Raw genomic sequence first — 137245 nt, forward strand, 5'->3', positions numbered from 1 at the left:
TGTGTCCAGGTGTCCCTGTGTCCATGTGTCCCTATGGCTGTGTGTCCCTGTGTCCAGGTGTCCCTGTGGCCCTGTGTCCATGTGTCCCTTATGGCTGTGTGTCCCTGTGTCCAGGTGTCCCTGTGTCCATGTGTCCCTATGGCTGTGTGTCCCTGTGTCCAGGTGTCCCTGTGGCCCTGTGTCCATGTGTCCCTTATGGCTGTGTGTCCCTGTGTCCAGGTGTCCCTGTGGCCCTGTGTCCATGTGTCCCTTATGGCTGTGTGTCCCTGTGGCCATGTGTCCGGGTGTCCCTGTGACTGGGTGTCCCTGTGGCCTCGTGTCCGTGGCCATGTGTGTTTGCTGTCCCCTGGTGGAGGGAGCCAGCGGAGAGCACTGTCTGTGGGTAGGTGATGTGTGTGGGGATGTACAAGCGTGTACATGCGTGTGCAAGCGTGTGCAAGCACGTACATCGCCGTGTGCACATGCGGGTGTACATGTGTGTGCATTCATGAGCGAGTGTGTGCAACTGCATGCAGGTGTGTGCACGCATCTGCATGCGTGTGCAAGCGTGCACCAGTGTGTGCTTGCGTGTGCCCATGTGTGCCAGCCGCCCACCCAGGGACCACCCCCGACAGTACCCTGGGGTGCAGGGTCTCCATCACCCCCCTCAGCAGGGCTGCCCATACCTGCCTGCCCTGAGCAGGGGGGCTCGGACACTGCGCTGCCCTCGGGACCCTCAGCCCCTGCCGCCCTGCAGGAGAGTGACCCTCAGCACGCTCCCACCCTGCCCGCCAGCACCCAGGGGCCTGGGACCCTCGTGCCGTGGGCCAGCCCCCCTCGCCTCACCGCAGCCGGGCCCCCGCCTGCCGGAGGTGCCTGTAGAGGGTCTGTGCTGCTGCCGTGGGGTCCAGGGGGTCACTCCACTCGCTCAGCACCACGGTGCTGTGGGTCCGGCTGCACCCTGGCGCTGCCAAAGACAGCCACAGTGGGGGTACCAGGGGACCCCCACACCCCCTTTCCAGGGGACCCCCTGCCCCGGGCTGCCCACCAGCCTTACCGGTGCAGGTAGGCTGCAGGCAGCAGGTCCAGCGGCCAGCACGGAATGTGCCCGGGTGGCAGGTGGGCAGCATGGCCTCGTTGGTGCTGCTGGCCTGCCGCACTGCCCAGAGCCACTGCCACAGCTCCTGGGCGCTCTGCGGGGACAGGGAGGGAGGGTGGCACCCCGCTGGCACCCATGGGCACCCTGTGCTGGGCACTGCCAGTGGGAGGAGGAGGGTGGAGGTGGGCATAGGTGATGCTAACGGGGTCCTGGGTAGGGGTGGGCATCGGGGATGGTGGTGGGCACCAGGACCAGGTGACGGGGAGTGACATTTTGATGGCAAAGCTGCACAGGTAGGATCTGGTGGGGAGGTGGCACCGTGGGAGCCAGGGTACCCCAGTGACCCCAGTGCTAATAGAGCTGGTACCTCAGAGACTTCAGTACAGATATGGCTGGATACCCCACTGATCCCAATATACCAGAGCTGGTACCTCCATGACCCCAGTACAGTCAGGTTAGGCTACCCCCATTTCCCCAGTATAGCCAGGGCCCCGATAACCCCTGGACATCAGTACAGTCAGGGCTGGGTACCCCAGTGTTCCCAGTACAGCTCGTGCCTGAGCATAGATGGATTTGGGACCAGGACCATTTCCATTGTCCCCATGGCTGCCAGGGAGGGGGCTCCCAGGGTGGGGGGGCACCCACCTTGCACTGGATATAGGTGGTGTGAAGCTGCCCAGCAGCATCCTGCGCCACGATCTGCATGACGTGAGGGTGCTGGAAGGTGCTCTCATCCACCAGCTCCACCGCCCGCATCTGTGGCACAGGGATGGAGCAACGCACCTGGGGACCCCAAAACACCATGTCTCACTGCACCCACATGTTGTCCCCCTGGGGCACCCCAGACAGGGTGGGGGTCGCAGGCACCCACCTGCCACTTGGGGGACTTGGAGTAGGTCAGGGCCTCGGTGCTGAGCCAGAAGTACCTCTTCTTGAAGGCGAAGTGGGGCAGCAGGGTGGCCCCCCCCGCCGTGCGGGTGTGCAGGTACCCCTCTTTGATGGTGGCCGAGGGACGGAAAAGTGCTGGTGGCACTGGCCCCTCACCCACTGTGGCCATGGCACAGCCAGACAGGGAAGCAGCAGCATCACCCCAAGTGCCACCACCTCCCCCAGCTGGAGGATGCCCATCCCCAGCCATCCTGGCAGCATCCACATGGCAGTGAGTGCATCCCCCTCCCCGGGGATGCTCCCAGGATGTGGGGGACAGCAGCGATGATGCCATCCCCTGGTATCAGGTGCTGGCATAGCTGGACCCAGCACCAGTAGTGGCCCCCGTGTCCCCACTCACCCTCGGTGCTCTCCACTGTGACCAGGCTGTCCAGGAAGGCTTTGACACGGGTGACACCGGGCAGCAGGATGGCATGCAGCGGGGCCATCCATGGCTCCTTGCCCTGCCCCAGCTGCAGCCCCAGGTTGCCAATGCTCTGCAGCGCCTGACCCGTGCAGGGAAGAGCTCACAGTGCTGTACCCCCCTGGCATGGAAGGCTGCTCCCCTGAACCCCTCCGGCTGCTCCCCTGAACCCCGTGGGCTTGGGAATTGGGGAGGAAAGTGGAAAAGTGGAGCAGCTGGTGGGTGATGGGGCATAACTGCTGCCCCAGGTTGGCTCCTGTGCTGTGCCCGGCAGGTGGTGGCATGGCCTGGTGATGGGCAGGGCTGGCCTCAAGCAGCATGGGAAGGAGCCAGCCTGTGGCACGTGGCATGGTGACAGGAGTGGCTCTACCTTTTTTGGGGTCCCCATCATTCCTTGTGGTCCCCATCCATCTCCTGGGTTCTTGTCTCGTCTCTGGAGTCTCCATCCTTCTCCTGGGTCCCCATCCCTCCCTGGGCTCCCCAGCCCTCCTTGAGTTCCTCATTCCCCCCCAGGGTCCCCATCCCTTCTCAAGGTCCCCGTCCCTCCATGGTGCCCCCATTCTTCCCCAGGTCCCCATCCCTCCCTGGGATCCCTGTCCCTCTCCAGGTTCCCTGCACCTTGGCAAGCAGTAGGAGCGTGCGGCCAGTGCGAGGGTCTGCGTGCTGCTCCCGGAGGCTGAAGAGCTTTGGGGTGAGGACAGCAGGAGCAAAGAAGCGGAGGAAGAGAAACCCACTGATGGAGAAGTACTGCACCTCCTGGCCGGGGACAGGGACAGCTCAGGGTGGTGGTCCCAGCAGCGTGCAGACCCCCAGTGCTGGCCCTGCCGCATGCCCCACCTCATGCTGTGCCAAGGGGAACCGCTCCTCCACGCGCCTGCGGAGCTGCTTGAAGGCCACCCTCATGAGGAGGGGACATTTCTCCACCGAGCCCACAATGGCATCAACGATGTCCCCCAGGTAGCCCTTCAGCAGCTCCAGGCTGCTCTCTCGCACCTGCACCTCCGAAAGGGACCCCTTGAGTGAGATCCTCCTGCAGGGATACCACCAGGTCAGGGGCCACCCAATACCCAGGAATGGGCCACCCTTGTTGGCCAAAAGCCATCAAGATGACCCACAGGTTCAACAGCAATAGGTGACCCCCTCCTGCAGGGGACATGGGGATGGAGATGGCTTGGATGTGCCAGGTGCCATGTCCCCCCAAGCCACCCCCCCGCACTCACCTGCTGCGGCTCAGGTCCATCTTGCCAGGGTCCAGCTCCACATACTTCTTCTCCTCAAAGATACGGTTCACCACAGGCTTCAGGACCTCGTGCAGGTAGGGCAGCCCCACCACCTGCAAGGGATGGAAGTCACCATTTGCATCTCTAGACTGTTCATAGATTCCCTGCTGGGACACAACCCAGCTCTGTGCCCTGGTGCCATCACAGGGGGATGCAGCAGGGACCTAGCCGGTGTCCCCTCCCCTGCTCACCTTCATGAACTGCTCCATGGACTTGGAGGCCAGTGAGTTGGAGCGGAAGAGGGTGTTGGGGTCCGCTGGAAGAGCACAGAGTCCATGGAGAGGTGGGCACGGGGTGATGCCCCAGCTGTCCCTGGTGCATCCAACCCTGGGGACATGTGGCACCTGTCCTGCCTCCCCCTTGGTGGCCCCACTTTTCTCCCCATGGGGGCCTGGAGGGACCCTGGCAGCCCAGTTTCCTGGCTGAGGGATGCAGGTGGTGCCCCTGGCCCTGGCACTTACTAGTCCTGGCCAGCTCACGGGTGGTGAGATAGTCCAGGAGGGGCACAGCCAGCCCCTGCCCCAAGAAGATCTTCACCAGCTTGGTAGCCACATCCTGGCGGCTCTCCCCTGAGGTCACCTCCTCCAGGATGGTCAGGGCTGTGCTGGCAGGGTGCTGTAGGGAAGGCAGGGTGGGCATGGTGAGGCCCCCGCACCTGGGTGATCCTCAGCCAGCCCTGCGTGTCGCCCCATCCCGCAGCACCCACCTGGCCAGGGCAGAGGATGGGCTCAGTGAGGAGTTGGATGAGGGGCTGGTAGTAGTGGGGGGGCAGGACCCTGTCCTCCACCAGCCGCACCGCCAGCCGTAGGGTGCCCAGCTGCTGCCTACAATGACATGGGGGGGCTCAGCCGGATCCAGCACCCTGGCTCCGTCCCAGCCGGAATGGAGGAACCACCCTGGGGAGCTGCTCATGCACTCACCTGTGGTCCTCAGTGGTGCTGGGGAAGGGCAGGAGCTGGAACCAGCCTTTGGTGGGGCCTGTGCAGATGGTGTCCAAGGGGAGCTCGACCTGGGGGGCAGGAGGCAGGGTCTGAGCACAGGGGAGGCATGCACCAGCACCCTCCTTGCGGGAGAGCCCAGGACACGCAGTGGGTCTGGATGTGGCACTGCCCCAGGCTCAGTGGGTGCACATGCCCCTGCCCCCACCACTGTGGGTCGTGACCCATAGTCACCTGGACCCCAAGCACGGGGAGGTAATAGGGGTGCAGAGGTGCCTCCAGGACCCTGCCCCACACCAGTGTGCCCCGAGGTCCTCACCTGTCCCAAGAAGTCATTCTTGCCCACGATGTCCCAGTCCCACACCTCCACGCTCAGCACAGCTTCCCCTGGCTCACCCTCTGCCAGCTCGAACTCGAGTACCTCGTCCCAGTGTGGGAAACGGGTTTTCTTAATCACCTGCTGGGAACAGGGACCAGTGACCATGGGGGGGGGACGAGGTGCCCAAGCCTCTGGGTCCCAGCACCCAGCACGCCTCTGGGTCTCAGCACCCAGCACCCTGACTCACGGCTGTCTCCAATGTACGCCCACAGCACGACACGCGGGCAAAGGGGTCCGAGGTGCCCGAGAGGTCCCGGGGGGCCAGGTCCCTGTGGGGAGGTGGGGGTCAGCAAGGGTGCAGTGGGCAGGGGGCCCATCTCCGCCAGCATGGTCCCTGCACCCCCAAGCCCCCCTTCTCCCCCAGCTCACCTGGGCACACTGGCCACCCTTGGGGCAGCCAGCAGATGCCAGGGGGCTGCTGCTGAGAGTGGGTCCCCATTCCTCAGCACTCCTGCCCCAAACCCTTTCCTCCTGTGGTCCCTGGGAGCCAAATGGCACAGCGGGAGGGGGCTCTGCTGTCCCTCCTGGCTGTCCCCATGGCCATCCTGTTTCCTTGGTATCTGCTTCAGTTGCCATGGCAGCGGGATGCTGCCTCTGCTGCCTGCTCCACTGCCAGCAGCCTGCCGTCTGGCGTGTGTGTGGGCACATGTGCACACACATGCAGACACACATGCACACACATCAGGGTGAAGCAGCGGGGCAGCCTGGGGGGTGCCTCAGTTTCCCCCGGTTTTGAAGCCAAAGGGGAGAAACCTGGTGCCAGAGTGGGCTGGTCTGATGGAGACTGACACCAGGTAGCCCATGGCCCTCTGGGCCACCCAGCTCTGCCCCTTGTCCCCCTGGGCAGTGTCCAAGGCAGTGCATCCCCCACTGAGACCCCATGGCATCATCACAGGCGGGTTGGCAACATTGATGTCCCCAAACAGGACACAGCAAGGGCCCTTCCTGGTGCCAAGAGGGGAGGACGAGCCCTGTGCCACCCTTGTGCCCATCCCCTCCCCTCCTCCCACTGCCCAGACCCCATCAAGCAAAAATAAGACCCCAGTGTTGTTGCACCCTCATTGTGCCCCACCAGTCCCCCTACCTGGCCTCAATGAGGTGGCAGCGCAGCACCCGTGGGTGGCCCTGCTCAGGGACCTGCAGCTCCAGGTGGATCTCACCCTGCACCTCCTCGTCAGGGTCCACGGGCACCAGGCTGAGCCAGCTGTCAATGCCTGCCAAGGGGAATAAGGTGGGTGCCCCGTGATGCCAGAACCGACCCCACTGCCTTCCACCCAGCCCCACTCTCTGCCCCCCACTCACCCCGCGGCTCAGCTGAGATCTGCTGGCGGCTGAGCGAGACCTTGCCGATAACATCATCCTGCCTGTGAGGGCAGAGGCGCAGCATGCATTGAGGCCACCAGTGCCACCCCTCCAGGGGCTCACTGGTGCCCACCCACACCCCCATTTGTCCCCCCTACCCAATGGTGTCTTCATCCAGCACGTAGACAGTGAGGCTGTGGAAGCCACGGGGCAGGTGCAGGGTGTATTCCTCGCCCCAAAAAGGGTTCAGGTTCTTCCACACCGTGGCCGTCCTGCCAGTGATGGGAGAGGTGGTTGCACCCATGGGGACAGCACCCGTCCCTATGCATCCCCTCGCTGGGGTGGCATGGTGTCCCCCATACCTGGCTACCACCTCGTTGTCCACCTTGACCACGCAGTAGGGGTCGCTGGAGCCGGACCTGGGCAGGGGATGTGGGTTCAAGGGGTCAGTGCCCAACCTAGGCATCCCACCCATCCCTGGGGGCTGCTGCTGGGGGGGCTCAGGGGGCCCAGTCCCAGCATCACTTCAAACCCCACTAGTGAAGCACCGACTCAGGGGGTGAGATGAGTCTCAGCCCATCCCCACAGCTGACACCTGGATAGGGGACAATACCTTTTCCCCGTGCTCCTTGAGCTGGGGGACCTGTTGTGGGCCACCATGAGCCGTTGCCCTTTGTTCCCATGCCCCCCACCCATGGGTACCTCTGTCTCTCCAGCAGCACAGCTGAGGCAGAGTTTCTGTGGCAGCTCATAATGTCAGGGTGACACCCAGCTGGCCCAGGGCCCATCCTGGGCTTAACCCCTTCTGTGTGGGAGGATGGGATGGAGGGGACAAGGGTGGGATCCACCTGCTGCCTGCAAAGCCCCTTCCCCACTTGTTTATGGCAGCTGGACCAGTACCGAGGGGTGCCAGCCCCAGGGCGGCAGCATGGCCGGGGCGATGCTGGAACCCCAAATCCCCAGCTGCTGGAGGCAGGGGATGGTACGAGGTGCTTCAGTAAGAAGCCAGATCCAAAGTGGAGCAAGGGAGGTGACTCCAGCCTCCGTGCCAGCCATGGGCTGGGGGACAGGAAGGTGTTGGCTGCGGCTGGTGGGCACAGCAGGCGATGTGGCACGCTGGCTAAGGAATGGCTTTGTTAGTCCCCAGGGCTATCTCAGCGCCAGCCAGCAGAGCAAAGCCCATGGCCCGGCTGGTCTGGCAGGGACGGGCAGGCAAACCTTGGCACCACGCTGTGGGTCTGACAGCACCCAACCCCTCCAGAGCCCGGCCACGAGTGAGTCACCCTGAGCCGGGATGGCCCCAAGCTGGGTTTGGGGGGCTGGGAATGGTGCTGGGCACCTCATCCTTGTGCTGGTGGGTCTGGATCACCCTGCTGTGCCCAGACCCCCCGAGTAGGGCACCCAGCACAGGGTCATGACCCCTTACTGGGTGAGGAAACTGAGGCAAGGAGGCCCCGCTGCCCACAGCTGCTCCCGGCTGCCCTGCCCTGGGAGCGGCCAGCGGTGCCAGGCTGGCACATCCGGAGGAGCCCTTGGCTGCCAGCTCTGCTGAGGCATAGCCATGGGGCAGGAGCAGGCAGAGGGTCTCCTGCCCCCTCGTCTTCTCAGCCCCCCCCCTCTCCCAAAGAGCACGGATGGCCAACAGGTTTGTGGGGGTGCAGGGGGCAGTGTCCCCCCAGTCCTACGCCTAGCCCTGGGGGGATACCCTGTGCCCACCCTGCTGGGGGGCAGCAAAGGGATGCTCAAGTGGTTGGGGGGCTCATACACCTCTGGTGGGGAAGGGGAAGGGGAAAGCTGAGGGGGCTGGCAGTCCCCTGCCACCCACAGACCCCCCCTTTGGAGCCATGGGTCCCTGCTAGCATGGGTGCAACCAGGGACCCCCAAAACTGTACCGAGAGCAGAGCACCCAGAGCTCCCAGCACGCCCCCGCCACATCTCCCAGGGTCAGGGGCTGGGGGAAACTGGGGGACCGAGACCCCCCCTGAGCCACTCACACGTCCTTGGCAGGCAGGTCCTTCCCCTCCACCACCCGGCAGTGCAGTAAGGTGGTTTTGGCCATGCCGGCGAACTTCGGACGGGCACCTAGGAGTCCATGGGGGGCCACAACGGGTGCCCCCGGGGTGCCCTGAGCTCCCCCCGCCGCCGGTGGGGCTGCCAGCACCGGCCTCCTCCTCCTCCTCCACTGCTTCTCGTCGTCGCTTCTTCCTTTTTCCTCTTCTCGGTTGTTTTTCTCGCTGCTTCGCTCCCCACCTGCGCCGGAGCAGCGGGCGAGAGCAAGTGAGCCGGAGCGCGCAGGGATGCGGCGGTGGGCGAGCTCGGGTGGGCTGGCCTTGTGCCCACCGGCCCACCGGCACCGTGCTGGCAGCCACAGGTTGCCACTCACCGGGAACTGACTGTGGGGGTCCCCCTGTGTACCAAGAACTGCCAGCGTGGGCAAAGCCCCCCCCCCCACTAGCGATGGGGAAACTGAGGCACAGGACCATTGCAGGCTGTTGGCTCCGGGGGGGGGTGGGGTGGGGTTCGGGGGGCAGCTTCTGTCCTATCATGCTGAGTGGCACAAGAAACTGTCCCCAGGCTGGGGGGCTCTGCCTGTACCCCAAAGCGGCGGTGGGTGCCATGGGGAGCCTGGGGTGAGATTTGGCCTTGGGGTGGGCAGAGGTGAAGGAAGCAGCCTGCCTGGGGGGCTGCTGGCACAGTGGTGCCCAAGACCCCCACGGGACCTTGCCCCCACCTGGGGTGCCTCTGGGTGAGCTGGATCAGGGAGACTCCAGCAGATCCCAGGGTGCCTGCAGGTGCAGCACTGCAACGCCCCCCCAGTTCCCCCCGCCCCCCGGCTTCTCTGCACTGGGACCCTGAGCCAGGGGGGGACAGAGGGGGATGCGGTCCCCCCGGTCCCCACTGCACTGCTGGTGTGCAGCCCTCCCACTGCCAGGCATAGCAGGAGGCACTGGGGGGGCTGGAGGGTTGGTGAATTGGGGGGGTGCGGGGTGGGCTGGCCAGATGTCTCCTGCAGTGACTCACGGGAGGGATTGCCAGGGTGTGTGTCACCGAGTGGGTGCAGGGTCCTTGGGGTGCTGCTGCCGGGGGGGTCACTGTGGGTGCTGGGTCTCTGGGGGCATGACCCTGCTGAGGTGGGTGTCACCATGTGGGTTGTGTCCTCAGGGGTCAGTGCTGTGGGTGCTGTGCCCCCGGGGGGTCAGTGCTGGGGGGGTGTCACTGTGTGGGTGCTGGGTCCCTGGGGTGTTGCTGCTGGGGGTTGTTACCATTTGGGTGCTAGGTCCCCAGATGGTCAGTGCCAGGGGGGTGACACTGTGTGGGTGCTGGGTCCCTGGGGGGTCACTGTGTGGGTGCTCGGTCCCCGGGGGGGGGTCACTGTGTGGTGCTGGGTCATTGGGGTGCTGCTGCTGGGGGTTGTCACCATGCGGGTGCTGGGTCCCCAGGGGGTCAGTGCTGGAAGGGTGTCACCATGTGGGTGCTGGGTCCCTGGAGGGGTCACTTTGTGGGTGTGGGGTCTTTGGGGTGTTGCTGCTGGAGGGGGTCACTGTGTGGGCGTGGGGTCCCCGGAGGGGCCCTGTGTGGGTGGTGGGTCTTAGGAGGTCCCTGTGTGGGTGCTGGGTCCTGGGGGGGTCACTGTGTGGGTGATGGCCCCCCGGGGGGGCACTGCCGGGGGTGTCACCGGGTGCTTGTGGGGTCCCCGGGCGCCGGTGCTGTGCCGCAAAGGGAGGCGCTGCGGGCACCGGCCGCTCCGGGCGCCCCCGCAGCCCCCCAGCCCCGTGGGGCGGCCTGGGCTCGGCCCGTGTCCCAGCGGGGCGGGGGCAGCGGCAGCGCCCCGGGGGGTGTCCCCGGGGGCCGGCGGGGAAGGCGAGGCGGCGCCGCTTCCCCTGCCCGGGGCCCGCGCTCCGCTCCCCGCCCCCGGCCCCATCCCGCGGAGCCGGGGCGCACGGCCAGCCCCGGAGCCCGGCCCAGCACGGCGGCGGCGGGGGGTCCCTGCGCGGGCGCCCTCCCCCCGCGGCACCCCGGCCCCCGCGGGCCCGGCGGGGCGGTGCCGCCAGAGGAGGAGGAGGCGGAGGCGGCAGCCGCGCTCCCCTCGCCGCGCCGCCGCCGCGGCCGCCACCCTGGGCCTAGGCCCGGGCCTGGGCCCGCGGAGGCCGCGCCCGGCCCGGCGGGGCCTTGCCGTGGCCGGGCGGAGGCGGCGGGGCCGGGCCGGCCGGGCGGCGGAGCCGCCATGAAGCCGAGCGGAGGTGAGGCGCGGCGGCGAGCGGCGGCCGGGCACCGCGGGGGCCGGGGCAGCGGGTGTCCCGGTGCGGGTGTCCCGGTGCGCACGGGGAGGGCGGGAGGAGGGGGGCGAGGCCCTGGCCGGGGGGTAACGTGGCCGTCCCGCCGCCCAGAGGAGCCGGTCCTGCTGGCGGAGCTGAAGCCGGGCCGGCCGCAGCGCTACGACTGGAAATCCAGCTGCGAGACCTGGAGCGTGGCCTTCTCCCCCGACGGCGCCTGGTTCGCCTGGTCGCAGGGACACTGCGTGGTCAAGCTGATCCCCTGGCCCCTGGAGGAGGCCGAGCTGTGAGTTGGGCGGGGGGGGCTGGGTGGGCAGGGGGCACACGGAGCCGGGGTGGGGGATCCCGGGGGACCAGGCCGCCCCAGGGATAGACCTGTGTCCCTTCTTTCCCCCAGCAGCTGCAAAACCTCGGAGCGTAAGAGCCGCGGCGGCAAAGCGGAGGCAAGGAGCCGAGGGGTGGCCAAGGAGAAGACGCTGGAGTGCGGGCAGATCGTGTGGGGCCTGGCCTTCAGCGCCTGGCCGGCGGCAGAGGCAGAGGAGGTGGATCCCACCTGCGCCGTGGGTCTTCCCTGCCAGATCCTGGCCACCGGGCTCAACGATGGGCAGATCAAGGTCTGGGAGGTGCAGACAGGTGAGTGGCCCTCGCTGACAGCAGGAGCAGGCATGGCTTCAGGGTGGTGTCTCTCCCATTGCTTCCACTTGGAAGGAGATCCCATCTCCGTCCTTCCCCAGGGTGAGCGGGAGCCCCTGCCCAGTCCCAAGCGGGGCTGCCTGCATGTGAGGGGCACTGCTTCATTCCCTGTGGAGGGACGGTGCTGAGCATAGCTCCTCTCCGCAGGACACCTCCTGTTCAGCCTCTTGGGGCACCAGGATGTTGTCAGAGACCTGAGCTTCGCTCCCAATGGAAGCCTTATCCTTGTGTCGGCCTCACGGGACAAGACCTTGCGTGTCTGGGACCTGAGCAGAGATGGTAGGAGCATGCAGGGATGTTCCTGGTGCTAGGTCACCCCTGGCTGAGGCTGGGCTCTGCTGTGGGGAAGGGGGAAGAAACCCACCTCGGTAGGGGAGATGGTGGGAGAGGATCTTCAGTAACAGTGTTCAAGGCAGAAGGGGAGAGTCCTGCAACACAGGGTAGAGCTGTCTTATTCCAAGTGGGGTCTGGGAGGTTCAGGAGGGGGTTGCAAGTAGACAGAGCTTGGGATCTGCCCCCAGGAACCCCCCAGCCCCGCATGCATTCCCTCTTGGGAAAGGGAGGGGAGAGCAGAGACAGGGCCTAGCGCTGCATCTTGTGACTCATGTGTCTGTTGTCCCCAGGGCGGCAGGTCCAGGTGCTGTCAGGCCATGTGCAGTGGGTCTACTGCTGTTCCATCTCCCCAGACTGCAGCATGCTCTGCTCTGCTGCCGGAGAGAAGTCGGTGAGTCCTGCAGGATGGGAGCCATCCTGTATCCCACTGACTCCAGCGCTCCTCTCGGTTCTCTGTGTCCCTCAGTGCAAGAAGCCCCCCCTGTGAGAAGGGGCCAGGCCAGAGCCACCCTCGTTCCTCAGCCATCCAGGCTCTGCATGGAGGAGCTGGGACCAGAGCCCTTGTGGCTTAAACCCCAAGATGGTGCTTCTCTGTACCCACCCTGGGGATGCTCCCAGCCTCAGCCCCTGCCCATGTCCCGCAGGCACTGTTGTGGAGCATGCGATCCTACACCCTCATCCGGAGGCTGGAGGGGCACCAGAGCAGTGTGGTGTCATGCGACTTCTCGCCGGACTCGGCACTCCTCGTCACCGCCTCCTATGATGCCTGCGTCATCATGTGGGACCCCTACACTGGGGAGCAGCTTAGGACACTGCGGTATGGAGCTGGGGGGCCAGTGGGGAATTGTGGAAAGGTGGCAGAACAATGCTGTGGGGGTTTGTTAGGGCTGAACATGGCCTTCCCTCCTAGCTGGGCACGGCCACCACCTCTCCCCTGTCTCCAGTGGCTGAAAGGGGGCTCTGGCTTTCCAGGTTTGGCCCCTCTGCCAGTCCAGAGCACTGGGGATGGGGCTTTTGGCAACCTGGGGCTGATGCTGGGCTTGTTCTCCCTACTCACAGCCATGCCCCTCTGCACTCGGCACTGGACTACAGCAGTGAAGTCCATACCAGCTCCCTGCGCTCAGTCTGCTTCTCCCCTGAGGGCCTCTACCTGGCCACGGTGGCAGACGACAGGTGAGTGAACCCCCTTGGGGACCCCCAGTGGGAAGAAGAAGGTCCCAGAAGGACACCACCAAAACAAACCAGGAGCTCGGGACATGCCAGTGAGGAACAGACCTCCCGTGCCAGCCCCCCCCCGCAGCGCTTGGCTTAAGGGGAAAGGGCCAGGTGCCTGGGATACCGCAGCTTGGCTGTGGCAAGGGGTAGCAAGGTCAGGGTCCTGTCACCCCTCTGAGCGATGAGCCGGGGCCCGTGTCCTCCTGTGTGCTGTGCTGCCCTCGCTGTGCCCCTCAGCACAGTCACTAGCTCTGTCTGCATCCAGCTCAGCTCTACAGGGGACAGTGCCTCCTGCTTTGCTGCCGTGTTGTGACACTCCTGGGATGCTCTAAGCCCATGGGAAGAAAATCCTACTCCAGAGTTTGCATGCATTCAGGTGAACCCAGAGGCTTTATTTTAGCTGCAGGCACTGCGTGGATGTGGGCCTGGCATCGTGTCCCCTCCCTTTCTCCTTAGGCTCCTGAGGATCTGGGCATTGGAGCTTCGGTCTCCGGTTGCATTTGCTCCCATGACCAACGGCCTGTGCTGCATGTACTTTCCACACGGTGGTTTTATCGCCACAGGGTGCGTATTGAGGAGAAGAGAGTGGAGAGACACGTGGCTGCTCCCTCCCTCTGCAGCTCTGGGTCTGCTCAGCAAATTCTGGGCTTCCTTGGGGGTACAGGCTGGTTTCCTGGGCTGGGGAGAGCGTGGTTGCTGCAAGCTTGGGATATTTGGGGGTTGGAGTTTTAGCGTGTCGCTCTGCCCTGTGCTTACGGCTTGTTTGGGTCCCATTGCAGGACCAGAGATGGCCACGTCCAATTCTGGACTGCTCCAAGGGTGCTCTCGTCACTAAAGCACTTGTGTCGCAAAGCTCTGCGCACCTTCCTGACAACATACCAGGTCCTCGCGCTCCCCATTCCCAGGAAGCTGAAGGAATTCCTCACTTACCGGACCTTTTAAGGCAGCGTGGAAAGTGGAGGATGGAGGTGAGAGCCCTCTGCCTGGTGGCAGGGCTTGGCTGGATTAGAGGAGGCACTGCTGCAACGACGTCTCGCTGATTTGTGAGCCGTGGGGCAGAAAGATTGCTACTCCCCTTGTTTTGGGGCTCTGTCTGTGAATGTGGAGGGATTTTTGAGTATAGTAATACTAGAACCCAGCAAAAATGCATGCAGAGGGCAAGGGGCACAGCTGTGGCGGCCCCACAGGGGACACAGGTCCCCCTGTTCCCCTGCTATCTGCAAGTTTTGGGTCAGGTGCTTTTGCTTCCAAGTGCAATGTTGTGGGTTGAAGGTTAGCAGCTGCAGTCTGAGCAGAGCTTTTGTTGTTCATATGAATACCGGGCTACAACCATCCGTGACAAAACTGACCCTCGCTGGGACCGGCTTGTACTGTGGCTGAGTTCCCGGAGGAGTGCAGGCTCTGCTGCTCTCCTGGTTTGGGCGTGAGCTGGATAAACCCGAGCAGGTCTCTGCAGACTAGACAACAGCGATGACAGAATAAAAAAATTATTCCTCATGCCTTTCCTCTTGGCTTGTAGAGGTGACCTGGGGATACTGGGCAGGGCAGGCTCCAGCGCGCTAGGGGCTCCAGCCTCCTGCAGCTGTTGGGGTGGCAGTGAGTGCTTACCCAGCTCTGAAGTGCAGCAGACCATTAAGTGTTCAGCAGTGGGTGCTGGGGAGGATCAGTCCACCGTGAAGGTGGGACCTGGGGCTTCCGCCAGCCCCCAGCTTCCATTCCTCTGTTGCTTTTTCTCCCCTCTGGAGCTTGGCACTTGAGCAGCCTAATGTCCAGAGATGCTGTGCATGAAGGTCTCATGCGCTTGTCTCCCTCCAGTTTAGCGGGTGCCTGGAATGACAGCACGTGTTTTGAGTCCCCTGCATGCTAGAGGGCTCGGTCTGTGTGTGAGCCCGAGGCTGTGACCCCAGCAGATGGAGAAGTAGGGGAATGTCTCCTCTAAACTGTTCCCTGAGATGTTTTCCCTTGCAAGCAGCAGAATGCAGAAAGGTGGTGTTTCCCTAGCCTGTACAGGTGTGACCCACAGCTGTGTTCCCCCTTGTCATGTGGGAGTGTCAATGCAAGAAACTGTGTTTGTCCCTGCTCAGCTGCGCAAGCAACGGGGTGGCACAAGCTGGGGCAGCTCTGCTGTGCGAGGGAGTAGGGTTTTGCAGGCAGGTGACAGCAGCAGACTTCAGCCTGTGTGGGTGCTGCGACCACCTCCCTTCAGTCCTTGCTGGACAGGAAAAGAAAAGACAAGTGCAACCTGCTGGGCTTTAGAGGCATCTGTATTTCCCGATGAAGCTTAGAAATAACGCTGCCTGACCCTCGTGCCCCAGCTGCAGGCTCAGGGCTTGCAGAAAGGAAATGGAAAGCTGCAGGGAGCAGCTCCATGCACGGGGATGACGATCCCTTCCAGCTTCTGCAAGATCTGGTAATGCAAGCAGGGATCCACCCTACTTCCTGGGATCTTCGTGGACTCAGGCTTCGGCGACGATCAGGTCCCTGGTGACTTGGAAAGCTGCGACGAGGGAGCTCAGCTGAATCTTTTCATTGGTCCCAGCAGCCAGCCGGTACCTGGAGCAGGGGGCAAGGGCAGGTTTGAGTATTTACACCAGTGTCTGCATCCCAACAAAGCAAGAGCCCTGGCCAGGACAGATGCTCAGGGGCTGTGGGTGTCTGTCAGTGGTGCCCACCAGCTGCCAGGACCTGGCACAGCACAGCAGTGGTGGCTCCCATGGGGTTGGCACGCTGGCAGCCCCCCAGCTGGGGTGCTTTAGGGCAAGGAGCAGGGGTGAGTGGACACTTACTCGATGTCTGCCATTTTGATCAGCAGCTGGATGCGGATCGAGGGTGGGAAATCAACTGTGGAGAGAAGGAGATGGCATATGTCAGTGTGGGCTGTGGTTGGCCCTCCTGGGGTCACAGGAGACGGCCCCTCAAGCCCCCACCTCTGTGCACAAACAGGTGGATCTCAGTGAGGATGTCCTGCAGGGCCAAGCCCTTCAGCGTCTTCAGCTCCATGATTTCTGAGATGAGAATGAGTGAAGGGCCTTCTGCCAAGTCTTTCCCTGTGAGATCCCACTCCTCGTCCCCACAACAACCCTGAGGACCCTCCCCAGTGAGCAGCACCCACCCCAGCTGGAGCTGGAGAGCACAGGACAAGGAGCCCTGGTGAAGAGGATTTACAGCAGCGGGGATTAAACCCCAGGGCCAGCAGAGGGAAAAGGATACTGCGATAGGCGGTGGAAAAGTCCTGGTTTAGCATCCAGTCAAGGATGTTGGCAATATCAGACTTGAGGGGGTGTCCTGTGCAGGTGTAGACGTTCTCCTCCGTCACCTTCCCAAAGGCCATGGTGGTACTCTGAGGAAGAGGAGGGTGCAGGAAGGATGAAGAGCTCAGCCCTTCCTCCAGGGCAGCTGCCTGCATGGAGCCCAGTACTGCCGGCTTACACGAGGAGCGGCTGTGCCTATTGTCTGTACCTGCAAGATATTGAGGGCTCTGCGCATGTCACCGCTTGAGAGGGTCACCAGAGCCTTCATCCCATCCTCAGTCACATCCACCCTGGAAAACAAGACCTTGGGGCTGCAGAGGGAGCCAGCATTGCTGGAGGGAAATACAACTGCAGAAAACCAAGCCTGCAGCTCCTCCCTGTATAGAGGAATGGGGAAAAAGGGGGTGTGGAGGATGCTGCAGGGCCCCCTGCACCCTGTGCCATCCCCAGCTCACCCCTCCTCCTGTACGACGTGTTGCAGCCGGGGCACCATCAGCTCTGGGGTGAGGGGGCCGAAGCGAAAGCGCGTGCAGCGGGACTGCAGGGCAGGGATGATCTTGGAGAGGTAGTTGCAAATGAGGCAAAAGCGGGTGTTTTCTGTGAACTTCTCAATCACTGCGAAAAGGACAGAGGAGAGGCTGGTCCTCCTCTGCCGCCTTGTACAGGCTCGCACCCTGCGCTGCGCTGGGCAAGGCTGAAGGGGTGCCAGCAGTGTGGGGTCCCCAGCAGCCCTCACCTCGCCGCAGGGCGTTCTGAGCATCCTGGGTCATGGCATCGGCTTCATCCAGGATGACGAGCTTGAAGCCTTTCCTTAAAAAGAGAAAAAAGGGGGGGGGGCGGCTTTGGTCTCAGCTGCTGGCTTGGTGCTGGAGGAGGGTGAGCAGGGGGTGCTTATTCCCAGCCTGACCCCCATGAACACCCCCAGGAAGCCCTCCTTTCCCCTCTGCTCTGGCATCCTTATCACTCATCCCTAGCCCTCCCCATCCTCCCTGCTCGCTGTGCACCCCTGGGTCCTTCTCATCCTCTCCATACACTGCCCACCCCAGGAGCCCCCCCAAACCCACATCCCAAGCCACGCGCCAGGGTAGGCGGTGCTGGCAGGGGGGTGACAAAGGGGCCGGGGGCTTTGGGAAGCGCAGACCCACCACTTACTTGAAGATGGTCCTGGTGCTGGCGAAGCTCAGGATGGGCCCTCGGACGATGTCGATACCCCGGTCGTCGGAGGCGTTGAGCTGGAGAGAGATGGCGTGGATCCGCGCCCCTGCCTGAGGATGCACCCGGGGGTGGGGGTGACCCCCCCATCACCCACCCCCCCACCGCCCCTCCCCGGTTACCTCCAGCACCATGGAGCCGAACTCCCGCTCCCGGTAGAGCTGCTTGGCGCAGGCGAGGATGGTCGAGGTCTTTCCGGTACCGGGCGGCCCATAGAGGAGAAGATGCGGCAGCCGATCCTCGCTGATGAACCGCTGCACTGGAGAAGAATAACGGGGCTGGGGGCTGCCTGGCACCCCCCGGTGCTGTTGCGGGGGGCGGTTACCGGGGGTCGTTACCTACCGGTGTTGAGGATATCTTGGTGGGACACCAGCTCCGACAGCGCCTGCGGCCGGTACTTCTCCACCCTGCACCGGAGAGAGCGCAGCGGGCGGGGGGCGGTCAGGGGGCGGTCAGCCCGGGGGGGTACCCGCCGATCTCCCAGCCCTTCCCCGCCGCTCCCGCCCCCCCGTCCCGCTCCGGTCCCGGCCGCACCACGGCAGATTCCCGCCGCCCGCCCGCGCCATGCTCCGGTGTCTCGCGAGAGCGCAGTGGCGGGCGGGATGGGCGGGGCGGGGCAGGCGGAGCGGAACGGGATTGGGGGAAGCGAGTGGGATGGGCAGGGCGTAGTTGGGCGGGGCGGGCGGGATGGGCGGGGCGTCTGTTCGGGAGCTCCGCCCCGTCCCGGCTTAGCGGCTGGTGTGGGGCTGGGGGTACCGGGGCCGGGGGGCACCGGGGATGGGGGTAGTGGCGCCGGGGGTACCAGGGCCAGGAGCACCGGGACGGGGGGTACCAGAGGGGAACACCGGGGATGGGGGTGCCGGGGCCGCTGGAATTGCCGGAGCATGCTTTTGGGGGGAGCCACGGCACCGGGAATTGTCGGAGCATGCTTTTGGGGGGAGCACGGCACCGGGAATTGCCGGAGCATGCTTTTGGGAGGAGCATGGTGCTGGCACTCCCCAAAGCCAAGTGGTGCCTGGGCTCTCAGGGAGGGCACGGCCCTGGGGAATTACTGGAGCAAGGTTGTGGGCATGGTTTTGGGGAGAGTGTGGTGCTGGCGTTCACCAGAGCAAAGTGGTGCCTGGGCTCTTGGAGAGGGCACGGCACCGGGAATTGCTAAAGCGAAGTGATGGGCATGCTTTTGGGAAAAGCGTGGTGACCCTGCTCTGAGAAAGCCCTCTGGGCCAGGGCACCGCTGGTAGCTGCAGGCTGGGGCCAAGGGCAGCAGCTCCAAGGGCTGTCTGGAAGCCGGCGGAGTGCAGACAAGACCTGCTTGTCCTCCCAGTGCCACGGGAGCAGCAAACTCGAGAGGTGCCTGTGAGAACACCTTCTCCCTGTCCCTGCTGCATCCTGGGGCAGGAGAGCACCCCCAAGAATTGCAGGTCTCTTTTTCTGGTTGACTAACTTGAAAAATCAGCTCTGTCTTCTGTCCCTCATGCTGCCAAAGCACTTGTCTGAGTCATGGGGGGGTCTCTGCTGGGGGCTGAGTGGCTCCGGGCTATTCCTGGATGTGCTGGATGTAGCCTCTTCTCACCAGCATCACCTCCAAAGGAAGAGGGGTCCATGGCTGCTTCAGGCTGAGCTTTGGGAAATGGCTGGAGCCTCCTTAGAGAAGGGGCTTAGAGGGATGAATAACCTAGGCTGGCTGGCACAGATGCTCACATGCAGCTCTGGTTTACATGCCATGGGTGGGAAAGGAAAGCGGCCAGCAGTGAGGGGCTCTGCCTTGGAAAGCACAGACGGAGAGGTGATGGGAGGTGATCCGTTGGGAAGTAGAGGTGATGGGGAGTATATCGGGGGGGTGAAAAAAAATCACGGAGAAACCCTATTTCTGGTAAGGAAAGGGAAACCAGCAAGAGGTCCAGGTGAAATCCTATAGAAACCCCAAAAGCTGCCAGAGGGCAGCTGCTTTCCTATTTGTTTTTCCTTCCCCCACTACCCCTATTTCCCCCCTCCCCCCAGCACCGTAAGACAAAGCAGGAGCTGGAAGCTGAGCTCAGCAAGCCTCAGCCATTCCCCTGGGTGCGTGGCGGTCGTGACAGATGGCCCTTCCGAGAGCAGGGTGAGGAGCTGTGTGGTCCTTCCCGAGCACCTGGGAACTGGCCGGGAGGTGTCACCTGGAGCCCTGACGGGCTTGGGCTTCTCCCATACCTGGTGGGTCCGGAGCTGCTGTTCTCTCCTCACATCTGCCTCCACCTGCGGCAGGATCCTCTCCTTCAAAATCCATCCTTCAAAATGGATTTTTCCAGGCATTTTCTCCCCACCATGCCCCATCATTAACAAATGTTGAGCTCCAGACCAGGCAAAACCAGGCTTGTGGCCAGTGTGCACACTCATATCTATGGTGGTATTTCTCACGGACAATTTCAGCTCTTTCTTGACCAGATTGACATTTTTTTTTATTATTTTATTTAGCCATTGTTTAATATTGTTAAAATTGATGGGTGCATCCCCCTGCAGTGATTCTGCATCATCAGGGCCGGCTGAATTATTAACCAGCATCTGAGCTGCCTGTCTTGGCTTATTTACTCATTACACCTCTTGGGCAGAGGACTGGCAGGTCACATCCAGCTTGATAAACAGTGCTAGAAATTTACAGCACTGTTGATAGGTTCATTAACAACCCTGAGGCATCAGGCACATCCCTTTGGAAGACGATGAGGGAATTCCAGGTAGATGGTGGTGGAGATGGTGGCAGAGATGCTCTTTCAGAAGGAAGGAAAACAGGAGCTCCTTGAGAAGGAAGGTCCAAGAGATGGACCCATCTAGCACAGAGGTGGAGATGCTGTTTGGCATATTAATAATAAAGAAAGAAAAATGCAAATATCAGAAAGGCCCTTGCTTGTGGAGCGGCATCCATTAAGAGGAACGGAGACACCCCTGAAAGTAAGGAGTCAGCAACAAGCCAGGGCAATGACTTAGCACTCATGGCCAATGGCTAACAGCACATAAAAGCCTCGTGGAGTGGCTTTGTTGGGGATTTGGTGGGAAAAGCTTTGTATGATGCTGTGGAGACTTGCAAGCCAGCGAAGGGTTGGTTTCACAAGGGTGGGTTTGGTTGGGTTTGCTTGGTGGCAGTGCCGAGGGGTTGCCCTCTCCCTCCCCAGCTGGACGCTGTGCCCAGCAGAGCATCCTCGCTAGGAACCACGTGAAAATTAACCTGATTTAAAGAGACTCTTGGTAGCTCCAAGCTCACAGACATGTAAGAAAACCAAGACAGGTGAATAAAGTCATTGCTATATACATTTTCTATGAACTGATTGTGCCAGAAAAAACTTGTGTTTAAGAAATGAAGTTGTTAATGTTGCTGAGTAATGAGGTACACAATGAGCCCCTGTACGAAATCCAGGCACTGGTGATGAAGGAAATGAATAATTCAAGCTGCCCAAAGCTGTGGAATAGAAAAACACAGGTTTTCTTACTGATCTCAGGCCTTTTCCCGCCATCCGTGATGTACATCTTCCTTTCGCACTGTGAGCCAGCCCAGCTCCTAGCACGTGAGCTGTGCCACTGACTGCCATAGGGATTTTTGGGGACTGTGAGGTTCAGCGTATGCCCAGAATCTCTGCAGGTCTTCTGCTGGTGGTGGTTTTGGGTTGGGTGGGTTTTTTCCAGTGGAGTCTCCCCGCTTGCATTTTGTTTTATTTTATTTTTGCTCGCTTTATTTTACTTTATTTATTTTGAAGGGCAGATACTGAGATTGCAGGAATTTTTTTTTGCACTGGAAGCTGTTGGAGTAATGGAGAGGGGGAGCAGCAGCGTGGGCAAAGGATGCCAAGGGGGATCCACTTGTTCCCCAGCATCCCCGTTTTGAGCTGGGCATCTCAGTGGGTTTTTTCTCTTCTCCAGGTACCATCCTATCCTCCCCTCCCTTGTAACTGGTTCTGGGAGCAGTGAACTCAGAAATGGCTGGGCTGGTAGCTTGGATGTTTTAGGGAAAAAAAAATAATCTGTTGCAAATGTGCTGAGTACAGAGAGTGCCTTGCCCTCTTATCTCCAGTTTGGTTATTGAAGGACTTGATTAACCACAGAAGCCATCAGGAGAGAAAATTTCCAGCATGGTGGTTTTTTTTTCTCTCCTGTGCTCCAGTTAATAACAGAAATTGCATTGCATTTCCAACACGGGCAATAGTTAAATATCTGGTGATGGCTGCCTTCCTCAAGCGCCTGCTGCAGCAAAGTGAATGCTGGCCTTTCCAGAGGGCTCTGCCTTTTTCTTCCCAGAGGAAAAGCCAGCAGAGCAGGAGGATGATTCTGCCCCGGGACCTCTGCAGCCCCTAGGGGCTGCGCCAGTGCCCACCAGTGCAACCCAGCTGCTGCAGTGCTGCTTCCTCCCATCCACCTCAGCTAAAACACCCAGCTGAAACATAGAAAAAAAAAATATATATTTGCATGTGAAATTAAGAACAAAATTGAGAATGCAGCCCAGCTAGAATGGGATCCTCTGCATTATGAAATTACACCAGGTTTTTTCCTCCCAGCTGCCCGCTCTGTCACCCAGGTGGGTTTTCACTGCTGGCTCCTGCTGTGGTTTGGAAAGTGCCTGAGGGAGTCCCAGCCTGATGCAAACTCACTGAGCAGAAGGTAACAGCTCTATGCAGTTCAGTCTGGCATCCCTCTTAAAATTATATTATATTATAATTTTTACTCTGTTCAGTTTGGGTATGGTAGCCTGGCATCCACTTTTTATTTCTATTCTATTCTATTCTATTCTATTCTATTCTATTCTATTCTATTCTATTCTATTCTATTCTATTCTATTCTATTCTATTCTATTCTATTCTATTCTATTCTATTCTATTCTATTCTATTCTATTCTATTCTATTCTATTCTATTCTGTTCTGTTCTGTTCTGTTCTGTTCTGTTCTAATTCCATTCTGTTCCATTCCATTCTATTCTATCCTATCCTTTCCTATCCTATCCTTTCCTATCCTATTCTATCCTGTCCTATCCTATCCTATCCTATCCTATCCTATCTTCATCCTATTCCCTTCCATTCTTCTTTTCAGTTCAAGTATAGTCTGGCATCCCCTTATTATTTATATCATCATATCATATCCTATCATATCTCATATCATCAGCATTGTATCATTGTTATTATTGTTATTATTATTGCAGAATTGGCTTTTTGAACCCTTTTGCTGTGTTTTCCTCCCCTTTATCACCCCTCCACAGCCCCTTTGAGGCTCCCCTGGGCAGTGGCAGCGGCTGCTGGCCGGATCCTGCCCTCGGCCACTGCCTCGCTCTCACCCAGGGCGCTGCTGGCGTTTCCCACCCTGAGCACCTGAAGGGGGTCCCTCTGAGCCTCCCTTACAGGCAGGGCTGGGGACACTGGGCAGAGCCAGGGTGGCTGCAGCTGTGGTCACTTTCCAGCAGGACGGCACAAAACTGACTGACAAGCTAAAATTCCAATAATTGCTATAAAATCCCTTTAACCTGCTTCTTTGGACCCTCAGGGAGAGTTTTTGCAGGTAAGCAAATGGGTTGTTAGTGAAAGGGAGGAAAAGGGATGTGTGGTCACCCCAACATGGGCACATGCCTGGAAATCAAAATTTCTGATTATAAAAGGGTAAAAATCAGCAAATTCCAAACTTTTTTAGCCATATCCCAACTTGGAGGGAGATGGCCACTGCAAGCATGGCTGGTTTAATTTGATGGTTAAAGCTGTTGGGGATCTGGCTTGTGTTCTTCATGGAGTTGATACGGGCTGGGATGGGTATGTCAACTGGGAATAAAGTCAAATATCCAAGGCCAAGGGGGTCGTGGTGAGAGGAAGCTCTGCGCTGGGGGAGTGGGGCAGGTGGCGTTCCTTGCAGCATCCTTGTGGCTCTGTCTCTCCTGAATAACTGCTGAGCTTGTTGGACAGGCTTGACCATTCTTGACTGGCTGTGAGTATCTTTTATACATATTATTATAAAAATAATATATAATATAAAAGTAATATATAAAAAACCACACACATATAATATGCATATAAAATGTTTTATATACGTATACCAAGCTCCTGTAAAGCTTCTCAAGCACAGAGGGGAAGGCTCCTCTCCAAGGGAAGGGCTTCAGCACTGGGGGGTCAGTGCATGCTGCCTGCACCCCCTTTCCTCTGCCACTCCCTGGGGCTGGGCTGAACCCCAAAATACCTGAGTGTGCTACAGAGGAGTGGGGTTCATCCCCTGTGTGCAGGGTTAGTGCTTCTGTAGGGGCTCTGGCTGCTGGGAAATGGAGATCCAGGGATGTGAGTGGGGCTGGGGGAGCATTTTTGGCTTCTACCTAGCAACCTGGGTGTGAGCGTGGGACCATCACCATGGCCTCTGGGCAAGGGGGTGTCTGTGTGCCCTCCTCCTCCCCTGCACCCTGCTGCTGTTCCCCAAACTGCATCCTGGGTGTTTTAAACCCCTGGAGCGGCACTGGGAGAGGGGAGCTGGGGAGGAGGAGGAGGAGGCATGCTGAGGCGCACAGCAGGTTGATTTTTATTTGGTTTTGCTCCCTTCCAGACCAAATCCCATTGCCGGGGCAGGGACTGCAGGGTGTCTCCTTGGCTTTCCCTGCATCCTGCTGCAGATGTCCATCCTGGCTGCCCCCCTGCTTACCCCTTCTGCATGACACTTAGGGTCTGTAGGCTGAGGCAGGATTTGTGCTGACTCTGAGCAGTACTGGCATCCCCTCTGTGCCAGGGGTGGTCGTGGGGTGGGAGGGCAGCTGTGGGGGAGCCAGCCCCTCCTGCCCCATTCTGTCCACAATTGCACCCCAATATGGCTTCCTTAGGCCTTTGGGGGTGTGCATGCCCTGTACCCCCCCGCTGTCCTGCCCTGCAGTCACACACAATGCAGCCTGGCCTGGTTGCTCTGCAGCAGGGCTCCCCATCGCAGCAGGAGCCCCCATGGCAGCTGCACCCCACTTGCACCAAGGACCCCCACTGCAGCAGCCCCCCCATGCAGTAGGGGCCCCTGCTGCAGATCCACCCCATTGCCCCAGGGAGCCCACTGCAGCTGGGCCCTTTTTGCATCAGCCCCCCCTCTCCCCATTGCTGCAGCCCCCCCCCATTGCCCCAGACAGCCCCCCCCCATTGCCCCAGACAGCCCCCCCCCCCATTGCCTCAGGAACCCCCATTGCTCCAGCCCCCTCTCCCCTTTGCACCTAGGACCCCCCATTTCCCCAGCACCCCCCATTGAACCTGGCCCCCCCATTGCCCCAGGCCCTCGCCCCTGCCCCAGGATCCCCTCTTGTGGCAGGGCCCCCATTGCACCAGGGCCCCCCATTGCATCAGGGTCCCTCATCGCACCTGTGCCCCCACTTCCCCAGCCCCACCTCCATACAGCAGCCCCCCCCCCATTGCACCTGCCGCCCCTCCCCCGCAGCATCATCCCCCCCTTCCCCCTGGTACGCGGGGGCGGAGGGCTGTGTGTATGTGTTTGTGTGTGTGTGTGTTGGGAGGGGGGGGTACCGCGCGGAGCGGCGCGCAGCGAGCGCGGCCCCGCGGTGCCGGAGCGCGCCGCCCCCGCCCCGCCCCGCCGCGCCCGGGGGGGGGAGGCGGCCGCGGCGCCGCGCTGACGGCTCGGTGGGCACCGCGGGGCCGCGATGCTGCGGGCCGCGGCGGAGCGGGGCTGAGCGGCGCGGGGGGAGGGGGGGGGGGGCGGCCGCGGCGGCGGAGGGTGGAGGGGGGGGGGGGCGCGGCGAGCGATGGATGAGGACAACATGACGAGGAGCGAGGAGCAGCAGCTGAGTCTGCAGAAGGCGCTGCAGCAGTGCGAGCTGGTCCAGAACATGATCGACATCAGCATCTCCAACCTGGAGGGGCTCCGCACCAAGTGCGCCGCCTCCAACGACCTCACGCAGAAGGAGATCCGCACCCTGGAGGTAGGGGCCCGCCGACCCCCCCCCCCCCCGCCCCCAGCATCCCCCCCCCCCTCCCCCCCCCGGGCCGTGCCGGGCTCCCCCGCGGCGCTGCGGAGCGCCCGAGTGAGGCTGCGCGCTCTGCAGGTGGCCCCGCCGTGGGTCCGGCCCCGCCGAACCCTCCCGCCGGGGCCCCCGGACCCCCGCAGCCCCCCCGCGCTCCCCCCGCCTCGGCAGGCTGCGGTCCCCAGCCCGCCTGCAGCCCCTCCGCCGGGCTGTAGCCCCCCGGCCCGGCCGCAGCCCTTCATCCAGGCTCCTGCTTCGGCCGGGCTCCCTGGCCCTTCCGCCGGGCTGCAGCCCCCCGGCCCCACCTGCAGCCCCTCGGCTGGGCTGCACCCCCAGTGGGCTCCTACCTGCCCATCAGGCTGCATCCCCCCGGCCCAGCCGCATCCCTTCCAGTGGGCTCCATCCCCTTGGTCCACCTGCATCCCCTCTGCCAGGCTCCATCCCCCCAGCCCACCTGCATCCCCTCTGCCAGACTCCATCCCCATGGCCCAGCCACATCCCTTCCAGTGGGCTGCATCCCCTCAGCCCACCTGCATTCCCTCTGCCAGACTCCATCCCCACAGCCCAGCCACATCTATTCCAGTGGTCTGCATCCCCTCAGCCCACCTGCAATCCCCTCTGCCTGGCCCTGTCCCCCTGGCCTGGTTGCATCCCTTCCATCCAGCTCCTACCTCCCCACCAGGCAGCATTCCCTCCAGCCCACCTGCATCCCTCCCACCAGGCAGCAGCCCCCCAGCCTGGCTCCATCCTTCCCCCCATATTCCTGCCTCCCAAGCAGGCTGCATCCTCTCGGCCGGGCTCCAGCCCCTCATCAGGAGGCAGGCCAGCATCCTCGCCCCCGGTTCCTCCACTGCAGCGATGCAGAGCCTGCCCAAACCCTCCAGCCTTCCCTGGCAGCGGGGAGAGACCCGGTGGGAAGGGGAATCTTTGCCGAGCCATGGCCTCAGTGCTACCACGGCCGAAGGTGGCAGGGCTGTCCCAAGGGAAGCACCGGCTGGATTTATTTACGTTTCATAGATGGGAAAATACATATAAGTAAAAGCTGCCGAGTGGAGCCCTGTTTGTTGTAACCCTGCAGGAAGAGGTTCCCCCTGCAGTGTGCCAGGATGGATTTGGGATTCAATAGGAGCTTGGCAGGCCAGGATGTGTAGGGAAGGTCTAGACAGGCTGGGATGCTGGGGAGTGGGTGGGTGGGACCCCTCAGCTGGCAGCAGGGTGGGAAGTGTGGCCATGACAGTGCTGTGACCCGCAGGGACACACTGGCGGGGCCGTGGCAACGTGGAGGTGGCTGTTGCCGTGTGGGTGGGATTTTGGAGCCTGGTCCCACTCAGGCCTTTTGTCTGGTGCTTACTAACCTGGCTGCTCTCACTGAGAACCCAAACGTGATGGCAAAGCTTGTCCTGTAGCCCCTCTGCAGGGTGGCATTTGGCGCTGGGCTGTGACTGAAACGCCCAGTCCCGCTACTTTTGCTCCTGAAGGTCCTAAGCACTGCGGGAGCGTGCTGCTCCTGGGGGAACCCTGGGGCTTGGGTGCAGCTCCCCACGCTGTGTCCCAGGCACTAACTTGTGCTGTGGTCCTGCACTGATTCTGCTGCCGCCACTCCTTGATCCCCTGTCCCATCCCACCTCTCTGCATGAGGGGCTGCAGGCTTAGGCTGGAGCTGTTGGTCTACGCGTGGCTCTGGAGCAACCTTGGAATAGGGACAGGGAGGTGGGGATGAAGCAGCAGTGGTTTTGGTGTGTTTGGGAGACTTTGGGGGTGGAGGGGGAAGGCAGGCTCAAAGACCTCCTGGAAGAGTCAATGCCTGGAGATGCAGGACTATAGAAGTTTATTTCATGTGCGTTGATGGCCTTGTGAGGGTCAGCACCGCTGACAAGTTGCTGCCTCCCTGCCGCGGAGGGGAGCGAGGGGAGCCGGGGGGCGTGGTGAAACCATCCTGGTGGGATGCACCTTCTCAGCATCCATGATGGCACGTGGGCAAAGCAGCGTCCTGGTGTTGCTGGGGCAGCTCAGCCAGGCTGGCTGGAGGGTTCAGAGGTGCTCAGGGAGATGCCACCCCATAAACCCTTCGGACTTACAGGGAAGCATCTCTCCAGCTACTATGGTTCATGCTCTGGCATCACTTTCCCTAAAACGCCCCCAAGCCGGGGTGCCTGCTTCGTGTCTCAGCCATGGGCATCCCTGCCAATGCTCACCTGTTGCTTTTCAGCACAGAAACAGGGCGATTCCCAGGAGGGGAGTGACAATGGATGAAGCTGGGGCCAGATTCCTGATGCCGGCACATCGGTGTAGGTCACGACCAGCTGCTGGCGGTGTTGTCCTGTGTTGCTGCCAGCGTAAGCAGGAGCTGAGCTTGGCCCTGAGTCCCTGCCGCCACTGCTGTGTCCCAAGGACGTGACGCAGTCACAGGGGCCCTGCTTGGTACTTCTTCCCTTCCCATCTGGCAGCAGCAGAGCCGGGCCAGCCACCAGCATGGCAAAGGGGCTGGTGGCTAGGGACAGGCGGGCTGGGAGGCCATGTCACCCCGAGTACCCCAGGGAACTTTGCACAACCCTCACATCAGTGCAAGCCTGGAAGAAAGTGGGTGAATTTATGTTTTTTTGGTTAATCCTCATACTAAACCCTGATTTTGCTGGATTAGTAGTTTTCCTCTTAATTTTTTTTTTTAAGCCACTTTAAGGCACATGCAAGTCCCCATCCTTCATGTGCTGTAGTTGTACAGGGAGCTGGTAACAGCATCCTGCGATACAGCATCCTTCCTTTGGGATGGGTACCACCGGCTGCAGCCTGGCTGCAGTCCTTGGGGCTGGGAGGCTGTTAGATCTTGCCTGCACCTTGGGACAGGCTCCAGCAGTAACCAGGGCAGTGGCTGGGACCAAAATGCTGGCTGACACTGCCTGGGTAGGAGTTGGGGTCGGTTTGCTTCCTGTGGAGTGGTAGTGGACCTGTGGCTGAGCGCTATCGGAGCAGGAGGGTGGGAGCTGAGCAGCCACCCCTGTTATCCCTGCCTGGTCTTCCATGGGAGATGGGGCTTTAATCCCCCTCTGAGCGCGGTGGTTGGGCTTTGCAGCTCTAAATCTGGGCTTTGGGATACAGGTATGGAAGAGGGGTGCTGCTACCTGTGCCTTTGCCAGAGGGCTGGGGGCAGCACGGAGTAAAAGCGAGAAGGAAAAGTTGCTGGGTGATTTTTGCGGTTGTCCTGCGATGCCTTGCTCTCTGCATTACCCCAGTGGGGTCAAGCCCCCACCCCATTTCAAAGCATGGGTCAGGGCTCCCAGAAACTGGTGAGTGACGCCAGGGATAACCCTGGGATTGGTGGTTCTCCCTCCCCGGGCTGCTGTGCTCCTGTCAGGAAGGGGGAACCCTCTTGTGATGCTTTTGGCTATCATGTGAACTTGTGGGTGAGGATGGAAAGAGGCACCTGGGGAAGAGCTGTGGCTGTTTCCAGACTTGCACAGGCTGTGGCCAAAGGAGACGCTGCCTCAGCACTGGGATTTTCACTGCCTGAGTGCGTGGATTCTCTGGTGTCTAATACCATGGGTGAGCACAGCACACTTATTCCTGCGCTGTATCTTCCTGGAGAGCCAGGCATCTCCAGGATGCTGGGTTGAGCCATTTCGGCCCCTGTACTCTCAGAGAGAGCCCCAGGGACCTTTTAGCAGTGCTTGAAATAAATGATGTGCAGAGCCAGAGATGGCACGCGAGCCCAGCAGGGCCTTGAAAGAGCCCTGAGAGAGAAAAGACAACCGTGGTGAGGTATTCCCCAGCCTGGGGGTGCTCCAGGTGTCTCTGGAATAACGAGCCCCTTGGTAGGAGTCAGGAAGGAGTTGCCTCAGTTGTGGCTACGTGCCGTGGGAAAGCAGCCGCTGTGGCTTGCTGCTGAGCCGGGAGTATTTGGAGGTGCAGAGCAACCTCTCCGGTTTGTGGCAAAGAGCCATCCAACACGGGCACATGCTGACCCCGGGATGGGCATCCCGGCAGGAGCGGGTTCCCTCTCTACGGCTTACCCGGCGCTGGCGGTGCACGGGCTGCCTGTGAGAGGTTAATTAACTCTCACCTTGTGCTCTGGCAGGTGGATTTTCCACTGCCTCTCCCTGGTCTCCAAGCAGGGCTCGGTGCTGTCTCCATCCCAGCTGACGTCAGGGCAAGCGCAGGGTGCCATGCTGGGGGGTGCAGCTATAGTTCATGCTGGGGGGGTGCAGCTGTCCTCCTGCTCCTTGGAGACCAGCTGCTTTGCTCCCCATGCCTGGTGCCTGCTGCTTGCCGCCCTGCCGTGTTTCGGGGCGAGGGGGAAATCCTGCTCAGGGTGGCAGGATGAGGCTGGAAATCCCCGTTGGGGTGCAGAGGGGAGGGAAGGGAGCAGGGTTTGCAGGGGGGCAGACGGAGGCCAGCCCTGGGTCACCCCAGCCCCTCACCCTGCTGTGGTCAGCCAAGATCTCAGAGAAGCGATGTGGAGCGGGGACATCCCTCCTCTGCCTGCACCCATCCCTGCAGGGCAGCGGGGTCCTGCTGGGGTCTTGTTTTTCAGCAGATGGTCCCTGCCCCAGGGGGGAGATGGGGCGACCCAGGAGCTGTTGGTCCCTTGCTGTGGCTAAGGGGAAGGGGCTGCTAGTGGCTTTACCCTCTTTTGGCAGAGCATTGCACCCTCCCTTACCCCCTTGCAGCACTGAAGCGGGGAGAGGCACTTGAAAGGATGCAAAAACTGAGCCCCAGCTCCACAGGAAGGTGTATTGGCCCCCTGGCAGCATCCCTGGTTGGACCAGCAGCCTATCCCCCAAACAGCGAGCACCCTCCGTGCTGCCAGGACTCTGACCCCTCTGCTTACACACCCACAGCACCCCAGGGTGTCCCTCTGTCTTTTTCCAGATGAGTAAACTGAGGCATGGAAGAGCTGAGGGGGTTGCACCACAGCAGAAAGGCAAAGCAGGACCTGGCCCTTGCAGCAGAACGGCATTTAGGATGTTTGCAAAATCTCCATCCCGTGCAAGAGGGGCTGAGCAGCAGCTCAGCGTGAGCGAGAGCATCTCTGCAGCCGCAGAACGGGGCTTTCCCGGCAGCATGGGGCTGTCTTGACTGCTTCCCTTTCCAGCCCCGCTGGTGAAGCTCTTAGCAAAACAAGAAGTGCTTTTGGACTTTGCAAAGGTTTGCTGGGCTTGTTTTCCCCCAGCTGGAGCAGACCCATGGCCCAGAGCACCAGCCCACAGCTGGGGCACAGGGTTCCCATCTGGGTCCTTGTTTGTGCTAATGATGACTCCTCTGGTCTCTCAGGGTGGGCTGAACTTCCTCGAGCTGGAGACTGAAAATGGCAGTAGCTCCACTTCCCTGCCCTTTCCCCATTTCCCAGCTCATCTCTGCGTGGTGGTGGTGGAGGCTGCCCAGTCCCCAACTCTGCCCTCATCCCAGGACCCTGATTCTAGTGCTGCAGGGGCTGTTTGGCTCAGGCATCACCTTAATTCCCCCTGGGGTCTCAGCCTGGGGGTGCTGGAGGAGATGATGGAGATGAGTGTGATGGAGGTGAGTTTTTTAGGAGGGTTTTTGCAGGTGCTTTGCTGCGGTTGTGTGTGGGGGAAGGTATTTTTTTGGGGTAGGAACTGCCTCTGTGTGCATTCAAGGTGCCTGCTGCTGTTTCCCCTCCAAGGGCTTGGGGTGTGTTTGGGATGTGTGATCGGGCTGACCCTGAAACTGTTGGATGGTCCTTTGTTAGGAAAGTGTTTTTTCTTGAAAAGCAGACCTGGCCTGCTGAACCTAGCCAGCCCTGCAGGGCTCCCTGTGGTCCTTCGCTTTGCTGTCCCTGGCTCCCTTTTTGGGTATTAATTTTCAGTAATTAATCTCTGTGGCTATTAGCCAGGTTGGGGTTTGGGAGAAGCTGCCTGGTCGGGGTGTCTGGCTTCTGGCAGAGCTGTCACCTACCCAGGTGATGCTGGTAGTGATGCTGGTGGGACATCACGGTGGGGACCCACTGTTTATGAGGACTTGGGGACCATCAGACCTGTGCCTGCACTGCCTGGTTTTCCCCTGCAGCAAGGAAGAAGGCTGGTTTTGCCTGGTTTGCACCTCAATGGGTGCACCCAGCTCACCCCAAACACGATGGGTGGGCACGGGGGGCTGATTTTTCCCTGCTCTGCTTACATGCGTCTTGTCACACCAAGTCCCATGGCCATCACTGCTGGGTACCACCGAGGGAAGGGACTGGGAGAGATGGGGAAGCTCTCCCAAACCCTGTGATGCTGCGATGGGGTTTCTTCCCTTGTCTCCCTATTCCAAACCATCGCATATTTTGCTCATCTATTTTTGGGGGTGCGCGGGAGCCGGCAGCAGGCAGGGGCACAGCACCATCTAGCGCTGCCGGCAGCAGGGAATCACCCAGCTGGAAAAGCAGGAGCAGGAAATCCCAGCAGGTTTCCAGCAAGCTGGGCTCTGCTCTATATTTCTGAGAAAGGAGGCCAGTCGCTCAGCATCTTTATTTTGGGAGCTGTCAGGCTGTGGTTGCTAACGTGGCGTCTTTGGCCTCGTGGTGGGAGGGCTTGGGGGAGGGATGGGGCGGTGGCTGAGCAAAGGGGGGTTGATCCAGTCCTGGTGATGAGGAGCAGTGGGAGGAAGGAGGGTTGGGGCAGATGTGGGCTTGGGGGGTGGCGAGAATAAGGAGCAAGCTCCCACATCCCAGCCTTGGCACTGTGCAATGCTGTGGCTGCTCCTGATGGGGGATGCTTGGCGGTTTCCTTTGCTCAAGGTTGGGTATAAGAGAGGGGAACATGTCCTTTTGGTGCTAGGCAGTGCTGGGATGGGGTGTTATTTGTGTTAGTGTGTGGGAGGAGTGATGCCTCTGTGTCCCCTGTCCTCTCTCCTTGCCCACCTGCCACAGGGTCCCTCGGGTGGCGAGGGCTGGCCATCCCCTGAGCAAGACCCCAGCAATGAAGCACATTGGGCTGGGGATAAGGGATTGAGAAAGGGCTTTTTCGGAAGGGAGGGCCCCCCTTGGACACCCAGGTTGTGCCAGAGGGGTCCCTGGGGGCAGAAAGCTTGGCAGCAGATAGCAGGGGGTGTTTGAGGGCAGGGGGGGCTTCCGTGGGGATGGGGCAGAGGGAGGGCAGAGCCCAAGCTGCCTGTGGTCACCCCGCTCCACGTCCCCCTCCTGCAGGTGGTGGTCTGGCAGGGGATCCCACGGGGCTTCACCTTTCTTCCAGAGCAAGCTGGTCAAATACTTCAGCCGGCAGCTGTCCTGCAAGAGGAAGGTGGCCTTGCAGGAGCGCAATGCCAAGCTGGAGGGCTTCCCCCAGCTCCTGCACTGGTTTCGCATCGTCAACATGCGCAAGGTAGGTGATGGAGGTAAGGGCTGGGCATCAACCACACCGGAAGCGGGAAGGGCCCTGCTGTGGCTTTGGGTGCCAAACCTCTCCAGTAGTGTTTTTCCTCAGGGGGTTTGTGGGATCCTTGAGCAAAACTAGGCAAGGGCACAGATGGAGACTGATGAAGCCATGTGTTTGGGCAGGCTGGAGGGGGCGCAGCTGGCGATGGGGAGCCGGGTGGGAGACCAGGGCAGAGGGACCAGGTTGTTTCATTGCATGGAAAGATGCTGCAAGCCTGTGGTGGGATGTGCTGGCCAGGGCCACCCCACAGGTCCCCTCCACCCACCAGTGAGGACACCCTATTGCTGTTCCCACTGAAGGACATGGGTGCCAGGGGGAACTTGTGGGTGCTGCCCCCCAACAGTGGGGGTCCGCCATGTCCCTGTCACAGTGTGGTGGTGTCATGGCAGGTCACAGCCTCCTTCTGTCAGGCGAGGGGTGCAGTGAGAGGGTGGCACCTGGAGATGATCCTGTGATAGCCCCCCCACCAGGGAAGAGGATAGTCTGTAACGGAGCTGCCAGTCCCTGTGTGTGCCCCAGGCAGGGGCAGGTTGTCATGGTGCCCCCAGATGCCCTGGTGTTGAGCTGGGTCTAGATATACCTGAGACTGGGCAAAAACTTGAGATAAAGTTGAAGCTCAAGCTGTGCCCTCCTGGTTTTCATGTGGATTGGGATGGGAAAATGAATGTTTTTTGGCTCTTGACCCAAATGGGGCAGCAAAAGGAAACAGCTTCTTTTCTGCATGCCCCGAGGTGCTGGTTTGGAGGATGCTCCAGCATGGTTTATTTACTTCCTTCCTCACTCCTGCCTGTCCCCCTGTCAGGAAATCGCCCCTGGCAGCTGAGCCTGGAGGAGCTGCTGGGACATGACTGATGACCAGGTCTGTGCGACCGTGGAGAAATTTGGGGCCAACAGGGAGGAGTGTGCCCGCCTGAATGCCTCCCTCTCCTGCCTCCGCAACGTCCACAAGTCCGGTGAGTCAGGCACCCTTGTACCCGCTGGCTGTGTCCCCTCAAGCTGGTCGGAGTAGTGGAACCATCCTGTTGCGGTGACACTGGCAGCGTAGCTTTAACGCAGCAGAGGTGTCTGCAGAGTCTTCTCCATGGTTTGCAGAATTCCTGCATCCCTTGGGGGATGGCTGGTACCTGCTGCCTGCAGGGGACATCTTTGCTCTCATGCATCCCTGTGACTGGGGAGCACATGGGGGGGCTCACCTAGGAAGTGATGAGTTGTTAGCTCGCTGCAGGGAGGCTTTGCCAGAGGAGGGCACAGCATTTCTTATGGGGTCCCCCTGACCCCTCTTACTGTGGGAAGATGTAGAGGAATGAAGGCAGTGGGTTGATTAGCACTGACAACATGCAGCTGTGGCCTTGCCTCAGAGGGCAGTGGGGTTGACTGACATGGACGATGTGCAGGTGTTAGCTTGTTCCAGCCAAGTGGTTAAATAGCCCTGAGGGTTGTGGGTGGGGGGGTCAGACAAAGGAGGAGCAGTGTGGTTTGACCTCTGGAGGAAGGAGCTAAAGCACAGACGGTAGAATCTGACCAACGGTAAAGCCTTGTTGCAGTCTACTAGTTTGTTTGTGCTGCAACAATTGGTGCCCCGTGTGAGGCTGACCGAGTTGGACTCCGACTACAACAGGAACACAACCAGCAGAGTCAGGAAAAGCCCCCGACACTCAGCAAGCTCCTACAACTCAGTGTTGCTTACCAGCAGGCTGCGGAATGAAGCCCCCGTGGCCAAACCCCCTTCCCAGGGCATGTGCAAGTCCTGCTTCCCCTTCCCACGGGGGATGATGCTGGTGGTGCTGGGTGCTGGGGTGCGGGTGCTGAGCTGGCGGGTGCCCGGGCGGTGGCAGCAGAGCTCTGTGCTGCAGAGGCAGCTGCACGGAGCCGGAGCTGCTCCGGCTTCAGCCTGCGAGCAGTGGTGCAGTGGGAGGCTGTGCAGGATCTGGCTCTCTTGGCATCTTGTCCCAGGCCAGCTGAGCCTGGCTGGATGATGCTGTCCTGGTGCCGAGGGCTCCTGTCAGAAGGGGTCTGGCTTGGGGGTGAGCTGGGGGGCTCTTCTCTACACATGTGGCCCCCCAGGAGAGGCCCAGCCTCACCTTTCCATATGTGATGGGGGCTGTATCCCACCGGCACAGCTCTTCCCCATGGACGATGGCATGGCTGAGCCAGTACTTTGGTGGCAGCTTGGGGAGCATGGCCAGCACAGGGACGTGTACGTGCAGCAAGGTGAGGGGGACATTCCCTTTTGGAGCAGCTGGAGGGGAATGGCAAAACTCCATTTCACAGTCTAAACCCCCCTCTGCTGTCCCCTTCCCAAGGGCCCCCTTCCTGGTCCTAGCCCGGGGTGATTATGCGGAGCTGGTTTAGCTGTGGTCCCCACTGGGAGACATGACCCTTCTGTAGGAGGGCCCCAGTCCTGCCAGATCCCGGGGTTTAGGGACCCGAGACCTCTCTGCCTGTCTCCTGTCTTCTCTCAAGGGCTCCTCCAGCGCAGCTGCATCCCGGGGGCTGCGGGGATGGAGAATGAGCCCTGCTGGGGTGTAGCTGCTGGGTTTTCAGCTGGGCTTTGCAGGTTCAGAGCCGTGCGTGGGGACAAGAGGCAACAGGGCTGGTGGTGACAAGGGTGATGTGACACAGTTTCAATGAGGAGCAGCTTTTGGGGACCACCAGTGTCCCCTCATTACCATTGCTTGGCATGACATGTTGCAGACATGGGGTCCCAGCTCCTGCCCTGGAAGGGTCTTGGCCACATCCACCTGTTGTGGGTACTGCAGCTCCTCCAGGCTTCCCGTGTGGCGTGGCATGGCACAGTGTGGCAGTGCCAGCTCATGCTGGGGGATAACAGCAGAGGGCCCGGCCACCACGTGCTGCTGCTGGACTGGTGCAGCAGCCACTTCCAGCCCTGTGCTGGAGCAGCGAGGTGGGGATGGCTGAACCTGGCGTGACATTTCCCACGGAGCACGAGTTTCTCCACGCGCCCTAACTCCCTAAATCCAGCTCTCAGCTGTGGTCCTGCCCTTCTCCCCTTTGGCATTTTCTCTTAAGTCTCTCCGCTGTTTGAGGAAGGGCATCAGTGCCTCCCTTGGAACCTGGGGAAGGCTCTCAGCCTGCTCTTTGTTTAAACACCTTTGACTTTGAGACCTTTGCAAACAAATCCTGCTTTACTTGCTGTGCTGGTTCAGCCCAGCCCCTGCATCCCTGCTCCTGCTCCTCTGCTCACTCGGCCAAGGGAGTTCCCCTGCACCCTGCTGGGACCTGTGCTTTGGAAAATCCACGTGACCCTTTGGCTCAGCAGCTGCAGTGAAGATGCTAAAACATCTTCTGCTCCTTCATGACGAGGGGGGTACCAGGGGGCTGCGTGATGCTTGCTGCTCGATTTGCTTTTTAATGGTGCAGGTGATGGGGCTGCCAGCTCTCCTGATGGGATATGGCTTGGTGGTCCATTGGGTCCCTGTGGGAGGGAGTTTGCTGCTATCCAGGCACTGCGCGTATTTGCCTTCCCCAGCGCTCCATTTAACCCCATCCATCATTGTGCCATTCGTGGGGCGGGGGCTGCGGGCTGTGCTGTGCTGTGAGAGCTGCTGTTTCGTCCCTCCAGCATTGCAGAGATTCTGCAGTGGCCATTCCTGCTCTGCTGGGGCTGGAGGCTCGGGCTCCGCAGTGCAATGGTTCTTGGCATTGCTGGCTCGTGTGGATCCCTGCTGTGCCGGCGCCACGCGTGCACACTGCTGGAGAAACCCCTGGGCATGCTGTCTGATGGACGGCACAAACCTTGGGAACGGGGAAGGGACTGGGAACTTGGGGCACCATAAAGCCCGTGCCAGCCCTGAGGGATACAGGAGCTCTCTGGGCAGCGGAGGAGACCAAATCTCCCTGAATTTCTAGAGGATTTGGGTGCAGAAAGCTCCCCCTGGGTTGGTAGATGGTCTCCTTCTATCCCTCTCAGCACAGCTGCGTTTCCCCTGCCTCTGCAGTGGTGTTTCCCTGCTTGGCTCAGCCTTTGCTTGGTCAATTGGCCCCATCTCAGCCGTCCTCCTGCTTTTTGTCCCCTGGGAAAGGGGGAGCACAGCCCCTGCCCCTCTTCTGTGGATAGGGAGATGAGTGTAGTGATACTTCTGGCTGGGTCAGGGTGAGATGCTCGTTAGCTGCCCAGGCTGAGGTTGGGTGGTGGGAGCAGTTCATCCCATCTAGCTGCTCAGGGCTGGGTCTGAGACATGCTGTGGTCCAGGCAGGGTGTTTTAGTGGGCTGCGGAGATGGGGAACTGGCAGAACAGCATTTCGGGTATGTTGGCAATGCCCCCCTCCCTCCTGTGCTGTTGCGGGCAGCTGGGATGGAGAGGCAATGGGGCCATAGCCCTCCCATCTGGGGTGCGCTAAGGTAATGCCATGCTGCTTCTGCCTGTCCAGCCACCCATCCCTCAGCTGCATTTCAGGGGATGCTTGGGATGCTGAGCTTCTGGCTGGCTCCACATCTTGGTGACTGGCCACCAGACTTGCCTAGACCGTAAGCTTGCACCAGGAAGGTCTATGCCAGCTTTGAGAGCTGACCTGGGTCGTGTAGCGCCTGGCAAGCATACACCCCCTCCATGTCCCCTTGTCCTCTGGGGATTCATCTGATGCACCACCAACCCTCTGTTGAGAATTCTTGAAATTACCTGCTAGATGTGTTGCCTTGATCCTTGTGACCCCTGGGAGCTCTGTTACGCTTGGCTGGGCCCCCCCCAGCCAGGTGCCCAGGAGGTTTGCATGGCCCCAAGGAGCCAGCTGGGTGCTGGGCTTGGAGAGGGAGGGGGGGATTGGGAAGCACCCCAGGATGGCAGCGGTGCACTCTTGGGATGCAGTGCTGGGGTCTCGGTTCTCCTGGGTTAGTGCAGCTGCTCCAGAAGGGACCCCAGTGTACCACGCTGTGATGGATGTGGCTTTTTGTCTGCATTTTATCTCCTTGTAAAGCAACAGACAGTCCTAGTTGGAAAACGTAATTAATGAACAAGTTGCTGCCTCTTTAAAACATCGTGTAATTTCTTTGCAAGTGCGGTAGTGGTCGATTTCTAGAAGCCAAGATTAGTATTAATAAAGCAGGAATGAGGTACAGTATTAACCTTTTCCATCAATCTTTATTTATTGAGTTGTTAATTAGAGGCATCTAATTTCCCAGACCAATTCTGCCTGGGTGTGGGGGCTGGGGAGGAGGCAGGGAGGAAACAGGAGGCTTTCATTGCTTAAATGGTGATGAATTTTGCCAGGACAGGGTTTGATGGCAGGGAAGGAGCCCCTTCCCAAACCGAGCATCCTGGGGGCAGCTCCAGCAGCAGGGAAAGCCCTGGAGCATCTTATAAACAAAAAGCATGTTATATTTATCAAATATAGTGGCAACCCTATATTAAACCCCTGCTTTATTGTGTTAACAAGTCTGTATTCGATTTTTCTCAGCTGCAAGACCTTACATTTGGCAGCAGTATTTTATTAGCAGCCAAGGCGTCAGTTTTGAACTTGAAGTGGGATTAATTTAATATTAAGTAAGAGCTGAGTGGGGCCGCTGTGGATTGAGGAGTTGATGGCGTGTGACTAGTGAGTTATGCATGGAGGTCATTAGCTGTCCTACGAGGAAAAATGATCTGGAGCTGAATATTTATGAGTCGTCCTGGTGCTAGGAAGGCTGTGGGTGGCTTGGGGACAGTGTGGGGTCAGGCAGGGTGGTGAGCAGTAAAACAAAAAAGCAGTGAGCATCCTCATTTGGGGCAAATTTGAAAGCTGCACTGACCGTGGAGTAAAGGTTTGCAGAGTCGGTCCCTCCCGCTGACCAGTGTCCCCAGGCCTGCAGAGCCAGCGCGTGGTGGGGCTGAAGGGCTGGGTGATGCCGGGGTTTATTTTGTCCCATGGTGAGGATGCAGTGGCTGGGGTTCTGGTGCTAGGAGAGCGGCTGCAGCGGTAGGGCTTTCCCTGGCTGTAAAGCAAGCCAAGGTCTTGCTCTGGCTTTGTGCACGTCCCGATTTGGTCATCTGGATGCTGCCTTTGGGGAAGGAAAAAGAGCGATCACTGTATCCCCCAAGGAGCAGTCAGGATCTAGGGCTGCTTCGGGTACAGCTCCTCCTTCAGGTGGGACCACTGGCCCCAGCTCCCTAAGGGGCAGCAAATTATTCCCAGTGTTTTGTTTTAGGAAATCAAAGCAAAACTTGCTATTTGTCTTTTGGAACAGGGGGAAAACAGCTTTTCTGGTGACATTTTTGCCATCTCTCTGCATCTCTCGGTCTCCGAGCTGCACCCCGACGGTGGGCCCTCCTCTCCACCTCCTCCCAGGGGTTTGTTTTCTTGTTGATTTTAATGGAGTGGTTCAGAAAAAGCTTCTTCCCTAATTAAGTACGGTGGAGTGAAGGAGGCTGGACTAAGTGGGGAGGCAGTGGCAGCACCGAGGGGATTAATAAAGCCAAATGCTCCCCTTGGCCACATCTTTCCCTTTGTGCTGATGACCGGGGCTCGGTGGCAGCTGGGAGGGGAGAGGTGGCCTGTGGGGTCAGGGGGGTGGTGGGCAGCTGTAGCTGATGTTGGTTTCAATGTGCAATTAATATTCCCTATCCAAACAAAACAAACAGGCTTTTCAAAGTGAACAGGCAGCCTTGCAGCGCCATCGAGGCAGGCAGAGCTTGGGGAAAACTGAGCAAAGGGGGGTTTGCTTCTGTGCAAACTCTTTCCTTGCTTTTCCAGCTGGGAATTGGCTCTGGCAGAACAGCAACACCCGGGGGAGCCCCGGGAGGGAACGAAATCCGAAAGCGTTTAGCACGCTTTGCAGGAAGAAAAGCTCGGGGAATTTTTTGTTGTTTTTTCCTTTCAAGTGCGTTCTTGGTTTAAGCTTATCTCATCAAGTGGAGTGCCCGTGCCCGCTACCTGCAGCATGCCTGTAAGCAACTGTGTGTTGAAAACACGTTTCCCCAGCTTGTCCGGGATATTTTTAGCCCTGACGCACCCACCAGCCTGATAACGGGTTATTTTTGCTCTCAAGTGCATCAGTTGTGTTACGACACAGTCGAGCGTTGAAGGGACAGCAGCGACAGGGGGACACAGCGGCCACAGTGCCGTGGCTGAGCTTTGGGTTGTGGGGAGCAGCCTTGGCTCTCCTTCTTCGTTAACTGCTGCTAATTACTGCTGGGGGTGGGAGCACGGGGATGGTGCTGGGCCTGCAGCATCCGGGTAGTTTTGAGTTATGTAAATATATGCACGCAGCACAACCAATGGGAGAGCACGTTGATTTGCATACACACATGCTGATTTGCAATGTGCTGAGTGCAGGTTAATTAACCAGAGGGGTGGGTGGCTTGCAGGCGGGTTTAATTCATGGCATTGAGTCCTCCCTCACCCATGGCTGCCCCAGCCCCAGGCTGCGCGTGCAGCCAGGTGCCACCAGCCAGGGTGGCCTTGGGGACCGGCAGCCAGGGTGGCCTTGGGGCCAAGGGGGTGGCTCAGCAGTGTGGCACTGGGCCGAGCACCCAGCGTGGCTGGCGTGTGGGTGCAGGTGCCCACGGGCAGGGTGGCCCGGCTGGAGGTGACAGGAGCTCGTGCAGAGCTGCGTTTTGGGGAGGGGGGTGACATGCTCCAACTTGTCACCTGCCGTGTTCCTACTCGTGCTGGGCTGTTTTGGCGAGGAGGGGGCTGGGGTGTGTGCCCATGGTGGCTTTGGAGATGCACCTCCGTCCTGGCAGCACCATCCAAGCAGAGGCGAGGCTTTCCTACAGCAGGATTTTTTCCTTAATTAGTTAAAATATGAGGAAGGGCGTTAACTTTTTTTATGAGACTCTTGCTGCATGGAAGGGCTTTTTGTAGCAGCTGGAGAAGCAACTCTACACGCAGCTGGATAGGACTTTTTATTTTTATTTTCTGCTCTGGGAGAATGATTCAAGAAAAATCCTCATCCCCCTTTTCCCTCTGGAGCTTTTTTTCAATCCAATCCTAAAGCTTTTATTTCCAAAGCCCTTTCTTCCTCTTATTTTCCTCTGGAGTTTGAAATAAAATGTTCCTCTTGAAAAGGCTGGGAAGAGAAGAGGTGAGGCAATTAATAATCAAAAAGGGGATGGGGAAGGAGGCTTTTTAAAATAAAGAGATTATAGTTTTATGTTGGTTTTCTTAGTGGAGGCGATCAAAAGGAGTCGGCGAAGGGACCTTGAACTGGGTCCATCGCTTTGGTGCTCTGAAGTTGCTGCCGACAGCCCTTCCCTCATCTCTGCGCTGGTGGAGATGAATAATTAGAAGTGGAGAGGAGCCCCGCTTAATTACAGTCCCCCCTCCTTTATGCAAATGTCACGACTGGGTGCCATGGGTTTGTGGTGGTGAGGCGGGGGCACCAGCCTTGGCCAGGCAAGGGGTGGCCCGGCCCCATGTCACATTTTGGGGGGGGCGGTGGTGGGAAGCTGGGTGACGGTGAGGGGGACACGTGGGGGGCTCAGCAGGTGGGAAAAGATGTGGTCAAAGCCCCTGTCTAAGCCTTGTAACGTGCTCATGTGGCTTTGCACGTGCGTAATGTGGCGAAGCTCCTTGCCGGTATTTCGGAGGCGGGGGGATGCAGTGCCGGAGTGGGGACCGTGCGGCTTCTGCCACGCCGCATGGCCATGTCTGTGTGCTCTGTCGCAGGCGGCAGCCTCTCCAAGCAGGACTGGACCATCCAGTGGCCCACGACGGAGCCGGGGAAGGAGAACAGCCCCGGGTGCCAGCTGGAGCCGGGGCAGTGGGGCAGGACGCACCTCTCGCAGAGCCCCAAGGTCCAACCCAAGTGCGGGCAGCATCACTGCCACGCAGGCTCACCCCATGGACCCATGTACACCCACGTGGACCGGCTGACCGTGGAGGGTCACCCGGGGCTGTGCCCACCCATGGAGTCCGGCCACCGCTCCCTGCCACCCTCCCCACGCCAGCGACACGTTGCTCACACCCCTCCACGTACCCCCAACATCGTGACCACGATGACACCACCGGGCACACCACCAGTACGGCGGAGGAATAAACTGAAGCCCCCTGGGACACCCCCACCCTCATCACGAAAACTGATCCATCTCATCCCCGGCTTCACCGCGCTGCACCGGAGCAAGTCCCATGAGTTCCAGCTGGGGCATCGCGTGGACGAGATGCACACCCCCAAGTAAGTGGGTGCTCCAGGGTGCTGGTGCATGGTGGGGTGATGAACCCCATTCCAGCTCCTCTGGAAAAGTGTTTTGGTCCCAAAAGATCAAGGCACGGTGTCTTTTTTTCTTTTTGAGCTTTGAGGTAGAAAAGCCCTTTGTAATAACCCTTGCAGGCAGTGGGGATGCTGCTGCGACGGTGTCTACTTTGCTCCCCTGCAACCTCATTTTGGGGGTGTGGGGTGACAGGGAGCACTGAGAGGCTCCAGGGCGATTGCTCGGCAATGTCCCCGTATGCTGGAGTGTGGCATGGGTGGGTTGGATGGTGGGATTTTGCAGCACAGGGATGCACCACCCGACTGTAAGAGCTGTGTGTGGGTGAGAGTGTGCGCAAGAGCGAGATGGGAAGAATCATCTTTCAGCTGAAACGTGGATATACGGATATATAAAGCTTTATAGATATAACACTTTATATTCTAGAGACATCCCCTGTATCTTTTCTGTCCCTGATGGTGTTTGCAGAAAGCTTTTCAGTCTCTGGCCGTGTGACGGCTCCTTCCCGTTGCTCTTGCTCTGCAGCTCCGGTGCCGGCAGAGGCTGCTGGTGTGCAGGGAAAGGGCTTCCTGGCATCAGCACATCCCTCTCCATCTCCTTCGGTCCCTTTTGGTGGCCATGCTCAGAAAGCCCTTCTTCTGCCTTGGTGTGGGGTGGCAGAGGGGACTGGTGGCCACCTTGGGGCATCATCTCCTCTCCCCGAGGATGCACTGGTATAGAGCACGTCTGGTCCATGCTAGCCTCCCAAAACAGGACCCCCACGACACACTGCCCAGCTTGTCCCCACATTTGACGTTCTTGGAGGGGAAAAAAAGGCCATGCCAGAAGTGTGGGCAGAGTCCCCTGAGGGATGTGGTGGGAGCAGAGGAAAGCCTGGGTACCCTGGGTACCTCCTGCCTGGCCCCGAAGGCAGCCGTGGTGCTCAGGCAGCTCCGGCTGGGGTATGTGAAGGGTTAAAATCTGCTGCTTGCACAGGGTGCTCCTGGCTGCCAGACCCTGGTCTCCCCCTATTTGGGCAGGAGGAGACCGGGGGGGTTTGGGGTGCCCACAGCATCGCAGTGTCACTTGTTCCCCCATTGTGTCCCCAAGGCTGCGGCAGCCACAGGGCTGCGGTCCTTGCATGAAATGAGGCCGGTCATCCTTCTCCGCCAAAGCTTTTGGTCTCTAAAGGCTTTTAGCTTTTGGAAATTAATCTATTTCAGCCGGACAATGCCTCTTGTAAGGCCCCCCTCCCCCTCGTGCTTAGGCACTGGAAAGTCATATTTACTTTGGTCCGTCCCCAGCAAACATCACCACGTTTGCAGGAGCAGAGACAGCAAGCAGCCTGTCCCCTCTCGCACTTTCATCTGTGTTTCAGGATCTGATCCAAGCTCTGTGCCACTAATGGAGCGGGTCTCACCGAGGGTAAAACCTGCCTTTGCTTCCCCCGAGCCATTTGATCCCCGTTGTGGTCATCACAGGCTCCAGGTCACCCTGACACGGATCTGGGGTGAGGTTTGGACATGGGTGTCTGGACTTTACTCCAGCAAACCCTTTGGCCACTGGTTCCCTGAGCTAGCTGGGGATGGGATGCTTCAACTTTTCTGCAAGGGGAAAGAGCAGGGAAGGGTGTGGAGAAGGAAACTGTAAACAGGGTTTTCATGAACATGGTCACGTCCCTTCATCGCGCTTTGCCTGCCTTCGGTCCCTGCCTGACAGTATCCAGTTTGCCCAGTGTCTCTGGTGCTCCCCGGTGGTGCTGAGCAACTTTAACTCGTGATTAGTGAATTAATAGAGGAAAGAGAGAGGCAGTGTCAATGGGGCTCTGTTGTGCTAGCATCCTACTGGGGGTTCATCCTGTCGATGTGGAAGGACCCAGGCTTCCGAAAGCTGCTCGGAGAACTCGGGAGGTTAATTTTCTCTAATGGCACTTAATGATTTTTCAGGAGGCAACCACTAAATCCTGCTTGCTAATCCCATTAGTGTTTCGGGATAGTAATTAGTTCATTAAAGAGGCAGCTTCTTCTTTTTTCCCCTTTTCTCCAGCAGAGGTGTGCTGAAGTTTTAGCTGTTTATTAGCCTGGATGCAGTGGCTAATGCTTTGCCCAGCACAGATTAAAAGTGGCTTTTTGGAACTGTTATCAGCTAGTTCCCATGGCTGTGTCTGTGCAACGCTATTGTAGGGCTGTTTTTCGTAGTGTCATAATTTCTGCAGTGTCTGTGCTCTCTGTGCTCTCTGCAGGAGTGAGGTTTCTACCTGACTTCAAACCAGAAACGTGGAGCTCATCCCTGAAATGCGACTTCAGGCTTTCTCTGATCAGCTCCGGGTTTTAGCTCTGCCAGTGGGCTCTTGGTTTGCTTTGGATCCTGGCTTTCTGCTCCGTGTATCATGTCCCAGCATGGAAAGGGGTGCTAGACCTGGGGAGCTGATAGCCTGCGGACACTGCTGGGCACCCTGAGTGCTGGGTGGGATCTCCTGGGGCAATTTTGGGTCTAGATTTACCGCCATACTGCATCTTTGCAGCCTGCTTTCTGGTGGGACCCATCTGAAACCCTCCCAAGAGGGAGACTGGTGTCCCCCGGGCTGATTTGTCTCCTCCCCTGGTGTGCCCCATCTCAGGATGGGGTGAAATGGGCTCTGGGGAGCCAGGGATGCCCTTGGCAAAAACAAAAAGCGCTCTCCCTGTGAGCTGTGGGTCAGTATTGATGGAGGGAAGCTGCTGGGGTGCTGCAGGGCTGCCCCCAAAGATTTTTCCATCTTGGTGCAGGCACAAAATTCAACTGCCACCATATATTTGCAAGAGCAGTAGCAGCAACCGGGTCCTCTCTGGATCAAGGCCACCACAAAGCACTTGATTCTTGTTGACAGCTCATAAGTTTGCCGGCATTTGGTGTTTTGGAGCTTATTTCTAGGGTTTAATCCATTGTTTCATACGCCAAGACCTTCAGAAGCAGGGGTTAAATTTTTTGAGCTTATAGCCTCAGATTTTCCTGCACGGAGCCTCCAGCTGCTGACCGTAACTCTGGGGTATGGAACATTACTCCTAAAAAGATCCCCTGGCTTCCATAAATCCACAATCCATAAACATCTCATGAATGGTCTTGAAACGGAAACAAAACATTTAGAGTGGTTGATAATATAATGCCCATTTAATACCTCATGAATTCCACGGGCCATTTAAATCTTTCATGGATAGTTAATGATTATTCATCAGCAAGAAGTCAGGAAAAAAACAAACTCTGAATGTAAGGTCTTAAAAATCCATTAGTTGGGGGAACAAAAGTCAAGCTAGTTAAGAGTGAGCTCAGGAGCGTGCGTTAACCCTTGGAAGGCTGCGTGTATGACAGCCCTCTGGAGATAACATCTGCGCTGGGTGGTCTTCATCCTCAGGCTCACGTGAAGGGGACGTGAGCTGAAAACCTCATCTGCTTCCCAGCTGTCGTTCCTTTTGCCACGCTGATGTCCGGCCAATTTCATGAACTCTATGGCCTTCAAAGAATAGCCTCTGGCAAGCAGCTGGGGAGGGAGGATCAGAGTGTGAGACAGTGAATTAAAGCAGCGTGACCTGTCCTGGCAGAGCTGAGCCCCAGAGGAAATGCTGAGCTGTCCCAAGGGCTAACGTGAAGCAGCCTGCTGGAGAGGACGTGCAGTTTTTGTGGTGTACCTAGGTCAGGTTTGGGCTGGGAGGTGGCTCCTCCAGCTCCGGGCAGCTTTATTTTGGGTAATTTTTCAAGGAGTCTCCTTACTGTGTATCATTGCAATTGCATTCAAGGTGTGGATGAAGATAGGGTTAGGTGTTCTGGTGGAAAAGTGTTTTTCCAAAGCCTTACGATGGCTGACTGCCTTGCCTTTAGCCTCGTTGATGCTGAGGTTGTGTTTTGGTGCTGGTTTTCAAAATCAGAATGAGGATATCCTGGATGGATGAAGTCAGATGTGAAGTTCACATCTGATCTGGTGATAAAGCACATATCCATTTTCTTCTTTTCCTTTTCCCTTGTGTTATTTCCAATGCTGAACCAACTCTAACTTGATGCTTTTGGGTTGTGGGTGTTTTTCTTCATCCCACATAAGAGAAATCCTTGAGAACAGGATCTCCTGTGTCACTTGGCTAAGTCTAGTGTAGGATCCTACTTGGGGCATCAAGGCAGAGAGGTGAAAGACTGAGTTATAGACTGGCAGAAACCGGGGACCAGAGGTCTTCTCCACTGCCCCCACCACACTGAGCAGCCTGTGGTGAGCCTGTCCCTCAGAGCTGATCATCTGAGCTGATCTTAAATGTTACTGAGGGATAGGTCATTTATTCTGCTGCTCTGCAACCTTTATAATAATGATGTTACCCCTTGTATCAATTCCAATCAACGCTTCTACCAGGTAGATCAATTATTTGATATTCTGCGTGGGCTGGATTCGAAAGAGCAACACCAAGCTAGCTCTTGTGCCTGGTGTCTCTCTGACATTTCCCAGGCTTGGAAAGGCAGGTGGGCTCTTGGCATTGGGGATGAGCAAGAGATTGATGTTTGCAGAGCAGGTGGATGCAGCGGGACACTACCAACATGTGCAAATAATCCATATGCAGCATCTCAGGGTTATGTTATTCATCCTGTAATGGTGCCCGAAAATGTAGAGATTCACCTGGTACTTCTGCAACAGGGGAGAGCACTGAAGTGAGGGAATTTGGAGAGCAAAACAAGCAGCATCTCTCTCTCTCTGTTTCCAAATAATCTTTCTGATTAATCTCGGTGCCTTTGATGGTGAGTCAGGGCTGTGGAGTTTTGCACAGGTCCTGGACTGTCTCCAGCTCTCTCAAAGTATGGTCTGCACACCGCATCTTGACAGTGATGGGTAGCCTCCGTAACAAACTGGCTCTCTGCTGCAATTATCCCACTGCTCTGGGCTGCAGTTCTCCTTAGGTATGTCATTAATGTTAATTACTGCTGTGGTATTCCATCAAGAGGAGCAGGAGCTTTAACATGCTTGGAGGAGAAACTTTTCACCGTGTCCTTTAATGAGAAGTTGAGCCTCCTTTCGCCACTTTGAAAACAGAGTGTGTGATTATGAATTTAGATAACGATTAGCATCCTGGGTGGGTGAGAGGCAGCAGAGCTCTCCTGCTGCCGGCACTGTTGCCTGATGTGCTGCCTCCGTGGTGTCCATGCGGGAGGGGAGGGCATGGCAAGGGCAGGTGCTGTGGGCAACATCCTGGGGTGGTGACCAGGAGATGGATTGGCTGCTGTTGGTCATGATACAACAAGGAAGACATGCTTGAGTTCTTCTCAGCTCTCTCTTCCATCTGTAGCTGCAAAGGCATGAAGCAGCTCCTCTGTCCTCTTCTTTGTGGTCCAAGAGGTTGGGGAGCGTATTTCATCACCACCCTGCAGGCCCCCACTGACCTGCCGCTGTGGCCAGCCCAGCACCCAAGCAGGTGGTGGGTTGGTGAAGCACTCTGGTGGCTTCCTTGGCAATAATGAAATGAAACCCAAGTAGGCAGGGAGACCAGGCTTCCCCAAAAAGCCATGAGACTGTTCTGCCTTCTCCTTTTCAATTAAAGAGCTGCCCAAACCCACCATGCATCGGCAACCTCAGATCCAGAGGCAGTCTGCAAGCAAACCATGGAGAAAAATTGCTCCAAGTCTCTTCTGAGATGAAAGGTTTGCAGAGCTGTAGTTGGTGTAACAAACCTCCACCTCAGGGCTGTCTAGCCATGGGCAGCCTGTGCTTTTCCCTCCAGTGGTGGGAATTTTTTGAGAATTACCTCCCAAAAGAGGTCTGGGCGTGTGTGGGTGCCTGGGCTGTATGTGTGTTGCTCTTCTCGTGTTAATACAGGTGGTGTAGGCAAGTGCCTGAGTTGATCACATCCCTTTTCTTAGCTGGATTTTGCAAGCATGGAGATGATGGTGGCTGGGAAATGGGGTCTTATACTGATGGAGAGCTCGATGGTCTTCAGCCCACCCTTTCCTCTCCTATAAAGACAGGCTGGGAGAGTTGGGGCTGTTCAGCCTGAAGAAGAGAAGGCTCCAAGGAGACCTTACAGCATCTTCTAGTACCTAAAGGGGGCTTACAAGAAATATGGGGACAGGCTTTTTTGCAGAGCCTGTTGTGATAAGACAAAGGATGATGGTTTTAAACTAGAAAAGGGTAGATTCAGACTAGAAATAAGGAAGAAATGTTTTATGATGAGGGTGGTAAAACACTGGCACCGGTAGCCCAAAGAGGTGGTAGGTGCCCCATCCCTGGTAACATTCAAGGTCAGGTTGGCTGGGGCTCTGAGCAAACTGATTGAGTTGAAGATGTCCCTGCCCACGGCAGGGGGGTTGGGCTAGATGGTCTTTAAAGGTCCCTTCCAACCCAAGCCATTCAATGATTTGGTGAGGGGGAAAAAAATGCCCAGAGCTGGCTCACCTGGTTGAGGTTGTGTTGTCTAGGGATGGGGAAACCCACTCATCTGGGTGCAAATGAGGAACACCCCAGGGTTGAACTGCTGTGGAAGTGGCTCTAGAAAAAGGAGACTCGGTCTCACCATCCCTGGTTGGCCATAGCTGGTGGTGCTCATCCCCCACTGCCCCGTGTGTCCCTCCAAGAAACGTAACGGTAGGAATGAAGAAAACAGAAGGGGCTTAATGAAAAACAGGTCCTGCTTCAGGATCCTGGCAATTAGCTCCTTGAGCTCCTTCCATGCAGCAACCTGTGCCTGCTCTGAGTGTTGTTCCTGCTGCCCTCCTGCAGCACCGTCTCATCTGTGCATGAGTCCCGGGAGAGGAAAAAAACCTGTTTGGCTCGAGCTCCCTTCAAAGAATTTCCCAGCTTTATAATTTGCAGCCGCAATAAAAAGTTATGCTTTGTGCTATGAAAAGAGAATAATAGATCAGTAAGACTGGAACCTTAAAATTCAGCCATCCAGGGAGGTGGGGACAGGCACTTGGATAAATATTTAACTGTCGAGGCTTTGATATGAAGAACCTGCTTTTCCTCTGGCCGGAGGAGGAGGGGTTTGTTGCCTCTTACAGTAATGAGGAGGATAAATGTAACATCTGGTGGATATTCTCTTTCTATTTTTTTTTTAACTATCAAGCTAGTATTGCATAGAGTTTGTTCAGATCTGGGTGTATAATGAAGAAATTTCGTCTGTTCAGACAGGTTCAAATAATCCACTGGCTTTACCTGTGTGTTTGCACTGAAACCTGGAAACTCTAAAGCAGCCAGTGCCGTCCTTGCTGCACGGGGAGGGATGTGCAACAGCAGCGGGCATGGATGTTGTGTGTTTATTCTCATGCGTGAAAGGTGACCTGGTGCCTCCTGTCCTGCCTGTGATGGCTCCAGCCATGGTAGTTCTGGTCCAGACTCCCCAAGCCTGTTGGTTTGGGGATGCTTGTGCTGCTTGGCCAGGGAAGTCACCTGGATTTTTTTGGAATCCCTGAAAAGAAGAGTTGTATTTTGCCAGCCATGTGCCAACATGGGAACCTGATGGGAAGGGAGCAGAACTGTGAGCTCTTCTTGCATTCAAAAAATGTACGAGTAAATTTGTGGGGTTTCCACCTTTTTTTGCCATTGCCCATGGATGCAGCTTGCTTGGGCCAGAGGTGACTGCCTAGTGTGGATGGGCAGAGCCTCGGAGGCTACCGAGGCGTGGGGGAAGCACTTCATCTTCTCCTTCCTCTGATTTAATACAGAATATTGTGCAATTAAGCCAGTCAAAAGGCCATAAATCTTCTGGGCTGGATCCTGATCGAGGCTGTGCACTTCAAGCTAGGCAGGAGCAATCTTTAATCCCTTGCAGAGAGCTAACTAAAATACCAATGAGAGGATTTCCTGCCCCCCCCCCCCCCCTTCACTCTATTTCCCTTCCTTTAAAAGAAATGCTTGCCTTGAAATTTGAGTGTGGTGGAGAGGAGCGAAGCAGTGAATAAAACATAGTCTGGTGCAGTCAGCTGCAGTGTCAACTCACCTGTTTCAGCTAAATTTTAAATTTCAACCCCTTTTAATTTTTTTTTGTTACAATAATATTGGCAAGTGACAACAAATGCCTGCAGAGCAGATCGTTATTTACCCGATTTCCATCTTTTAGTTAAGAAGCGGGCATGGGGAAGTGGATGCTGCTGTGGTGCAGGGGACTGGTTGGTGTGTCCCCTTTGGGATGCTCTTTGGGATGGCTGTGGGTCAGCTGTAGCCCTGGGCAGAGCTGTATGCTGGGAGCATCACGTGGCTGACAGCCCTATGGCCACTTTTTGCATCTCTGCTCCCCGTAACATATAGGTCCCCCTGTGCCCATCCTCACTCCAACTTCTCCTGGCAAGCGCTCGCTTTCCCAGTGTATCCTGCTCTTGCAGCCTGTGAATCTCCCGGGGACATCCCAGCTGCTTCATGCTTTTGCACAGCGAAGTTCCGTGTGTCCTTGCCAGGTACCTTTGTGTTGGGGACCCTATAGTATCCATACCATCCTGGCTTACGCCACAAGCCGCTGTCAGTCCCTGCCCTCCCACCAGGCTTTGATGCACGTAGAGCCTTGCTGAGGCTGAAAGGAATGACGGGCCCTTTGTCCTGGGTGTCTGCTTGTGTTTTTCACCGCCTGTTGAAACCCTCTATTTTTTCTCCAAAGCCAGTGATAAGCGTTTGACTGATTCCACATAGCAGGCGGGGATGAGCCATTCAGGCTGGATTGACACCTAAAGGGATTTGCATTAAGCACTTCAAACTAGCTGTGCTTCCCCCCCTACCCCCCCATTTTTTTTTTTAAAACCCCCATCATCATATATTTAGCAAATTCTTGCATGAAATTATGTCCCTAATAGTTGGTGTTTACCTATCTGTGTGTGGAATTGCACCCAGCGCCTACTTTCCTGAGCATCCATGTCAGCTCGTGGCAGAAATTAGCCCTGGTGCTCCTGCAAACTCTGGTTCACAGGGCTCGAGTGAGGGATGCTGTGCCTGGTGTCCCTGCTGAGAGATGCATGGGGAAGACAAGGATAAAAATGATGGTTTTTTGGGCCATGCAGAGGGTTAGGGGATGGTGAGAGGTAACGGAGTGGAGCAGGCTGGCAGGGGATGCTCGGCAGGTCCAGCAGCAGCCGTGGGGCTCGCAAGACAGCAAGGGCAGAGAGCCGGTGATCTCAGAAAAGGTCTGGGGAGCTGAGGGCTGCATGGGGCAGGGTCTGGCCCCATCTTGCTGGCAGGGAGCCCGGCATCCCTGCAGCAAGGGCTGTTTAGTGCTTGCAGAGCCCCCGAAGCTGCCTGGCTTTGCAGCCTCCTGCAGCAGGGACGGGGCTGGGATGAGCACGGAGAGGGTATACCTGAGGCTCCTGCGGTGGCAAAAAAAGTAGTTGGGCTGTTCAAATTTTTCAAATTTGGGGATCTGCTTGGAACCTGGTGGGAAGGGAGCTCTTGTCCCTGTGGTGACACTTTTCCTGCCATCTCTGCAGATGGCAGGGGCTTGCTATAGTCACCCCAGGGTGTCTCCTAGATTTTGGAGGTTTTCAAGCCTAGAGATGGACCATGTGTTGCCCTCTGCTCCCCACAAACTCTTTAAAGCCACAATAAAAAATAACTGGTGCATAACTAGTTCCCCGCTCCCCTCATCTGCTTGTGACAGCCTCCCCTGACGTGGGCTGGAGGCTCATTTCTCGCTGTCCAGCTGGAGGAAAATGGTCCTTGCTGGGGACTGGGAGGTATAGCCACCATTTAAATAACCCCTCTGCCGCCCCGTGGTGTGCAGAGCTGTGCTGTGCCTTCCCTTCTGCCGCGTTTGCTTCTCCATCAGCATTTCTGTATAACCACAGGGATGTTTTAGCAGGTGCATTTGTCTTTTCACACCACCACCCCTCCCCCCCCTCCCCCCCACCCCCAGCCAAACATCTAAGAACTTGCCAGCTTCTGGAGAGGTCTGAAATGGTGCTTAGTGGGGGATTAGTGTGGCCAACCCTTCTTGAGCACTGAAGTGAGCCTGGCTTGCATTGTGTGCTGGAGTTTGCTGATTCTTCCCAATCCAGCTGGGGCTTGTTTGGCTGCGGTTCCCAGTGGTCAGGTCCAGCATGGCCCCCTCTTCTAGGAGGGGGGGTGTCTGCTGCTATGTTGCAGCTTTATCGCTATGGAAAATTGAATTAAGATGATATTCTTCCTTGCTTCTTTGAAAAATTCCCTTTTTAATTTCTGCTGTCCTCGCTGGGTTGGGGAGCATGCTAGGGGGGTGATGCTCAGTGGAGCCTGGCACAGAGGAGGGGGCTCCTCCTGCCCTGCTGGGATGGGGTGTGGGGTTCAGGAACCCCGAGCTGTGCTGGGGGATTTAGACTGGGAGAACCACGATGCATTTCCAACACATGCTTTTTCCCCACTCTGTGTGATACCGGCTTGGGTGAATGAGGGGAAAATGGAAATGTTTGCCAGAGAGGGGCAAAACTGCTCCCAGATACTGGAAGTTCAGGCAGGCAGTGGTTAGGAAGTATAGTCTCCTCTGCCCATGGGATTTATGCCCTAATCTCTGCTTACTGCCTGAAAAGTGAGGGATCTTTCACCCCTGGAGAAGAAAAAGCTTGATTTAGGAGTGGCTTAGTGCTCACAGAGGAGGAAAGGCTTTTGCAGCACGGCTGGGTTGGTGCACCCCTGGGTGCATCTCTCCTAAAGACCGGTGGCTACGTCCTGTTGCTGGGCTGGCACCGTCACTGGCCAAAGTGCATCCCTTTAAGACCCCAGAGTCCTTTGAGTTTTGCCTCTGTCGGTAGGTTATGGGGAGGGTTCTCTGGTGTATTGTCCCTGTCCTGGTGCTCCTTCTGTGGGCTGAGATGAGCATGGGTGGTGCAGAAGCATGGTCGTCTGAATGGTTGGACTCAATGATCTTTAAGGATCTTTTCCAACCTAAACGGTTCTATGAAATAACATTCCCCAAAATGCCTCCCTCAGAGCCCTCTGCAGTGTCCCCCAGAGAACACCCCAATGGGTGAGGAGATGCTTCCCACCAGGATGGTTATTGCTCTGTGGCCGTGGCTGGTCTGCGGGAGTGCTGCAGGTGTAAGGCCAAGGGGAACCATCCCAGTTTTGCTCTGGGATGTTGCAATGCAAACAGGTGGATGTAGGAGGCTGGTGAGGGGTGGGCTGTGACCCCCTCATAGCAGCAAGTCCCTTACGTGGTGCCCATGGCTGGCTCCGTCCTGCACCCCTGCCTCAAGGCCATGTAGCAAGGGTGGTATTTGACACTCTTTTTGCACAAACAGCCCCAAACGTGGCTTGGTTTGCATGGCAGGGAGGCGTTTGATCTGTGCCCTGCCAGCAGCCTGGGTGCCTTGTCCCCACGTTGGTGCTTGTGACCTCGGGGCCGCTTTGGAGCGGCCAAGAGGAGGTTACGGAGCAGCGAAGGAACCATGCCACCTCTTGGGATGTCTTGGCAGCTCATTGTTTGTGATCTCTGCTGCTTGCAGGACTTGTCCTCCTCCAGATTTTGGATTATTTGCTGTTTCTACCTTCCTCCCCATTGCCTTTGCTGGAGGATGGGGCAGAGATTTGCTCCGTGGGTGCACCATCCGATGGCGCATGGTGCTGGGACAACCCGCTGCCAGTAAGGGGAAGCCACCAAGGGGAAGCCAGCAAAGGGACCGCCGTGTCCTCTACAACCCACCCATGTGCTTGCCTTGGCCCTGCAGCTCCTCCCGGGCTCCCCACGCATGCTGCGGGCTCCACGTATCCTGCCCTGGCTCTGCTTCCCCATGGAGGGGCAAGTTGCCACCTCAGCCTGTGCAAGCAGGACTCAGAGCCTGGGGGGGGCACTGAGCGCTCGTGCACACCCAGGGAGGTAAAGGTGCAGGTTGGCTCTTGGCCCCCCAGCACCCCAGGGACACCTCAGGGGGGTCCCTAACAGCTGGGACACCGCTGTGCCCAATATTGGGGTGCTTGTAGCACCCCTGTGGCAGGGCACGGGTGAGGATGCTCCTGCTGCAGCATCCCGCTCCTCTCCAGGATTTGGTCCCTGCTCCCCCCTATTTTGGGACAGGGAAAAGGGGTCAAGGCCATGGTGAGACAGGCAGCCAACGCTCGCAGGTCACCCAGTTAGACGACGATGTTTGTGTGTATTTATTAATTTATTTTTTTCCCCCAAAGAAACAGGGAGAGAGAAAAATATCTCTCTGTCCAAAATCACTCATCCTTCCTAATAATGAGAGCTGTCACCAGCCCTGCTTGGCGAGGAAATGATGCTCGCAGTAAATATTTGGTCTGGAACTGATTTATGGGTGGAAAAAAATGAGATTAGTGGCTAATCGCTGTGTTGCAGGAAGCGCTTTGGGCCAAGCGCTGGGGCTGAGCTAGCCGGGAGCTGGGGCTGTGCCTGCGCCAGGGGAGCTGTGCTGGGGGCTTTGGCAGCGATGCTTATGCCACTGGGTTGGGATCAAGTGGCGGTGATGGAGGGGTTGGACTGGTGCTGGGGTCCACCAAGCTTCTCCTTGGTGCTTTGCTGATTTGCTTTAAGGTCTGGGGGTTTAGGGTCAGGGGCAGCTTGGATCCCCCTGGCAGGGCACGGCATGGCAAACATCAGCCATGGGGCTGCTGGTCAATGGACCACCGTGGGCTCTGGGCCAGGAGGGGTTGTTCTGTCAGACCTGGCTGGAGGCAATCATCTGCTCCATCCCGAGCCCAGCGCACCCGCAGAAGTCATTACAGCCACCGCAAAGGCAGCAGCAGCTTTTCCTGTGCGGGGAAACAATTAGCTTATTAGAGGGCAGTTTAATTTTCGTCTGCTAAAGCGGGCTGGTGAGCACAGCACGGTCATTTCCTATCGCCTGGCAGGGCCAGATGCCCCTGGGCATTGCTGGGGCCTGGGGGCAGTGGGAGATGCGTGGCCCCGGGGTTGGGTCATCTCGCCTGGGGCTGGAGCGGGTGTCCGAGCTCAGGTGCAGCTCTGCTCGGCGGTACTGGAGCGATGGCAGCAGAGCAGGATGAGTAAGCGTGTAGGTGTTTGCAGGAAAGCAGCTGTTGGACACAAAGAGGAAAGTTTTGGGAGCGAGCAGCGCCTGGGTTTACACTCTCCTGATTCCCGCTGCAGCAGGGCTCACGGCGCTGCCCGGCATCGCCTGGCATTGCACAGCTCTGGTTTGGTTTTGGGGTCAGATGCTCTGGGTTTCCCTCCTGGGCTGGGGCAGGACAGGTTCAGCTGCTGCTGTTGCAGAGGTACTACGATTCACTTGCCTCTCTTTTGGCTCCCACATGTTTTTTTTGTCTAATTCTAACAATTGAACCATGAGTCGAAGGCAGCGGGTTGAATTAAAGGCTGTAACTCAGTTGTGCACCAATGCTGTCACCTGCAGAAAACCATCTCCAGCTGTTTGTGAGCTGTGCTGCTGGGGGGGCAGGGGGCTCCTTGATGACTGTGAGCTGTGGCACTGCCTGCTCCATGCTTGGAAGGGGATCTCTGCCCCAAATCCTCTAAATCTCCAAAAGGGCTGAGCTGCCTTTCCCAGAGACTGCTTTGGGGCCAGGCAGATGATGCTCTTCTCTACCTGGCCCTATTGCACCATGGCCAGGGTGGGAGCGGCTGAGCCAGAAAGGCTTAGTGTGCCAGAAACCTGCAGCCCAGCTCCTGTGAGCTGTCGGTGTCGGTCTGCATTGCAAATCCTTCAGATTTGTATGCTGCTTTGGGCCCATCTAAGCCACCAAAATGATAGCTGGTCCTTGTCACGGTGCAAGGCAGGTGGAAAAATAGGCTGATAAGCGAGAAGTGAGTGTCTCATTCCCCCCTGCTCTGCAGCATTTCGTTTTGGATGAACATTTCCCAGCGCTTAGGGTTGTCCGCACCACGGTCCTATGCCTTGGTGACCTGTTCCCTGGGTTTCTGCAGGGGCCACTCACAGCATTAGCCTTGGGTGACACACTACACTGCAGTCCACCCCTTGCTTGTACTCAGTTACCCTGCTTGGGCCCTAAAAGGGATGTAGGTGATACTAAGTGACATTAAAATTGGAGCAGGCGCTGAGTGCTGCAGAGTGCCAGTGATGTGGGTGCCGGTGCCTCACTCCCAGTGGGAAGGAGCCAGGACTAGTTCTGCCACGGTGCACAGAGAGCAGCATCTCTGGAGCTCAGCAGCATCTCTCGAGCTTAGCAGCACTGCAAGCGCCCAAGTTGATTTTAGGTGCTGTAGCAAGCAGTCTGAATCTGCTCGGTAATCCCTCTGTGCCTCAGTTTCCCCCATTTGAAGCAGGGCTTGTAGTAACGGCTGGTGTTTTGGCATGCAGATGAGCTCTGTGTGATGGCTGCCTTGAAGAGCAAGCCTTACCTGTGCTGGCAGCCTCTGAGCTGCTATAAAGATGAGCTGTGATGGGTACAGCAGCTCATCCAGCCCTCCTGGCCCCACAGGGGACAAGACAGTTACCTGGGGCACAAAGATGTTTTGAACATTACCACAAGCACATCTTTTAGCTATCAGTGAAATCCATGCAGGAGGGTTTGTGGTGGAAATCTCTTGGGCCAGGGCACTGAGGGGTGATGCAGCCCTGCAGAGGGCTGGTGGGCAGTAGGTGATTTTGGGGATGTGATAAGGCCAGCTTAGGATGAGGCTTTTGGATCAACCGACACTTTTCAGCCAGGTTTTGCAAGAGGAAGAACTCTCAAATGCAACATGTTCCTTAATGAAATTTGCCTTTTTTGGTGATGGGAAAGGATTGAAAGTTCTTGTAGGGAAATCATAGAATCACAGAATCATTTAGGTTGGAAAAGACCTTTAAGATCATCAGGTTCAACTGTTAACCCAGGACTGCCAAGTCCGTCACTAAACCATGTCCCTAAGCACCACATCTATGCATTTTTTAAACACAACCAGGGATGGTGACTCCACCACCTCCCTGGTCAGCCTGTGCCAATGCTTGACCACCCTTTCAAGGGAAGAAATTTTCCCTAATATCCAATCTAAACCTCCCCTAGCACAACTTGAGGCTGTTTCCTCTTGTCCTGTCACTTGTTATCTGGGAGAAGAGACCTACCTCCTCCTTTCAGGTGGTTGTAGAGATTGATAAGGTCCACCTGAGTGTCTGCGCCTCCAGGCTAAACAGCCCCAGTTCCCTCAGCTGCTCCTCATCAGACTTGTGCTCCACACCCTTCACCAACTTGGGGTGGGTCTAATTGTCACATGCACATGGGTCTGTGCATCTCCCCACATGAGCAGCCGTCCTGTGGGTGTCACCAGTCCCTTGGTACATTGCTCCCTCCTCCCCACTTGTGAGCATATCCCCCTCCAATTTCTTGCCCTTCACTTGTCTCTCCTTTTTTCTCCTTCTTCCTTCCAGAGTCAAGAAGAAGAACAAGCCCTTGAACCTCAAGATCCACAACAGTGTGGGAAGCTGTGAGAACATCCCCGCGCAGCGCTCTCCGCTCCTCTCCGAGCGCTCCCTGCGCTCCTTCTTTGTGGGGTACCCACCTTTCCTCCCCTCCACCCCTCCTGTCCACACCGAAGCCACCTTCTCAGCAAGTAAGTCCAAGCGTTTAGAGATATGTGGGTGCTTCTGGGCAAATACAAGCCGGGAAATGTGATTATATATGGCTGTATATGTACAAAACCACTGTCATATTGAATATTGATTTATGCAAACAGATACGCTCACCTATTGCAATACCAGGGGTGCAGCTGGGTGGCTGCTCTGGTTTGGAAAAGCCATGAGCCTTTCCATGCTGCCTGGGTGGTGACACCGGCTGGCTGTCACTTGAGAGTGACTTTTCCAAGGGCTCCTTTGTAAATGCAGCAGGGGTTTTACCTTCGTACAAAGAGGCTGCTTTTCAGACCTCTCCTGCTTAACAGGGTTTTGAGCTGATGCAGAGTGTTGGGTGAAGCCGGCACTGATACAGCCAGGTCTGGTGCAGACCCCACGGAGCTTGATTCCAGCAGCCAGCCCCAGTCCTGCCTGGGAGTCTGCTGGGGGCGGTTGCCCTCTTCCAGGAGATGCTGGTGGTGGGATTCAATGGCTGGATTTGGGTCAATGAGCTCACCCAGGGCATTGCTGCTGGCTGGGGAGAAACAGCCTGATCCTTGTTCCCTGGTCTTTGACCGGTGCCTTGATTAATTCTGCAGGACCCGAAGCCTTTACGAGCCAGGTGTGGCTCACTGCCTAAACAAAACACTCCCTGAAAACATGTGGCGGCTGCTGGGAGGGGTTTGCATGCCAAGAGCTGTGGCGGGGAGGGTGAGCACCCCTTGCCTCTTGTTGCTCAGCTAAAAACTTCCTCCAGCTCCCTATCTAGGCTGGTTTTCTGCCACTTCCCCCTCCCCAGGCTTTCCCCTTGTTTGCTTTCCCAAAATGCGGTCTTTCTGGTTTGTGTTGGGTTCTTCCAGTCGTGCTTACTGCTCAGCTCTTGGCTGAGGAAGGGGTTTGCAGGCAGCACCCCTCCCTGCCCATCCAGCCCCCCAGCAGGTTTTCCTCCTCCCTGTACTGCTCGCTGGGGTGCGAAGCAGCACTGGGATGGCTTTGCTGGCTGCCCTGAGTGCGGCTTTGCAGGCACTGGCTGCCTGTACGATGGGGCAACTCATTCGCCCCACTTGCATCCCCACAGCCATGCCTCTCCCAGCCCTCTGCAAGGCAAAACCATCATGATTTCTTTTTTTCTTTATTTTTTTTTTTTACACCAATTGGTTTGGGATCATTGAATAATCATCGAGCTATTTCTAGCATCCTTCTGCTCCCCTTTCTTTGGCTTTGGGGACAATGGGACCTGGCAGGATTTCTGTGGGCAGGTAATGAGATGTCTAGAGATGAGATTTCTGGACATGTCCAGCTCCCTGCCTCTCCCACTGGCAAAGCCAGCAGATTTGCCTGGAGCGAGGGGTATTTTTGCATTGCTATTTCCTCCGCAGCAATGGCTGTGTTCAACTTGCAGCCCAGAACGATGGGGAGTAGCAGACCAGAAACCAAGAAATAAAACCCATTCTCAGCACCCGCCCCCGCTGTGTCTGGTTGCATTAGGTTTCCTTACGCATCAGCATTGGATTACATCCCATGGTGTGATAACCTGATGTAATGTGGCATCACAGGAACGTGATGCAATGAGAAGTGATGGGCTATCAAGTGACTAACGCTGCTCAAGAGGTGTCTCTTCTCATTTCCCTCTACCCTCCAACTTTCTTGGCTGCTGTGAATGTTTGTTTTCTGGGCTAGATGTGAGCCATGGAGAGAAAAGTTTGGTTGCACCAGCCGGTTGGTTGATCCTTGTTGAGAGGTTTTTAGCATCAGTGAAACCATTTGGCTCTTGCAGGACCCACATCTGTGTGCTCCACAACCCTTGCTCCTGGGGACTTGTGGGGAAAATTAGGTGCTACAATCCCACTAGACTGTAGTTTTTCTAGCTCTCTTGTGTTTCTGCAACATTTCCATACCAGTGGCCTTGTCCTCAAGCTGCACCCCAGGCTTCTGCCTGTTTCTATGTTTGCTCTCTGGTTTGTGTCCCTGTAGGGAGAGTGGCTGCATCCTGCGCTCAGCAGCTGGGTGCTGAGCGTGGCGTTATAGGGAGAGAGATGGAACTTAATGGGGCTTGGTGCCAGGGTTTATTACTTGGCAGAGCCATGAGTGATGCCAAGCGGTGCAGAGGCACATTTATTTGTGGGGAGGGGAAGATATCTCTGCAGCTTTCCCCATGCCCCACATTTTGCTGTTATAGGACCTGGGTGCCTTGCCCCGGCTCTGGTCCCCTGCTCACCTCTCACTGCTGCTCTCGCTCGTCCAAAGTACCAGGGCTATGAGAAGCCCTGATCACAGTTTGGGGGTCACTCCTTGACCCATCTCCTGGGGTGCCACTATTTCTCATTGCCTTTTAAGTGCAGTGGGTTTCCTATGTGCCGCTGGATGAGCTCCATGGGGCTCACCCAGGGTGCGAGCTGGTGAATTGTGCCCACTCCACATCCCAAGGACCTCTCCATCCTCATGCATGGATGTGGTCGGGCAGCCAAGTTCTCCACAATATCCCACCCCCATGACTGTGGGTACCTAAGCCTTTATAAAACCCCAACAGAAAACTAATTCTTCCTTTTTTGTCTTGTGGGATCAGCATGGCAGCACCTGGTATGCTCTGGATTGTTGTGGAATTGCTTCCCTAAGCACTGAAACAAAAAAATGTTGCTGTTGTCAGATTGAGATGCAGAGGAGGAGCCCAGCGACCCTTGGCAAGACCCCCTTCTCCCTGGCTGTCTCTCGGTGATCGCTTTTCAACAGCCAGGGCATCTTGCTTGTGGCAGGAGCATGCTCCCATCTGAATCATCTCTGGTCCTAATCGGATGCGGGTTTGGATGCTTTTCTCTTACTTCTAATAGCCAATTAGGTAGGGTAGGTATGGCTGGTGGAAAGGGATTCAAGATCATGTTCAGTGGATCAAGCCCTGCGCTGGGAATCCAGGAGCCCTAAATCCAGCCTTTCTGCTGGAAAGGACCAGGCAGGACCTGAGAGTGTGATGCTAGCGTTGAAGGTGCACGTGTCCAAGCAGTCAGTGCCATTCAGACCGTGGTCCCTCTCTGCAGGCATCCCGTCCCCAGTGCTGGGGGTGGTTTTGTGGGAAGAGACTTCTCCTTAACCCTGCCCTGGCCCAAACCACCTTCAGCAGGGGACTTCCCAAGTGGGGCATCATTTCTTTGTGACCATCAGCAGTTTTCTCCTCCCTGAACCTGCCCTGCTGCCAGTACAAGCCACGGTATGAGCACTCCATGGCCATGTTGGCAGCTTGGCTGGGAGTTCCCTGCAGCCCACATCTGGCCACAGCTGGCTACCTCGCTATCCAGCTGCTCCAGCTGGCAGTGAGGCACCAGAGGGTTTCCTACCCCAGCAGCGCTGTGCGGAGCTGAAGAATACAGCTTTGTCTGGGTAAGCCTAATTGACCCTGCAAGACTGTGAACTGGGGGGGGGTGGGTGGGTGGTGGGGAATCACAATGCAAGTATTTAAGCCAGTGAAGCGACTGAACGTGACATTTCAGCTGTATAAATGGGATTGTCATGCTGCAAAGAGGAACTGCCGGGATTATAAAGTGACTCTGTTTTCTTCCTAGAGAGATGCTCTGAGAATAGCTCTGCCTTCTTCGGCTGCTTTGCATGGTCCCCTCTGCAAGGGCTGAGGTTTCATTTCAGCTCGCTTGGATCATCCTTCCACCGGGACACCACAGGGAGGTTGCTGGGTTTGGACCTGGCTGCGATTGCGTGCAGAATATTTGCTGTGTGTGCTAGTGGAGGGGGCAGGTTGACTCCCTTTTTAACCAGAATCCTGTGTGGATTTTATATCATGGGGAGGGAAAGCTGCTGGTGCTGCTGCTCCAAGTGTTGCTGCAGGTTCCGTTGCTGCTGCAGCTGGGCTAGTTGGGAATCTCTCCCATCCTATTTTGGCCCTAAAAAGAGCCAGAGGGAGGACTGAGGTGTCTCATGGAGGGACTTTGCACCCTTGGGTGCACCCTTTGCTGCAGAGCAGCTTGCCAGTGTGCTTGGCTCCCCAGTTGGGATGATGCAGGCAGTAACCTCTGCCAGCATCCTCCATCACTGTCATGGTATGGGCCCCCCGGCTGTGATTTCTGCCTGGGGTGCAGGTGGTAGATATAAACCTGATGCTGTAACTGTCGTGGTTGTCTTCCAGGTGACTGTTGAACTGTTTCAGCAGGAGGCTGTACTCTGGTGTCTTCCCATAATCTCTCCAGGGGACTCAACCACCCTGGTGCTGGTGCTGGGGGTGTTTTGGTGGCTGCCTGGGGTAGAGGCAGATCTGTAGGACATCTACAGACAAGCACAGTCTCCTGGCCGTTCCTTGGCTTTGTGGTGATTCATCTCGGGATGCTTTCCAAGTTCACTTCTATCGATTTTATCCATCCCATTCATAATGTGAACATCACCGGATGCTGTTTGTTGTAGTAGGAGGAGGAGGGTTTGTTTATTGGGCTGTCGCTATGATGGATAACATGTTCACACCAATTCCCTGGGCATCCAGAAAGGTGCCAGGAGATGAAGAAGGGGGATATTGTGCCAAAATGTGGTCCCCATCAGTGTGGTTCAGCACGGCTGCCAGCCCCAGGTGTGGCTCTTGGTGTGTTCAGTAGGATGTGGGGGGTTGCTGAGCCCCAGGGAGGGTGGGAACCCCAAATAAATGAAACTGGGGAGCTCTGGCTGCTCTTGTCCATGCAGGAAATGCCCAGGCATTCCGCCTCCCCGCTGGGGAGTGAAGGGGAGACATCCACACCGGCAGCTGAAAGGCACGGAGGAGCTGTCGGGATGGCAGCGGGGGTGAGGAGGGTGTCACGGCCAAGGCAGTATCCTGGTCCCCGTCACCTCCGAGGTGCGCGGGTGCCACTCAGGGACCAGCGGTGGCTGTCACAGCTGCCTGTCACCACTGGGGAGCCGGGCGGCAGGGCTCTTCTCCCATGTCGGCTGTCAGAGATGCACCGGAGGCGGCTGTCACCCTCTGCCCGGGCAGTTTCCCCCCTTCTCTGCTCTCCTCCTGGTGCATCTGATCCCATCAAGCACGGGCTGTTGACTCAAGGATGAGCTGTGCTGCGCGGAGCAGGAGCTATGACCTTTGCCAGCGCGATGCTGCGGCGAAGGAAAGAGCGGAGGCTTTGGCTTACTCGGGTGGAGGGTGGCATCCCCCGGCGTTGGGTGCCCAGCTGCGGGGTTCGAGCTGCTCTGCGAGGATCGATGTGTGGGGTGGCACTGTGCAGTGTCCCCATGTTGAGGAGCAGGGTTTGGCCTTTGAGGGTCCCTCCAGGTGATGGGGAGACGGGAAAAAGGGATGGGTGCTTGGCCAGGAGGTCCCCATTGGGCTGCTCAGTGGGTACCAGCTGTGTTCTTCCCTGGGAAATTACACCCGTGCCCATTAAATGCCACCTCAGAGAAGGAGGTGGGGGGGAGAATCCTAAAACTGCCCTCACATGCTTGTGCGGGGAATTATGGCTGAGAGCTCTGATTTTCAAGCCATAAAGGAGGTTGCTGGTGATAAACGTGTAAGTAATGACTGACACCAGGGCAGGGGAGGTCCGGAGACATCAATTGCTGCGGGGCAGCTCGGGGTCGGTAGCGTGGGGCAGCGAGCTGCCAGCAGCAGGAGGATGGAGGGAGGCAGGCAGCCGGCTGTCACGCTTCAAAGCTTGTGAGGGTCAACTTATCCCGCTGCCGTGGGCTCGGCTGCAGCACCTCGGGTCGGGTACTTCTCCATCGTGGGGTCCCTATGACACAGAGCGGTCCCCCTGGGGTGGTGGGACATGCTGCTGAGGCCACAAGGCTTTTTTTTTCTTGCAATAATCTCTTAATTGTGGCAATTTGGGGGTTTTGATGACAGTATTCCTCCTGTGCCAGGGGGAGCCTGCTGCATCCGCACCTTCCCTTTTGGGCACCACCCTGATGTAATATTGCATGGGAAGAAACAGCTTTTTCTCTGGGTGGGCTTCTCACCTGCACAGGTTAAAGGGGAGAATCACCAATTCAGTTCACTTCCCCCTGCCCGTGGGGCTGTTCCCTGCGACAGTGGGGTGCCTCTCCCGCCCTTCTGCCCCACTTTGCTTGTTTTCCATCCTGCAAACAGCAGGGCTATTGTTAAATGCTGCGATCCTTCATGTATTGCTCCCTCTAATGAACATAATTAGCCGTGAATCACGTAGGTCTCCTTTTTGTTAGGAGGTTAAAATCCCTGATATGCTTTAATACATTTTTGCAGTGAGCACATTTAGAAAGTAATTAAAAGGCTCAGCCATCTTTGCCTACATCCCCTCTCCCCCTCCCCAGGATGGTGGGATTTAATTGAGGCCAGGTGAAAGTTAGTGGAAATAAATTGTGGCTGATAAAGTGGAGGTTGTAATTTAATTCTGGGAGAGGAGCTGTTCTTGCCTGGGTGTTTAGTTCACCAAGGACCGGTGTTGGGGCAGGGAGCGGGGGAGATGACTTATTTGTGTAATATGATTTACTGATGAGAAAATGACATTTAGGGAGGTGCAGTGCTCATGCGTGGAGTGGTCCCACTCTTCAGGGCTTCATCTCTGGGGCTTGTGGACGTGCCCAGGAGGTTGCAGGTATTGGGGGAGCAGGAGGGATGCTGGTCCAGGAGCCTGGGGTGAGTTGTCTCAAGGGCTGGTGAGAAGCATGGGTCAAAAATATTGGCATACTGCTGGTGTAAAACAGCCAACCTGAGGCTGGGGGCAGCAATTACCTTAATTGACTTTGTAGTCCTTAAACATCTTAATTGCCGGCTCTGCCTGAGGGGTGATGGGGATCGAGGCGGCAGAGTAAGAGAAGGAGCCGGAGCAGCTGCTGGCAGGAGATACTGGAGATGGATGTGTTTTAGGATGCTCCCAAGACTTTTAACAGCGCCTTGCACGGGAAGCAGCATGTAAATGTAACCTTCAGAAAGAGAGCGCAATTAAAACACCCTGCCGCCCGCTATATTAAAATGGGATATTAAAGCAAACAGTGGTTCTCCCCACTCTGAGGGATAATATTGAAAGCGTATTTAGTGAGGGATTTGCTGGCATACTGAGCAAACGGCTGGGCTTGCAGCTGGGGTCTGCTGCTCGGCTCGCATCATGCTGGGGCTGGTTGCTTGTGCCTGGGAAACCTCTCGAATCCCTTATTGAAAATCCAGCCTTGAATCCCTGGCACAGATCCCCTCCCTGGAGCTGAGCATCCTGCAGGGCAGGACCTCTCCTGTGGCCAGTGCAGCTGGCAGGAGGAGGAGGAGGAGGGTCTCTGCCCTTGCTGAGGCTGAAGGGGGATGTGGAATCCGAGCGCAGCACGGGCATGGCGGTGCTGCTAATTACCTGCCTACTCCAGCTGGTGCTAATGAACTTATCTCTTTTTCCTTACCCAGCCAAGGTCCCGTTACCCTTCCTCCCCCCCTTTTCCCTTAGAAGGAGAGCACTGAGCCTGCTTTTTACTTTGTTCTTCTATGTGAATATGAGTTAAATTGCCTTCCAAGTGACTGATACTTGGCTTTTTGTGCTGCCACAGCCAGAAAACATGATGATGTCTTATTAATAAATGATGCAGTTGCTGTTTTGGCTTCATTCTCCCTTTCTAGTTTGGACATCATGACGTGGCTCTGATGGCTTTGCAGTCCTGCTCTGCATGCACATGGGGTGGGTGCATTACCTTCCACCTCTCTCCCTGGCCCAAACTGGATGCTGGGGGCTGTTATGGGGGACAGGAGACCCTAATTCCCTGCAGACCCAGGCACAAAGCCAGAGGCCTCTTGCTTTCCAGAAAGGGAGCCCAGTGGGGCATCTCCAAGGGGAAATATCAGGCAAAGCCTATTTTTAGTGTACATCCTTTGCTCCCCTCCTCAAAAGCTTGAACCCTAGCTCTTTCCTTTATTCCCACCTGATGGTTTTCCCTGTCTTTCCTCTCTCTGCAGATACGCTGTCAGTGCCTCGCTGGTCCCCGCAGATCCCCCGTCGAGATCTAGGAAACTCGATAAAACACAGGTATGCCAACCCTGCCACAGCGCCGTGTGAATCCCCCCGATTCCGCGGGATGAGCATCTCCCTTTCCATCTCTGGTCTGGGATAGGAGGCTTGGGGCTGTTCCCCCTGTTTCCCGTGCTGGGCTGTGCTGTGCTGTCCTAGAAGCCCATTTAAATTCCATTTCAGTTCAGATTTGGTTTAGATAAGGCTTGAGTCGCTATCAATAAAAGCTATGTATTATCCGTGACCTTGCCAACCTCCAGCAAATTTCCTATCTCTAGATTATTGCCCTTCAATATCTACCTCAAGAAGGAAAAGGACTAGAAATAGCCTCAGTGCTGCTGTTTGGTGGGGCAGCTGCTTTTCTGACAGGCTGGAAACTTAGGTGCCCAGGGCAGGGAGGCGTTTTGGGGGCTCTGGCCACAGCCTGGGGTGGGCAAAGCTGGGGAGCTGCAGCAAGCTGGTGCCTAATCCCCATCCTGGCTGGCTTGGACCCCCTTTGGAGCAGGCTGTGCTGTTCTGTATAACCAAAGGAGGGCTCAGATTTGTGCTTTGGCATCCCTAGAAAGATGCTTTGACACCTGCAGCAGCATTTGAGGGCAGCAAGGAAAGGATAAATCGGGACTTGGGAGATGTTCCTGCAGGAGCACGAGTGGGGCAGCACCACTTCATCTCTCCCTGGCCACTCTCCTTGTTTGTCTCCACAGGTTTTCCACCAAGTACTGGATGTCTCAGACATGCACTGTCTGCGGGAAAGGAATGTTGTTCGGCTTAAAATGCAAAAACTGCAAGTACGGCACGGTGCCGGAGCTGCTTGTGTCGCTCCTTAATATTGCAAGGGGGATAACTAGGGTTTTGCTGGTAGAGGCTCAGGCATGGGGAGAGCAACCAACCTTTTGCTCGCTTATCCTTGCAGGAAGCTTTAATGAGACGTGAAATTGGGTGAAGAACACCCCAAAATGGTGCTGAGGTTGGGTCTGCGTGCCAGGGATGGGAGTGGGGTCCTTGGGGAGGATGCTGCCCACCAGACCTCGGCTCTGCTCACACCAGAGCTCTGAGTCAGATCCTGCCAGCCTTGGCCTGGCTATAGATACCCACCTTATAGGGTTACACATGGAATTGTCTGCAGAGATGGGGGGATGGATGTGCTGAACCAAGAGCTGAGAGTGGCTTCAGTGAGAGTATCACCTGCCTGTGGGGTGGCTCTGGACATCAGAGGGGTTTTGCCTGAAGCCTTGGGCTGTATCCTCTATTTTTGCAGCAGCAAAAGTCTTGGGGGCCTCTGTTTCTTGGCAACGTCGTGGCACTTGTGGAGCCAACCCATCCCAAATCTCAATTAAGCTGTGGTGCAAAGGAAAGGGGCCGTGCTGGCTGTAAAATTGGACAGGACTGGAAAAAGATAGTGAGGCAGAGGCTGGGACCACTTCTACTGCTTTAAATCCAGTGGAGCCCAGCTCTTAGACAGTATCGTGCAGCCATCAGCACTTAGTAAAGCTGCTTCTGGAGATGCAATTGCCTTTTCTAGGGATGGGTGCTGGGAATATGCCGATCATCTGCAGGTAACTGAGTTAGCTAGAGCTATGAAGTGATAACGACTGCTGTTGCTGTTGATTAAATGCTGATGAGTTAGCAAATTGGGTTTTAAATGTGGACAAGAAATGTCTGGTTGCTCTGCAGCTGGTGATGGGTTTCTGGAAGTGATGTTATCAAATATATATATTTTAAAGTGGTGATTCCTATTGCATTCAATGCTCAAGCAACTGGAAGCTTTGTGCCTGCAGGCACTGCCTGCTGTGCCTGCCTGGGGCTGGTCCCTGTGCGGGAGGAGGGATGCTGGGACCTGCCCCTGTGATGCTGTGGCTCCGGCTCTGTGCTGGTCCTGCTGCCTGTAGTTGCTCAGAAAAGAGCAAATAAATGCCTTGGTTGTAAAAAGTTAGGGTGAATGCAAAGAATTTAGGTTCACCAGCTTTGTCATAGCCCCTTGGCCCTGGTGCTGCTTTCCCCGGGAACAGGAGGGGAACAAGCAGGTAAAACAAACAAATAGACCCCAACCCCCCCAGGCATCAAATACCAAATTAATCTCTGCCTTTCCCTCTAGGAACAGCTTTGTAATAAAAGCTAACATGCACGGCTTCTGAACTTTCATTACGCAGCTCATTGACTTGTAGCTGCCATCTTTTTTTTCCCCATCCTTTACCCTTGGTTTTTTAAATCCTTCCTTTTTACCTTTTCCCCCACGGCTCTCCCCACTCTTCTGGGGCCACCACGGCAAAGCATGAGCTGGAGACTCGTTTCCATCTCTAATTAAGAACGAACGGGAAGGTTTTGGGGTGGGGGAGCCTGCTTATGCCTATATACATGGCCCAGGGGTGAAGCCCTCTGTAGACTTCTGCCCCAACTATGCAAAACCAGGCAAAGCTCTGCAGAATATTCAATGTAGCCGTAAATGCTCTCGTTATTTTTGTTAAATGTCCTGGTAATAAAGCTAGGAGGGGAGGGCACAATGGCAGAGATTCATCAGGAGCCAAAGCGAGCCAGGGCAGCTGCTTCCTCCCCCTCTGCTGCCCCTTAATTTAATTAAGCTTAAAGCAGCGTTGGTGCGAGATGGTTGTCGCAGGGAAGTGGCTTTCCCCTGAGCACAGGTCTCTGCTCCTTGTATTTTAGCCAAGGCTGGCGGAAGTGACAATTCTGGGCATCCTCAAGCCGGCTGGTGGGTGCCTTGCCCCCCACAGCTGGTAGAGAAAGGGGCGAGCTGGGCAGCCCCCCAGGCTCAGGAGCTCCTGCACCCCTCCACTGGGACAGATGCACCTGCCATGGCTCTCATTTGCCAAGGGCATGCATCCCCTGCGTCCTCCCAGCCGACCCACCCTGATGCTCTGGGACGTGCATACCCATACCTGCAGCCCGACAAGGTGGCTTGGGAGTCACGGGTCTTCCCAAGCGCAAGCTGCAGGACCACAGGATCCAGGAGGGCTTGCCCTGGGAGCACCCAGGGGCTGTGCACAGCCGAAATATTACATCAGGTCACCTTCCTGGGTGGAGAAAGGGTCCCTGGTCTGCAGCGATGCTCTCTGCTCCCAGCCGCATCCCTCTGGCTGTACCATGATGCTCTGCATCCCCTTTGCCCTGGCTTCTCACGCCTTTTTCTCTGTTCCCTGCTAGGCTCAAGTGCCACAACAAATGCACCAAAGAGGCCCCTCCGTGTCACCTGCTGATCATCCACCGTGGAGGTAAGGGCCTTTCTTCCCCCTTCTGCCTCCATGGATGTTGCCACCAGGTAAAACTTTCAAAAGCTCCCCGGGCGATTCGGGAGCCTGACCCTCGCTGACGGCCGGCGGGACGGAGGCTCCTGAACCGCTTGGGCGCTCTGTGAAAATTTTACCCACCGTTTTTTCCGCTTATAGGGAGACGAGCCATTCGGGGCGAGGCAGATTTGCATTGCAAACCACTTCCACCCACCCTTCCCCTGCCTCCTTTTCTTTTCAGATTCCCCACCGCACGGGGTAAGTGCAACAGGTTTTAGCCTTTTGCTACTGTTGAGAGCTTAGGGCAGATGCGTGGGACCCGAAATCTCCCGCGGCGCTGTCGGTGCATGGGTGTCCCCACAACGGGGATGCAGCCGTGCCCCTGCGGATGCTTGTGGTGCTTTCGGAGCTGCCTTATCCCGCTCTCCTCCAGGAGAGCCCGTCCTAAAATCCACAAAGGAGGGACAACTTTGCAGCAGGACAACGGGCATCGCTTCCCACCTCTTTTCTTCCAGATTTTGGCTGAGTGCTCTCTGATGGCCAGAGGACTGTTGACTGCCTAAGGGAAATGTTTCCAATTATTATTGCCTTGAATTTCAAGCTCTTAAGGCCGTTATTCTGTGTCACCAAACCCACACTCCTCAGTTCAGTCATGGGGAAATGCATTGTGCTGGTGGCACCTCGCAAGGCGAGTGGGGAATGCTGTGGCTTGGAGGGGAGCAATTTTGCAGCCTCCCCTCTGCCCTCTGTGCCCTCTCTTGTGGCAAATTTGGGTGGAAGGGGCTGAAGATTCCCCTGTCATGCTCTGAGCTGCTGCAAACCCTGACCAGGAGGCAGGGAAAGCAGTGTCCCATGCTGCTGGGGGCAGGTGAGCTCCTGGGGTGAGCAGAAATTTGAGTTTACGGCTGCGGTCTGCAATGTTGCTAAAGCCAGAGCTTCCCACTGTGTGTATTAGCACAGGAGCAGTGTGGCTTTGGGGTGGCCTCAGCATCAGTGAAATAGCCCCCCTAAAAGCTCTTAAATACATTGTCTTGCAGCCAGCCCCAGGCTGCAGGCTGGCTTTCCCACCCCCCCACCCCCCCAAAAAAACCCAATCTTCCTGCTGAGAGCGGAGCACTCTCAGCCAGCTCCTTCTCCTCTCCCTGAAAAGCTGCAGTGAGGAAGAGGATGGTGCCTCCTCCCAATGCTGGCTGCCCCCCCGGCGTGGCTGTGGCAGCTGCTGAGCCTCCCCAAACTGCAGCCTCTTGGCAGGGGCAGAAGGGTGCAGTTTGCATCCCACCACGGGGGGCTCTAAGTCCCCCACGTCCTGGGGTGGGGGTTGGCTGTAGCTGGGGTGCAGGGGGGTGCCCAAAGGCTGGCTGCATCCTGGGGCAGGAGCCGAGTGGCTGAGGTGCTGCGGGGGATTGCTTTGGAGAGTGATTCAAGAACGGTTTGCAAGTGCAGGGTGACCCCAAGTGCTCCTTCGAAGCTTTGATGTCTCCCCATCTGTCTCCCCCTCCTCTCCACTCCCTTTTCCCCTCTCTCCCTTCTTAATCCAGCAAGGTTAGTCCGGACAGAGTCGGTGCCCTGCGATATCAACAACCCTTTAAGGAAACCTCCCAGGTATTCGGACCTGCACGTCAGCCAGACGCTCCCTAAAACCAACAAACTCAACAAGGTGAGCTGCTCCGCCAGCCCTGCACACCCCTCCGCACCCACCCCCGTCAGAGGGGACCGGCCACGTGTCGCTGAAATATTAGCAGCTTTTCCTGGTTCTTCACGTGCAGCTGGTGCTCTTGCAGACAAGGGGCCAAATCCAGCGGTATTTTCAAATGCCACCTGAGCTGGGTTGCTTGAGCCACCCTGTTTGCCTCGGCTTTCCCAACGGGGATGCTCCTTGCAGGAAGAGCAGCAGCTTTCCCAGGGCATGTCCTTTAGGAGCATCAGTCCTGTTTGCTGGGTGGGAGCACGGCTCAGAGGGTAATTTCTAAAAGAAGGAATTGGAGAGCAAAAGGGGCCATGCCCTGACCTTGTGTTTGGGGCAGGAGGGGACGGGTGAGTTGTCCCCAGGATGGGACATCTCCCAGCCCCTCAGCCATCTGCTAGGACCAAGCCTTGCAGGTGTGTCCGTGGGTGTCCAGGCATATCCACACCCATGGGACTGATGTGTGTGTCAGCTAGTGGGCAGGAGCTGCCTAGAAACCCGTTTGGGGGCTTAAATAATAATAAAAAAATAATCCCATGGACTAGTGTTAATTCAAGGAGCAGAGTGAGGGTGAGCTTGGCGTTGAGGCAGGATGAGCTGCGCTGTGAGCAGAGCAGTGAACCCCTCACCCCTTGGGTTTCCCAGTGTGGGATGCATCCACCGAGATTATTTCTGTTAACAATAAAATGGGATCAGCACTTTCGAAATAGCCTGTGTCCCACCAGTCCTGCTCCATTGTGGCCTCTCAGTCTCCAGGTGTAAGCTGAATTTGAGGCGGTTTGAGGTCTCTGCTACTACCTGAGACTTCTGTAAATAACAGATTTATTGTTACAGATAAAACAAGCCCAGAATTTGATTGTGTCCCTGGCAAAGCTGGTCAAGTCAGACCTGGCAGTGCACCTGGCTCTCTTGCTTCTGCCCTGCATTAACAGCGATCAAACTGGCATGGGGTTATTTTTAATGAAATTTAGAGCCTGTTGCCTTCAGTGGAAAATTTCTCTCTGGTGGCCGGAGGTAGTGCAGGGTGGGGTGTTTGCAGGCTGGAAGTGCTCAAAGGGAGGGAGATCCTTGGTGTGATGGGGAACAGGACATCAAAGCCTGGCAGGACCCCCCAGCTCCTCCTGGGCCTCAGCATCTTCTGCCTGTCGGTAAAGGCTGGGTACCAGATGATGCTCTCTTGGATGCAGTTTTTAAACCTAAATCTCTTGGGGTACCTTTAGTGTAATGATCTGCTCTGATCTGTTGTTATGGGGTGGTGCAAATTCCTTTTTGAGGTTGGAGAGCTACTGCAGGTATGCAGAAGAAACAGAGATGTGTTAGTGCACTTTTTAGTGCCTGTCCTTCCAGTGATTTGTTTTCATTTTATTAGAGGGCAGTGGGGAAGTGACTCAGCTTACTGATGAAGGCTTTGGGTGTGAAGGGCATCAGTCCTGTTTCTCCTTCTGCCTCTGCCGCACAGTCTTTTCACCTTTCGTAGCTTTTCTCTCACCAGAGCTCCGTGATGCACAGTGTGTGTGTGTATGTGTGTACAAATATACGTATGTGTTTGGCTTTGACCTGAGCACTCCCATTCAGGTTGAAGTTTCCTTTATAAATGTGCTTTATGCAACAGGGGCCCCTTCTTACTTTGATGTTTCTAAAAGCATTTCTGTAGATCCTCTGTTCGCTGTGGATCCCATTGAAATCTTATTGTTAGTGGCCTTCAGTGTTGTTTAAAAAACCAATTTACCTAGCCAAGATTGTTGTGCATGTCAGGTTGGTCTATATAAAGCGTATGTGGATTTCCTGGAAAGCTGAGCTCATTTAAAGATTAATCTATTTGGACAAAATTACCTGCTTGGGGGGCGCATGCAGATTTTCTAACCTTGGAGGGATCTTGCCACAGGAGCTCATGTCTGGAGATGGGAGCGCTTGGTGCTGCTGAAAGTCAGACCCTGTTAAGCATCACCAGCTTGGGCAGCAAGGTCACAAGCAAAGCGGGAAATTCTGGCCTCAATTTTCCTTTCAGATCTAAGATATCCAGACAGGTTCTCCTCCCCTTTTGCTCCCAGGGGGTCCTTTCTCACCCATTGCAGTGTGCCCTGAAGAGGCACACCCAAAGCTGCCGTCCTTGCCTCAATTAGCAATGGTCAACAAAGGGCAAGGGATGTGTTGGTTGATCCTTTCAAATCTGCCTCAGCTCAGCCCCCTGCTCCGAGCGAGGCATGGGTTTTTGGCTGAAAGGAGGTCAGCAGAAGCTGTCAGGTCCTTGATGCCTCTAAGGACCGAGCCCCAGGGATGTGGTCCCCAACTCTGGTCTTGGTGGCCACGGGTCTGCAGACACGGTAGGGTTTGGGGAGCTCCCAGGTGTGGGTGCGCAGCATGGAGAGGCTGCCAAAGGAGCCCTGTTTCTGGTGTAAAATGGCCTTGGTGCAAACTGTGAATACAAATGGCTTTGGAGAAGGCCAGGCTGGGGCTCTGGTTGTTTTCTAGGGCTTTTGGAAATGGGGGACTGGGATGGCCTGTGTAGCTCTTGCTTGTCACCCAGAGTCCTCTGCACTGGGAGCACCTTGGGTGGCATCGGCCGGCACTGCTCTCACTGACTCCTTCTCTCCCTCCTCGTGTCCTGCAGGACCACATCCCAGTGCCCTACCAGCCAGACTCCAGCAGCAACCCCTCCTCCACCACCTCCTCCACGCCCTCCTCACCTGCTCCACCGCTGCCACCCAGCGCGACACCGCCGTCCCCCCTGCACCCCTCCCCACAGTGCCCGCGCCAGCAGAAGCAGTTCAACTTGCCAGGTACCGTGAGCTCCCCCCTCCTCATCTGCCCCACGGGAGGGGCTCATGCCCCGGGGTGTACTCAGGGGAAGGGTCTGCTCCAGCTGCTTGCTTGCCTGGACTTACACCGGGATGGGGAAAAGCTGAAAGCAGAAATGAGCGGCAAAGATGAGTTGAGGATAATTCAGGTTGGGAGGGAGCTTGGGAGTCTAGTCAAACCTCCTGCCTGAAGCAGAGCTCAGGGCTTGATCTGCTTTGGACTTGAAAACATCCAAGGATGGAGCCGGCACAACCTCTGTGGGCAACCTGCTGTGCTTGAAGCTACAGAAGCCTTTCCAAGCGTGACTTCTCTGTGGCTTGTGCCCGCTGCATTGCCTCAACAGCAAACGGGAAACAAGGGCTTACATCTCCACGAGGGTAACCGGGGTTAGCCTCATCGTGCCTTTGGGGTGATGGGCCTCCAACAAGCTTGTTGCCAGCATGTGTGGTGTGATAGTGGGGAGCAGCTGATGCTGGGGGTATCTGACGTGGCTTGTCCCACTGAGTCTTGCCTGGGTACCTAGGACTCATCTGCTCCTGGAGCTCAGTCTCTTCAGGAATGATGGAAGAGGCAATTTGGTCACAGTGGCTGCAGGACACAGAGTTACATTAAATGTCCAAAACCGCTTCTTCTGGCCTGAGGACGTGCTGAAGCATGTCCCAGTGCAGCTGCCTTTGGGATGTCCTTGGGGCAATGCTGCTGCTCCAGGGAAGGTCCCTTCCGGGAGGGGAACAGCTCAGCATCACTCCTGGCAGCATGGAGGGGCTCGTCTGCCTCTCCAGCCACTTCCAAAAAGGGTCTGGGGAGGGGAGGGGATGGGGACCTGTGGACCTGACCCATCTCCGAGATGCCGAAGCACTTATGGCTGCCCCAGGGCTGGTGATACCTGCTTGGTCTGTGGCTTTGAGCCTGTGACAGTAGAGCAGGAGGTTGGTGTCCCTCCTGCATCTCAGAACCCCTAGGGTTAATAAACTGGTCCAGTAGGAAGGAGGGTCAGGACTGCTTTTCCGGAGGAGCCAGACTGTACTGGCACCTTCGTGCTCTGCTGATCCTGCCAAGCTGTGGTGATTCCTCCCCTTCGTCTTGACAAGCCTTCAGCTGGAGAGGAGGAGGAGGAGGAGGGGGGGGGAGGCAAGGAGGGAGTTGACTGGCATGATCCATCACCACAATAACAAACATTTCTAGAAGCCGGAGAAAAATCAACCACCAACCAAACAACACAGGTCCTGGTGTGCCCAGAGAAGCTGCAGCCGTGCACAAGTCCAGCTCACTGGAGTGGTGCTCAGGTGGGATGCTTGAGGGGTGTGAGGACACAGTGGAGGAGCTGTGAGGAGGCACTGAGCACTCCAAGGAGTGGTGTGACCCGTCTGTCAAGCAGGGGCTCAGCTCCCTCTCCTGCTCCCCAGGTCGGGATTTCGCCAGCTGCAGCCCTTGAGCCTCTGAGTGCTGGGAGGACAATCACAGTGTGGCTGCAAACCTGAGAGTGCGGCGTGGGTTTCTGTGCTGGTGTAACTGAGTTTGTGGTGGTCCAGCCGGAGCTGAAGCATCCTGATGTCTTGGCAGCATGATAGCCGGGCTCATAGCGATTAACATCCCCAAACTGTTTGCTGGGCAAGCCCTGGACCCTGCCTGGGTCTGGGGGGGAGGGACAGAGAGTCCAGCGCTCGGTGACCCTATCATGCATCACTTCTGGAGCAGAGACCTTCCTGCAGGTCTTTTGAGACATCATTTCATGTTGTTTAAAGCAGAAACCACAGAAGTAACCCCATAGTGGGCAATAGCATCTCCTCATGGGGACCCAGCCGTGCTGCTGGTGCTGTGCAGTTTGCCTGGCTGGCAAGGATGGAGTGGGGCAGGATGACACCCCAGCAGCTCCTGGGGCTGGTTGCTCCCTGCTTTCGTGCCTGTGATGAGCAGAGCCCTGTGGCGGATAGGAACCAGTCTGACATAAAGCAGGACTTACTGTACTTTCATCTTCCCTCATGGGAAGTTCTCTATGGTTCGCCTCATCAAGATGGTCATCTTGGGGATTAGGATTTGAGCTTAGAAATTGCAACACGGTGACCTTTTTCTGCCAGAATTATCTTTGAGTCTCCTTTGATCTTGGCTCAGGGGTGCTCAGGTCCTGCTGTAGAGCAGAGGTCAGTCTTTAGGGTCTTGAAGCTGGAGAGGAGAAGATGAGGGTCGATCTTTGGGATCTTGAAGGTTAAGGAGAAGGTGCCTTCTGAGCTGATGCCAACCTTTGGTGGCCTCAGCAGCATTGTCTTGCTTCATACCCATGACCTGCCTGCCTGCATGAGTCCAATCAGCCCTTGGGCTTTGCCTGCTGGCAACAGGGAGCTGATGGAGGGGACCACCACCCCGAGTCCTTCTGCGGTGCTGGCTTTGGGCAGCAGCTCCCGGGGCTGCTGACAGCTGCTGGCTCCTTTCAGTGTGCCGGGAGGCCTGCAGGGAGCCCAGGAAGGACACGTATATGAAGCATGGCAAAAATGCACAGTTAGATGGGCTGGATTGGGCAAAACCGGGCAGCAGCTGCAAATCCATAGCTTGGCGTCTCCGTGATGCCAAGTCGTTCCCAAAGGCTGGTTGGGAGCTGAGCACTCAAACCCCATGGGCTTTTGCTGGCAACCAGGCATCCGAATCCCACCGGTGGCTCTGCAGATGACACCAGTACTCAAAATGGTACAGAGCAGTAGCTGATGGTGGCAAAAATTAAGTTATAATCCAGCCAGATCATTAAAGGGCCAAGGTCTTAATTTTTTTAGCCTGGGCACCCTAGGTACCGTCATGGGTGGCATCCTCTGGAGAGATGGAGGAGGGAGAGGTTGGATCATGCAGGGGAGGACCCGGACCTGGGGCTGGTGTTTCATGGTACAGGACTGGGCGCAAGTTGGAATCTCTCCAGCATCGGGCTCTGCAGGTCGGTGTCTGACCCCCCTCTTCTTTTTTCCAGCTTCCCATTACTACAAGTACAAGCAGCAGTTCATTTTCCCAGGTAAATCTCTTTGAAAGTCTTCCGTAACGCAGGGTGCTGAGATATCCCTTAGGGCGGTGGGTGCATGGCCGGCTCTCCTAACCACTGGATTTGTGCAACCCCTGGGTTGTGCCAGTGTGGGATTTCTTCCCCAAACCAGTCTGTCGTTGCAGAACTGTGCACTACTAAGATGCTGCAGGGCTGGGTGGCCCCAAGTTATATCCAGCTGTAGCTAAGGGTGTAACTAAATTGGACCTAGGGATGAAGGGTGGTTTTTGGTGGGAGTTAGTTCCCCTGGGTGCCCCCAGCACTGGAAAGGGTCCCAGCCCGCTCTCACTCCTCTGTCTTCTCCCCAGATGTGGTGCCCGAGACGCCGACCCGAGCCCCGCAGGTGATCCTTCACCCCGTCAACTCCAACCCCATGTGAGTGCCTCCCCCTCCTCCCAGCTAGCTTCACCTTACCCTCCCCAAGCAGCGCATCCTCCGCACCCCACCTCCTCCTGGCACCCATGGGTGCTCCCCTGGCCTTGCAGGACAAGTGTGGGGCTCAGGGATGCCTCTGGGGCAGGCTGGAGTGGATGGTCGTGGTGAGCCCTGATGCTCCTGCTGCCCTAACGCAGCTGACGGCTCTGGCTCGTGTCTCAGGGAGGAGAGTGGTTGAAAGGAGAGGACAGGGGATTGATTTATAATGCAATGCACCTGCTCAGTGCTTTGCCATCAGAAAAAAAAATGACTTTCAGTCCGAGAAGCCAAAGCCCAAGAGATTAATCTTTTACTAAATTATGAGCAGAGAACCAGGGTCTTTTAGATAGTTTTAATAAAGGTAGTTCTTGCAGTCCCACCTGTAATATTTTCAAGTCCAATAAACTTTGCACTGAAATGACTTTTGAAATGCAGTATCTAATTGGCATTAGGACCAGCTCTCCTCAGCAGGTCGAGTCCAAGCTGCTGTGCTGATCCCAGCACACATCAAGGTCCTCATGCCGGTGCTGCCCTGGCAGCGATGTTATATTTCAAAGTTGCTTGCTGATCCTTTTTATAAATGCCATTTTTGAAGGATTTTACAAGCCAGGAGTTTAACAGATAGGGTCTCGCTCCAGGCTGTGGTTTGTGTGTGGCTCACCCACGCTCTTCAAACTGCATTGGCAACTGCTGGGGGGTCCGGTGGATCTCACCTCTGGGGAGGCAATGGGAGGGATGGGGACAGAGCTGCTGTCCCCACCGGTGACTGGCGGCCAGGAAATTAATGGCAAAGTGGTGAAGTCAAAAAGTCGAAGCCTGGTGTGGTGTGCTTTTTTTTTTTTTTTTTTTTTTTTTTCTTTAAACTTCCTTCCCTGCCTAAAGCAAGGTATCAGGCACAGGGCTGGCAGGCTTTTGTGGGAGAACAGCTTTCGATACACAGAATCTGTGATTCTCCTCTTGTTCACCCCATTGAAAATAACCTGCAGGAGCCGCTGAGGGTGCCACGGGCTTGGCTGGATTAAACATCAGACTGTGCTTCAGATAGTCGGGAGACAGGTATTCGTGCCTGGGTTAAAGATCAGGCAGGAGATGACTGCTCCTCCTGCAAACCACCCATGCATCGTGATGGGTGGCAGGACCTGTCTGCATCTACCTGGGCTTTCTGCGCTGCTTAAAATATCAGCGTTGGCTCCTTTCATATATGCACCAGTGTCTCCCCTGGGATTTATAGCTCTTTAGTGGCAATTGAATGGGATAGGATGCATAGGACCACTGTGTCCAAGTGGCCTGGGGGGTGTTATGCCTCTCCTGTGATTCTTGCTGGCTCTGGGAGGGGATGCTGTTATTTTTATTATTGATAATAATAATCTATAATATATAGTACGCTCAAAACCACCTGATCTACAGCTGACCTTCCCCACAGAATAGCTCAAATTCCCTGTTAACTGTTGGGTGCAGCAAGACCCTGGCTGTGGACCTGATGGTGGGAGGTCCTGTGGTAGTGGAGAAGAAAAAGAGGAGCTCCTGGCCAGGGAGCTGGGAAACTAGGCAAATTTGGGTGTTCTTACTGCAGGGAGGGTCTTTGAAACCTCTGCTTCTCAAAATTAATTGAAACGCCCATTTTCTTCTTTTCTGGCTGCTAATCAGTCACGCTTGTTGCTTTGGCTGGTGTTTGTTGGAGGGTAATTCTGATCTTAGAAACCCCTAGAAATGCCATAAGTGCATGCCTCGGTGCTGCCTTGATGTGGTCAAAAGCTGTGAGGGTGTAAATCTGTCCCTTACGCCGGGTTAGCTGGGGGTGATGCCTCCCAGGTCACATGGTGATGGTACATTCTCTGCATCATGAGCTTTGAGCAACAGGATGGAGACCTGGTCATGTGCAAATCACCAAATCCATCCTGGAACTTCACCTATCCAACATTAATTAATGCAACAATTAATATTGCTTCTCCCCTGTATCCTCCTGCTCCTGTGTGAGCCCCCAGGGCCATCCCCAGGGATGGAGGCAGCCAGGGCGTTGGTGGGAAGGGATTGCTCTCCCAAATTATCAGTGAGCCTGGTACTTCTCCTCCCTGATCTCTTTAGTCCTGGTGCAGAGCGATGCTGTGGGAAGCAGGACTCGATGCCTGCCTGTGCTCCCCACCTAACTGTGTTTTTACCCGGCAGTAATTCAGTAATTCTTTTAACAGCCTGGAAGGAAACCCATTGCTTCAAATTGAAGTGGAGCCCACCTCGGAGGTGAGATGGCTGGGCTCGCTCCTGTGCTTAACGGGCTTTTATTTTATGCATATCTTGGGGCACATTTCACAGGAACCACATAAGCTTAGCATCTGTGCAGTGAAATTACTGATAATTGAATTAATGGCCAGTCCTGATCCTGCCCAGGCATCCGTGTCCCTACCCCATGAAGAGGGACCCTCATGGGCTTCATGTTTACCCTCAAGTTTATAGTTCTATGAGCTTTTCTGAGATGCATTAAAAATGTGGTGGAGGGGAAGGGCTGAAGGGTGAGGACAGGGATGCAGCTTTTCATGGGCACTGTAAATCCTGCAGAAAGCCAATATGGAGCAGCAAGGGAAGAGTCAGAGCCATCACGGGGGGCTGGGTGTGGAGACCTGGGGGTGCCAGGGTGGGAGCAAGTCGGTATTAGAGCACAGCTTGGCTAGGGTAGGATGAAAGGCTGCTTTCAGGCAAATGAATTAAATGCTGTGGTGTGCCACACGCTTATGTTTAACCCTGGGCTCAGTGAACGTCTCCCTGCAAAAATCTGGGTTTCTGCTGGCTTTGCATAACCTGCAACTGCCCGGTTGCCTTTGGAACCCAGTTTCTCCGAGTCTGAGCAAGCAGTACATGGCTTAGTGGGGTTTTGTCCACATTATCTTGCTTGGCTGCGGTTTCCCCCCCGCTGTTTTATTGTGCTCACCATCCTTGGCTCCCCCCACAGAATGAGGAAGGCCCCGAGGAAGCACAGGAGTCCGAGGATGACTTCGAAGAGATGAACCTCTCACTCCTCTCTGCACGCAACTTCCCCCGCAAGGCCAGCCAGACCAGCATCTTCCTCCAGGAGTGGGACATCCCTTTCGAGCAACTGGAGATCGGCGAGCTCATCGGCAAGGGCCGCTTTGGGCAGGTCTTTCATGGGCGCTGGCATGGGGAGGTGGCCATCCGCCTCATCGACATCGAGCGGGACAATGAAGACCAGCTGAAAGCCTTCAAGAGGGAGGTGATGGCGTACCGGCAGACCCGGCACGAGAATGTGGTGCTCTTCATGGGAGCCTGCATGAGCCCTCCCCACCTTGCCATCATCACCAGGTAAACCCGGACATTGCGTGCTCAGCTGGAATAATTTTTTCTTTCCGAAACACCTTCCTGCAGTCAAACGTTATCGGGAGGTGAGGCTGGCCATGTCTCCCTGCCCTAGCAAAGGGATGGTCTCCATCTGCTGTGTTTTACGCTGCAAAGTAGATAGCAAACCCATCTAAGTGGGTCCATTTATCTCCTGTAGAAGTGAAGTATGAGACAGGTATGGTTTAACCAGAGATAAGAATGAGTTGTTTTAACCAGGAGGGATGTAACCTGGTGGGATTGGCAATTTCTGTCCTGGAGTTAGGGGGTTTATTTTGCATGGTGCCCTGGTCGGGTGGGTGGTGGGGTCTGGATCCTGCTTGAGCACTGCCACAGCGTGGAAAAGCCTCTAATTGCATAAAGCAGCTGGTCACATGAACACCAGGTTTTGTGAACAACTGGGTGCTGTGAAAACAGGTGTCTGAAGGCTCAGCAGGGTGAAGGTGTTAGGTCCAATGGCCTGTGAAACAGCCAGAAGGGCAGCAGAGGTGGGAAAACGGGGTGCGTGCATGAAGGCTGGTATTCCACAGGTCTGGAGCCCATCCACGGCATCTCCTCTCTCCTGAGGAGGTGGGAGACCTTGCAAGATAAGTCACGGTCTCCTGGAGTATTTCCTTCCTTTCCCAAAGCTATTGTCTCTATTACACCCCAAACTGGGTACGGGACTAATAGGAGTGAGTTTGGGATGGAGCCAGGGAAGGGAGGTTGGGGGCTTGGAGAGCTGCGTGCTGGGCAGCTGGTGATGCTTGGGGACATCACAGCAGGGATGAGACTGCTGGAGGAGGTTTACTGCAGCTGATTGGAGAGCAACTTGGGATTTGGAGTCTTCCAAACAATCTCAAACATCTCCAGAGCTGCCTTGGTCTCAAGGAATTCCCATGTACCTGCTGTCACCCACGTGCCTGGTGGGAAACGCAGCACCGAGCACCTGTGCTGAGGCAGCACTGAGCATCCCAGCGTACTCCTTGCATGGGTGGGCAATCACAAAATCCCTGCTGGGCTCAAGGCAGGAAGGCTGCAGCTGCTCCCAGAGCAGCTGTTGTCATGTGAAAAACATTTATTTCTGAGTATTCAGTTATTTCCCTCACCTCTAGACCATGTATTCAGCCACGGGGCTTGATGTGGTGCTGCTTTGCATCCCACCATGGGTTACCTTCTCTCAGAGAAGTTTCCCCAAGAGATTGAATTTCCAGCCTCTTCCTGGCAATGTTTCAAAAAGCCTGTGCTGAAATGGCAATGCTTCCAACAGCCATTAGCGATGAAATATTGCATCATCCTTTCCTAATGTCCCTTTGAAAGCAGCACCTCCTGGTTCCAGCTGGGACAGTTCTGCGGGTGCTGGGGTGGGAACTTTGCTCTGCTCCCCTTCTTGCTTAACAGCAAAGGATTTTAACCCAAATTTGTGACTTCTTATGCCATGACATCCCTGCTCTGGTAGGTTCATGGATTGCATTTGGCTCGGGAGATGCATCCTCCAGAGACAGGGTGACACCAACCAAAGACTGGCTCTTCCCAGCTGGGGACTGGAAAAAATATGCTTTTTATTTTAAACCAAAAAATAGTCATCTGGGAAAATTCAGCAGCTTTGCATATCTTCATCTATTAGCTAGCTTCAGGCCAAAAGCTTTTTGAAAAGCATGAAAACACATGTATAGATCGATGCGTCAGAGACCTCATCCATGTGTTACACCATGTTGCTGGCTCTACCCAGAGGAAGATGTAGCTTCTCTGTCCCGCTCTTTTCCGCGATCCCTTTGCAGCCTCTATTTGCTCTCTTTTAAAATGATATTCAATATCAAATCCTGGGCAATATATTAATTTTTTTTTTTAGCTACAAAGTGTTTTCTATTCTAATACCTCTTTATATAAAACCATAAAGGTGCCGTTTTTGACAGTTTGACAAAATAAATATGTGCGGTGCAGCAGCTTGATGCATTAATGTGAGGTCTGTGAAGCGTGCTGCTCAGCTTGCTTTTCTACCCATCTGTACTCAGTCCTTTTTTTAAGGTCAAAGTACAGCTTTCTTGGCTGCCCTAAATATAACCTGTGCTTGAAATGTCTCCAAGCATTGCTTTGCTCTTTGCCTACAACTGGCAACCTGCTTTTGTCTGTATTCTTCGAAGTTTGAATCAACATCATGCTATTTTTTTAACTGCAACTGGAAACCTGTTTGATTTTCTCCTGCTGGGATTTCTGGGGTGTGATCAGCTCGTGTCCGGTGCTGGTGCTGGGCTGGCCATGAGGATAAAGGAAAGCCGAGGGGGGTGTCAGATGGGGACTCAGCTCAGTCTCAAGGTATTTTTGGGAAGCCCAGACTACATGAGTGAACATGCCTCAGCCCAGAGGTGATTTCCAGACACAATTTATTCCCCTTTGAGGCTGTCTGTGGGGCTCTGTTCTGCTGGTGCTTCCGCAGGAGGCACCTCTGGGGCAATCAGGGCAAAGCATCCCTGGCGTTTCCTGGAGCGACAGCGCAGGGATGCTCCCTTGCCCTCCTGCCTGCCATCCTTGTCTGGTTCATCCTTGGTTGAACATTTCTGGGGGCTTCTTGGGACATCTCTGACCATCTCCTGTGGGTAAAAGCCTTCTTGCCATGTGGAGGTCTCCATCCCATGCCTGTTTCCTTATCTGGCCCTGCTTTCTTGGGATAGGCAGGTCCTTCCTAAGGGATATAACAGCTCTGGGGACTCTTCTGCCATGGCACAGATGGGAGCTCCTGCTCAGATGTTGTAGGGAATGAGTCTGGGAAGAGGACGATGTGGTGTGTGCTGGACTGGGAATGGTCAAGGATAGTGGAAATGGTGCAGGATGTGGCACTAAGGGAGGAGGGAGACTGGTGACCCCACACAGGCGAGAGCATTGCTCTTCAAACAGGATTTTTCTGAAGGGACTCAACTTCTCCCCGTGGGTTTACAGGAGTAACCTTAAACCAAACTCTGCTTGGAGTGAGAGAAAATCAGTCCCAGCTGTCTGGTGGGGTAATTACAGATAAAAATCCAGGATGTCCAGATTTCCTTGCCCAATCCTCCCAGCGTGCATCCCTGGGGCTGAATCGGCTGTGTGCAAAGAGGCCCCTTTTCTTCTGGGTGCCCAGAGGTGGTCTCTTGAGGACATTTTTCCCACCAAGAAGTGAGCAATTTCTTGTAGCTGTTAAAGAAATCTCCATTTTCCTGTCAGCATGCCGGAAGCAGCTGCCCGTCCCTGGAAGGGGCTTTACGATGCCATGCTGCCCAGTGCTGCCGGAGAGGGGTTATTTATAGATGGGTTTATTTTTACTTTTTCACATCCCTATGTTTTACTTCCTGCTCACTTATGATATTCAAGGATCATCTCATTAGCAGAAAGAAATCTCCCCCTCCAAACACCACAGCCAGAAGCTGGGAGGTGTGACCAAGGCAGCAGCTTGCTGGCAGCGTCATCTTTTGGGGTAACGCTCTGATTTTCTCGGCATTAACCGTCGGTCTGGCTGGATAACTGGTACTGCTTAATATCTTCGTCAATGACATAGACTGTGGGATCCAGCGCACTCTCAGTACATTTGCAGATGACACCAAGATGAGTGGTGCAGTTGAGATGCCTGAGGGACAGGATGCCATCCAGGGGGACCTGGACAAGCTTGAGATGTGGGCCCATGTGAACCTCGTGAGGTTCAACAGGGCCAAGAGCAAGGTCCTGCGTGTGGGTCGGGGAAGCCTCTGGTATCAGTGCAGGCTGCGGGGTGAAGGGATTCATTCAGAGCAGCCCTGAGGAGAAGGGCTTGGGGGACTGGTGGGTGAAAAGCTGGACGTGACCTGGCAATGTGCACTCGCAGCCCAGAAAGCCAACCATACCCTGGGCTGCATCACCAGCAGCGTGGCCAGCAGGGCGAGGGAGGGGGCTCTGCTCCCCTCCGGTGAGACCCCCTCTGCAGCCCTGCGTCCAGCTCTGGGGCCCAGCGTAAGGACAAGGAGATGATCAAGGGCTGGAGCACCTCTCCTGTGAGGGCAGGCTGAGAGCTGGGGTTGTCTCTGGCAGACCTTATAGTGGCCTTTCAATACTTAAAGGGGGCTGATAAGAAAAATGGGGACAGACTTTTTGGGAGGGCCTGTAGTGATAGGAAAAGGGGTGATAGTTTTAAACTAAGAGAGGGTAGATTCAAACTAGATGTAAGGAAGAAATGTTTTATGAGGAGGCTGGTGAAACACTGGAAGAAGTTGGCTAGAGAGGTGGTAGGTGCCCCATCCCTGGAAACATTCAAGGTCAGGTTGGCCGGGGCTCTGAGCAACCTGATTGAGTTGAGGATGTCCCTGCCCATGGCAGGGGGGTTGGACTAGTTGATCTTCAATGTCTCCTTCCATCCCAAACCATTCTATGAGTCTATGATTCTTTAGTTGTCTTTTAATGTGACCGTCTGGGTTGGAAAGGAAAGGAAGAAATTCAGCATCTTTTGGCAATGGGAGGCGGTGACTCCAAAGAGCGCTTCCATCAGAGCCACTAATAGATTTTCTCTTGGGTAATGAGCGGTGGGGACAGTTAGCATTCATCTTAATTAGTCTTGAGCAAGAGCGAATGTGAGCCTTGGTGCTTTGAGCGCTGCATAATGGATAGCATGAAACGGCATCAAAGTCCTCGGCCCAGTGGAAATGAAAGGACTGAAAAAATACCATGTTTGCTGCATACATGCAAATGACAAGTTGTTTTGCCAGGGTTGAATGAGACAAAGCCAGGCCTGGGTAAGCTCCCGTCAGCTCCTTGGGGCTCCTGGTCCCAGCCCCTGTTGGTGGCAGCACGGGGAGTGGAGGTAAAGCCTCAGCCACCCAGGAGGTCCTTCAAAGGACAAAGTCTAACAGTTTTCTAATGCTATTAAAATGGCTCGAGCCACCCACAAAGGTAATGGATTGCAGAAACTACCAGGTTTTTGGATTCTGGGTGTTCCTTCTGGGAAAAGAAAAAAGGGGGGAGGGGGGATTTTCATTTGTATTGATCCTTCCCAAGTCCCCTGGGTCTGATCGAATCTGTAATGAAAGTGGGGGCATCAGCTGGTGCAGCTTTGTGGGGGGACACTGATGGCTCTTGTTGGATGGGAATGTTGTTTGCAAGAAGGGAGCAAGGTTAGTAGGTCTGAAAGGCAGGAGAGAGGAGGTTTGAGCTGGAGCTTGCCTGTGCTTTGAGCTCCTGCTGACTTTCATGGGGGATTTGGTGCAGCTTTTCTAAGAAGATTACTTGGTTTTTAGTTAAAAGCTTATGCGTGGCACTGGCAGCCTGTGCAAAGACCCTGGGATTTGCATCCTGAGATGCTTCTACCTGGGTTTTGGCCCCTTTCTTGTCACGGTGTGATGCCAGAACGACTCCAGATTTACAGGGTGCAACTGGGGAGCCAACTCAATGGCTGCTGGCACTCTTAGCCAGGGCTGCGTGGCTGTGATTTATGTCCCTGCCGTGATGCACTGGGAAGAACAGGGAGAACATTGAAGAACATTAGGAATTAAGCTTGACCATGGCAGGACTATATAAAGAGAATTGATTTGTTGAAGGTGCCTTTCAGCAGAGGAACTTGGAGTATTTCTGCCGGAGAGGGAGCATCTCCCAAAAGCTTCCCTGGTGCTGGTGTTGAGCTGGGGGGGAGCTGAGTGCCGAGCATGAACATAAACCCAGATCTTCTTCTTATGTGACATACCAAAGATGAAAAGAGAGTTTTCTCTTTTTTCCTCCATGGCAAAGCAAACTGGCTTTCATAACAGGGAATGCATTGCCTGCCACAAATTAATAGGGAAGGTGTGAGAGCGAGGGATGGGAAGAATATCTGAGATGCTACGCCTGTGTTGTACAGGATAACTTTCTTGCATTGCATGGGCTAAATGTTGGGGTTTATTTTGATTTTATAGTTTATTTCTACGCTGTTTTTTTGGCAATGTCTAATGCTGGGCTCCGCTGCCAGGAGGAACAAGCCTGGCTCCTCACAGGGGATCCTTTCCCATCCCCGGACCCTGTTCCCTGTGGCTGCAGGGGAGCTCTGGGCAAAGCTCAGCTTTAAATGCCCAGCTCTTCCGAGGCTCACCCTGTGCCAAACCTCATGACATTTACAGTGTCCCGGCTCAGCTGTGAAGGATTTGGGGCTTGTAAATCTTAATGCTCAAGGAGCAAGGGGTTGAATGGATATTTAACATGATTTGAAGGATGGGACTAAAGGGGAAGGGTGTAAGGCATTGCACTTAAGACAAAACAGATAGGGGCTGCTTCATTTTGGCCCCTGTGGGTGCTCCGTGGGGCCAGCTGGTGTGTGCTGCTTGCAGCCTGCTGTCCCCTCCAGGGAGCCATGGTGGCTCTTTGGGCTTTAATGAACAACAAGTTGGCTTTTTCTCCTCGCTACAACCCAACGATCCTCAACTCAAAGCATTCTATCAGCCTTCTTTCCTGGCCTGGAAAGTTAAGTAGGAGCTCGAAATCCTGCTCAATGGGAGGGAAACTGAGGCACGGAGCTGCCACATTGTTTTCCTCCACGCCAGGCTGGAGCCACACATCCTGGAGCTGCGTGTTTCCAAGCTGCCTTTCAGGTCTGGCCCTTCTCTCGTGGGTGTATTTTGGGAGCAGAAGCCATCAGGTCCTGCCTCCTCTAACCCATGTATGAGCACCTGCTTCGGGAGCCAGAGCATCACCTCCTGCCCTGCCTCTTAGTTGTTTTCCCTTTTACTTTCTGCTGCGTTCCCCCTTCCCTAGCAGTTAAATAATGGAGCTTGTAGATCATATAATAAGTAGGTATTGACTTCATGCCACAGGCTGGTTCAGAATTGATTGACCTGTGGGAATACACTCCTTCGCAATCAATAACAGGCCATCAGGCTGGATAAATCTTGATAACGACTGACAACAGGAAAGTCAATATGTGTATTAATATATACATTAAATGAGCATATATCTTCCGCCTGGAGACAGCATTGCTTTTGGCACCTTGTGAAGTGGGATGGGCTGGGGAGGAGAACAAAATATCTTGAGCAAAGAGGATGGCAGGGATAGGGAAAGGCAGCAGCCTGATCCTCCGTGAGGGTGTTTGATGTCGAAATCAGAGCTGGCTGCTTTGGTGCTGGCTGAGCTTGTCTCGCCCATTGTAGCATCAAATCCCCGCCAGCGGCTGTTCGTCAGCGCCGCCTTAACGTGTTCCGCTGGCTGGGGGATGCTTGAGGGGAAAGTTCTCCTTTGTATTTGAAAAGTGTTTCAAAATGCCATGGAAATATTTCTATTTTGGCCGTGACTTCTTGGGGAAAGTACTTAACGCAGCGGGACTCGGCGCTAAGGCACTTTACTAGAAAGGACGGGATTTAAGTGAGTGTTTAAGGGAAAGCCTGTCATTAAGTGCCCTGCTGGGAGACGGTCCCACCAAGTCTTTCTGTTCATGCCAGCTCTTCCCTTTGCTATTGATGACATCTCAGCATGATTCTTTTTTTTTTTTTTTTTTTTGAGTGTCCTCAGTGCCAAGGATCCACTTTGGGGCTGAGCAGGGCTGTTTGCTGGGGCACCTCCATGCTGGCATCCTCCTGCCTAGCCAAAGAGGAGGCTGTCCAGGGAAACAGATCCCTCCTATGACAGCATTATTAATTTTTTATTAATCATACTAATAATTATTATTGCTATTCCAAAGTGGAATGGAGTTCTAGTGAGACAGCAGTCTCGATCGAAAGACTTGCTTCTTCCCTCTCTTCAAAAGCAGGATTTTTTTTTTAAATTTCTTTTTCTTCCTGAAGTACAAAATAGCAGGAGGGTCATGGCACAGAGAATATATTAGGCTCCTTCCAAGGCAAGGATAGGTCAAAGCACCTTTGCACATCCCCGTGTACCCAGCCAGCCCTTTCCGAGCTGATTACCAGCGCACCCTTTCAAAAGGCAGCAAGTGCCACCCGAAGCATCAAGTATTTTCGGATGACTTGTTTGCAGCCAGGGCTTTAGATAAGCCCCTGGGGCCTGTGGCTGCTTTGCATTCACCTCTCTCTTAGCTCTTTTCCCTGCAGCTGTAGAATAGCTCGTCTCCTCTGACACTATCTCCTCCAAATAAAAATGCATGGAGTTTGCTTTTTCTAAATAACTTGTTTTTTTCCGAAGCGACGATGGAGTTGGAGCTACTTTTCGGGGAGGCTGATCTCCCTCCTCCTACTCCAGCCCTTGTGGTTTGGCTGCGCTGGCTGTAGTTATCTCGCATGCCAGCTGCTGGGAGGAAAATTTTGCTGCCTAAGTAATATCCATCAAAGGACGGTGCTTCCATCAGGCGGAGATAGAGAGCGCGGGATGAGGGGACCATCGTCTCTTCAGGGCTTTTCGATTTCCCCATCTCATTTTGCTCTGCAGAGGCTCCTCCAGGCAAAGTGGGAGCTGGGTCGCTGCAGGTTCCCGGCTGGCAACCTGGGCTTTGCTGTGGCCAAAACCATTGCTTGTGGCAGGTAATGAATTCCCTGCTGGGGTTGCTTTGGGAGACTCGTGTGAGGGTTCAACTTGGAGGTGCAGTTTGATGGGATAAGTATTTGCACCCCTGAGCGATGCACTTGGCAGGGCCAGGCTCTGATGGATGCTGATGCTCAGCACCAGGTCTGCAGCCTTCTGGTCCAGCCTTTATTTCGTGGCACTGCACTGCCGTGAAGCTTTCGGCTGCTGCTTTCCTTCCTGGTCATGGTCCAGCAAGGATGGGTGGTGTTTCTTGGGGCCCGGGGAGGAAGGAAACCACATCTTGCTTTTGTTGAAAGCGATGGGAGCAGAGGGGAAGGGAAAGAGGAGGGAAATGAAAGTTGTAGTTCTGGGCTGAAATGCTTCCAACTAAATCTCTGTGTGCTGGGTGCATGTGGCTCAGAGAAGAGCTGCTTCGCTTTACCTGGAAGTTTTGGCAGTGGTGAATCCCAGTGAAACCAGTTCTGAGCATCCCTCTGCGTGGTTGGAGGGACCTGGGGTTGCTCCATAGCTGGCCCATGAACCAGCCAAGCCTTCCGTCTTCCTCTTATATATATATATATCTATAGGTGTGGGGTTCAACACATGCCAGCCTTCTCCTTAGGCTGAGACCTAACAAACTCATTGCAGCTCTTGTCGGTGTGACCCCCGCTTGTCTTGGCTGGCTGTCCCCACAGTCCTTGGGGTGGCATTTAGATGCAGAGGGCTTGGGGAACTCAAGCTGGATGATGCCACAGCTCTGCTTCACTCTTGCTGGCGTAGTGGGGAAAGCGTGCATCAAGGCTGCGATATTTCTTATTGATTTTGAGGAAAACAAAGCCTAGGGATAAAAATTAACCCAAATCTCTCCCTTTGCTGCTCTTCAGCCTTGTTTCATTTTCCATTTTGTGAAACGCATTTGTGGCTGTCTAGTTTCAAGCGCACAATTGCCAGACGTCAGTAACAGAGAAAAACAAGCCAATATATGGAAACAGCTTGAAAACTTCCCGAATAACTCAGGCACGTGCAGGCACATGCAGTACTCATCCCTCTCTTCTCTGCTGCAGCTAGTCTTACTCAAATGAAATCAAATAGGTCCCAGCTCAGCAGCTCTGGTTGCTGTGGCTGTATCTTTCTTAATATTCCCCAAAGATTTCTTTTTCTGTGAAATACTAAAAACCAGTAAACTGATGGGGAGTGTGGAAACATCTGAGCAGCTCCTCCTTTGCTCTGTTTTTCCTCAAGCACAGATGTAACCTGCTAGCTGAGGTATTTTTATATTAAAGTACTTATTAATTCCCATTCTCTCTCCTTCTGTGTCTCCCCTGGGTGTATAGTGTCGACTATCACCATGGTATCTGAGCTGGTTCCCCATAAATCAATATACTAGCAAGTAATGAGCTTCCTGGGTCTGGCATTTATCACTTTGGGGTGTTCAAATGATCCTATTTAATTTAATGGGCATTTATGTGGATGGTTGGGCAGAGGGAAGAAAAGCACAAAACACTGGTAACGGCGTCGCGACCTGCGTACAACCGCCGTACCGTCAGCACTGGATTTATTCCTGCTCCTGAGCGGGAGCCAGACGGAGGTCTTCAACCCTATAGAGGTGATGGCCATCAATATTATGGGGGTGGAAAAACCCCAGCGGGTGGGGGATGGAAAAACCCCAGTGGGTGGGGGATGGATGAGGCTGTTTTCACATCAAATGGCAAAAATATCAAGAGGCAGTGCTCCAGCTCTTCCTCACTCATCCCTTCCAAATTGTTCCTCTGCAAGTTGCTTTGGCTTTGCTCCCATTGCTGATGTCTTCAGCCCACTTTGGTGAAATGCAGAGTGTTTATAAAGCAATTTGGGATTTGGCTTGCTTGGCTGAACACTTCAAAACCTCATTTTGAATAGAGAGTTGCATCTGCAGCGGGCTGGGGCTGGGACCGTCCTAGTGCTGGGGAAGGCTGTGAGGTTGCGCCGTGGGTTGAGGTGCGCTCCGGGATGCTAGGGACCCTGGGAAGGAGCTTTGCATCTCCCCGAGCTGCCTGACCAGGCTGTCCCTTGGCTCTGGATGGGGTTTGGTCACCGCACGGTACCAGGCCACGTGTCACCAACCTGCCTGCTCTGCCGACAGGTGGGATGGAGAGGTTTAGGAGGAGAAGACAAGTATTTATTTATGAATGTGTACTCCAGTGGTGAATAAGCTGGGATGCATCTGAAGATGCAAATTGTCTGCCTTTGTTTCTGGTGTCAAGCGTAGGCGGTCTCTGGCCTTGTGATCTGCAGCATCGCTCGCTCGAAGCTGGATGGGTACCTCAATGCTGTGGTTCAGCGGAGGCCTCTTGAAGTGGAAAGGCAGAAGATGATGTGCGTGCCCTGGGAGCCGTGCTTTGTGCCTGCCGCTCCTGCCCGAATGGGGAATGATTGACGGCAGATGAGGAACGAGAAGAAGTGAAATTGTTGAGCTCTGCCATGAAAAGGTTCTGCAGGTGGTGGCTGAATAGGCTCAGGTGCTGCATAATAGGTATCAACCAGGCTTTATCTCTGCATTGGCAGCTCCTTATCCAGCAAGAAAACTCTAACAAATGCCAGTGCAACGGTCGCTTGTTGAATTAATTCAGAGGAGTTATTCATTGAGGGGAGGAGAGAGGCACCTGGGCTGCCTTGCCAGCTCTCCCAGGGTCTGAGGAGCGGTGGTGGCATGTCCCATGCCCACGGGACCTTGCCATGTGCTGGAGTCACCACCGCAGGGCCGAGCGGTGGCTGCTCTCCTTGTGCCAATGCTTGCGCTGGGTGCATTCATTGCCTCTTTTAATGTGGTCCCTCTGTAAATGAAGTGGAGAGATGGGAATCTCATCAGAAAAGGGCTGCGCGCTCTGCTCCTGGGGTTATCTCAGCAGTTCAGATAGGCAGAAATTTGAGGATTTTTCTCTAAACAACCTTTTTTTCCAGGAAAACAGCTGATCTTAACTCACTTTAGGGCTGAAATCAAACCCTGTTCCAGCACTAATCTATTCATTGCATTTGCAGTCTTGATTCCTGACTAGTGCAGACCACAAGTGTCTTTGTGTAATGGTTTTCTCAGGGGGAGAACAAGCATTTTCTGGGGAACGGGGAGGGATGGGGGAACTCCTCCCTGTGCAGGCAGGTCAGGCATGGGAGGTGGTGGAAAGCCTGTTGCATTGTAGAGCTTAAAGCTTTACAGGTTTAGTTAGCAAATTAGTGCAAGAAAACTTCATACCGTAAAGGTGGTGGAAAGAGAATTCATGTCTGTCCTTATTTTGCACACTTTAATTCCAGTTGCAGAAACCCAAAGGTTTTCTTTATCGCTTATTTCCAAGTAGGATTTTGAGTGCTTGGATCTTAATCTTCAGTCAAATTCATATTTGACTGCAGCCAAACTGTTGCAGAAGATAGGAAGCGGCTGGTTTAGTGAGAAGAAGTTCTCATTTGTAATTGCGGGTGCCTGGGGTTTGCAGTCCAGCTGATGTGCTCAGGGATGTGCTGAGACACCTGAGCAAGGAAAACCATTACTGAGGAGGCAGCTGCATGGGTACAAAGATGCCCTAAAATCCCTACCACAGCTCCCTTGCATTCAGCCAGGTTATTTCCATCACAACCCCTGACAAAGTACTTTGAAGGGTGCTGTTGTCTTTCCAAAACCTGTGAGATATGGGACTGGTCCTGTTCCAGCTTTGCTGCTTGACCTGAAAATGGTGCGCTCTGCCCATGGAGGGATGTGGAGCTTTTGGTTTAGGAGCAGGAGAGTCCTTTGTACCCCTGAGCTTCTGAAGAAGCAAGCAAGGTTTAATCCCAATGAACACCATCCAGCTTTCCCCAGCTTGCTGGAGGCAAGCCTCTAACATCCCTGCTCTTGGGGACTAACTGCTCGTGGGAACGTTATCTGCATCCCAGTGATGGCTTTGGCCATGCGGCAGTGAGGGGGGGATGGCAGCAGCGCTGTGGTTCGGGGAGGTTGCTGGTGCCATTTTCAATGTCCCCAGGGAAAACATGGCGAAGTCTCCGGGGGGTTTTGCCTCATCGTACTGCCGTGAGCTAGCCTCCGGATAAAAAATAAAAGTGGGGCTTTACCAGAATGATGCATTCCCAATTTATCCAGATTTGCAACCCAGGAGAAGTTGCTGTGGGGTGAGGCTGCTCACCGCTCTGTAGGGCTGTGCTGAACATCGCTGCCCTTGGTGTGCCTCCTCCCCTTGTCCATACCAGGGGTCCAAACCATCCCCTCTCTCCATCTGAACAATGTGGTACCCAGGCAAACCCAGGGTGGCTCAATGTGATGCTCCTCAGCCCTTCAGAATGAGGCACAGCTTGGGCTGGTTGTTTGCATCCAAATGGGGCAAACCTCCTGACCTCCCAGGGAACAAATGCAGAGCCATCTGTGCTGGCATCCCCAGGGCTGGAGATGGGCAAGGGGGAAAGCAGTGGATGGAGCCGAATGAGGATGCAGCGGAGGGAGAGCAGGGGAATTAAAACCTGTAACTTTTTATTTGTTAACTAGAACAGGATCAAATTAATGTCTGCAGTCGCCGAAACCTCTTTAACGAGATGTGTGTCGGGTGCTTTATTTCCCAGGCACAGGTATCCAGTCTCATCTTTCTAAAGTTGCCTGTAATGAGCGTGGGTGGATACAGAAAAGCAAAAAAGCCCTTTTCTGTGGGCGGGAGTCGAGGCAGCATCCACCCACGTACTCCATTATGATATTCAAATGTCAATATATTTTTAATTGGTTTAGACCCTCCCCCCCCTTCCAGCTGCCTTTGGTAATTAAGGCTCTGTAAATAGATTTTACTGTAATTGGTACGAGAAGGAAAATTGGAGGACATTGTACAGTGCATTGGGGTTTTGTTGTTTTTTGTTCTTTTTTTCTCCCTGTCTTTCCTCTTTTGACTCATATTACATCTGTGAGTATTGTATCCTTCAAGGGAAGAGGCGGGGAGCCGCGGCCAGTTTTGCACAAAAAGTCTGAAGCAAGAGGGCCAGGTGTTTTGCTCATGGCTGGGATGTGGGAAGAGCCGGGAACTAGCCCAGGTTACTGGGAGCAGCGCGAGCTCCACCCCAGTGCCGAACTGGGGAGAGCCCCCAGTTTCCCTGCTGAATCTTCAGCCTGCCTTGAGATGTAGCCAAAGCTCTTGCAGTTATTTATAGTTCCCTGCCACAGCCGCTGCCTTTATAATTTGGGGATGTTTCTTGGCCGGGGTTTATAATCCATGTTTTCATCTTCTCCCTTTTCCTGTTCTTTCAGCCTGTGTAAAGGACGGACTCTCTACTCAGTGGTGAGAGATGCCAAAATCGTCCTGGATGTCAACAAGACAAGGCAGATAGCACAAGAAATTGTGAAGGTACGGTGTGGTGTGGGGGCAGCTTGTCACCAGTGGGGTCCACATCCAGCCCAGAGCTCAGCCAGGCTGCTCCAGGGAGCGGGAGGGAAGAAGCCAAGGAGGCTGGGCAGGATAGCACCTCTTGACTTTAAAATCCAGGTCTCTTAAACCTCCCTCACCCACTTTGAGCTGAACTGGGGTGCCACCAAGGCTTCCCAGAGGCTCCCTGTGCAGTGATGAACTTGGAGCTCGTCCTGGCCACAGCTCCTCTTCCCCCTTTGAAGCGCAGATGTTTAAGTCCAGCTTTGCTGCCATGAGTGAATTGCTGGCTGGGTATTCCTCTTCACTTGGAAAAAAAGAAAAAAACAATCTGCTGTTGATTTGAGGTTTTCACATCTCTGGTGCAAGCATCCCTGCAGCCAGGGTGCATGGAGGAGTCAGTGCCGTGGTGCTTGTGGCAGGAGGCTGTGCACGCCACAAGGCAGAGCACACGTGCAGTTTTCAGAGCTAAAAAACCTTTTCCTTTCACAGAGATGACTCAAAGTGCATCTTCGACACTTCAGATGCGACCGTATGAATAGATGCTGAGGAGGATCCTCACGTGGCAGGGTCAAGTGGCTGGGAAGTTGGGTCCTGAGCCATCAAAGCTTCCCATCGAGTGTCTGCAACGGCTTGTTTTCCTAAGTGGTGCTGAGCCGTCTGCTAGAGTAGGGTTGTACTGTGATTCCAAACATATTTAACACTAAATGATACCAAAAAGATTTGGCACGTGTCCTACCATGGGAGATGCGACAGTGGCCCTGTGTCTGCTCGAGGTCAGCTAGCACCTCTGGTAAACAGCCATAGCAAATCATCTGGGGCTGAGCTTATGTTGAACATATTTCTATTGGAAGGGGAAAAAAAGCCAGTAGTTTTTTTGGCAGATCTTAAACCCCCTTAAATATTCAAATCCATGTTATAAATAAGAACGTGTTCTGCAATATACCCTGAGCGGTGCCATTCCCCTGCCTGCGCTTATGCTGTCTCTTATTAGATTGTCTGGTTTGCATTTACTTACACCCAGATTTAGCAAAGTGCATGCTGTTTTAAAGTAAATTCCTTAAATTCCCCTGAAGCCTCTGGGCTCTGGGCAGGAGCTGACAGTTGAGCACAGGCTTACCCTCTTTGCTGAGCCAGTGTTGCAAGGGGCGTCTTGGAGCAGCAAACTATGGCCTGAATCCGTGCTGAGGGCTTCTTTGCTGATTTCTAGTTTCAGTCTGTGTTTTCCACTTTTAAAGATGGATTTTTCCCACTGAGCAAACTCTGAGGCATCGCACTGGGTTGCCTCATATGTTTTCCCCTGACTGCCACTGCAGTTATGCTCAGGGTTCTCGTGTCCCAGATGTTCACAGCAGGAGGTAATGGCTGGGTTCAGCCCCTTTCTCCAGGCGGGTTGCATCGCTGCCTATGGGTTGGGGTTTGGAGGACTGGGCTGAGAGACCCCTGTCCCCTGCACGTGCATATAGGGAGAAGTTGGAAACTTCAAAGTGTGGTGTTGCGAGGCATTGCCGGCACTGGGGAAGCGTGGCTGGGTCTGTGAGATGAAAGCAACACGGTGAAGAATGTCACCCATGAGGTGCTGAAGCAAATCAGCAGGACTGCACGCAGAGCTCGCTGCAGCCCCCCTGCATCTCCTCTCCTCCCGGCGAGCACGGGGCTGGGTGCTCCTGCTGCAGCCCACCAAAGGGCAGAGGGACTTTGGGGCTGGCCCAGGTCCCTGTAGGAGTTCACAGAGGTGCAAAGGCAAAGCTGTGCAGCATGGGTGCTGAGCCCAGGCTCTCCCTGTGCACCCAAGGGGTTTTAAAACAGCAGCTCCGGCTTGCTGGAGAGGTTCCATCATACCCTGTCGCAGCTGCTGTGCCCCAGACACATGGCCCATCACTGCTGTGCACCAGGAGAAGCAGTTTCTCTGCCTTCCCACCCCTCCATGTCAACCATCAGCAGACATGAAGGACGTTTTGGTGGACTTGGAGGTGGCTGGTGTGGAGAAGCGAAGGAAAACCCCGACATCTTGCTTTGGTTGGGCTGGGGGCTGCATTGCCCGGAGGAGCTGGAGACGGGACCACAGCAGGGGCTTTGGCTCAGCTACCCGGTCGCGGCAGTTGTTTGACTTTATCCTTTGAGTCCCCTTATGCGATAGGAGAGCCGTTAAGATTATTGGATTAGCGGATGCAAGGGCTCTCGTTATGCCGTGATCCTCGGAGGCGAAATTTAATTTATTTAAGAAGCGAAGCCGGCAGAGGGAGCTGGCTTTTCGCACACGCCGGGCAGCCGAGCAAATTAAGGCGTTACTGGACCAAGAGTGTTTTCTCACAGATCATCCCGGGGGTGAAGGTGGCAGAGCTGGAATTTGCAGTGGGATCTGCGTGATACCCTATGGAGTGAGATGAGGGATTTGGGTTTGCTGAGAATTCCTTGAGAAATACCTCCAGCAAAGGCTTGGCTGCGTGTGAGGATTGCATGGGAGATGCATTCCCATCCATGCTGTGTGCAAAGGGTGCAAAGGCCCTGCTGCCTGCTCTGAGCTCCTGTCAGCCCTGGCCGATGGGAGGGGGCTGCAAAGCATCCCCATGGCACCGGGTCTCATCCTGTCCCATGGATGCTCAGGGCCCTGCACTGCACCTTGCAGGAGGAACAGGCTCGCAGCATTGAAATGCTGTTTCTTGCATAACCCTGGCACTTTATGAAGGTGACAGTGACATTTTAAAGCAGATTTTTAAACCTCATTATTATTTCATGTGCTGGGATCCAGAGACCCCTAATTAATCCCAGTGACTGGAATGGTCCTGGCATGCAGCTGCAGCTGTGGCATCTTAGGACCAGCCGCAGCCCCAAGTACTTTCCTTCCTCCAGCTTCTCTTAGCAGAGGCTCTTCAGGATTTGACCGCTGAGGGGTGCGGGTGAACCACTGTATCTTGCTGGGTTGGGGTGTTTGCTGTCCCCAGCAGCACGTTGTCCCTGGCTGCCCCCAGGCTTTCCGGCTGCTGGAGCAGAGCCCTGCAAGTCTCTGCCACTGGTGAGACCTTTTTCCCCCCATATCCTGCGCATTTGCATTTGAGGATTTGGGGTTTTTTTCAGGTTGCTTTCCCAATTTTTCCCAATCGTTTCTGATTTTGGATTGTGACTCCCATCTCCACGTTGGCTGCAAATTACAAATATATTCATGTTCCACTGCCTGCGTGGTTAATGACGGGACGTGAAAAGATCAGACCTAGGATGGACCCCTGTGGAAATCCAGTTAGTAAATCCCCCCATGCCAGCGATAGACAACTGATATTTGCTCTTAAGCAACAGTTTGCTGGCCCATTTGGCTTTTTTCCTTCAGTAGCTTCCTCTTGAGCAAGTTTCCCTTAGTCTGCTTATGAGAATGAGAAGTGGGACAGCATCGAAAGCCCTGCTGAAGTTGGGATAAATGGCTTTTATCGCCCTCCCCACTCCCGTTATCCCGTTGAGCTGAATGTCCGCTGCATGGAGCTGTCAACAGCCTGTTTGATTTGCCGATGCTAAACAAGCCTGGTGCAGAGGAGTTTGGATTTCCCACCCATGGCCTTTTTTTGCATCATTAGCAATAATTTTAATTAACCACCAAGTAGCTTTACTTAGGGGAAAAGAATTAAGGCAGGACTCCTGCGAGGCGCTGGTTCCCAGGCTAATGGTGTCGGTGTGCACATAGGAGGCACTAATGGCTCAGCCAGGGTGTGTGATGGAGAGCTTTGACTTATTACCCCTCTGCTCCCAGCCCCAAAGTGAACAAAGGCGAAAACATCATCATCATCATCAATTTCTCCGCAGAGGATTTCAGGAGAGTGACTGCCAGTTTGGTTTGCCGCTAATTTTCCTTGCATAACCAATTAATCAGGAAGATGAGTGGGAGCTATCGTGGCAGAGATGCCCACACCATGACCCCCTCGCCCTCTGTGAGCACCACCCATTGCCTGTCCCAAGCCAAGGACACCCCCCGGACACCTGCCCTGTCTGTAGGAACATTGGGGGATGTGCAGCCTCCAGCTGTGGCCCAGCTGGAGCTCAGTGGCATGGATGTACTGTGATGGTACAGGGATGGTCATGGCTGGGCTCTCCCCGTCTTGGCAATGGTGGGGCTGCCCCTGCTTGGGTGTTATCCCATCTGTTTGTGTTGCTTTTTCAGTTTTGAGGCATTTTTCTCTCTCTTCCATCCTAGGGAATGGGCTACCTGCACGCCAAGGGGATCCTTCACAAGGACCTCAAGTCAAAAAACGTTTTCTATGACAACGGGAAGGTGGTGATCACAGACTTTGGCCTCTTCAGTATCTCGGGAGTTCTCCAAGCAGGCAGGTAGGACACAGCATGGTGGAAATACTGGCATTCTTCCTCATGCCCTAGAGCTCCCATTTGAGCTGGGAACATGGAGAAGTAGCGCAAAAACCTCCTCTGCAAGTGCCTGTCTGGGTCTGCAGCCTCGGTAGACATGGGGACAAGGTGCCTTTGAGTGTCCTGGGGCTGCCCCTGGGACTTCACCATCTCACCTCCTGGGATTTTGCTTTTGAGGAGGCCTGCTTTGGGAAGAGCAAGATTTGTAGCTCCTGCAGAAACCCCTCTGCCCCACCAGTGGTGCTCCCTTGAAATGCAGCTCCACACTCAACACCATCATTGGGTTTGCGGTGCAAAGCCCCAGAGGGATGGCAAGAGCAGAGCTGTGTTTTCTGCAGCAAGGTGGGTCTGGGCTCAGCACTGAGCGCTGAAAACAAACTGCTCTACTCCTTGGGTGCAGAAGTTGCAGCTTGTTTCAATTTTATTTTGTTTCATTTATTTCTTAAACCTAGTGTTTAATGGCAGAGTTGCTTTTGATTGGTAAGAAGGAGCATGATGCTGCATGTGAGTCTCTAGCAGTTTGGTTCAGAGAGGCAGGACCTGGCCCCAGGCATGGTTTCTTGGACCCAACCTCTTCCCACAGGATGCATCATTTCCATGGCCAAACCACCCTGCAGCTGTGCAGGAGATGCTCCTTGGGCTCTGTTTCACCAGGGCCAGCAAAGCCAGTTTGTTCCTTGGCCTTTCCCTAACACTATCGTTATAATCCCCCAGCATCTGCTTCACCTCCTGCCTCTGGGCTGACAAGCGGTGCAGCCAGAGCGGCAGCCCGGGTCACACGGTGCCATCCCTGGGGCTGTCCCCTGGCCGCTCCAGTGACCTTTCAGGTGCTGCAGACATCTGGCCGTGGTATCTGCACTGAGCCAGGGCATGGAGCAAGACGCAGAGAAAATGAGAGCCAGGCTTGGGACATTTACAGCATTATGACATTTTTGGTCTCTTTGGACTTAGAATCAAGCCCATTTGGTAAATGTTCCTTATTAAATGTTTTTTTGGGTTTTTTTCCCCCGGTGCTTTGGGAGGTTTTCGAGCTGTAGACATGGTAGGGCAAATTGTCTCAGCAGCAGTGGAAAGGAAGGAAAACAAAGATGGGGGGGAAAAGAAAACAGCAGAGGGGAAAAAAGAACAAAGGTTATATTCTCCTTTCTTGCTAAAACTAAAAAAAAAAAAAGAGCATTGCTGACTTTTCCCAGTGGGAGAGTGATTTTTCACTGAACCCTTTGTGTTAGAAACAGCACAGGTCAAGCGCGGCATTATCGGCACCAGCAGCTGAGGCAGGTTTCCTCCAGCAGCATGTTACCTGCCTTCTGGTCCTTTCGGTCTCCATCACCCCACATGGTGGGGTTTGTCACTGGAGAGGTTGTTGTGGCAAGTCATCACTTTATGGTGAAGGTGATCAGGAGATCAAGTGCACCTTGGAAATTATATATTTTTTTTGGTCTAGTTCCCATGTGATGAGGTCAAATGGTTAGAGGAAAAGGCAACAGCCACTTCTCCATCCCATGCCTCTCATGGTGAGATGGGGAGCCAGCCTTTCCATTCTGCCTGTATAAATATCATCTGCTTTTAGCACAAACTTGGCCAAAAGCTTAGGAAGCCCAAGAAATCCAGCAGTGCTGCTGCTCTCCCTGCAGTGGAGAAGTGGATCTTGGCTCTGGTGTAGCAGCTGGGCAGGGGGTTTGGGGCTTAGGTCCTGCCAGGATGAAGCTGCAGCTCATTCCAGCAGTAATAAAAGGATTTGGGCAAAAGGGCCAAAGTTTGCCAGGGGCCTTTGCTAGAAGGTCAGAGATGCTCTGGAGATAAAATTGAAAGCCAAGACCCTGCGGAGATGGGGCATCCAATGGGATGGACCAATGCGTGGCCATCTCTGCACAAGATCGGGATGGCACATGGTGGGTAAAGTCCAGGAGATTACTCAGGAGAGGAAGGATGGTCAGAAATGTAAGACTGGACAGAAACGAGCAGTGTTTTGGTAGAAATATGGGGAAATTTCTGTCCCAAGAAGCTTTCAGCGTGGCTGCCCTGGACTACTGGTGGCACACGTCTTCTGCTGGTGAAGGTGGCTTTTGGGGATCCACACTCATCAGTCACGATGAATTTTGAAGCAGCAAGTGTCTGCAGGTCTGATTTCCCTTTTCAGGGTGTTTTTTTGCCGGTTCTGGTTTCTCCCAGATAAAGAAGAATAATAAAGAACAGGTTTGGGTCCTCAGAGGCTTGCATGGACAAGCATGTATGGAGAAGGGAGCAAATTTTTGCAGGCTGAGCTAAGGACAGTGATGTTACTTCAGATGTGAATGAGAACTATAAACTGGCCTGTTTTCACTAGGGTTAAAAAAAGAAATGGCTTAAAAATCTTCCTTGTCCTCCTAGACCAGGCTCACCTTCAGTTCATGAAAGCATCCACCACAAGGACTTTGTAGCGTCCATCCATGCTGTGACACGCTTGTGCTGCTGAAAAACAAGACAGATATTGCAACTAAAATACTTTCTGCAGAGACTTCCTAATCCAGTGTCTTATCCTGGTGAAATCAGATTTATTTTTCCTTTATTTAAACGTTGTTGGGCTTGATAGGGCTGCTCTGTAATTAGGAGGAGCATGAGGTGTGTCTTGAGTCATCTGAAGAGCTTTTCTGCCCTTGCTTTTGCCTTGGGGCTGGCTTGTCCTTCAGTGGGTTTAGAAGATGCTTGGCTGGTTGTGCTGCTTTCTGCTAGTGGAATTAGCCAGGTTGGTTATGAAGTCAGGCAAATTTTTGTCATGAAACCATTTTGCTGTAATTGAGCCACGTTTGGGAGTGCATTAAAGCTCAGCCTTCGTTGCTGGAAGCTTGTAAGCCTGTAGCTGCGTGCTTGGGCATACGTGAGCTTTGCAAAGGGCTGAGGCTGGGCTTGTACCACAGCTGTGGAGCCAGATCTGGTCCCTGGAGCATCCCGAGGTGAGCCTGAATGCTGCTCATGGGAGATCACAGCACTGGATGACTTGAGTGAACAAGAATAGAAAGCCCTACGTGCAATCCTGGGTGGTGGAACACATCCGAGTGCTGCCCACTGCATCCCGCTCCCCACTGCCTGCCCAGAGGCAGAGAACATAGACACAGGGAAGGACTAGTGAGCTTCTCCACATCTTTTCTAATTGCTCTGGTGCTTAACGACGGCTTGTAATTAAGAGCTGCACAGGGCTGGAGGATGGTGGCGGGAGCTGGCTGGGGAGCTGAAAGCCTCCCCCCTGTGCCAAAGTGCTCTTGCCTGTGGCTCCTGGGGCCGGAGGGTCTGTGCCTTGCTGGAGCTGCTGATTGCGGTGACAGCTCCAGAGCAGCAGGATGAAGAGGGGCCATGGAGACCCTAGAGGGGGCATGGAGGCTTAATCAGTGATTCCCTGGACCAGCAGTGTCCTTCCCTAGGGGAGGGGGTTACTCTTTTGGTCACTGCCAGACCCAGGGGTGATGCTGGGCACAGGGGTGGCTTTGTGCCTGGGAGAATCTGGACTGTGTCACCTTGGGATTGTGCACATTATGTGCACACAGCCATGGTGGGGGAAAGCCAGCCAAGCAGTCAGCATTTGTGGTGGGAGTTTGTCATCCTGCCTCGGGGGTGGATGGACATGCCCATGCCTGGGTAGTGTCCCCTGGGACATGGGCTCTGGGATTTTGGCCCCAGGCTGAAGTTCAGGAGGAGAGATGACCCCCCTGCTATCCCTTACTCCTGAGCATCACCATATTTGGGAGGGCATCAAGCAAAAACAGGGAGAAATTCCTTGGGACAAGTCAGTGGGCACTTCCTTCTCTATTCCAATGGGGCATGTGACAGTTTTTGTTACCTCCTGCAAAATTGTGCTCCCAAATTTGGTCTCAGACACATGATTGAGCTGCTTAATGTGCTACCACCACCAGTGGTCCCTGCCCATTTCCCTACCTGGGCACCCTTTTTAAGCCAGTTGGGCACCCTAGGTGCCTGCTGGAGGATATAAAGGATGAAGAAGCAACCAATGTCATCCTCAGCTGTTGGCCAAAGGAGCCTAATGTATTTGTACCGAGCAGGGGGGCCTTGAGGAGGTAGAAGACAGATGGCTGAGATTAGCTGAGAGAGGCTGGTGATGGTAACGAAGCCAGGCTGCGCCCGTGGGTGATGACATTGGAGGTCTGGACATGAAGGTGGGCTGGAGGGGCTGTTTGGGGACCAAACACCTGAAGACACTGATTTCTAGGCCATTAGAGGTCACCAGTCCAACCTTTTGCTCAAACTACAGCGGGGCCAGACGAGATGTCAGTGCTGGCGGGATTTGCCCCAGGTAACCTGTTGTCCCTGCTCTTTTAAAAGAGTTTTGGTCACAGTGAGGGCCCTGGCAGACCCTGCATCCCCATTAGCAGCCTAGCAGAGCTGAAGCTGCCCCTTGCCCACCCTGTGCCCAAACTGAGCCCTGCCACCTGGCAGGGACGAGTGTGAAGCCACCATGCTGGCATTTCTCAGAACAGGGTTAAAACCTGACATTGCAAGGATGCTGTGGGGAAAACCAGGCATAAATGCCCTGGGGAGAGGGTGGGAGAGCTGGGGGGCTACTCGCTGGTGGCACGGTGGTGATGTTCCTCCTGTGGTACCCATGGCTTTGGCTCCGTGTTTCGGCAGACGGGAGAACAAGCTGCGCATCCAGAACGGCTGGTTGTGCCACCTTGCCCCTGAGATCATCCGCCAGCTCTCGCCGGACACAGAGGAGGACAAGCTGCCCTTCTCCAAGCACTCGGATGTCTTTGCGCTGGGGTGAGTCCCTGCGGCAGGGCAGGTGGGCAGGCTGCAGTGAACCGGCACAGTTGTGCCAGCTGTGAGCTGCTATGTGCAGCCGGGAGGGGAAGGGGACACGGTTTGCTTGCTGCAACACCAAGGGGATGCTTCATGTGGGAATCCCCATCGCTGGGCGCAGAGCACCTTTCTGTTTGAGAAATTTTGTGTTAACTCCCTCCCAAAACACCAAATCCCCTGTTGTGGCTATGGAGCAGGGTGGCTCTGGGCAATGGGATCTGGAGCATCATGGGGACGCCAGCCTGGTGTGATGTCTCCCCTGCATCCTCTTGGGGTGGGTACCACTGGGATGTCAGCTAGGGATGCAGAAGGTTGGGGACACAGGCTGGGGAGCCCCCAGACACCCTGATTCTCTCCACCAGCCAGCTGCAGAGGGGTTGGCAGCAGTAGCTGCTGCTGTGAGCTGGGGCTGCTGGGGAGATGAGATGCCTAAAGGTCAAGAAGAGGAGAACTGATGAGTCTCCTTCAGCGAACTGGCTCATCACTCCTGCCGCTTATCTGAAAGCAAGCCTCCCTTACGGCAGGAGCCCAATTGCCCTGGTAAAACCTTTCTCGAGGTGGACATAGGGCTGGGGGCTTTACCCAGAGGATTAATTTTCTTGTGGATACCTTAAAGGCTGCGGGGATTAGTGTGCATGGGGCTGTTATGGGAGGCGATATTTCCATCAAAACCACAGTAATTACAGCTGAAAGGGTCTGGCTTTTTTTTTCCTCCCTCCCTGAGGTATATCTTTAGCACAAAAATAAAGAAGTAATTAAGGGATCATATCGAACTAAGTGAGAGTCAGTTACTTAGACTTAGTTTTTCCTCCTTTCTTTGAGTGCGAGCTCTGCCCTTATGTAAAGCATGAGTTTCCTTAAAAGATTAAAAGATTTTCCCACATTTTTTGTCTTTCTTGTTTCTGCTGCCCTCCGCTGAGCCCGGGAGGCTCACAGCTGATCCGGAGGGTTATTGCCATCGCCATTTCCCTCTAGGGATTTGGGGATCAGCAACAGCGAGAGGAAAAGATCTTTTAAAGAAGACAGAAATTTTAAATTAGAGCGTGGGTGAAGGCGGCGCAGAGCAGGGTGCTGAGGCTGACGGCACGCGCTCGACAAAGTCTGCAAGATTGTGGCAACAATTAATGTTAGATGTGTGGTCTTCTGCAAAGGGAGATGGAGCAGCAGATCACTCTCCATAGCACCATCTGTACCCCAGGAAACACAGTCCAGATATTTGGGATGCATCACATGAAGGTGAAAACTTAAGCCTCAAACTCCCAACTAGAAATCTGAATTTAACTGCATCGGATGCATTCAGGCACTTTAAAAATCCTGGCTGATGCCTGAACATCTTGTCCTGTGCCACCAGGACCTGTCTCTCTCCAGCCTCCCCGTTCCTCTGTGCCTACAGCACCAATGGGCATCTCACATTATTCACATTTTTTGAGATCGATAGTCAAACTGTATGCATATTTTTCAAAAATCAGGGAGCCCCCCATCCAAGAGTGTTCTTTCATTTATCAGACTCCCTCCCCCAGATTTTTCCACCCAGATGCTGTTTTAACTCTGTTTCTTGCTGCTTTAACTGGCTGTGATGGCATCCCTTGAAGGGAAAAGTAAGTCCAGGGAATTTGCCTTGGAAATCAGGGCCAGCACTGTGGGAGTAGGGGCTTATCCAGCCTCCGAGTGCTGGAAAACAAGGGTGGAAAAGTCCCAGGTGGTAGCGGGGGTGGAGGACCACGGGGATGCCTGCCAGCTCAGCCAGAGATACCGTTGTTTTGGGATATTCCCTTGGATTTGGAAGTCCTCATGGAAAGGAGGGCTTGGCTTAGTGATCAGAGCAGTGCAGTGGCAGATGGCTGGGGGTTCTCATGTGCCATCACCCGGTGAGGGTGCCAGGGATGGTTCATGCCATGGCTTGGATGGCTTTTTGTGGTTTGGAGTGCTTTTTCCAAAAGAAAAAGGAAAAAGTCAGAGCAAAAGTGAATTTTCAGGTTCATTCTTCCCTGGTGCTTGCTGCCCCAAGCAGCTGGAGCAGGTGGCAGAGTTAGAAATGCCAGCCCGGCGGCTGGACCATGTATTTACCCCCCGCATCATCTATTAAGCTACTCGGCGGGCAGCGGGGCAAGGTGCTATTGCATCCTAGTGGGAGATTCCCACTTGATGTAACAGGCTGGCTGGCAGCTCTGCCCATTATTCTGCACATGCCTCTGCCTGTGCATCCATCAGCTTCTGTCCTCCTGCCCATGGGCCATATTCTCCCCTGGTGTAAATCAGGGGCTGCAGCAGGCTGTCAATCAAATTGACAGCCTCAGTTACTTCCTCTGGAAAATGGGAGAGGTGATGTCTCTGTAATGAGGGCTGAGCATCTCTGGTGTCATATCTGGGATGAAGCACCTCCTGGATGTGGATGATTTTTAGAGCAGGGAGAGGCAGTGGGTGTGGGTGCAATGAGCAGCCGTACCCCTGTGCGATGCCTCCCAGCTCCTCCCAACTCTAATCCCTGCTGTCTCCCAACAGCACGATCTGGTATGAGCTGCATGCGCGGGAATGGCCCTTCAAGACACAGCCAGCGGAGGCAATAATCTGGCAGGTGGGAAGAGGGATGAAGCCCAACCTCAGCCAGATCGGGATGGGCAAGGAGATCTCGGTAGGTGGTGTGGAGCAGGTGCTGGAGCCCCGCGTGTATGTGTGTGTGTGCATGGAGGGGGAACGTGCCCCACTGGTGCATGCCCTGGGGGGGGGGTCCCTTTGAAAAACTCTCTGTGCTGCCCAGGATCTGCCAGCAAAAAAGCGAGGGGTTCCTTCCTCTCCAGCCAGTGGGACTCAGTCTAGCTGCTGGTGGCACAAGAACAGTTTGCCTGTTCCTTCCATGCCAGCCCTTTGCAGGGATGCGGTGATGGAGATACGGTCCTTACGGGGGTGGACACATTCCCTCTGCCCTGGCACTTCAGAAGGATGCAGTGATGGAGGTGGGGTCCTTGCTGGGAGGACATTAGGTGCGGAGATCATGGTGGGAGAGGGACTGGCTCTGCTCACGCACTTGTCCTGTGTGGCTGCAGGACATCCTCCTCTTCTGCTGGGCCTATGAGCAAGAGGAGAGACCCACCTTCACCAAGCTCATGGACATGCTGGAGAAACTGCCAAAGCGCAACCGTCGCCTTTCCCATCCTGGGCACTTCTGGAAGTCAGCAGAGTAAGTCCCTGCCCTTGCCTGGTTTTCCCTGTGGTGGCTGGAAGCTCTGCCTGCACCCCTCAGCACGCCACTGTCACAGCTGACTGGGTAGCATTGGCGGGGGGCATGGGGACAAGCTGTGTGTATATAGGTGCCGTGGGGGGGGGGGGCAAGCATGGGTAGAAAGGGTGGTCATAGAGTGCTGTGCCCATGCCAGCTGTCACTGCAGTGCTGGCTGTTCTTATTGGGCTGAAAAAGCCTGGGAAAGTAGTTGGAGACGATCAGGAGGAGCTTAGCGAAGTGCTCCAGCATCGCTGGGAGGAGGAAGCAGGGTAGGTCCAGGGGCAGGCTGGGACCAGGACATCTGTTTCAGGGATATCTGCTTTGGGGACATCGGCCAGGGCTCCAGTGCCAGCTTCTGCACCCCTCTCAAAGTGGTTTCCCTCCTGGGAAGGTGGTTTTTCCTTCTTTTGCCCAGATTTAACTGGTGGGGGGATATCCTGCCTGGGGTCCCTCCCCAGACCTGCAGCCTGTGGCAGCCATCGCAGCTTCCAGCGCTGGGAAAAGAACATCGTCTCTTCTCCCACAGACAGCTCGTGGCCAAGTCCTGCTCCGTTTCATTGCTTTGGCTTAGTCACATCTCTCTGCTTCAGCAAACACAGCATAAATGGGTCCCCAGTCAGGTTTCAGGATCTGGCCTGTTGGTAACAGCAGGCAAAACCCAGAAGTATCACTTAGAGACTCATTTTCTTCCCTTGAATTCATCGTATTATGACAAATAGGATCAAAAGCCTAATCCATGCAGGGGTTGCATTCATGGGGGGATTTTTCCTTCTCCTGGTGTGCATGCCCAGACTGTGGAGGCTGGAAATGGGCAGGGAGGGAGGGCGGCAGAGGTGAGCTAAGGGAGAGAAGTGAGGGCAATTTTGACTACTTCAAGCATCTTTTTTGGACCTCACTGAGGGTTGGAGATGCAGATTTCTTCTGCTGTATCTGATAACAAACCTCCTTGCTTCCTTATCTGTGTGACAAGTGTGGGCGGCCCCAAGGTTACGGGCACAGCGAAAGCCGCTGGAGTGTCCCTTGTGCCACCTCCCATCCCCGTGTGCTCAGGGCTGATGAGGGGCTCCTGGGACCAGCACAAAGCCAGCGGTCAGATGGCCCCCAAATCACCTGGAACATAAGCCAATAATCAGGAGGGAAGTTAATTACCAGTCCGTGCTCCGAGCAGGCACCAGGGTGGCTTCTGCAGCCAGGCAAGGAAAGCTGAAGGTTGACGAACCCCAAAGCAGGTGGCTGTATAATTGCTTGGTTGGGTTTGGGAAGGTTTTTGCAGTCAGAGCCATGCTCTGCCTGCCCTAGGCTGTGGCTGGCCGGCAGCTTCCTCTTAATTACCGGCCCCATCTTTTGCTAAGTGCGAGGGGAGGGAGGATTCTTCAGCTCAGCTCTCGCTTTCCGTCTGAGCTGCCTCCTTCCTGAGGGACTCTGCTCTGGCCACTGTTCCCATGTTAGGTCCTGGCTTCCCCGTGGGGTCCTGGCTCACCCACAGATCCCAGCTGTGCACAGGGATGAGCCGGCTGCGGTACCCGGGGGCTCTGCCATACCTGCACTCGGGGTTCCTGCTGCTGGGAGAGCCTGGATGCACGGGGATGGGGCTGAGGTGTGTGGTACCCAACAAGCCTTTTCCCCTCTAGATGATACTAAATCTGAGACTTGCCTGCACCAGCAAAACCCAGGCTGGGCTGGCGGGGAGGTGCAGAAGTGCACTGCTTCCCATAGTGCCACTGTATTCCGGGGCAGCTCTGTGGCAAACCCACTTGGGGAGGCTTTTTTGCAACCACCTGCCCCGCAAAAACCCGTGGTGCCCTGGGACAAAGTGCCCAGTGCTGACTCTGCTGTGTTGTGTCCCTTCCAGGCTGTGACGGGAGGAGTTAAGGGATGGTGCCTTCCTCCCCCTGCGGTTCTCCTCTTCCTCTCCGCTTCCCACCCTGTGCTACAGAGGAGCAGCGGGTGCCACGGGCCAACAGCGGAATGGGAATGAGCCTCTTCCCCCGCAGCGTTTCATCCTCTCTGCAAGGGCTGGAGGAGCCAAGCTGGTGGCAGAGCGCCAGGGACGCCCGGCTGCGGTGGGATGGGGACGGCGGGCAGCTCCCCGTGCACATGGAGTCAGGTCTGGGGCCGATTCCCCTCCGAGCAGGGGGAACCCATGAGGCAGATGGCTTCAATTTAACCCCCAGGGCTCCTCTGATCCCAACCAGCATGGTCAATGCTCATGACGCTCGGATGGGGAGGGGTTGCTTCTTGGTTCTCAATGAGTTTATTTAATTTCCTTTATCTATTTATTTATTTTTTAAATGAAAAAAGGGGGAAATGTTGCTGATTCATGAGTTTAGCGCTGGAGCCTGCGGGGGCCAGGGAGTGCCGCTGCTATTAGCTACCCCCTGTGGGAAAATGCATCTGCAGAGCCGGAGCTGGAGGAGTCCTGCTCCCCCTCGCCTCTGCAACCCCTTCATGGGCAGCCGTGACCTTTCACAAGTGGCTTCTTTACCTCCTGGCCATGCCCACTTACATTTCTGCCCTCCAGGTCTCCCTCTCAGCAGGTTGCTTCTCCACATTCCTGTTAATTTAGCTGTTTGCCCCAGCACATATCTAATCAGCGATCCTTTCCTTCTCGCTCTCCCCACTGCTGCTTTGCTTTTGGCTTCGATCTTCATTCCTGAAGGCACTGCCAAAGCCCTGGGTTTGGGGGTGCTCTGGGGCCGGGCAGAGCGGAGCAGCTGGGACTGGGGTCCTTCCCCTCTCCCGTTGCCTTCCTCAGGCTCGTTGCCGGAGCCGGGGATGTGGACAAGCTCTGGTTGTACAGAGCATCTCCCTCCCCAGCCCCACGCAGGGAGCCATGGACATCTTGGCTGAACAAACAGCCATGCCCAGGACTGTTTTCCCCTGCATATTCATCTTCCATCAGCCAAACCCCGGACCTCCCCGAAGAGATGCTCTTTGGGCAGCATCTGGGAGCTGGTGTTGCCATCTGAATACCGTGTGCCGGTATTTCCCTCTCCCCATCATCTCGGATGGGCCCTCGAGCCCATTAGATGAGCTGTCAAGCGAGGGATGATAGCAAATTGCGTTTTCAGGCCCTTATTGAGCATAATTGCTTGACAGGAACCATCCTGAATAATTCAATTGTAGTCTAAGTTAGCTTAATTTGGAGACATGATGAGGCTCTGCAAACTAACCAGCCCTGGTTTGTTTGCTGCTCCTCTAACTCCCCCTTGCCAGCATTTGAACCTCTTTAACATAAGTAAATGAAGATTAGAAACGTAATTGCAGCTAGCAAGAGATGTTACTTTAATCATGGGGGCGTGTATGAAGGTGCTTTTATGTCTTAAAATTTGCACAAGTGCATATGTATAAAAATCTGAGGTGGGCAGGAGCAAGGGCGGTGAATCCAGCCTCCAAGCATGCTGGCAGAGGGTCGGTCTGGATGAGTCTTCTGCTGATGCTTTCAGGACATTTGCTGTGCCATGTAGTTGCATCTCACTCTCAGATGTTTTGCATGAAGTTGGGATGAGGCAGGATCACCTGCTTCTGCCTTTGATGCTGAGGCCAAGTGGGATGAGCAAGAGAGAGCAGGGTGAGCCCTCGTTTGTGCTAATTGCCCCCCGCACCAGGCAGCAGGGCCAGTTTGTGGTCCCCATGGCCTCATGCTGCAGAGCTCAGTGTAGGTGGCTGAGCATCACCTCATCCCAGTGATGATGAAGGATGTTCCATGGCTGTTCACCTTCTGCCTCCTCCACATTCCACTTCTTCCCTCGTGAACAACCCCCCCATCTTCTTCATCCCACCCTGGGCTGCAGCAGTGATGTCCTCTGCTGCCCATCCTCCCCATCCCAACCCTTCCCTGCTGTCTCATACCCTCTCCATCCTCTGTGCGTGAGCACGTGTGCCATAAATGTTGCACTAAGCCTCAGAGTCTCCCTGAGTTTTCACCAATGCCTTCACCTGTCGTGGTCCTGGGGTCTGTTGGGGGGAGCACAGCCCCATCACCAGTGGTCTCTGCTGCTGGAGGGGCACAGGGGCGTCTCACTGTGAACTCACCGGTCCCCAAACCACGTTCAGAGAGAGTCATTGCTGTAGAAAGGTGGTGTCCTTCTCGCTCGGTGGTTTTAGTTTCTGTGTAGGTGTGAACTTCCTAGGCGAGCAGTAGCAAGTAAAACGTGTTGGAAGGATGAAGGAGGTGATACTCAGCACTGGGGGTGGCAAAATGCTGTAGCCTGATAGACTTGTGGATTTATGGTGGAAGATACAACGTCCATCTTGAAAGACTTTCTGTGGGTTTATTCTCTGTGCCCCAAGCCCCCTGCTTGCCTAGAAGGTCTCACCTTGACATAATCCCCCCATGGGGTCTCCCCAGCCGTTGGCAGACACCTGCTCTATTTTATTGGCCAAGACTCAAGGAAACAAGTGAACTGATGAGCATGTTGGTTTGGTTGCCCCATGGCATTAGGTCCTTACCAGGAGCACAGGGCCCTCTGCAGCAGCCTCAGCCAAGCATTTCTCCCCTGGATTTTGGGCATTTGAAGGGAGCTAAGTGCTCCTGTAGCCAACAAACCTTGCCAACTCTTCTCTCATCTCTTTCCTCTTTCTCCCTGCTTCCCTCATCGTAACATCTCAGCCAGGCCATGAGCAGAGCTGTCACACAGTAGTATTGGTGGAAAAATAGCTGCCCTGTATTTATCATAAATTAGCTCAGAAGAGCAGCTCCTTCGCTTCCATTCAGTGCAGCGACCGTTGTTTATGCAGCCGTGTTATTTGCATCATGCTTTCTTATTTTTGAAAGTCTTAATTATTAAAAAAAAACCCAAACCAACAAATCTTACTTTTTTTGTTGTTGCTGTTCTTTGTTTTTTGACTCTGGCTTTGTGAGTTTTTTTTTTTTTTTTCCCCAGTTTAAAAATATCCAGCCCTTCAGCAGGGAGAGAATGTAGGAGAAGCTCTCCACAATGCCCTCTAATAGGAGATCCGAAGGAGCGAGAAGGTCCATCCGGTGGCTCAGTTTAGCTGCATGAGCTAGAGGAGAGACAGGGGTTATTTCCAGATGCGCTGGGTGAGAGCGGAGCCTGCTTTAGCACGGTGGTGTTCTGAGCAGCAGCTTGAGATGCAGGGAACCATCCCCAGCCCTGTGGTACATCCCTGGGCTCCTGCAGCGGAGCAGCCCCAGCGATGCTCTCCTGACCCAGTCCTCCTGCTCTCAGCTGCTTCATCTTTTCAGTCACCCTCTGAGGCTCTTCTCTGAGCTCCCCAGTCCCTGACTTTGCTGCTGTCCAAGGTTTCTTTCCCAGCGTTTCAGCGCTCATGGGAAATGCTGCGTTTGGCGCTGGGTAGCGAAGCCACTGCCAGTGGTGGAAGTGGTGGTGCTGCATGACCCCAAAGTGCTATGTCCTCCTTTGGCTGCTAAGTTATATCCCCCCAGCCCTGCTGCTTCTTCTATCCACCCCCCCAAACTACCCAAATCCTCGCTGAGCCATGACCAGGCAGTTCCTGGGGATGATGAGCTCAGAGTCCGTCCCCGATGGCTTTTATCCGATACTTGACATGGCAGGAGCCAAGATGATTAAGATTTAAGACAGATGGTAGGCAGAAATGAGTATCTTTGAGGTGGAGTTGCTCCTCAGCCTTTGCTAGATGCTATGGAAGGGTTGGTGCCTATGGATTGGTCCATGCTAAGAAGAAGGGGTCTATGTTGGAGGTGCCATGAGGTGCTGCCTGCAACCCCAAGTGCCATGGGGAGCCCCAGGTCAACCCTGCCAGGGTGGCACTCTGCTGAGCACCTTTGCTTTCCTTCCCCCTTTCTTCACCATTTATTTATTTTAATTTATTTAATTTTAATTATATTAATTTTTTTTAATAATGATTCTTCGAGAAGCTCGGTCACCTGCAAAAGCCTTCTTTAGTTTCTGGTCCCTGTAAAGTATGCTGTTACATTTTCTTGTACATAAGGTATATATAAATATATATACATATCTCTATATGTATGTATATAGATATATACATATATAATGAGCTCTAAATCCTGTACAGTTTCAAACTGAACTCAATGGCCTGCTTTGTTTTCTCTGTGTTAGTTCTGACCGTTGCAGAATGAGCTGACTTTCATTTCCCTTTTCCTCTTTCCCTTTTCTTTTTATAAATATATACATAAATATATATATATATATTTTGTTGTCGTTGTTGCAAAACTCTCATCACTGGAAAAGAACAGTTGATTCTGGTGCAAAAAATATATCACCCCACAAACCAACAACAACAAAAAATTGCTGAGAAAGGCACGATGGATCTCCCTGATGTAAATTTGTACAGTAACATTTATAACGTTTTCTACACTTGAAGAAAGTATTTATAATTTCAGCTGTCTGATTGAGTGCGAATCTCTGTGACCTGCAGAAATGGATAGCCATTTGTTCCTGTGGTTTCTCGTGCAGTGTTTGGTGAGGTGACAGTGTATGAATTATTTATGCCAATAAAAAAAAAACAAACACAAACCTTTGAAAACCATTGCACCCCTGTGCTGCTCTGCGCCGCCAGCTGCTCCCTGCCCTCTCCTTGCTCCACAGTGGCACCGCATCCCAGTGGTGGGGTGGGAGTATTTTTCCGTGGCTGGATCTGGACCACTGTCCTCCATCAGACCCCTGGGAGCATCTCGGTGCCAAGCTCTGGTCCAGCAATGCTCAGGGGGAAACACAGCACTGCCGAACCCCCCTTTTCCTCTCTCCCACCGTGTCAGCTCGCAGCCCAGCCCTTTGGGGACAATAATTCACAGCGAACGTTTGGATGGGAGCCACAGGGAGCCGCAGCAGCCGAAAACGTGGGAGTTGGGCAAATTATGGGGCAGGCAGCAGATAAATCTCCACGTGGCTCTGCTTGCAGAGGGGCTGGGGCTGGGGTGGGGTGCATGCCAGGGCAGTGCTCCTCCCCAGCTGGACCCCCACAGGGACAGCTGAGCCTGGTGATGAAGCGCTGGAGGCTCTTCGCATCTGCTGCTTTATTTGTTTGCTTCTCCCATGCTGTTTTACTGGGGGGCTACCATAAATCTGCAAAACAGCCCGTCAGAAAGCAGCAGCAGTGCTTGCTTGTGGGGCTGATGCAGGCGGTACCCGATGGTAGGAGATGGAGAAGAAAATCACAGAGGGTTCATGTCGCTTTCCCCCTCTCCTTCCCTCCTCACTATCGCCTGAGTGCTTGAAAGGTAAAATAATGATGGCTCACCATTAATAAACCATGAATACTCAACACTTCTCCTGTTGAGGGCTTTTCATCTTTCAAAGCCTGCAGGAGCCAGTAACCAATTAGACCAGACACATCCCGGGAGGGGAGCTGTGGGAGGGTCAGCCAGGGGGATTTTCCTGGGAAGGATGGAAGGGGGCTGCTGTGATGGGACATGGATCTCCCAGACAAGAGAGAAATGGGATTTGGGTATAAAGAGCCACTACTTAATGCCCTCTCCCTGCCAGGGTCTTTGTCACCCCCCTGGCTCCCTTGCAGGTTAAATGGGGTACTGGCTGCATCAAGGTGTCACCATCTCTTGCATATATGGTATAAACAGGGGGTTAAATCCTGCTGATGGTTCCCCTGGTGTAAATCTGGAGAGCTCCCATCAGTCTGGAATATAACTGGTTGGCACTGGTGTGTAACTGGGCAGCCAGGGCCCTGGTGGCTCCAGTGCTCCAGTGATGGAGCTGCTAATTGAAATGCCGGCAGCAGTGCTGAGCCCCTGCTGAGCCCAGCGCAGGGATGCTGAGCTCGCTTCTAGCTTGTAGCTAATGAGATGCCAGCACCAGGACGGGGATAAATGTGCAATATATCCCCAAAACAGCCTTAACAATGGCAGTGGTGGATTAGAGGTGTCTCTGAAAACATATCTGCATATATACACGCACGTGTGTGTGTATCGGAGAGCCACATGAATACGCACATGTGTCTAATCGCCTTCTTGCTGTTGATGAATCACGAGCCATTAATATTTCACAGGTGAGGAATAAATGCAGAGAGTGAAAGAGGAGCTAAACCCTCAGGATGCTGGCTCTAGCCTTCCTGCCACTGCTCTGGGGTGAACCCATGGCAATGCTGTGGGACCGCAGGTCAGGGCTCGGGGTGGGCATTGCTCCCATTTGGGTGCTGGGTGCCAGTGGCATTGGCAGAACGTGGGTGCAGCCAGCCTGGCCTGGTGTGAGCAGGTACCATCATCAAATGGGGCTGTTTGCTTTGGGTAGTAACGCTTTTGAGGTCAGCTATGTTGATGGAGAAGAGCAGAGGGCACCTGCATTTTTACTGGGGGGTGGCTTCAGAAATGGCCCCATGCATCCAGGTCCTACTTGGGTGACCCACTCCCCCTCCAGACACACAGGGGCTTATTATACACACTTGCCTTCCTTGACTGTCCCCCAAACTAAATGTACTCTGAAGCCTTTTATTGACCTGAACTTAAAAGATCAGATACATGGGCACCAAGGTGGTGCACCCAGCTGTTAGACCTAGACGCCAGCCACAAGCCTCTGCTCGCCGCGGGGACTGTGCTGTCACCGCAGAGACAGCTGCAGGTACCGTGTCTGCTGCCAACAGGTCTGGGTTCCCGTTTCCATTCTGCATCAGCTGAAATGGGAGGAAAAAAAGGGTGGCAGGGAGCCGAGCCCTCAGCCTGGAGGGTGAGAACCAGCGATGGCTCCCAGCCAGCGCTGCCAGCCGTCCCAACCCAGCACCAGGGGGTCTTGGCGGGGGCCAGGGTTGCACAGGGGTTGCTGAGCAGGAAATAAATTTAATTTAATTAATCCTGTGGATTAATGCAACATTCATGCTGCAGCCAGAGCCAGAACAGGGCTAGCAAGGGTCTGGCATCGCTGACCCAGACCCGGAGCATCCTGCTGGTGCTGGTCCTCCCCAGGACGGGCACAGCCCCAGCACGGGCTGGGGTGGTGGCAGTGCCTGACAATGGGGTATTGTTCAGCCACTGTAATTTATGGTTCCTCCCCTGGCTTGTCTGGGCTTTCTCAGGAGCCTCAATGAGCCCTTGCAGCTGAAGCACAGGGCTGGTCCCTTCCAGGGGGACCAAGGTTGGGCTGAGCCCCCCACAGCCACCCCAACAGGGACTGGGGGGATCCTGTCTGCGTGATGCATGGGGAGTAAAGCACAGCTCCAGCCCTCCATCAGGGCTTGAATAGCTGTCCCTGGAGCAGGAGGCATGGGGACAGTCCAGGCCTGCTCCACCTTGGATATCCTGGAGAGCATCGTGGGGGCTGTGGGGAGCCCTGGGCAGGTGGCTGGTGATGCAATGACTAATTAGCCACTTCTGTTATGGCCACCCACCCTTTAACAGGATTGTTGCTCTGAGCCAGAGCAGAGCTGATCCTGCTTTGCAGAAAGACCCAGCTGATCAGTGGGATTAATGCTAGCCAGGGTATTATAAGGGAGTTGCTTAGTTTCTTCCTTGTGCTTTTCTTGGGGGGGTGGGTCATCTCCATCTTCCTCTGCCTACCTGCCAGGGAAGGGGCTGCCTTGGCCAAGGTCCCTGTGGTCCTGCTGTCCCATTACTCAGCAGATTCTCTTTCCTCACCTCTATTTTTATGTTGTCCTCTTGGACAGAAACCTGACCCCCGGCTGCCTTGCCCTGTGCTGGGGACATTACGTGAGTTCCTGCTTGGCTCCCAGCACAGGACCCTTTCCTCCCGGCAGCCCTGGGAAAGAGGAGTGATTTCCAGTTCCCAGCTTTTTGCCTTAAACTTCGCACCTGCAACCTCCTCCAAGGGTTAAAGAGCTGAGCTGTGCCCTCGGCAGTACCAGGTAGAAAAACTGGCTGCAGGCTTTCCCGTGTCTTGCAGCTATTTATTTATTCCTTGTTTTGTTGGGACAGGGTGGCTTTCTGTGCCTGTGTACCAAACCCTGGGGTGGGGAGGGGGGTCAGGGCACCCCCTTTCTGTTGGGTGTGTTGTGAGGTGTGGCGATGGGACTGTGGTGCTGAAGGTCCCCTTGGAAAATCAACCCACAGCTCGGGGGTTAGTGAAGGGCTGCGCTCTCCCGGGTGGCATTTGGGCAGCCGGCACGGTGAGAGCCGTGGCCAGGCAAGCAGTTGTCCCACCAGTGTGTGGGCTGACATTTTTTGGGTGCATTGAGGTGCCAGGCATCGCCATGGGTCTCCACAGCGCATGAAGAAGACCCTGTGCCCCCAGGGTCAGCCATGGTACCCACTGGCTCCGTGTCCCTATTTCTAGCTAGTGGTGGGAAACAGCCCAGCAATGTGGCTGGTACCAGGCACCGTGGGTGAGCCTTCAGCCTCTCCCTTCCTCCTCAGCCAGCAGCCCCTGCAGAGAGCGCTCAGCCAGGTGCTGCCCCCGGTCCCATGGTGATGGGCAGGGCGAGGGCACCATCCCAAGCTCAGCTGGACCTGTCAGCACATGCTGCCCATGTGGATTTGCTTTCTGGGAATACTGGGGTGCTGGGGAGGGACCAGCAACCGTTTCTTCTGTGAGTGTGAAAGCAAGTGCTTCTGCCCACGTTTCCCTCCATGCAGCCAGGACTGAGGATGGCTGGGCTTCCCTCCTGGGCTCTCTCCTCCACCTGCAGGGGAAACACACCCCGGTTGCAATCCACTGGGGCATCACAGCCCTTCTGTGGGGTAAAGGGACACGACTCAGCCTGCACCAGTGCTACCATGATTACACTTAGTTGTGCAGCAGCTCTAGAAGCTCACAATGAGGGTTTGTGATGGTCTCCTGGAAAATCATGCTCTGTAAACACCTATTTATCTTGAAGAGGCTTTGGCAGCATTTAATTTGCTGGCTGCTGTGGCCACAGGTGCTTGGGGATGCCACAAGCCTGGGGACCAGCTGTCCCTCTGTCTGCTGGCATCCTCAGGCTGGTGTTGCACCAGTGGGCTCTTGAGGCCTTGATGGCTGCCCTGTGCCTGGGGGAATGCAGGAGGCAATGGGCACTGCGACTAGTGCGATGCCACTGTGGCGGCTGAGCCCTGGCTTGGGTTTCACTTGCTGGTGGCTATTTTCAGGCCTACAGATCCGATGGGTGACAATGCTTGTGGCTGTGTGTGCATGATAATCAGCCTCAACACGGCTGGTCCTTCCGCAGCCCAGCCGCACTGCTTTCTTTTTTAGGATCCAACTTATACACTCTTATTTTCAGCTGCTGGCTCCACACAACCCATCTCCCAGCACCCTGGGGGGATACAGCTCATTGCTTACCCCTTGCGTGTGTGTGTGGGTGCTGCTTGGATTAACATGTAGCATTCTGCCACATGGTGATCGGCCCCTGCTCCCTACTCAGACCTCCCAAACACCAACATTTGGCCACTTCTGAATTTGTTTGGCATTTATAGCAGTGCATCCATGCTGGTGGAGCAACCACAGGGATGCAGAGAGGCTCTGGGCAGCCCCCATGCTGGGAAGGGGAACATTTAGGCAGCGAGGATCCCATGCTCTGTGGCTGAGCAAACACCCTCAGTGTTTTCTCCCAGGTCCTGCCCCTGGGCTTGGCTCAGAGAAACGCTACCTCAGGTCCTGGGAGGAAAATGGATTGCCCCATTATCAGCACTTTCTCCCACACCTTAAATACAATGCACCTGGCAGGAGGTGAGCCCCTAGGTGCTGCTTGCCCACACCTGGTCGGTGCAGGCAAGTAGCTTGGCCATAGGCTCCTGGGAGGCACCTGTGGACTGTTTTTCCCAGGAGAACAACACTGTGGCCACTGCTGGACTTGACCTGGTGGTGAGTGAGACATGGGCTGGTGGGCAGAGACCCTGGGCTGGGTCCTTGTGTGTCAGGGCTGGCGCAGGGGCTTGGGGCTGCACCACGTGTGCTGGGAGGGAGTGCCTGCTGTGCTTGAGGAGGGGTAAAGATCATGCTCAGCTCCTAATGGGGCAGATGAAAACTGTTACAGAGGCTCAAAATGCAGTTGCCTGTGGAAATAAGGTGGGGAAGGCAAAGAGCTTGCCTTCAAGTGCTTGGGAAGCTGTTAAAATAGCAATTGCCCCAGTGGGAGCTGCAGCTCCAGAGCATCCCTCCCAGGTTTCCTCCTGCACTGCTGGAGATGTCTAAGAGCCTTCCCTAAATGCCTGTAGTCGATTACAAAAATGGCCTGCGCATCAAGGCACAGCACCTTTCTCAGCTGCCTCTTCCCTGTTTCCATGAAGCTGGTCAATGTGCGGTGATGGATCCTGGGAATCCAGGTCTGGAAGCCACAACCAGGGGTTTATAGGCAGAAACATTGAATTGCCTTGATGCCTCTGCTGTGAGGTGGCTGCTCAAAAGTCTTTTTAATGGAGACTTCGTAAAATGGCCCCAGTGCAGATCAGTGCGGACTGACTCTGGCTTCAGAAGTGGAAAATGCCAGGTTAAATTGCTCACAGCCGGATAAAAGTGGAGTTTTGCAGGCAAACAGTGAGCAACTGGAGGGCACACAGGGCAACGTTCCCGCTCTCACAAGCAGCATCTGAGTTGCCTTGGGATGGGAAGAACTTGTGTGAATTATAGCAGGGACCTGATCTGTAGGTGTTGACAGCAATCAAAGCAGGATGTGACTTTTGAAAACTATTTTTATTTTACAAGGTTTGTGTTCCTTGGGGTTGAGCTGAGGCTTCTGGGTGAGAGCGCCACATCCCTGCAGTATGTGGGTCAAGCACATCCCTCCCTGCTCAGGGCTGGAGGGCTCTCGCTTAGGGTTAAAATCTCTTAAAGAGCCGAATAGGCTCTGCACCAGCTGAGCTGGGCAAGCTCAGGGGCTTTGCAGGAGCTGAACTCAACACCGAATGGAAGTGCAGCTCTCCTGTTACTGGGCAGATGCTGGATGGGGCGATTGGAGGGGACAGGAGACAACAAGGACCCTGGTGATGATTTAATCTTGAAGCACTAGTTTAATTAATGCAGCAGCCCTTGGACGTATCCTAATTCTCTGGGCACACCTGACTTTGCAGCATACAGGTGTTGAAGTTGTGGTGAGGAGCCTGCATGCGCCTTTCTGCTCTCTCTCACTTTGCAGCTGAGAAAAATCAATGCAAAACCCTTCAAGATGCCCGGCAAGACCCATTATCTCCTGATCGAGCCAGGGAGGTGAAGTTCAAACAAACCCCCACTGCTGTGTCAAGGACAAGAACTTCTTGCCTGCTCTTCTGGGGGTGGGTTAAAAAATACAATTCCTTCCTTATAGACATATACAATTCCTTTGGGTTAAGGCAGAAAGAGCCTTGCTTGTCCTGGCTGTAGTGTGGAAACAGCTTTTTCCCTGGATCTGCGCCTTGTTCTGCTTTGGAAAAAGGATTTTGCAGAGGGGAAGGCCCTGATCTGGGAAGCAGGGGACAACCCGCTGCAGCCTGTTTCTGCAGCAGTGAGGGTCTGCTGGGCTTTTCCCTTCAGTTTTTTTTTTTTTTTTTCCCATTAGCTGGGTGTTTTGAACAGAAATCTGAAGCTTTCCTCTCATCCTTGCCCTCCTTCCCAACGCCACCCATTGGTCCAAGGGAGAGACAGACCCCAACCCACTAAAATTAGCTGAAACCTGCATGTGTGACTAGGCAGGCACAGAGCAGTCTCCAGCTGGGGAGGTTAAAAGTTATTGAGTAACCAAACCGCTCCGTCAGCCACCGGGCCCTGCAGGGGACACCGCGGCTGCGCTGGTGCCAGGTGCCCTGTGGGTGTTCTGGCCATCCAAAACCACAAGCCATTTCCTCCGGTCCCAACCCTGGGGAGCCCAAAGAGATGCCCTGGTTGGGGTGATGGGCAGAGGGGGTCCTGGGAGAGCTGCACGGTGCTGGGCATTGGAGGGGATGAGGACACTGCTGGGCCCCAGCGAGGGCGAATGCCACCGTGGGAAAGCTGGCTGTGGCCGCGCAGCCGGCTCGGCACCGCGCACGCAGCCCTCCCGCAGCTCCACCATCCCCTCCGCCTGCTCTACCGCAAGCAAAGCCCTTTCTTCCCACCGCCCAGCACCTCTCTTCCCCTGCTCCAGCCAGCCCCCTGCCTCTCGGACGGCTCCGGAGCGATGGAGTCGGTGTGTGCCTTTTGTTTGCTCTTTCTTTTGGGGCTGAAATCCGGCAGGCAGGGGCGGGGGGAGCGGGGCCTCGGCCAGGCGGCATCAGCAGCAGGGGCGAGTGGGGCGTGATGCCCGATGCCCGGCTCTCTCCGGACACAAGTAAGGCTGGGGGCAGCAGGGGCACTTGGGGGTCTGGCTGTGGGGATGGTGGTGAGGGGGCTTGGGGTGGCTCTGCGTGGCTGGGGAGGGGTGAAAAAGTCTTTGGCTCCCACTGAACTGGGAGGTTTCCAGGAGTGGGAGCAGCATGGTTTGTTTGGGATGGGATGGTGGGGCTCTGCTCTCCCCCACCTCCCCTACCAGTCCCTTAGCCTGGGAATCACAGCGGGGTCACTTCTCGTCTCCGACCCTCTGGTGCTTCACTTGTTCCACCCTTAGGCACCCATTTGGCCTTTGCAGGGTGGTCTGGGGCTGGCGCTGCTGTCAGTGCCCCTTTGGCTCTTTGGTTGGAGCAGGTCGGCAGCTCCCTCCTGGCTCAGCAGGTCGATGGGCTGGGGTCTGCAGGATCAGTTTATGCTCTGGAAGCCTTAAAAATCCTTCCCATGTACACCTTGCTGCTCTTTGGGGACCTTTAGCTTCTCCTAAGTGCCACAGGCTGGGGAGGTGTGCTCTGCTTTGATTAACTGCAGCAAATTTTCAGCACGTGTTGGCATGGGGAAAGTGCTGTGGGGTGTAGAGGGGCTGCCGTGGGGCTTGGGGAAGGGAGGAAGAAAAGCAGCTGAAGGGGAGGGGAGGCACCTCCAGCCTGCACAGCAGCTTCTGCGGGGAGGCGTGCGCTCCTTCTTCCAGCAAGGACCTCATCCTGCAAACTGCATCGGCACGCAGCTGCTCTGGCTTCCTGGGAAGTCCTATTGATGCCAAAGCAATCCTGGGCGGCAGGGAGGGGGGGAACGACTAAAGTTATCCGGGGCCGCGTGCGGCTGCAGATGCGAGGTCCTTAGCCCCCCCTTCTCCCTGTTTTTTGGGGAGGGGTTCGGAGGCTGTGATCAAAAGCTGGAGCCGCCGTCCATCTGCTTCTGACAACCTGAGCGCTCGCTGGCAGCTTCTGAATTCAGAGTGCTGAATTCCTCAATAATTAGAGGGTTTTTTGCAAAAAAAACCATCTGGGCTTTTTCATTATGGGCATGAAAAGCCAAGGTGGGTGTGGGAGGGGGGCAGGTGGATTTTCAGCCTTAGCAACCCAAATCTTGAAATATTACATCAGCACCGAAGAGGTGTAATTAAGTAGGAAACAAATGAGCCCAGCTAATCTGTTTTGCTTGTTTGAGCTTAGCGGAGTGCAGAAAACAAACAGAGGCTGAATGATGAATGAGACTTTTTTTTAAAAATATTGTACAGGGTTTTTCTTTCTCTGAACCCCAAGGGGGGGTTGGGATGTGGGTCAGGAAACTCGGCCGCTCTCCCCTGCGGCTTGGAAGCCACCCGGCCCCAGCAGTGGAGGCTGCGTGCCGGCACTCACCGTTTGCCTGTTTCTTGCTTGAATTGGCTGCTTTGCCAAGCTGGCTCCTTTGGACGCCCTCCTGGAGTGATGGGGATGGATCTCCACACTGCTGTTCCCCGCGGCTGGGGGGGCATCAAAGCCATAGCCCTGCAGGTTGCTGTGCAAGTGCCCTTTAGTGCAGGCTCTGCCGCTGCATCCCTCCCTTGGCTGCAGCCCCGGGAGCCCCTGCGTGCCCTCGGGAGGGTGAGCCTGTGCCCCAGGTTATCTCTTGCGTTGTGTTTCTGACGCTGTGGTGCAGAGAACCGATGCTGTTGGTGCATCCTTGAGTGGCAAAAGTGGGTGGGCAGGGCAGGCCTCGCATGGGGACCCTACAGCATCCCCCAAGCCACTCCCCATCCCTCCTGCTGCCTCCCCCAGCCTTGCCTCCCCCAGGCATCCCACAAGGGACAGGGGGACATGTCCCTGGCTGTGAAGCCACTGGTGCGGGCAGCATTTCACAGCCCTTTAAACACCCCAAAGGGCTTCAGCAGCTTGGCCAGAGCAGACCATGCTGCTGGCTCTCAATGCCCAGCCGTGCCCCCCTGCCTGCACCAAGCCCACCGGTGCAGGCTTGCAGAGCTGCCGGCAGCAGCGGGGAGGAGGGCTGGCTGTGGTTTGTTTTCTCTGTGCCCTCGGGTGTTTTCAGGCTCTGGCAGCGGCATGAGGTGCCAGGACCAGATGGCAGCCATCGGCCGGGCTTTCTCTCAGATCCCTGTGGCTCCTGGCACTGTGCTGGGCAGCAGCTCCTGGTAACCCCCTCACTCCCGCACCACTCTCTGGGGAAAGAACCAGGGTTTTTTGACCTTTTCTTGGAGCACATTGCATCTAAGCCCCCTCTCCAAAGCGCTGAGGAGATTCTTGCTGCAGTTCATGGTGTGGTGCCTTGTGCTGGAGACTGGAGGGGACCTGGCGTGGAAGGGGGTTGTGTTGCAGGCAGATGGGTCTGAGCCGCTGCCTATCAGCCGGTGTCAGCAAAGACCCCGTTTCCCTACCAACATCCCACCAAACCTTCCAGAAATGGTTTCAAAACCAGAGGAAACAGGCAACTCACTTGGCCCCAGGGAGGGCAGGTGTGCCATGGGGAGGAATAGGGGCTTGTCTAGGTGGGAACAGGCTGTGTGGGGTCCTGGGGGGCTGCCAGCAAGTGGGGTAACCCTGGGATGGTGGGTCTGGCCACCACTGTGCTGGTGCTGAGGTCCTCCCTGATGCTGAGTGCGCATCTTCCTGGGCTGCACCATGACCCTAAATATTGCACGGCAGAGGAGATGCTCCCAGCCAGCCCCAAAATATTGCATGGTGGAGGTGATGCTCCCTGTGTGCTGGTGGTGTCTGTCCTGGTCAGCATCCCCCCAAAACACTCCGGTGCTTCATTTAGGCTGTTCTAAATCTCCTTGATGGGGTTGTGTCCCAGCTGGTGTCTCCAGCCATCCCCCCCTTCCCCCACAGCAGAAAGATGCTGAGCCCCCTGCACGCACATCTGCCCCTCCCTCCTGCACCCCCCTGCCCCGGCCTCCCCTCTGCCCTCCCTCGCCCTCCCCTGCCATCTTGCACCTCCTGCCCCCGGAGGGACTGGGAAATTGGGAAACGGCCAAAATGAAACAAGTTTTCCCCTCCCCTCCTGGGTGACAATTTCAACCCCGCAGGAGCTTGGTGGCTGCCAGCCAGCTCCTGCACCCACACCGGCCCCCAGCAGCCCCCCCGGCGGCGAGCACCAGCCCCTGCCTCCTGTCATAACCAGCACAAACATTTGCCGTCTTACTATTATTATATATTTTTTTTAATTTTGTTTTTTCTCTGCGAGGAAAAGGCTGGTGCTATTCATTGACAGGCGTTGCTGTCGGCTGCCTTGTTTCAGCAGTGTTGTGGCTCTCTCCAAGTAATAAGAGCATCTCTGGAAGAGAAAACTGAGCAACTCTGTAGCAGGCGGTGTCTTCCTCACCGAGTGAGGCTGTTTATCCTCCTCGTTTTGTTTCAGATGAATAAATTTGCCAGACAGCAATGATATTAGCCTCGTCTCAAAGACTTTATCAATTTGCAGTTGTCTCTTCGATGATAGTTTTTTATTGAACTGTCTGAGATGATTTCCAAAGAGAGGACTGCAATTTAAACTATTAAGTAATTTGGGAGAGCAATTAGTGTTAATCTGGAAACTCCCTGTGTTGCTCCCGAATAAATCAACCTCTCCGTGAGAGCCATGCTGAAAGAGCCTGGGCTGATTTATGTAAAAGGGGGGGTTCGGCCTGGAAAACAACAAGGAGCAAGTTTCTTGCCTGGAAAACTTTAATACTTTGATGGTGCTGTGGTTCAAAAGGTGTCGGGGATCTGTGGGAGCCACGTTTTGCTCCTGGGGTCTGCCGGTGTGTCCCTCTGTGCATCCCCATCTCCAGAATGCTTCTCTGGAGGTAGCCCTTGGTGCTCCCTGGGAAAGGTCTCGGTTCAACTTGGTGCTGGGGTTTTGCTTCTGGCCTCGTCTCTCCCAGGGGAGGAGGAGGGACAGCCGGCAGGGAGGTGAGGGAGGGCAGAGGAGAGCCCTGCTTCCTCCCTTGTGGCATGATCCCATGGGATCGGACCTGGCTCACGTCTGTGCAGAGTAGTGCGTCGGGTTGGGTACTAGAAATGATGCATGGTCCCATCAGGTGGAGCTGGTGGAGGGGAAGCCTCTTCCTCCTCTGTCTTGTTCTCTGTTGGCTTCTGCTCAAAGCCAACCACCAGACTGTGTGCGAGGTCTCCAAACCTGGCTGGTACAAGCAGTCTCTGTGCTCTGCCTTGTGCCCTGCCTCCTCTGCCTGCACCATTGGGCGTCCTCACTCCAAGCAGGGCCAGAGAGGGTTGCTCAGGGCCATGACCCAGCCAAGTTTCAATTAACTCCAAGGATGACAATCCCATGTGTTTGACCGACTTCATGGGGAACACTTTTTTCCCCTCTAATAGCAAGTCAGAATTTCACATATTCCAATCTGTGCTGTTGCATCTCATCTTGCCTCTGGCTGCCTTCTCCCCAGCTTCCACTGAGGTAGTTGCAGGCAGCTGTTAGGTCTCTTCTTCTTTGGGGAGAAGGAGCCCAACTTCTGCAGCCTCCTCTCATGCACTGTGTGCTCCTGCTCCAGTCCTTGATCAGGTTGGTGGTCTCCACTGGACTGCCTCCAGTATGTCTATGTCTACCTTACCCTGAGATCCCAGAACTGGACACCATCAAGATCCGAGGTACAAAATAGAGGGGAATAATAGAGCCCAGGGAAACAGTTGACTTTGGCCAAGCTAAACCATAGTTCTTCTTGTCCACCAGGATCTCCAGATCCTTTTCTCCAAAGCTGCTTTCCAGCCATTTGGATGCAGACTATCCCGTTACTTGGGGTTATCCTGCTCCAGGAGGAGGACTTGGTGTTTGCCTGTGAGTTCCCTGAGTGCCTGTTGGGCTGTTTCTGCAGCCCATGGTGGTCCCTCTGGATAGCAGCCCTGCCTTCCAGTGTGTCAACTGTTCCCCCCTGTCTGGTATCATCTGAAAATGAGCCAAGAGTGCAAACTGTCCCCAGTCTTTCTGCTTATCCACAGTTTGGCCACAAGGATGCTACAGAAGACTCCCTCAAAGGCCTTGCTAAAATGAAGTTATGCAGCTTGCATTGCTCTGCCCTGCCCTGGTCTACAGAGCCAATTGTCTCGCCCTGGCAGGTGATCAGGTCCATTGGCCGTGATTTACTCCCAATAAATCCCTGCTAGCCATTCCCCATTACTTTCTTGTCCAGGAGGATTTGCTTCATCACCTTCTCAGCCAAGCTGGGCAGCCCATGGTTCCCTAGATCATCCTTGCTGGATGATGGGTGATGTTTGCCTTTTTTCTGTCCTCAGGGAACTCCCCTGATCCCCACTGTCATTCAGCAGCAGAAGCAGCCCCAGACAAAGGCAGAGCCAGAGGGGCGAAGGCAGCCCCAGCAGAGTAGAGGGGCCACCACAGCCTTCCTCACCCCCACCTTTGCCTTTGTCCTCAAGGTCATCCCAGGGAAGATATTTCTGTTTGCAGGGAGTGTGATGGCACCTTGTGAACAGCAGCCTGGAGAGCCTCCACCTCTCCAGAAAGTTACTTCTCATTGGAGCTATTGCTGTTTTCTGGTGGCTGCTGTTCCCCATTCAAATACCTTCGTAATCCACTAAGGGACCTCACATCTCCCTTTCTTTCTTCTTTTTTTCTTTTTCTAAAACAATTAACTTGGCTCAAGCCCTCTGCAATACATCAATTAATACAAGCTGTGGCAGTAAATTAAAGGGAAACAGGAACAACTACACTGGGATTAAGTCAGTGAAACTATAAACTTTGGAACAAATCAGATTTCCTTGGGAAGGGAAATGGACAGCGGTGATATGTCAAGTCGTGAGATGAGACAGGCTCAGAGCAACTTTCCAGAGTCTCCTGACTTGGCCGCTGGATGCCAGAACTTCTTCCCTAGGGGAAGTTTTGGGTTGCCAGACCCTGTTGTGGCTGACGAATCCTTGGATGGTCAAACAAACAAACAAGAAGAGAGAGAAAATGAAAAGAGGATGGGGGGAGGTTACGTGGCTGCTTTGGGTGGTGTATGGTGCGTAGTTGTATCAAGACTTGTTGCCAGCCAGGTCAAGCCCCACATCCCCCCGCTCTGTGGCGGCTGATGCTCTTGAATATTGTATGTGGCTATGCCAGGTCAGACTTGTTTATTCCCAGCTCACCCAGTAACATTTCTGTCCTGCGCGGTGGTGGTAAGGAGCAATGCTGGGCAGGGTGACGCTGTTCAAGGGTCCCTGCAGAAAGGCCAGAGGAAGGCAGGGCACTCACACCTCTGTGCCGGCTCAGCCTACAGCCAAAAGGGGCTGAAAAATCCTTCCAAAACCCAAAGTGACTGCTACAATGGCAGTTTCTGCACTGAGGGAGTGAGAGCATCCTTGCCATGGTGCTCCAGCCAGGTGCAGGCAGTCCCTTCCCCTGCCCATCCGCTGCATCTTGCTGCCAGTACCCTGGACAGAAAGACTGCCAGACAGAGGTTATCCGTCATCCCCCTCCCCAGGGAGGATCCACTTGTGTTCCCAGTGATCTGAGGTTGGTGGAAGGCCAGGAGCAGGGGTTTACATCCTCCTGGGGTGCTCTCACCAGCAGGGATGATTACAGCCTGCGTGTTCTCATTAGCCACATAAACGTCTCATCCCTTTTGGCCTTTTACTCAATTCTTGGCTTCAGTGAGATGCTGCAAACTGAATTACACACTGTGCATGAGCGAAACTTTTCCTATTCTCAGCTCTGCATCATCCCTCCCTCCTCTCTTCCCACAGCTGTCTTCACCCCATGCTTTGTTCCCCAGGCTGGTCATGCAGAACCCATGAGGTCCCCACCGCCTTTGCAGGGACATCCCTCTCACCCTGTGGGCACAAACCCCCACTTGCTGCTGCTACCTGAGCACCAGGCTGACCCCCAGCACTTAACCCCTGCTCATGCAGTCTCGTTAGCAGTGGTGTGAAGGCCACCACATCCCTTCACCTCCAGACAAAAGTCTTGCTAATGATGGAAACACCTGCTGGTGGAGCTGGAACAGTGTGGGAGCTGCAGGGACAAGGATGCAGGGCTCTGTCTTGAAAAAACAGCCCTATGTGGCCTTTTATTTCCTACAGCACTAACGATGTTTCTCAGCCACTGCAGCTCATTTGGAGCATCACAGCTGGGAGCCAGTACTCTGGGCTCCTTGTGTTGTCTGAGATGAGAGGCAAGTCTGGAGGTGGAGCTGTGGTGGGCTCCAACACCTCCCAGGGCTCCCACCTCTCACTGGAGAAGGACTGTAGCGGGCTATGGTCCCAGGGGACCACAGGGGACCTGGACATCTGCGGCGCTACACCCTGTGGTGGTTGGTGTGGACTCTGCCATGGCAAAAGCTCCCTGTAGCAGATGTGTGGTGGAGCAAGGCAGCGCTGAGAGCATGGTCTTGGCAAAGCTGGTTAACCAAGTCTCCCGACTCTTGTGTTGGGTTAAAGCGAAGTTGTGCTGCCTCTCCTTGCTCTAAGAGAAGGCAAACCAGGCAAATTCTGCCCGTCTTTTGCACTCTTCCTTTCTGAGGTAACACCTCAGGGATGCCACTGAGACGCTTCCCATTATCTTCATCAGTCGTTGTAGGCAGAAGTATTTTGTAATGCTCCCGCTGCTGCCTCCCTGCTCGGAGCCAGGCTGCCGTGCCAAGCACACTGCCAGCTCCAGGCCACGTTGGAAAAGCTGGCTTCACTGTCCTCAGCCTGATGCCTCTGCCAGCTGTTGCTGAGGACAGTGTTTGTGTTCTCGCTGTGTATAAACTGGTGCGGTAATGAAACACTGGGAGTGGATTTGTGGCAAGAGGCAGATTTTCACCCCTGTGAAATCACACAGGGGGCTTCATATGCACTGCTACCCCATTTATTGCTCCTTCACTACCTCTTCCTTGTATTGGATGGGGACAGGCATGGGAGAAGCAAAGAGATTTCAGCATCACTGAAGGCAAAACCTGGCCTTGGTTGTGCTGGTGGCCCCATGTAATTTGCCTTCTTTCTTGATCTCTTCATCCTCCTCTGAATTATTTTTTCCTAAGTCCTCCTACCCTCTTAAAAGTAGAGAGATGATCCCAGAAAACATGTTACTGGGCAATGGGCTGCCAACCAAAAACCTTCCTGTTCATGTAAACCCCAAGACTGATGCTGGGAGGACCCTCAACATGAGCATCTCTGTACTGGTTCAGGTACAGCAGACAGTGTATGTCATATTTAACGCTGTAGCCGAACTTGCATTACTCCAGACTCTCACTTGTGTTTTTGAAGCTAATATCCCTGGTCCCCTCATGGGAGCCGACATGCACAGTTGAATGAGAATGAGCCATCAGGCTGAAAGAGGCCAAGACAGCAAAGGAAAGTGGGATTTGTAGCTGGAGGAGCCTGGGATAATATCTGCTCAAACCTCCACTAGCAGTGCCCATGTTTACACCAACGAAGCCTCAATCTTTGGCTCCCCTCATTCTTTCCTTCTTTGTGTCCACCTGTGTCTTGGGTCTCTGTGGCTGCATGGGGTTTTCTGGGGCCCTCGAGCCTGTTGAAGGGAGTGGAGATGACTGCAGCAAGATCGGGAGGTTCAGACACTGGCTAATCCTGTTAGGAAGCCAGTGGTTATTGCAGGGCTTCCAGTGGGACTTGCTAAATGAACCATAATTCTGTAATGAGATTTCCTTTTCCCGGCCAGACTAAATGTTCTTGGCCACTGGGAATAAAAGGTTGGGGGGGGGCGAAAAAATAAAGAGAGAGAAAGAAAAAGGGGAGGGGGAAGCCTGTCTCAGGCTCCGTCTATCTTGATTGTATGAAAGATCTGAAGAGCTCTCAGATGTGCCTGGTTATTGCAGCTCACTTCTGCGCCCCATGAGTGCAGCTCAGGGCAATAGGATGCCCTGGCCTCCTCTGCAGGGGGTTGATAGGACCCTGAGAGCAAGAAAAACACATCTGAGGTTGTGATATCACTCCGAAATTCAGAGAAGGTGAGAGAGACTTCTTTACAAACCAGCAGGATGCTGGAGAGGGAGGGGGAAACAGGCTGCAGGGCTAGTGATGAGAAAACATACCCTAGAAAGCGATTCCTTTGCAGGAAAGCTGAGTTACACCGAGAAACGTCCAAAGAGTGTTTTATTCTGACTTTTAGCTGCAACAGGGAAAAGCCAGCAGCCTTCTGCTCTTCCCCAGGAGGTCTCTAGGCTATGATCACAGGCAGAGCCTGCAGGGGAGGGATGGTTTGGGCCAGGGCAGCTCAGTGCTGGTCCTGTCCCAATTTGGCAGTGGGACACCCATGCCGCTATGGCTCCAGTTCTTTGGCTGGGGTGAAGTCAGGGAAGAGATTAATTTGACCTATAGTTTTGGTAAACAGTGGGGGTTTTAGGTGAAAACCCACAGTGGAGGCTGGCATTAGCTCAGAGACCATCCGCTGTGCCGGTCCACCTGTGCTGGACCATCGGCCTCCTGCTCTGCTGGCAGTGGATGGGGACAGCTGCGCACTTTGGGGCAGCAAGGGCACGTACTCAGCCTGGGAGGGGTGGTTGCATTAGACACCTTGCCTAGGAAAAGCGTGCCCCACAAATCCCTAAGACAATGTGTTTCTGATTTAAACGGCTCCTTTTGCTCCTGTTGAGGGGCTGTGGGGAACACTGGCAGGCGTCCTTGCTCCCCATCAAAGCAGGAGTCCCAGCTGCCAAGCCCTAACGTTGTGGAGGTGGCAGGAGTGACATTTGGGTCACGCAGGGGACATGCCTGGGTACAGGGCTGGTGCCACCTGGGTCGCTGGGTCAGCCACCGGTAACACACCCGGTGCAAACGCAGCCTCTGCTGATGCCACGTCTCCCCCCTCCTCCTCCATCAGCTTGCTTGCAGGTGTTCCCAAACTTCCCAAACTGGCCTTATTTCACACCGGGATGAGAAGCCAGCCTCCCTGGGGAAGGGCAGGGCTCTTTGCACCGTTGCTTGCTCTGGCGTGGTCTCTCTGCCGAGGAGTGGTTCAGGGCTGGAAGCTTTTGATGTATCCCAAGAAGGAGGGAGTCACAGCCTGCTGTGACTTGGTGTTTTGCAACAACTCTTTTCTTGCTTGATCTTGCTTGGGTTATTCTTCTTTTCTTTGTGAGCGTCTGACTCTAATTTACTTCTGTCTAAATGGCAAACAGAAGCTTTTGGTTTGCCAAGTCCTGGGCTGGGTTTCTCTGGCCATGGCTGGTACTTTGGGGTGAGCATTTTCCAGCCTTCCTCTGCTCGAGGGACCCCTGTCGCTCCTTTAACCTGATGGTGAAAACCCTGAGCCCTGCCTCTCATCCAGCAGGCAAGTGAGAAAAAAGAAATGTGCTTTGATCTTTCCTTTTTTTGTTTGTTTTGCTTTAAAATTTGGTCCCAGGGGTGCTGCAAACACGCTGGCTGACCCTGGCCCCTTCTGTGCCTCAGTTTCCCCATTTATAAAATAGGGATTGCTGAGAGGGGTGGTTGTTTTCCAGCATTTCACGGGGTAGTGCTCCACAGGTCCAAGGTGGTTTCTTTATTTGTTAGCCTGTTTTTCCTGTTTACTACGTTTTCGGCCTCAAAGCTCTCCCTTGGGCTGCATGGATGGGTGCCTCCCGCTCCTAACTCAGAGCCTGTTTCCAGGCCATCAGCTGCTTTTGCTGCAAAAAAAACCTCAAATGAGGATGGGAAAATAACATTGCTAAAAATAAAATAAAACTCTGATGTTTTGGATGCCAGTTCTCCTGGTATCTTCTGAGCACCTCTCCTCCCTCCCGGCCCACAACCATTCAGTGTTGGTTTCAGCAGGGCAGAAAATGTTGGTGGGCTGAAGATGTGTGCAATGGGGCTAGGTCTGTCCTGCTCCACCAGCCGTGGTGCTTGGCCAAGGTGGGGGCAGAGTACCGCGGGTCTCTATCCTCCTGCCTGGGCTCTCCTCCAGTATTCAGTGGTGGGGTGAGAGGGGGATTCCACACATCTGACATGCAGTGGTGACAGCCTTGTCTGGGGATACTGGCGATGTCTAGAGGAGCTGCAGCCACAGCCTGACTTCCACTGCCAGAGGGCTTCTACCAGCAACCTGATGGCGAAGGGATCATCCCCTGTACAAAAGTGGCCACTGAAGTAGCCCAAGGGTGATGGCAGTGCCGCTCCTGCTGGGACACCACTTCCCCTGCCTTGGGGGCAAGGTGGCACCCATCACCTGCAGGTCCAGAGCTGGGCTGGGAGCAGAAGCTCAACCAGCTGGATCTGGAGAGCTGAGGAGCAGCAAGTCCTACAGCCGTGACCCTGAGCTGGCAGAGAGATTACCAACCAGCTCCACATGAAGCATCCCAGAAAGGTGAGGCTATCCACAAGCTTGCTAGGCAAAGCCCAAAGGCACACAGCTACGGCTGGCTGTAGGCAAAACCCTAGGTCAGATGTTCATGTTGTAGCAAACAATTTAATCTGGACTTAACTGAGTCATCTCGTAAGTGCTGAAGTGTGTTAAGATGCAGACAAAATAGGAGCCTGGAAATAAAAACAATTGGGGCCCCTCCAGTGTTTCCCTGGCATGGAAAGCCAGGATTTCCCGAGATTCCACCTCCTCCCTCTACAAACTGGGCAGGATCCCAGGTCCGGGCAGTGGGACTAGGAAGGTCTATGTGTGCCCATCAGGAAACTTCTCTTTGCCTGGGACTTAACCCAGCCTGGGAGGGTAACTCCAGCTGCAGCGTGAGGGAAAAATTTCAGCCCCCCTGAAAGCAGCTGGTTTGGGCTTTGTGGGCAGCAATGCTACCTGGTTTATCTGTCTGCCTCATCCTAACAAATCCAGCTAATTTTGACCAAATCTAACGGTAGTGTTGAGACCTCAAAAATAGGATGTTTTTGAGTTGCATAAAACTGGGTCCCAGGTGGCTGGAGTGAGCAGGATTCTGAGCTGGGATTTGGGCTGAAATCCATACAGCACTGGTGATCTCACAAGGAAACATCAGGGATGTTTTCAACCACAGGCAAAGTCTTCATCAACCTTGTTAGAGCTGACGTCAGCCTTGCTCGGGGATGGGGTCCCAGGTGCTAAAGAAGCTCTCCCAGGTGACACTGGTGAGCTGCTCAGCCCCAGTTGCCTCTCGTTACTGGGGTCAGCTCTGCTTCCAGGACCCTGCAACCAGAGGGGTTGCGTGCCAGCCAGGATTCATCTGTGGGGGAAACTTTGGCAGCCTGGAGGTAGGTGAATCACTGAAGCCAAGCTGCACATGGAGGTAGCCGAAAAGCTGTATATTTCTTTTTATTTAGAAAAAACAAAAGTGCTGGGAACTCAGGGCCTGGCATGTTCAAACCTGCTGCTGGGGCTTCGTGTCAGGCTGCTGAGCTCTCTTGGCTGTGCTGGTGTTTGTCAGCTCGAAGCAGAGTGTTTTGTGGAAGGGTTTGCTTCATCTTGGTTTAACTAGAAGAAGCTGCTTAATACCTTTAAATTACAGCAGCGTTTCAATATCCCATTAAAGTCATTCCAGAAACAAATCTAAATTCCTGGCATAGCTTCCGCAAACTTCTCCCCAGTCAGTGGGAAGGCTAAGAGACGTCTTTCTTTTGTTTCTGGAGGAAAAGGGGGGGGAACCCCCACAGCTCTGTCTCTCAACTTCGTGGGGTTGTTTTCTCCCTTTTTTTGGGGAGCCACTGACTTGTGTGTTTGGGCTGGGAGAGATCCTCGGGTGCTGTTCGGCTGCAGCCAAACAGTGCGATTCAGAGGTGGGTGACCAAGATGTTTGTGTCCCCCTATGCTTGCACATCCCCCCCAGCTTCCCCCCCCCCCTCCTCCCCTCCCCCTTTATTCCTGGGGCTGTGAGTAATTTGAGGGCTGGGATCAGCCTTTCACAATGTCGCCTTCCCCTTGGTCTTTGCAGCTGGGGCTGCGTTGCTTTGCTGCTCCATCCAGGCTGGAAGAAGCTGGGGTCGGTGTGATGGAGGGGCTGCGCAGCTCACTTCTCATGGGGTGCCTCAAATACACTGCTTCACTGAAGTGGGTCTGGAGGGGGGACTGGGGATGCTGGAGCCTCCCTCCCCCCATTCTGCCAGGAGGCACATAAGGGGCTTTGCTTGTGGGTCATGGAGTATTTTTGGCTTTTTTTTTTTTTTCCTTCTTGCTCTTTTTTAGAAATTAAGAACTCAACAGCAGCTGTTTCTCTGCTTTTGGGTTTGCTTTGTGTTCTTTTTTGCAATGAATGCTTTGCAGATTTGGCTTATCAGGCTTGTCAGCCTGCTCCAAGCCCTCCGCTCTCCTCCCCGTCCCTATTTACCCAGGGCACTGGCTGACGCAGGGCCCTTTCCTGTGTTTGTCGCCACCCACCCCAAGGTCCTCCGGTGATAACTTTTCTTTTAAGATTAGGGATTTGGGTCTTTTCAAAAGAGTCTTTAACCTACAGTCCTCTGAAATGTGTCACTTCATAGAAAAAAAAATAACTCTAAATATACAGTTTCACATTGACACAAAAGTGATTTTTCTAGTTTGTAATTACCCCAATAATTGATCCAAAGGTTAAAAGGTACTATTCGGGGGCCTGATCGCAGTAGAAAGGAATGAGCTTGAAACAGGGACTCAGACGGTACAAAATACTGAGAATTGGCTGGTTTTAGCTGGCTTTAATGATCTTGATTCTGCTGATTTCAGTGGAGTCGTGTAGCTCTGCTGCTGCCGAGCATCTGCTCCCAAACTTACAGCTGCTGGTGGATGGCTCAGGCACTTGTGTTTCAAAACAGTGTTTGCATCTGAATAACCCAGAAGTTACTCAAACCCCTTTCAGCCTGTAAAGCAAGGTCTTAAAGCAGGGTTTTATTTAATCTGTCTAAATTAGACCTGGATTTACAAGAAATCCTTGAACTTTGGTGTGTTTGTTAGCTCTCCGAGAAGTCCTTAACATGAGAATGAAAGCAATTTTGATGGAAAGGCGGTAGGGTTTGGGCTGGAAGAAATAGGCTGCTGTGATTTTTTAAAGGTAGGGGGTTCACATTTTGAAGCACAAGAAAAAGAAATGCGAGGGAAGACAGACAGGTACTTCTCTGCCCTGTGATAGCGATGAAACATTAATTCATCCCCCTGGAATTTCTTGTTTGTGTGCTCCCATAATCTCATTTCTTTGGTGTCTGTATGAAGCTTGAGTTAGTTGAATGCCAGAAGCCAAATACTCTTTGACTAATATCTTTTTATTAGATTTTGTGTGTGCATGCGTGCCCACATGGTACGTGTGAGAGAGAGATCACCCTTTAAAACCCACTTTATACCCTTGGAGGCTGTGACAGGCACTCTGCAAGGATCTTCCCAGCAGCACGTTTCTATCTCTAACCCCCAGTGCAGGAGGTTTAAGAGATATATTTGGCTTTTGGTGGGATTTACAGGTGTCGTGTTGGAAGGGAGGGTGGTTTCAGGGAAAAGCTGACGTTGGTGCTTGTGTTGGAAGACTTCACATTGCCACGTCTCTGCCTGGTAGCTCTGGACTTGTTACAGCTCCTGAAAGTGGGGAGCAAAGAGTGTGTCCCCCCAAGATGTCCCAGAGCTTGTGGGCTGGTGGAGCTGGGAGCTGGCACGGGGATGTTTCTGAGAGCGAGCTCCCTCGGCCACGTCCTCCCGGGTTTCAAAGGCAGTCTGGATTTGATCAAACCCCAACTTTTTCCCCCAGCACCTTGCAGAGGGGAGGATGCCAAAGAGTCCCTCTGTGCCTGCGGCGTGGGCGTGCAGTACACGGGTGGACGACAGGGAAGGAGGCAGCAGGACGACTCCTTGCAGGTCCCTGGGCTCTGCCCTGTGCCATGTGGGCACGGGTACCTGTGCTTATGCCCACAGCAAACACTTCACCTGCGGCCAGCCTAGCAGAGTGCAGAGCTCCAGCTCAGCTGGGGACTTCCCAGGTCCTCCTGTGCTGTTCTGCTCTGCTCGGGGAGCGGACAAGAGCGAAGGCTCACTGCCACCTCTAGGCAAGCACCAGCATAGGCACTTGCTCTAAACTAGAGCACAGACAGACAATCCTGGGATTTGTCCCAAATCACTGCAGTCTCTGTGCCAGACCCCCCTATCAGCTGGTGTGTGTGCAGTTGCATAGGCTCCTTAAGCTTTAGTATAAATATATTTAGCCGTTTCTTTATTCCCCGGGCAGTAATCCCTCGAACGCATTTTGAGTTGCATAGAAATAGCAGCCGAGTAACTCCAGAGCTGTGGCTGCCGGGGATATTGCGTGTGTGATCTGTGCCGAGGCCACGGTTTCCGAAGGATCTTGGAGAGCCAAGCATCCCGAGCGGCACGCTCCTGCTGGTGGGCTGCGAGCCCTGGCAGCAGGGTTGGCCGCTGGCCACCCACCCCTCGAGAGGAACCCATCGCTAGCTCCTTGGCACCCACCTGACCTCCCCACCGGAGCCCACCACCGCCGCTGGCTCCTGAGAGAGAGGTGGGTGAGGGTAGATGGCAGCCAGAGAGGGGAAGGAGCCCAGGTTTGGGGAGGGGGAGGGAAAGGAAACTTGGGTGAGCATTAGCTGCTGTGTTTATATTTGGCTTCTCTAACCACTGGCAACATATGGCCAGAAGCAAGCAGCGCTGAGCTGATTTCAGAGGAGAGGGGGAACCGGGGAGCAGCTGTGCAAGGGACAGGGAGGAGGGTATTCCCTCTCCCGAGCAGTTTTGGGGGATAACTTGCTCGGTAGCACCGCTTGCATTTGCTCCCAGGTATGAGAAGGGGGGAAGCAACTTCCATGGACAAGGCTGGGCATGGGGGGGGCTTCTCCAGAGCTGGGTTCTCTTCTCCAGGGCTCTAGGCTGCCAAGTAGGATGAGGCAGGATTACAGCAACATGCTCCCTGTGGAGAAATCCTGTCCACCAGTGCTCTTTGCTGGAGGAAGGAAGGTACAAACCTTTGCTGTCACACCAAGAGCTGTGTGGGAACGGGCTCACTGGGTGCGGATGGGCTGCAGAGGGTCTCGCTCCACCTCCTCCATTTACAGAACATCTGTCCCATTAGTTGTTTATGAACCTCCAAGCCTTCCTCTCTGGGCTGACTCATGGCTACAGCCTGGAGAGAAAGGCTACCTGGGGCTCCTTCCTGGCTCAGGGGGATGCACAGGACACGTGCAGGCCAGCAGCTCCCTTCTCGTACCAGCACTTTGCTCCTGGCTTGCCCAGATGTACAGGCTTCAGCAAAGCTCCAGATGATACAGAAGTGAGCGTTGTCCCGTTAAGTTTTCTGCAGTTGAAGGAAGTGCTGCCATGCCCTGGGGAGGTTGAAGCTCACAGATGAGCACAGCTCATCTGGTTCCCTTGGGACTTGTGGGGAGGGCTGGGGTCCTGCCAAGGGGGAAGATGCAGGGTGGTGGGGGTGGGTGTGCTGCATTGCCAAAGATGTGCCCTGGAGAACGTGGGGAGCCCTGCTTACCTGGATCCAAGCACCCTGGCAGTCGGGGCTTTGCTTCCCCAGCGTGGTTTTGCCTCACTGGAAGAAGGGCAGAAGAGCAGTGGGGTGCTGGTGGCCAAGCTCATGTCGCCTGTCAGGGTGGCTTTGGTAGTGCAGAGTGCCTTTGAACACCACATGAGTGCCATTGTACCCATCAGCCTTCCGTGAGCTAGACCTCCAGCCGTGCTATGCTCATCCCTGCCTGCCTGCACCCCCATCCAAGGGGACCGGTCCAGCTTCTCTGAAGATTTCTCTGATAATCACTAGCACACACCACCCTGCAGCACTAAGGTTGTGCTCAGAGATGTGAGCCCTGAAGGGAGAAGGTTTCAGGCTCTCCTTAGCCTGGGCTAAAGCTGGCAATTTTCAGCCTGTGACTGGATCACAAAGCCCTTCTTTGCCGGTGTGCACCTACTCATCACTCCACGGGGCAGGTTTCCCTGCCCAGTGGATCAGAGCAGATGCTGTTGGGTAGCTTACGATCAGATCAATCCTGCTGCATCTAAATAGGCATAATTATGTTTTAATTAGCCCCAGACAGAGCATTACAGCTTGATGTATGGGTAGTGTGAGGAGAGGGGAGAATGGGGAAAGCAGCTCCAGCCCCAATTCTGCTGCTGCATTTGCCTGTCTTCTCCTCTTTGCCACCTCTGTAGAACTCCCTGAGTGCTGGGGAGGAACAGGGCTGCTCCGTTTCTTCTTCCCTGTAGGAAGTTTTGTAATTGAATCACCTGCTGTGGTGCACGCTATTTGCCTGCCTCTGGAGTGGCGGTGGGGCAGGCAGGCTGGGGATGCTCAGGGTGGCTGGCTCCTGGAGCTGCCGGGCATCCATGAGCTGTGCATCTCCACCAGGCTGAAGCCACCTCTCCATGCTCCGGTGGGAGCTGCCCCCTTGGCTTGGGAGGTGGCTGCAAGCAGGTGAACCTCACACTCCTGCCCGAGAGCCCGCTTGGGTTTATATAATATTATATATCTATAATTGTGTGTTTGTTGTTGCCATGGGAATGAGCACAATTGCAAAGCCCGGAGACTGATGTCAAGCCTCGGTCTGCACCGGCCTTATCGGGGGCAGGTGAAGAGTCAGAAGGGGAAACGGGGTGAGGAGGAGTCCCT

General features: G+C 54.9%; 4 protein-coding genes across 8 annotated transcripts; 2 read left to right on the forward strand and 2 right to left on the reverse strand.

Moving 5' to 3' along the window:
- Positions 1 to 821: 821 nt before the first annotated feature.
- On the reverse strand, positions 822 to 8387 carry RASAL1 (RAS protein activator like 1). Its single transcript, XM_037401788.1, has 19 exons — positions 8323 to 8387; positions 6691 to 6747; positions 6487 to 6600; positions 6329 to 6390; positions 6111 to 6240; positions 5214 to 5295; positions 4967 to 5104; positions 4630 to 4718; positions 4416 to 4533; positions 4171 to 4324; positions 3901 to 3965; positions 3650 to 3762; positions 3267 to 3459; positions 3048 to 3185; positions 2367 to 2511; positions 1950 to 2125; positions 1724 to 1861; positions 1037 to 1172; positions 822 to 946 (listed from the first exon to the last, which is right to left on the reverse strand). The coding sequence occupies exons 1-19, from the start codon at positions 8385 to 8387 to the stop codon at positions 822 to 824; spliced, it is 2238 nt and encodes a 745-aa protein (XP_037257685.1).
- Positions 8388 to 10341: 1954 nt separating this feature from the next.
- WSB2 (WD repeat and SOCS box containing 2) lies at positions 10342 to 14340 on the forward strand. 3 transcript variants are annotated; one of them, XM_037385441.1, is made up of 9 exons: positions 10342 to 10569; positions 10717 to 10888; positions 11000 to 11235; positions 11443 to 11574; positions 11919 to 12019; positions 12273 to 12445; positions 12688 to 12801; positions 13300 to 13407; positions 13623 to 14340. In XM_037385441.1, the coding sequence occupies exons 1-9, from the start codon at positions 10554 to 10556 to the stop codon at positions 13783 to 13785; spliced, it is 1215 nt and encodes a 404-aa protein (XP_037241338.1). In that variant the 5' UTR covers positions 10342 to 10553; the 3' UTR covers positions 13786 to 14340. The 3 variants fall into 3 exon arrangements, with proteins under 3 accessions (XP_037241338.1, XP_037241501.1, XP_037241411.1); XM_037385514.1 differs by having other exon boundaries at positions 10434 to 10569; positions 11003 to 11235; XM_037385604.1 differs by lacking the exons at positions 13300 to 13407; positions 13623 to 14340 and adding an exon at positions 13109 to 13289.
- Positions 14341 to 15089: 749 nt separating this feature from the next.
- RFC5 (replication factor C subunit 5) lies at positions 15090 to 17910 on the reverse strand. 2 transcript variants are annotated; one of them, XM_037385739.1, is made up of 11 exons: positions 17841 to 17910; positions 17649 to 17713; positions 17429 to 17565; positions 17247 to 17326; positions 16831 to 16904; positions 16550 to 16709; positions 16303 to 16384; positions 16054 to 16183; positions 15771 to 15848; positions 15630 to 15684; positions 15090 to 15396 (listed from the first exon to the last, which is right to left on the reverse strand). In XM_037385739.1, the coding sequence occupies exons 1-11, from the start codon at positions 17870 to 17872 to the stop codon at positions 15300 to 15302; spliced, it is 990 nt and encodes a 329-aa protein (XP_037241636.1). In that variant the 5' UTR covers positions 17873 to 17910; the 3' UTR covers positions 15090 to 15299. The 2 variants fall into 2 exon arrangements, with proteins under 2 accessions (XP_037241636.1, XP_037241722.1); XM_037385825.1 differs by having other exon boundaries at positions 17429 to 17560; positions 17841 to 17878.
- A 7146-nt stretch (positions 17911 to 25056) lies between these two features.
- Positions 25057 to 112187, forward strand: KSR2 (kinase suppressor of ras 2). 2 transcript variants are annotated; one of them, XM_037385238.1, is made up of 20 exons: positions 25057 to 25200; positions 32427 to 32568; positions 33412 to 33562; positions 41214 to 41718; positions 56984 to 57165; positions 65049 to 65118; positions 65805 to 65888; positions 68260 to 68327; positions 69881 to 69999; positions 72638 to 72806; positions 75779 to 75820; positions 76156 to 76222; positions 78451 to 78499; positions 79206 to 79573; positions 93249 to 93345; positions 97544 to 97677; positions 102334 to 102465; positions 105007 to 105136; positions 105549 to 105682; positions 107577 to 112187. In XM_037385238.1, the coding sequence occupies exons 3-20, from the start codon at positions 33454 to 33456 to the stop codon at positions 107581 to 107583; spliced, it is 2466 nt and encodes an 821-aa protein (XP_037241135.1). In that variant the 5' UTR covers positions 25057 to 25200; positions 32427 to 32568; positions 33412 to 33453; the 3' UTR covers positions 107584 to 112187. The 2 variants fall into 2 exon arrangements, with proteins under 2 accessions (XP_037241135.1, XP_037241217.1); XM_037385320.1 differs by lacking the exon at positions 107577 to 112187 and having other exon boundaries at positions 105549 to 105686.
- Positions 112188 to 137245: the final 25058 nt, after the last annotated feature.

Source organism: Falco rusticolus, chromosome 1, assembly GCF_015220075.1.
Source record: "Falco rusticolus isolate bFalRus1 chromosome 1, bFalRus1.pri, whole genome shotgun sequence".
In the NCBI taxonomy this organism is placed as follows: domain Eukaryota; kingdom Metazoa; phylum Chordata; class Aves; order Falconiformes; family Falconidae; genus Falco; species Falco rusticolus.

What these genes read in the sequence shown, in the direction of transcription:
- RFC5 (XM_037385739.1), bottom strand. Translation starts at nt 17,872, where the DNA reads ATGGCGCGGGCGGGCGGCGGGAATCTGCCGTG. An exon ending in TCAGAACGCCCTGCGGCGAG is followed by an intron (nt 16,710 to 16,830) that starts GTGAGGGCTGCT and finishes TCCTTTTCGCAG; the next exon opens with TGATTGAGAAGTTCACAGAA. An exon ending in CTTTTCCACCGCCTATCGCA is followed by an intron (nt 15,849 to 16,053) that starts GTATCCTTTTCC and finishes TTCTCATCTCAG; the next exon opens with AAATCATGGAGCTGAAGACG.
- RASAL1 (XM_037401788.1), bottom strand. Translation starts at nt 8,387, where the DNA reads ATGGCCAAAACCACCTTACTGCACTGCCGGGTGGTGGAGGGGAAGGAC. An exon ending in CTGGATGAAGACACCATTGG is followed by an intron (nt 6,391 to 6,486) that starts GTAGGGGGGACA and finishes CTGCCCTCACAG; the next exon opens with GCAGGATGATGTTATCGGCA. An exon ending in ATGGACCTGAGCCGCAGCAG is followed by an intron (nt 3,460 to 3,649) that starts GTGAGTGCGGGG and finishes GTATCCCTGCAG; the next exon opens with GAGGATCTCACTCAAGGGGT.
- KSR2 (XM_037385238.1), top strand. Translation starts at nt 33,454, where the DNA reads ATGACTGATGACCAGGTCTGTGCGACCGTGGAGAAATTTGGGGCCAAC. An exon ending in GCTGATCATCCACCGTGGAG is followed by an intron (nt 68,328 to 69,880) that starts GTAAGGGCCTTT and finishes TTCTTAATCCAG; the next exon opens with CAAGGTTAGTCCGGACAGAG. An exon ending in CACCTTGCCATCATCACCAG is followed by an intron (nt 79,574 to 93,248) that starts GTAAACCCGGAC and finishes CTGTTCTTTCAG; the next exon opens with CCTGTGTAAAGGACGGACTC.
- WSB2 (XM_037385441.1), top strand. An exon ending in GGTCTGGGAGGTGCAGACAG is followed by an intron (nt 11,236 to 11,442) that starts GTGAGTGGCCCT and finishes TCCTCTCCGCAG; the next exon opens with GACACCTCCTGTTCAGCCTC. An exon ending in CTGCTGCCGGAGAGAAGTCG is followed by an intron (nt 12,020 to 12,272) that starts GTGAGTCCTGCA and finishes CATGTCCCGCAG; the next exon opens with GCACTGTTGTGGAGCATGCG.